The following is a 143,665-nucleotide window of genomic DNA, read 5'->3' as shown; positions in this document are numbered from 1 at the left end:
GAAAGAAGAAATGAAGGAAGAGGAAATAGAAAGTTGAATTTTGAGGAAAGCCGCGCCGCAGCGGTGGAACGCCCTAGTGGCGCATGCGCTGACTAGCGACGCTTACCCGAAATGCGCTGCTGACTCGCATACTGTTGCTTTCGCTACAAAAACATTGAAATTACTGCGACTCGCATTATTGGATGCCTAAATTTGTATACTTATCTATATTTGAAACTGCGACACGATACAAGAGCATTCACACTAGGCAATTGCAGGCAGTGAACAAAAGGAGCACTCGAGTACAGTGGATTAAGTGACCGTTTCTGGCACTGAAGATGAAACTTCAACGCCTGTTCGGCCTTATTGCTTTTCTTTGTGCAGGATATGCAATCTCATCCAAATAGAACTTGTTACACTGAATACGAAACCTGCAACGCTAGGTAGTCTATGCGAAGACACTGTAGTGATATCGAATTCGAGCTTGATACCGCAGCCGCTCCCTCATGCCGTGCTAGAGAACATGAAAATGTGCGCTTGTTGTGAGCGTAACTTCTCTTTAACTAGGTAATACATTCAAGTTGTGCATAGTAAATTCAAGATGGTTTTTTGCGTTTCTTCGGAGGGGCACCGGACCTCTCCAAACTTGAATTCGACGGTGTTGAAGGAGCAGACGATGATTGACGCCAGATGATGGAGACAAAGAGGAAATATATTTACAGGATGTACAAGGGCAAACTGCGTTACAAGTTGAGTCACACAGACGGTCAAGCTGTAACTGACAAAGAATATTCTCACACAGAGAAACACTCTCTACAAGCCCTTACTCGTCGACGCGAGGTTAGAGTCTAGGGTTGCAGAATTACCTGCCACTGCACGGAGCCTCTAGCTCAACTAGACAAGACTGCCCTCCAATGATTTTGCATGCAATATTAAAGCATATGCAAACAAAGAATTTAGGGCGGTCATATTTCGAGTCCCGCCCTAAGCTTCGATAACCAATGGAGGTAGCCACAGCCCCTGAAGGTTGGGCCCAACTTCGAGCCCGGGGCTTGGCTAGAAAAAAAAAGAAACACATACAGAAAACATTCTGAAAACTCTCCCTGGGGAGAGTTCTCGCCCTTAGTGCTTGATGCTTTCCCCTTCCCTGCCGCACCCGCGCGTCGCCTCTCGAAGGATGAAGCGTTTTTTTTTCCAGCTAATTGGCGGGACCACTAATCCACTGGCTCGCCGCAGGAATGTGAGACTGCGGAGACCCGCGACGCTTCGGTGCCATCGAGCATGCCAAAAAAAGGGGCCCATCGCGGAATGCGAGGTGGTTCGCATTCCGAGGAGGTTCGCATTCCTCCGCCGTGGGAATGCTGCCTAAGACCAAGCGGCACCACGTGCTCGTTGTGTGCGCCTCGCATGCTTTCCTGTTGCGCTTAACAAAGCCAGGTGTCTTCGGCCGTCACAGCTGTGCTGTCAAGCAGCCAGTGCCTCCTGCGCCTTTGCCACTGCTTGCGGGGGAGGGGGAGGGGGCACGCGGATAGGGGGAATTCGGTGCTTCACTGAGAGATCTCCAGGTAGACCGGAGGCCCGCAGTGACTGCAAGCTAAGGGAATGAAAAAATGTACGCGTTGATGAAGCGCTGCCTTACAGGCATGTGGCGCACTGACACAGCTGAATCACAACTCAACAACACCTTAGTCTGCTAACTTAGCTGTTAGGTAGAGCAGCTTCAAAAACAATCAGTATAAATACGGGATGTGGCTTTTTGAATAACCACCTGCTGCAACTGCGCCGTTTTGTGTTTTGTCCTCGCCCGATTTTCACGAAAAATGAAAATGAAAGTTGGTTTTTGAGGAAAGGAAACGACGCAGTAACTGTCTCACATATCCAGCTGCACTCCCGAATCTACGCCATCTATAGCGTGAGACCACGGCTTTCACACGTGCTACATTCACACGCGCATCAGGAGTCAACAGCATGTCTCGTAGCCTTCGCCACGCACCGCCACTGTATTGCGCGTTTTTGATGCGCTACGCATTTGGAAACCTGGCCGAATTAGCTGTGAGGAAAGTAGAGGAGCAGTAACTGTCTCACTTCTCGGTTGGCACCTGAACCGGTCTGTATAGGAAGGAATGGAGGAGGCAGTGAAAGATAAGAGAATGAAAGATGCGCCGTTGTAGAGGGCTTCAGATAAATTCCGACAGCTTCCTGGGCTGCAAGCTGGGAGCTTCGTAAACACGGTCAGGGCATATCATGTTCAGAAAGATGAGAGAGAAAACGATAGTGCAAGCACTGTGGGACGAGAGAGACCCTCAACCACATAATCTGGGAATACGCCAGCTCTCAAGGCGCTAAAGCAAATATAAATTAAGAGAAACCTGGGAAGCCAGGCCTGCTGCGGAGCGAGGTCTCTGCTCATCAGCCCGCCGCTGTGGCTCGCTGTGACCCGCCGCGGCGGCTCAGTGGTTAGGGCGCTCGGCTACTGATCCGGAGTTCCCGGGTTCGAACCCGACCGCGGCGGCTGCGTTTTTATGGAGGCAAAACGCTAAGGCGCCCATGTGCTTTGCGATATCAGTGCACGTTAAAGATCCCCACGTGGTCGAAATTATTCCAGAGCCCTCCACTACGGCACCTCTCTCTTCCTTTCTTCTTTCACTCCCTCTTTTATCGTTTCCCTTACGGCGCGGTTCAGGTGTCCAAGGATATATGAGACAGATACTGCGCCATTTTCTTTCCCCCCAAACCAATTATTATTATTATGCTCCACAGCAACAAGCCGTCCGCCTGGCGGAAGAAGCCGCGAGGAGTCAAGACCTCTTTGCCTGCTTGTAATCGCGGGGGTCCCGGCCCCGTCACCCAGGCCTGCGTGCCGGGGAGGGGGAGTAGAGGGCCTCCTTATCTGGTGGAAAATAAAGTTGGTATCATCATTATTATCATCATCATCTAGCCCTAGCTGCGTGCGACATTCACTGTATGCGATTCCAACGAGAGATCACTTTTACACGACGGAGCACATAGCAGACAGGTTTGAGGAGCGGAATTTCTGCAAGCGTAAGCAAATTCAGGACTTAAGGATGCCTCTACAACTTCCAATGCGTGCGCTGTCTCCTTTCCTTGGAGTACCTCGTGGGCTGGAGTCCAGATTAGGTTAATTAGCTCTGCCGGTGTCGGGCCGGCAGTCAGAATTTTGACTGTTTCGGCAGATACCCTACCTGCGCTGTTGTTCCGCGGATAGCCGATTTGAAATCAGTTATAATCACTCGGCCATTCTGTTGAGTTAAGGCCAGCGTAATGGCTACCTCCTCAGCCGCGGTTGCGTCCCACTGTCGGGTGCTGCAGCATGAGACTCGGCCTCCACCCTCCCTGGTTGCTAGTGCTACGAAACCTGTTCTGCCTTAGTATTCCGCCGCGTCCGTTTAAACCACGTCCTGTCTGTTGGCTAGTTTTTACAGTTAAAGCTTTACTGGCCGCGAACTTGCGATTTCGCCGTGGTGGTGCTCCGAGGAGGCACATGACGTCACAACACGCACCTCGCCGCGGGACCGAACCGGTCTGGCCGGGCGGGCGGCGGCTGGCAGCGGCGCACTCGGCGCGAAATAGAGGCGTGCATTGTCTCCAGCCGCCGAACGCTTCGGCGGTCAAACGCAGTTGGAGTATAGAGGGTCTCGCTTTGGCTGACGTGACGTCGCCGTGCAGCGCACGTAGTACGTCGTAGTATAAACGCGCCTTCACAGAGCCTGCTCTTAACCGCTAACCAACGTGTACGGTTGCGGCATCTATGGGAGCCACTGAACCCTCCCCCGCACACTCACTGAGTAAAAAGATAAAACCTGTGCCGAGGCTCAGAATCGAACCGGGACTTTGGCGTTTGAGGTAGGGACGCTACCAGTCCGCCACCAGGGCTCAAGTTTTGACCATGAATAAAGGGGCATCTAGGGAATGCACTCTTTCGATGCAGAAGTCTCCGCGCTTTCGCTACCTATATCCTAACAGAGCTAGGCCATCAGAAATTTTTTCTATAGAGCTTTCGCTCTGACCTTTCCTCTACCCTCATGGTGTACCGGATGCATGTTCTATGGTTCTGGTGGGATTTTGATTTTAAAGCGAAAGCTTTACTACACCAGCCAGCGAGCCATTTCGGCTCGTAGCGCCCTGTGCGATGGCGGACGAACGACCTTGAGCCACCGTCGCCTAGCCACGCCGCAGCCGCGCTCTAACAGATGGCGCCGCCGTCGACGATGCTGCCGTCGCCGCTCGCTCCACCAGGTGTGCTCCGCTGGGGTAGAGGGAGAGGAGGTGTCGCCTCGCGGCGGTTATATATATATATATATATATATATATATATATATATATATATATATATATATATATATACGCGCTTTCAGTGTATTGTAGCCGTTATGGAGAGCGCGAAAGAGACGCACCAACGACAGAATGAAGCGAGGAAGAGAGAACGCGCTCAAGAGATGCCAGAAGAACGCGCCTCGCGACTCGAGAAGCGTCGTAACGAAGATGCGGCTAGAAGAAGTCGTGCCACGTCCCGGAGTGACTCTTCAATTGCGGGAGACCGGTTTGAGTTCTAGCATCGGAATGAGACGCTGTGTAGACGACGTGCAGAGGAAACGAAACTTTCGCAATTCAGCTAGGGTTAACCAGAGCTAAAGCACAGTCAAATTTTTGTTCCTTATGTCTGTTGGGAAACGTCTGTTTGTTCCTTATGTCTGTGTCCGAGCTTCGCTCGAGGTTCGAAGCCTAACTTTTCTAGTATTTTTAGCCCCGAATGGCTACGCAGGAGTCCTTGTTTTTGTGCTACTCTGGTAGTCTAATGAGCTCGTCTAGTGTGTTTGAAATCCCCATGTTAAGAATTTTCCGGGTGAATGTGTACGGGGGGAGGTCCAGGGCAGTTGTGATGCCTTTCGATGGGCTCCGGAAAAATTTCGACAACCTGGAGATCTTTTACGTGCACTGACAACGCATAGCCCCCGGCCGCGGCGGCCGCGTTTCGATGGAGGCGAAACGCAATGGAAACAAATGAAAATTGGTTTTTGGGGAAAGGAAATGGCGCATGATATGCAAGCTCAGAACAATGAAATGCAACTAATAAACCAATAAGAGAAACCCACAAACAAATAAACAAAAAATGGAGGCTACAGCAGCAGCCCACGCACTCCTGTAGTGGCTTTGCGTATGGACATTAGAAAGATCCTTAAAAAAGGATAAAAGGAACACTGTTCAAGATGTGCCAGAGAAACCACACAGAAAAATAAGTGTGTACAAGGCAGAGACCAAGAATGAATAAAAATAGTCAAGACAAACAACGAAAGGGTCTATGAAAGGCTTCTGGCGCTGGCACACAGGAGGTCACATGTTCCATACGCTAAACCCAAAACCTTAAAGGGGCGGAAACATCAAATTTTTGGTTGGAGTGTTCTTAGTTTCTAACATTGCATACTCCCACCCGGCGCGTGATACGTGCACCGCAATTCAAATATGCACATTAAATATTATCGCATTATTTATACTGAGCGATTTCGGTTTCTGAGTGCAGGGGTGCATTATGACGTCACTCCCGAGGGAGAGCAGCAACCCTGGTCATGTGGGCTCCAAGAGTAGTGACACAGTGACCGCTGCATCGCCTGCTCTCGTACACATGCTGTGCATATCAGGGCCTTTCGAAATGCCGGCCAGTACTGCGATATGCTTTATTTTGGAGTAGTTCCAATTACAAAACAGATATTTGAAATTACAATACAAACATGTTTGCACAAAATGCATGATGAAAAGAAACATTTCATTCCTCTTCATAATTTATCGCATCCTAAAGCTTATTGAGCATCTCAATGAATGAGGGATAATCATGTAGAATGGTACAATTAGTCTGAGCCATAACTGTGTTCAGGAAAAAATATGACAGCTTGACTTTGTAAGCTGCCGAACGACAATCTTTCGGCTTTTCATTTCTCGGCCTTTTGGCGAAGATCATAGCACCGAAGCGCGGCCTTGTGGTAGAGCATTCTCCTCACGTTCGGGAGGTTCTGTGTTTGATTCCCAGTGCTGCCGGGTACCCACCCGTTTTAAGATTTCCCAGCCATGGTGCTCGGATCATCTAGGGTGAGATGCTTGGGAGAAGGGTCTTCGACCAAACCGTTGCCTTGACGGATCAGAGATAAGTTCCGCCGTCAAGCAAACCTAAATCCACCTCGTGCGGTAGAAGCCCATCTTTTTTTAACCTGTCATGCACACCCGCCGGCGCTTGTGAGCCAGCCACAACGGTAGCAAGCAAATACCGCTGCACTTTGCTCGAAGGGGGTTTGGGAGCGGAGAGAGCTATGGCACATCTCTCTTGAGGCTAGAGAAGTGAACGTTGTAAGTTTTGTAACTGGCACAAGGCGAGAGTTTTGGACTGCGGGATTTAACCACGTGGAGACGTTTTTGTGCCCACATTTTACGGGAATTTTTAGGTGCAGGCTATCCTTCCCACGCAGTGCACCCCTGGAGAGCCGAACACTAGGCCGGGGGACCGCCTGTTCTCATTGGATTAATTGGCTGGTGGACCGGAGGCCGCGAGAATCGTACCCACGACCTCCCGTAGCCGAGGCGAGCACTCAAGCACCAGGCCACGGCTGCGGTGGAGATACTCTTGTCACAGTTCAGACACTGAAAAGGCGTATGAAGTGATGTGGCATTGTTGAGAAACATTAATGACACAAAAAATCGATGAACAGCAGCTCAAGCTACAAGAAGAGTGAGAGCATTAACAAGACGACCTCTTCCACACTCCCTTGTGACACCTCCAGCTGTGGAATGCCCCAGATGCAGCATTCTTGACGGGACATGGCCCGCTTAACTCTTCTGTATGGGTTTCACCACACTGGAATCCCTGCCCATAACGGACCCACAGATGCTGGCACATTTCAACTAGGAATCTGTGCAGGAATTTCAGCAGCTGTTTCCCTTCTCACTAGATGAAAATTGCCTGGGTGATCCGGAGTCTTAGATTTGAAAGTTTGTTAAATTTATGCTCACAAGTTTTTGCTTTTATTTTAATGGTTCATAAGAGTGGTGGCCATATGTGCTGACATTACATGTGCTTTCACAATAGGAACAAACTCTACTTTGAGAAAATTCTGGAAATTTTCTTAACGGAACACTTTGCAATCTTTCAGGGGCTTCATACACTGCTCATTGTACTGCAAAATAATATTTGAGGCTTTCAAGAAGGAACCCTTGAACAAGAGGGCTGACAAAGGTTGGTTTGCTCATCACTGAGAAGCACTGCCTTTTACTGCCTTTCCAATGAAGGCACACTCCGGCATCCCTTTCGATAGCAGCAATGCTACAGGACAAGCGCCAAGCGATTTCCACAAAAAGTAACAGCTTTTTACGACCTCGTCATCACAGCTCGAACCGCTGAGAAACTAGCCTTTATTTGTTTCTGCAATAGCCTGCAAGATTGACGAGGCCTGAGAGCAAGATTTACAGATCGATTTTGATGCCACACTGGGGTGGCGTGGCACCTTGCGTCAGTATACTGAAAGTGCATGAATTCTGCACATTACTATGACTAAGGCTTATTCCAGAGAAAATACTTTTGAACGTAGCTGTGTCTATTCATATGCACCAGACCAAATTTAATGAGGAGTGTGGCAACCTGTAAAGAACCAACCAGTATATACAATGCTCACTTAATTGAAGACAAGAAAAAGACAGCTAGAACAGACAGGCTGCCATGCCTAATATTCATTAGAAGCAAAAATATGTCATGCCAATAAGAACGGACCGTGTGCTGGACACACAGTATCGTTAAAACTCGCAGCAGACCTCTGCGTAAATTTCAGTCCGTTCTTTTACGAGACTTGACCACTTTCTTGATGCTATCCCTCACAACTCCCCGATTTTTCCAGGTAAACGAAATTCCTCCTCTTGACAATTCTAGGTTGCCAGACACCCTTTAAAACCGTCACAGCCCTTCAAAGAAATACAGTAGAACCTTGCTGTCCTGTTCTTGGTTCGTGTAATCTGCAGTATCACAAAACTAAAAATTATGCGTGTTGTGCTATTTTTATTCGCAATACAAATCCTGGATAACTTTTTGAAACGATTTCCTGGTATACATGTCTATAATGTTGCCAAATTCTGACCATATGATGCATTCAGAGACCTAGAGAAAATGCCAGCCAAGCTAGTCATCATTTTTGGATGCTTTGCCCACATGCAACTGAGCGCTGCGAAGAAGACGCCGCTGCTGCCCTGCACAAAGCCAAGGACACAAAGCATCTTACGAGCAGCTGCGGCTGTTCCACAATGCACAAGTGTAACGGGACAAAGTATCTGAAAACGGTAAGAAATAGTTGACGGGCTGGACGTGCCATGAAACTTCAGACCCATGGGAAAAAAAAATATGAAAACAACTTGCAAGTGCTAGAAAAGGAACTTTTCAAAATTTTTGCCAGCACATTCACAAAAGTTTGAATGAAGTGAAAGTGCCAATAAATGCCAGGGACCAGGAAATGGCGCAAAACCTGGACATAGAGGCAAGCACGAGCAGAACAGCAAAAAAATTTTTCGTAGGTGCTAATTCAAGCTTGTTGCTAAAACATTGCATTCATAACATCCAAAAAAATAGAAAGGGGAAAAAGGTGGGCGAGAGAAAAAATAAAGGTAAGGTGGCACAAACCTTTGCCTTAAAAATGCAAAAGGCCTTGTCTCGTACCATTTGCAGACGCTATGATGTCAGGATTTCGCATTCATTGAAAAGCAGGGTGCACTCACCTTGAAATCAGTGGCAGACTAGTCAACAATTAAATTACTGTAATAAAATTACAGTAACTAAATTACTTTTCTCCGTAATTTCTAATGTAATTCATTACTGTTGCGGCCTGGTAATTTAGTAGTGTAATTAACTACTTTCAAACAGTAATTTCACGGAAAAGCAACTAATTACTAGCAATATTAATTTCGCTGCATACCAAATCCATGCTTCTCGTATATGCCATGCTTTGGCCTCACGTTTGTGTAGATGAGCATATACAAAGCAAAGATGCAGTTTATCGGGGTTTAACGTCCCAAAGCAAGCGACTCGGGCTATGAGGGACGCCATAGTGAAGGGCTCCGGGAATTTTGACCACCTGGGGTACTTTAACGTGCACTGACATCGCACAGTACAGGAGCCTATAGCATTTCATCTCCACCGTAATGAGACTGCTGCACTCGGGATCAAACCACAGTCTTTCGGGTCAGCAGCCGAGCACCATATAACTAATGTGCCACCATGGCGACTCCCAAAGCAAGAATAAATTACGGAGGGCACTTGAGACTACTTCCATGCTTTGAAGGCGAAAAACATTCACTTTTTAATTTATATTGTTTCCTTCCTTTCTAATGACACACCTACTTATTAGCATAGAGTCATAGGGCAACACATACATTAAATGAACCATTATTTGCCAAGAAGCAACGCGGTGTTGTGGCCCATGGGTTGCGCGATCGCCTCGCAATCTGAAGGCTCCTGGTTCAATTCTCTGCACCTCGGAAGAAATTTTTCTCTTTGCTGATGCTGTCATTAATTGGGGGTTGTGTACCACTTTTCCTGGACATCGACGACGACGCCGGGTATCGATGTTAATGTGCCACTTAAGGCTCTTGCCTTAAAAGCGCGCAACCAGTAATAGCCAGCACCCCTGGGAAGCGGTGCACGCGGACGAGAGGTGATGTGCGTGCAGGCGTCAGCACTGCTTTGGTGAAGAGTCTGCATATCAGTCACAGGACTGCTACGCATCTTCCTGCACTGCATACGGTCTCACATACAAACTCACTGCATGGCGACCAGGAGAGCTCCATCACCAAGGCATGTCATATGACACCTTCGCGCAGACGTACTGCGAGTGCTTGAGCAAGTACTTTGACATCGCCGCACTGACAAGAAGTCTCAACTGACACATCTCAGAAAGTTGGCCGTGAGTTTTCGTGTTTTTGTGGCTTCATTTGAGGCCCTATTTCTAACTCAAGGGCAACACAGGCAACAGCGTCCCATCGACATGCAATGTATTTCCACTAACTTGCCTCCAGAAAAAAATCGATTGAACAGCAGAATTGGCAGCCTCTCCCGCCCCTGTGCACTTCTGGGATGATGCACGGATAAGCAGTCAATGCACTCCCGCTGTTTACGCGGATGACAAATTCTTCAAAATCAGGATGGTGGGACCATATTACACACTGAACGATGTAATTCTGATTGAAGAGCGATATGAGAAAGATGTCATCTACATCAGCAAAGCGGCTGTTCAAATTGATTAATGAGGGGCAAAATTTCCGACGCCCATTTTCAAGCTCAGCGGCGGTGCATACAAGAAACTAGAAATTTTGCACTTTGACCAATGCGCAACATTTTAGCATCAAAACTAAGAAGTAATTTTCGTTACTTAAGGCAGGTAATTGCAATGTCAGGTCATTACTTTTTGACAGCAGTAATTTGTAATGTAATTTAATTACTGCTGTGAGATTTCTAGCAAAGTAATGAGTAATGAAATTTAATTACTTTTCAAAAGTAATTTTGCCAAGTATGGTGTGTGGTCAGCGGCTGCCTAGGGAACTCGTCAGTGTCCTTAAGTTCTTACGCAAACGATGATACACCACCGAGTTTCCTACATGCGACAATGTTCATGAAAAAAAAGGAATATTGTGACAAAGACGACAAAGCCGGCAGTGGCGCGGTACAGAGCACTCGGCCATTCCCTCCATTCAAATCATATCTCTGCCATCGCTCATCGCGCCTCACTCTTTGGCCGGCCACCACGTCACAATATTATACACCACACAGCATTTGCATGGAGGGAATGGCCAAGAGCATTTTCCATTTGGTTTTCTTCATGTTAAAGGAGTATAGGCACGTAATTGTGGTCGCATGTTTTCTTCTCTATAATGATGTGGAAAATACTTCTACACATGAATCATGTAATATTTGCCCACGGCCGCTAAATGATTTGTAATTTGGTTCTGCCATGCTATCTCGGTTTCACCAGCCGAACAATGGTGGCGACGTCAAAGAGTGCTTTTGTGCCACGTGAGGCATCGAAAAACGCCCATATAATCGCTGCTTCATCGTTATAATTTACTGCAGTGCTGAAGCCAGCTTTCCTCAAGAGCTGGAATGACAACTAATGTGGAAGCAGCGATTATATTGCAGTTTTTTATGTCTCACGTGAACTGCAGGCACATGTTGGCGTCACAGTCCTCATTCGGCTATTGAAACTGAGACGGAAACGGCATGAGAAAGAAATGAGATTATAAATTATTTAGTGGTTATAGAAGAATACCAGGTGGTAATCCATGTTTAACAATGCCTTACGAATAATTACAAACAAAAAACAAGCACCTGAAAGTTGGGTGTCTCTACTCTTTTAATTCTTTAGACCCACCATTCTGCTCACTGATCTTGCTTTACAGTTCATCTCTTCAGTGACTTAGCAATATCACCTGTGAATCGCAACATTACTAAGGCGTTCTCCATTAACTCTTATCCCCAACTGTTCCCAACCCAGGCCTTGGAATAAAGCAGGTATTCCTAAATACCTCCTGTTTACCGGAGGCATTTTGTTGCAGAGGAGGCATTGTGGAGACTCATTTTTTTGCATGATTGGTGATGTATTAGACACTGCAGTCCAAGACTTCTTCAGCACAGTTTGGTATTGACACTGTTGCTTCCATCATTGGCGAAACGCCATTCAATGAAAGTAATGCCTATATGGAAGCTGAAGACAGCTAAACACGTACTGTTGGAAAAAACTGCACGTGTGCTAGACACTTGCTTGTTCACTCAAATACGGCCTAATAGAGCAGCTGGGACACGGGACCAGGCTTACATGCCTTTGAGGCTGCACTCGTAGCTATGTGATTAAAAGGTTTCGCCTGCGCATTATTAATAGAGCACCTGGGACACGGGACCTGGCTTATATACCTTCGAGGCTGCGCTAGTAGCCATGTGAATAAAAGGTTTCACCGGCGTATTCTTTGAAATACCTCAGGTATCATCTTTTACCAGGTCAACGGATATACTCAGGCTGCTTTCAGTTTGGGCATATTGTTACGTGGCGACCAGCCAAATAATAAGCGGCGATGAACGATGGCAGTGAGATGATTTTAATGGCCACTCGCCTTTAACGCGACCTTTCCGTTCCTGCTCCCCCTGACAGCTTCGTCATCTTCGTGACAATATTGCCTCTTTCACATAGTTTTTCCGCAGTGCCACGAGGTACGCTTTAATGGGGTTTTGCTGTACCTGTGAGTACTAAGGTTGCTGAATTTGATGTGTCTAAATGTGAAATATGAACCGATTCATACACCTCCTGCATTCATACGCCCATGAGGCAACTATAAAATTGAAGTTCTGATCTATTGAAGTTCTGATCGCTAATCTATGTGATGCGTTCAGAACAGGCGCTGCCCTTGGTGGTCTCACAGAAAACTTTGACCACAATGGCAACACAGGCATCAATGGTTGCCTGCAAACTATAGCTCTCCACCATTCATGGCACGTTTTCCGCTGTTCTACTGTCTTTTTCCTCAGTGGCCCACTCATAACTCACCTCAGTTCTGACTGCGGGGCCAATCCAGCAAACAAGCCTTACGCAGTGCTTTTCGGATGGACCTTATGGCCATGCCACTGCCCTAATTACACCCCACCACTTCCGCTCGGCCCCATCACGACGTTCCTAACAGAGTTGGGGGAAGGAGGAAGTTGGAGCACCAAGAAAGCCAAATGTACAAGGACATAGTGCAGTGACCGCCTCGCTCAATGCTCTTGCCCTGAGCTCAAACAGCACAAGTACTTCTGGTTGAGCTTACAACTTTGTCATGCCCGAGCTGACAGCTCACCAGCCACACACACCGAAACAAATTTTTAATTACACATGCCAACAATGCCACATCTATCAAGATACGGAAGATGGTGTTAAGCCATCTATGCTCTAACCAACCCAAAATTCTTACCACTGTCAAGTAGGTGACCTCGGTTCTCTTCGGCAATACATCGAGCTCATTACCGTTCACGGCTATGGTAAATTGTCATTTTGACCTCTCAGATTTTCTCATCAAGAGGCACAAGGGCAATTGATTAACTGTCTGGTTGTTGGGACCAAGTGACATTAAGCAATCACTAAAAGTTCTGGTCAAACACCCCCTGAAGGGGCCACCGAAAATCTTTCACCAAAGTTGCAAATTATACTGTTTGAATTGGGACTACTTTTTTATCTATTTGTAGCTCAAAGGCCCACAAGGGAGTATTACCTGAGGGGTGGGCTGACATGTATTAAAACCTCCTGCCGCAGATTTTTTCAGAAAAGGCAAACTCTAGAGCTAAAAACATAACAGAGTGGAAAATGGGGACTTCAAGGGTAAAAAACACAGGACAAGCGCTTGTCCTGCGTTTTCTACCCTTGAATTACTGCTTTTCCGCGCTGTTAATTTTTTAAATATGTATCACCAACTCACCCTCGCTTATCCTGTGTTTTTCTACCCTTGAAGTCCCCGTTTTCCGCGCTGTTAATTTTTTTAAATATGTATCACCAACTCGCCCGCCTTGCTATCGTGTTAAAGAGCTAAACTATTCATCCACATCCTTGAGGCTTTTTTGCTCCCATAATTCCTACTGCACTAGAAGCCGTGTGTTGGTGCTTTAATCTGAATGCCACACACCCATATGCATGCAGCACACATCCTTTACCAGCATAGCACCACGTAAGATCATGTCAATGCCCCATTTTGGGGCAAGGGGTACAGGCACACAGCACAGTAGGAACAGAACGCAAACACTTATGTTGTTTGAGTCACTCCTGTGCTCTGTCTTTTGGGCTGCATGTCTGAAGACGGAACAACCCCCTTCCCATTTTTCTCAAAAAGTGAAAATACAACATCAACTCCTAACTTGTGAAAATAAAACGACAAACATAGAAGGAAGACAATAAACATGCCTCGTCCTTGTCTTTCCATGTATTCTTTAATTATGGGAACTACTTCCTTGTTCAGCTACCTGTCCTACCTACATTCGCCTGTGACTTCTCGCCTCTCACCACTGCGTGTCTCTAGGGGCACAAACGTTGCCAGTTTCACAGCAGGAGGCCCACTTTCAAAATTATAATTTGCTAGATCAGTGATAGCCTAGCTGCTTTGTTCACTATACAGGCAGGCTTTGTTCATTTGGGGCCTGCAGGTGAAAGCTGTCGTCTTAATAGTGAATGTTCCCACGTTTCGTTTTTTTTCTTCTTTCTATGTAATGGCTAAGACAAAAAACTCGCCCATCCAGTGCAAAGGAAGTAGCCACATATTCATAAGGTCTCTTCCATTTGGCTGCACTTTCTGCACTAGTTCAAGAAGTGCAGCACGAGTTCTAGGCTGGCTTGCACTCGCCGAAATGGAAGCGCAACTGCGGTGCAGCAATATGGCGGTGCCCATGTGTAGGTCAAAGAAGCGGAGAAGGTATGGCACTAGTTATTTAAAGAAATGATGACAGTTCTTTGTTGAAAGGTTTATGGCTTATGGGGGTTTAACGTCCCAAAGTGACTCAGGTTATGAGGGATGCCATAGTGAAGGGCTCTGGAAATTTCGACCACCTGGGGTTCCTTGCCATGCACTGACATCACAGTACATGGGCCTCTAGAATTTTGATGGAGGCAAAATTCTAGGGGCCCGTATACTGTGCGATGTCAGTGCACGTTAAGGGAGCATAGAGACTTAATTTTGGTGGCATATTTTCTTCTTTATAATAAAGCGGAAGGCACTACAATGCATAAATCACCATGTAGCATTCGCCTACGGCCGCTAAATAATTTATAACGAATTTTTCTGTCATGCTGTTTCGGTTTAAACCGCCGAATGAGAACTGTGACGACAGAGAGGTTTTAGGTCATTAGAGGCATAGAAAAACTGTGATATAATTGCTGCTTTATCGTTTTAATTTACTGCTCTGCTGAAGCCAGCCTTCCTCAAGAGGAGGAATGACAACAAATGTAGAAGCACCAAATATATTGCAGTTTTTCACGCTTCACATGACCTACAACCTCTCTTTAAGGTCGCAGTCATCGTTCGGCTGTTGAAACTGAACCTGAGACTGCACGATAAAGAAATTCAGTTATAAATTATTTAGCAGCCGTAGGAGCATACCACGTGGTAATCTGTGTATAATAATGCCTTGCACCTCATTAAAAAAAGATTGGTTTGGTTTATCGGGGTTTAACGTCCCAAAGCGACTCAGGCTATGAGGAACACTGCTGTAAAGTGCTCAGGAAATTTCAACCACCTGGGGTTCTTTAACGTGCACTGACATACATCGCACAGTACACGGGCCTCTAGAATTTCGCCTCCATCAAAATTCGACCCCCGCCGCCAGGATCGAACCCATGTCCTTCGGGTCAGCAGCTCCCTTAAAGAACACCAGGTGGTCAAAATTTCCGGAGCCCTTCAATACGGCGTCCCTCATAGCCTGAGCCGCTTTAGGACGTTAAACCCCCGTAAACCATAACCTTCCAGCAAATAACTGTCATCATTTCATTAAATAACACGTGCCACACCTTCTCTGCCTCTTCGACCTACACATGGAGGAGTTGAGAGACTGTTTGAGGCGTCATAATGAAGACCTAAGCGGTCAAGTCGGGTCGCATGGGCAGCATTTCAGCGATAATACGTAAGTCTCGTGTGTGTAGACATGCCACGATATTTTTTTTTCTCTGAAACGACGATTTCCTAGAGCATGTTCACGGTAAGACTTCTTTGCGATTTGCTGCTTGAAAATTCTTCCAAGTGTTTCAGGATTTTGGCGGTCGTTGCTGTCGGCGGCGTGCAGTTGGCTGCAATTTCGTGACGGCAGCAAGGCCATCAGACAATCGGGCCTGCACTCAACCATTCGTTTTGGAAGCGGCCAGCGCCAAGCTGCATTTGAACTCTCTGAACTGACGCTGCACGCTGCCGGCACCACCGTGGAGCTTCGCAGAACTAGTGCAGAGAGTGCAGACAAATCAAAGAAACCTATCATGGCCACAATCTTAACAAAGTGGTAGTTTGGGCTTGTTGGTATAGCATATTAGAAGACATCGCGCAGCCCAACGGGACAAAGAAAAGGAGCACACAGGACGAGCGATTATCCTGTGTGCTCCTTTTCTTTGTCCCGTTGTGCTGCACTATGTCTTCTAATATCACCACAATGACCTGTCACACACTGCAACAGTGCCTTGTGAGCTTTATGCACCTCACAAGCTTCAAAACAGTCAAAGGACATCAAGCACATTGTCCGCAGTGTTCATCTCTTTAAGGCCTCTTTACAGCATCAGCTGTAAAAAGGTCTTAAGATTAGAGGTTTTAAAAGAACGCTTGCTTTTTCAGTTGCCTCATGCGCTCCATGCTACTTGGCCACCTAAGTCCAAACACCTTCCCCATGTAAAACCGATGTTCGGTGCAGGTGGCACAGCACTCATTTTAAAATTATCACAGAAGGTGGAGGGCTCACCTTGTGGCGTCTTAAAGCCTTTGCTGCCTCAGGATTTTAACGTCCCATTTGTTCAGCCTCTGCGCCAGCAAGTGAGCGCCGGACTCGAAGCAGGAATCGGGAAGGCCCATGCATACCAGAAAACTGCCTGCCAGTTTTCAAGTGCTGTTTTCTGAAATAAATATGAATTTAAAAGAACATGTTTCGCTCTGCAGACACCAAAGCGTAATCGCTTAACTCGCCGCAATTTTTGCACCTGTTTTAGAAAGCGGATTGTAACAGTAGCACACAATTGTGAAGTGCAATTAAGCCAACGCTCAACAGACTTTCCCAGCCGCGGGGCCACAAAAAATCGGACCGCGTACAAAACCTATCGCACAAACGGTTAGTTCAACTCACGACTGGCTTTATTAGTAATAAAGCCGGTCGTGGTTCAACTGGACTGTTGTCAAAAGTTTCCCACCTTTTTTCGGGAGCACGCAAAAGCTGGTAATTATGCGTGTTTTACAGGACCATGAGTTACGTTGGGCTTGGTTGACAAAAGATATAAAAACACGCTCAGCACTTGCTCTTTTCCGTAGACCTGCACAGAGCTTTTGGGCAGAACTTACGATAAAACAGATGAGTCTTTCCCTCCGGGCCTTTGGGTCCACTGGCGGGCAAGCGGGCTCCGTGCTTGTCCTGGGTTATCTTCTAACACAAAATATTCGGGCGCAAGAAAGTTGACAACGGAATGCCGAGTGTCAGATACCAGGCAATCGCTCAGTATGTGCATATTAAAAGATAGAAAGAACGAATTACTCACTTGCAACACGATTTCACGCCCTACCCGCCGACCGGCCATAGTGGTACTGAAAGCAATGCTCAGCTCGACTCAAACATGGCTAAAACAGCAAACAAATTGCCGGACGGGACGTCTTTTCTTCAAACCGGATGCGACGTCATGGGTTGAAATAACGCTTGCGTTATTATTCTTCCCAACCACAGCGCTTCACGCGATTTGAAAACCGTTTCAGCTTCCCTTTAAGAAAGACAAAGATTGCAAACCTCCCCGCAAATGTGCTTCTAACCTTCCACCCTCCCCCCCCCGCCCCCATCCCTCACCTCTTAGGATATCGCCTATACGTGACGTTTAACTCGTCCTCACACTGTTATTATCTTTTCCGTGTGTTCGCAAAGCGATTTATTTGTTCTGTGACCGCCTGTAATTGTGAGCATGTATTCTAGTGTCCAGATCGAATACAGCGAATGTCTAACGTTATGCAGATAGCCTCGCCGCGCCCGGTATTAAGACGCGCTTTAGGTGATAACCTACTGTTTCTCTCATCTTTATAAACACATGAGGACCTCATTCAATGACTTCAGTATTTTGCTTTCTAGTCTCTGCTAACTTAGGCAAGCCGGTGTTTTTCAGTTGGCTCATTTTTAAAAATAACACTGTAGTCTAGTGTTCATGGCCACTAAATACTTTAACGAAGTCATCTATGTATAACGTCTATATCTTGTTCATAGAAGCACGCTCCTCAACTGCACGTCAGACGTCAGTGCGCTACTCCTTGTTTCGTTTGAACTGCGATTTTAATTCGGTAAGCCAAAAATAAAAAGGCAGAGAAAGAAGACCTCCGCTCTCTGATTTGAAAGCAGCAGAGAAACTTCAATTCAACCCTCGTCAGAATCAACTTGCTCTACTCGCGCTCTAAGTTGGCAGCGTTTTGTTCCTCGATCCTGGACAGAATGAGCGCATTGGCTGGTAGGGGCCATTCACCGTTGGAGTGGAATCGGCGAAACAGAACGAGCAGAGCAGCAGGCGTGGAGGAAGGGGCAGCGAAAGGACAGCCGGTGCGTCGGAAAGCCGGCCCCCGGAAAATGCCCTATGCAAAACAAAACGAACAAAAAGAATCAGGCTGTCCCCTTCTCGGCTGTGAGGGATCAATTACAGCACATCGCCTCGAGCTGCAGGATAAGTCGGCTGCCTGGCCGATGCTGACTGACTAACGACCATTCAGGTTAATTGAGTCTACCTCAACGACGCCCAGTGCACCGTAACTATCCACTTCTGTGAAATTGGAGATAGAAATGCGGAAGAGGCTAGAAAGTTTAAGACTGTTCGCGTAGGAAGAGCGACACAACAGTGCACGTATGTAGAGAGTTCCTCTTACAACTCAAAGAGGAAGTCCTCACCAACGTCCCGAGCGTAGGCGAGAACGTGGTTATGACCCTCGACATCAAAGGAGCCTTTGACAACGTTAGCCACATGGCTGTAATGGAAGGACTCGACAACCTCCACTGCGGCGAGAAAATTCACAGCTACGTGAAGGCCTTTCTCTCCAACCGCACTGCAACGATTGGGCTCGGAGACATTCGTAGCGCTAAATTTTCGACCCCAAACAAAGGCACACCTCAAGGGTCCGTCATCTCGCCACTACTTTTCAACGTGGCCATGATCGGCCTCGCAAGACAACTCGAGAAGATCGAAGGCATACAGCACGCAATATACGCTGACGACGTCACGGTCTGGGTTACCACTGGGTCGCTCGGCCAGAAAGAAGAACGACTGCAAGCAGCGGCTACCTGCGTGGAAGAATATGCCAGTGCACGAGGCCTCGCCTGCTCCACCGAAAAATCAGAACTCCTGCGAGTCCACAAAGGGAAACACAAGGAAGGGTCCCTCAATGTCTCCCTCGAAGGACAGCTAATTCCCGAACGAGACAAGATACGCGTCTTGGGAATGTGGCTGCAGAGCAACCAGCGATGCGGCCATACGCTCGGCCTTCTCAAGCAATCGACCACTCAGGTCGCCAGAATGATCACGCGCGTGTCGCAGAAGCGGAGCGGCATGCGAGAGGGGGATACCCTGCGCCTGGTTCAGAGCCTGGTGGTTAGTCGCGTGTGTTACGCCCTCCCGTACTTCAACCTCAACAAAGGAGAAGTGGATAGTGCAGACACCATACTCCGCAAAGCTTACAAGACAGCCCTGCATCTACCAATGAACACCTCCAACGAAAAACTATTGGCTCTTGGAATTCACAACACCTTCGAAGAGATCAAAGAAGCCCAACTGGTCACGCAGTTAGCTAGGCTCCAGCAGACTCCTACGGGGCGCTCGCTCCTTAGCCGACTGGGGCTAGGCGGAACTGCGGAATTCGAGAATCGTACTGCGAGCATACCGGACGCAATCCGCCAGACGCTAAAGGTTCGCTCCCTTCCCCGGAACATGGACCCCAACTTGCATGCGGCCCGTAGGGCAGCCCGGGCGAGGTATGTACAACAAAATCTAGCTACAAAATCCACAACGGTATACACGGACGCGGCTCCGTATACAAGAAGCTCACATAACAGCACAGTGGCGGTAGTTATTGATTCGAACTTAAAGGAATTAGCTAGCGCCTCAGTGAGGGATTGCACGGTAACCGAAGGGGAGGAGCTGGCCGTAGCTCTAGCGGCGGTAGCCGGTTATCGAAGCAACATGTCCCTTACCATCCTTACAGATTCGAGAGAAGCGTGCCGTAACTACATGAACGGCCGCATAGGTCGCGCCGCGCTCCGGCTCCTCCAGAGCGCGACCCCACCAAAAGTCATACATAGCATTTACTGGGTGCCAGGACACACCGACATAGCGGGGAACGAACGCGCCGACGAGGTAGCTCGAGGGTATACGAGCCGAGCTTCCTCCCAATCGGACGATCTACCCGACCGAGTCAGTCCTACGTACTCAGACATTCTCAACTACTATAAGGGGGTACGGATCCGCTATCCGCCGCCTCATCCTGATCTAAATCAACTAGAGGCAGTGTATTGGCGACGATTGCAGACAGGAACATTCCCAAACCTGCATATCCTTAGCAAGATTTACCCGACGCAATATCGGGACACTTGCCCGTGGTGTGGCAGCAAACCATCGTTGTACCACATCACGTGGGAATGCAGTAAAAACGACAGCTTTCGCAAAGACCCGAGTGCGGAACAGTGGGAGAGCCGGCTCTCCAGCGGCGATCTGGGTTGCCAACAAGGTCTGATCCAGCACGCCCAACGAGCAGCGAAGCTCAGCGGAGCCCTGGAATAGGGGCACCGACCCTGTGAGAAGAAGGAAGATGGACCTCTTCTTTCTCGTCTGCTACTAGCACCTTTCTAGAGCATTAAAAGTCTTTCCTACCTACCTACCTATGTAGAGAGTTTGGCGTGGCAAGGCGGAACAGAATAGAACCTCTTGCCTTATACAGCACCAAAGCGGCTCTTCACCGACTAAGATCTGAGCTTCGGTTCCCTGTTTCTCCAAGAAAAACCAGACAATACGAACTACTATCGTTGTCTTAGAGCTACTAAGCTTGCGTTTAAACCTCCGGAGCAGGTTACACGACTAAGGCGATGCTGAGAGCATGGAAGCTGAGCAAGGATGGCAGACTAAGCATACCGAAATTTCATGAGGGAAACACGTGGGCATTATGGTTACCGTTTTGGGAAACAGGAGTTACCGGCGGGTAAAGAAATCAAGCTTCGTGACGCCAAAAACGGCTAGGGCGTTCAAACACACGGGCTCCATGCGCAACGCCGATGCCATCGTCGTACACTACGGAGGAGCGTGGGCGTGACTAAAGAGCATCCCAAAGGTGAGGGCAAAATGCCAGATACAACGAATTGACCCCCGCTTTAAGTGGCCAACAAGAATACAATGTCCACACTAAGCGTTATCAAAGGCTCTTTGTAAAGTCTACTCCTCACTCAGCGACGCTAGAAGCTTTATTCACAAAGGCAGTTTATCCAGTTGTTCGCCCAACTCATCGTCCGGCAAACCAGGGCGTTCGTCCACAGGAAGGCGAGAATGGCTCCCCGGCTTTTGAGCAGTGCTAGTGAAGTGTCCAGTGCTACAAGGACCAACTGGGCCAGCACGAGGTGGAAAGAGTCGGCTACGGGCACCGGCTAGGGCACTGGTGCACTTCTCGCGGAACTTCGAAGTTTCCTCAACGTGAAGCTGAAGCTTCCAGCCTGGCACATTCTCAAACGAGCACATGGGCTCAGTGGTATCAACGTAGGCCTCGCGGAGGGCAGCTCTGTTGAAGGTCGGGTCACGCAGCGTGGTAGCGCACTGAGGCGCATGTGCGCCTTGCGCCGATGTTTTGTCGCGCGAGCAGCTTTCTGACTGGCTTGTAGCTGACCCCAGTTGTGAGCAAAAGGTCTTTTTCACGTCGTCCAGTTCACGGCGCAGCTGCTCATTCTGGCGCTCATAAAAAAGAGCTGCTTCTTGGAGGCGCTTGGCAGTGAAGGTTTCATGTTCCAGGTCAACCTGCAACTTGTCCGCCACTGCTGTGACTTCACGTAGCTCCTCGCACGCTGTCTGACTGTTTTGTTTCTCCTCTTTGAGCGCTTCTTCGGCAGCATGCAAGATGCACTCTAGCTTACGTTCTTTTTTCTGAAGAAACCTAAGCATGCAGGAAGCAGAGGACACCACATTTCTAAGCTCATCACGTTCTGCTTCGGCAGTGCGACGGGAGCGTTCAGTTGACTTTAGGTCTTCGATGCCACGCAGTAACTGGTTTTCAAGATCCTCGAAGATCATTGTAGTCTGCCCAGACTTCTTTTCTGACTGTGGTGGGAAGGTTCGAGTTTCTTTAATTTCACGCTGCCGGTCCCAGGTTTCATCTGGCACCGGCTGTCCTTGCTCAGTATGGTGTCTTGCACTTGCTGCCATCTTGAGAACAGCTATTCGCCGCCAGGCTTCCTTTAAATCTTCTTCGAGCGCTTCACATTTTGCAGTGAGGTTCATTCGCTTGATTCTCTCGTCTGACATCTTCTCCATAATCGCTGCGAGAGGCATCCCCCACTCCCCACAGTCTTTTCTCACCTGTTGAGCCCTAATTTTCAGGTCTATGTACCACTTTGTTCGGCTATCAGTGGAATCAGCAGACTGTGGCTGAGTTCCATCACGGGTGCCGTCTGTGGCAGAAGCCTCAATCAGAGGCGGCACGGGCAAGTCTATGCGCGAAGTGATTTGTATGTGCTTGGAGCCCTCAAGATGCCGGTCGACTGGAACTTCTCTGTCGAAGAGCAGTGAGCCTGTCCTAATGCGGCCTCCAGCCTCGTCGACACCCATGTTAAGCAGCTCAGGGCCCTCGAACTCACGGGCAGAGCTCAGCCACGTTGGCGTTTGAGGGGAGGTGTCATTGAGGTCCCTCTCGTTGACTTCTGTGTGCTGTTTGTCGCCCTCCTCTCGTGGGTCCCGACTCGCGTCCCCACACTCACTCATTCTCGGCGAAAATGCTGAGCGCGGCTTGATGTCGTGTTCTCAAGAACGCGGGGCTGAGGTCAAGGAGGTCTGAGAGGGCACCGTGTCGACGGCGAAGAAAGGTTGACTTGTCGCCGTAGGTAGACGAAACACCAGCTTGTCTCTCGAAGCTGGCAACAATAGCAACTTTAATGGTCACATGACGGATACTTGCTGTTATCGCTTCCCTTGAAAAGGCACACACCTACCGGGGAGCGGTAGCTTATTATTTCACTTTTTCGTCGTTTGCATTCAATGCATCTGTTCAAAGTTATCAACTCCAACTATTTCATCACTAATGATCTCTTCATTCCAGCAACTTAAAAACTTATCAAAGAAAAATATTGTTACTTCCTAATTCCATTTACTTAATTTTGACCCTTTCTGAATGTCTAAGAACAATAAAACTCAGGAAAAATACGCAGGCGCAGAGAGTAGTCAAGGGCAAAACTGACTGCCGTATTGTGGCAGCAGTGAGTTTAGGCTGTTTTGGCTCTGGAATTACATTTTGCATGTGTTTATCTATCTTTCAGCAATGTTTTGAATTTGTGAGGCAGGTAATTCTGATTGTCCCTCAGGGCAGCATCTTACGACCTCTTCTTTTTATCATATATAATAATGTTACTGGAGCGAAAAAAATATATTTACAAGCATTTACAGCAACAAAGATGACGGCACCCGAGATAGCTGCGAGCGGCGCCGAGCGCACCGGGAGACCTTCGTCGTCGTTGACGGAGCGAGTGGCCGATTACGAGGACACATGGAGAGCGATATCATAGCTGACGTAAGACTCTCTAGGCAGGTCACGGTTCGCCACAGAAGTCGGAAAGAAAACAGGCGGGAAACGGCGCAAAATAAACGAGGACGGGAAGAAGGTGACACGGAATCGCGCTGACTAACGGCTGATAATTGTTATTGGAGCACGTGGAAACAAATATCAGGATGGAAAAAAAGATGGCGCGAAAAATACATGACCGACACTAAGATCACATCACATAATGACGAGTTCTTGCCTGCATAACAGAGTGGCTGATTGTGACGAGTGAAATGAAAAAAAAACAAGACAAAGGACAGCATAAAGCTCTCCTAGCCTCCAAGGTATTTCACTTTTTCTTTTCGGAGCGACATAGTAGGTGCGCTGACGCAGGTTAGGTTAGGTTAGGTTAGGTTCTGGTGGGATTTTGATTTTAATGCGAAAGCTTTACTACACCAGCCAGCGAGCCATTTCGGCTCGTCGCGCCCTGTGCGGTGGCGGACGAACAACCTTGAGCCACCATCGCCTAGCAACGCTGCAGCCGCGCTCCAACAGATGGCGCCGGCGTCGACGATGCTGCCGTCGCCGCTCGCTCCACCAGGTGTGCTCCGCTGGGGTAGAGGGAGATGAGGTGTCGCCTCGCGGGGATTTTATATATATATATATATATATATATATATATATATATATATATATATATATATATATATATATATATATATATATATATATATATATATATATATATATGCGCGCTTTCAGTGTATTGTAGCCGTTATGGAGAGCGCGAAAGAGACGCACCAACGACAGAATGAAGCGAGGAAGAGAGAACGCGCTCAAGAGATGCCAGAAGAACGCGCCGCGCGACTCGAGAAGCGTCGTAACGAAGATGCGGCTAGAAGAAGTCGTGCCACGTCCCGGAGTGACTCTTCAATTGCGGGAGACTGGTTTGAGTTCTAGCATCGGAATGAGACGCTGTGTAGACGACGTGCCGAGGAAACGAAACTTTCGCAATTCAGCTAGGGTTAACCAGAGCTAAAGCACAGTCAAATTTTTGTTCCTTATGTCTGTTGGGAAACGTCTGTTTGTTCCTTATGTCTGTGTCCGAGCTGCGCTCGAGGTTCGAAGCCAAACTTTTCTAGTATTTTTAGCTCCGAATGGCTACGCAGGAGTCCTTGTTTTTGTGCTACTCTGGTAGTCTAATGAGCTCGTCTAGTGTGTTTGAAATCCCCTTGTTAAGAATTTTCTGGGTGGATGTGTACGGTGCGAGGCCCAGGGCAGTTTTGATGCCTTTCGATGGGCTCCGGACAAACTTCGACCACCTGGAGATCTTTAACGTGCACTGACAACGCATAGCCCACGGCCGCGGCGGCCGCGTTTCGATGGAGTCGAAACGCAATGGAAACAAAATTGAAAATTGTTTTTTTTAGGAAAGAAAATGGCACAGTAACTGTCACCACTCCGCGGACACCTTAACCGCTACGTAAGGAACGGGATAATGGAGGGACTGAAAGAAGAAAGGAATCAAAAGGTGCCGTAGTGGAGGGCTCCGGAATAATTTCGACCACCCGAGGATCTTTAACGTGCACTGGCAACGCACAGCACCCGGCCGCGTTTGGATGGAGGCGAAACGCAAAGGGAAAAAAATGAAAATTGGTTTTTGGGGAAAGGAAATGACGCAGTATCTCTCACATCTCGGCGGACACCTGAACCGCACCTCAAGGGAACGGTTAAAGAAGAGGCTGAGAGAAGAAAGAGATGCCGTAGTGGAGGGCTCCGGAATAATTTCGACCATCTGGGGAGCTTTAACGTGCACTGACTTCGCAGGACACACGGGCGCCTTTTGCGTTTCGCCTCCATAGAAACGCGGCCGCTACGGTCGGCGGGCAGTGGACGCCGCAATCGCACTTTGAGGTAGTACATTTATAGATTACTCAAAGGCTTTTTATTCCATTATTCTTGAGACAATGCTTGCTAAACTTAATTTCTATGGCTTCCGTGGCGTTTTTCTGTATATATTGAAGTCATACCTATCATTTCGTAAACAACAAATCATAATGAACAATAAACTATCCGACATAAAATCCGCTCCAGCTGGAGTTCCACAGGGAAGTGTACTGGGACCATTACGTTTTATCGTCTACATGAATGAAATCGTTCTCATTGGCCTGCTACCAACTTTCTTAATACATGCTGATGACTCCAGCCTATATTCTCCTCTACCAGCAAAAACGCTTGACCGAAGAAGCAAACAGGTTCTTCAACCTTTTAAATACCTGGCCCATGCTAAACTCATCAACTGCCGACATAAACAAAACAAAAGAAATAAATTAGTGTGCGATACTGAGCTTTTACTTAAAATTGGGCCAGCGACTTCGGAAGTTGTCCCTGTTGTGAAAAGACGTGGAGTCTTTTTTGAAAAGCATTTATCGTGATTATCACATGTGGATAGGACTGCTGACAAGTTATCAAAAATATCTGGTATCTTAAGCAAAGTACGCTCTCTTCTTCTGCAAAAGGTAAAACTAATTTTTTTTTTATAATTCAATGTTTGCTTCTGTCCTAAAATATTATTCTGATATATGGGGAAATACTTTACACCCTAAACTAAGCAGGCTGCATATAATACAAAAAGAGCAAGATGAAGTATTGCTAGCATTACACGAGAAGTCACAACTAGACCTTCTTTTAATCTCTTAGAATAACTCCAATACCTCAACAATACAGTACCAGTCTAGTAAAGCGGTAAAAAAGCATTATCTACCAACATTTCCTTATGGATATGGTTCAGCCAGAACTTTGAGAACACACTCATGCCATACGAATTCCCGAAGAATGGCTCATATGCTCTGGTATGTTTTTCCATCATTACTAAACTCATTTTCTTAATCTCATCAATTTTTATGTCTGAATATTGCTGTGCATTTTTCCTTTTCTTTTTCTGTAAACAGTGTCTAGCTGATTATCTCCTCAAGTGAAATTAATTTTTTTATGTTGTTGCCAATGTATATGCTAAGGCTAAGTACCAATACTTGAAACCTTGTACTGGGGGCAGGCGCACAATCAAGCTGCAGTTTGAGCTTTGTGTCTACGCCCCTAACATCTGAATGATGTAAACAAAGATTTGAATTTGTTATGCATGATGAAAAAATGAAAGCAAAATGTGCCGGCACTGAAGATCGGAGAGAGCAATCGAATATCTAGTTTTTCGGGGAGCATAGTTTCTCATGACCGCTTTTGCTGTCTGCTTGGACATGGCGAGTTTGACAGTTTAGATGCAGAGACTGACAGAGCACTCCGTTCACAAACTGAACGTTAGGGAGACAATAGCGACCTACGTGACCGAAACGAATCAACATGTGATCATTGCAACGTTTGTTTCCTACAGTACGAACGATGACATTGAAATTCGGTTCTCTGCTGCTCGTGTAGGTCTGTTCACACTACGAGTGGCGCAAGCCAGTTCACTCAAAGCACCACGCATTCCTACTTACTCCACCCCCGCCAGTACTCACTGGTTTATTAATGCCAGAAAATGTGTAATTACACGAACCGATAGGTTGGTACACTAATGAAATGCTATTACCACTTACTGGCAGGCAGGCCGAATAGCTGCATCTGCAATGAGAATTCCAACCTCAGTCGGAGAGGGGCACTCCTTAAGTCCTAGCGTTTGTTCTATCTCTGGCACAGTTATGCATCACTTAAATAAGTTGACTTTTTTACAGTGCATTGGAAGTGATTTCAGTGGTGCGATTTTCTACAATGCATGCCAAAGTTTACAGTCCCGTGCATGAGGTGCGTTCTTTCTTCTTACAGTGCTCTGGCTGCATCTTTGCTCGCTTTGCATTTGGATAAAAGTCTGTCTTGCCGCTTTAATTCGTGCCGTGCAAATAAGATTCGTATTTTTGTACTAACGGCATGTTTTTTTTTCAGGTTGTGATGCCTACACGCTCCCAATATTGCTGAACCTGTGGGGTGGCGAAACAAAGTTGTGGCCAAATTTGTGAACTCCTGCACCGTGTGTTCCCCAATTAAAACAAATTTGCCAAACCAATTCAACAGCTTAATCTCTTAAAATTATTTGGAGAGTATAGTTTGTAAACCAGGTGCCGTGCTTCATTCCACATTGCAATTAAGCATAGGTAGTAGGCTTCTTTCTGTCTGCATTTCATTTACAAAGTGCGTTGACGCATAAGATTGTTGTTGGCGCAAGTATTTTCTGTTCACCAAATAAGCAAACTGCTAATGCAACTCGGAGCCGGCAATGAGGTGGAGAAATAGACATCGCAGACGCACTGAGACCTTCGCAGAACATGGTGTGCGTACATACCTGTGGCGTTTTTTTCTACTTTCGTCGACTACTGCCGCAACCGGCAATACAACATTGATGTCTAGAGGACGCTGGCATTGCGTACAATATTGCAGCTTGTGTTATGCAAACACAAACACGGACTTCAGTGGTGGCTAAGCAGCCGGACATTGTTCCACGCGCCGGGTTAACAGTCCAGGGGAGGGTGCCAACAGTGGAGTGTCGTGCAGTGCACGTGTGTGAGAGTATTTCACCCTCTCCTGCGTGCTCTTCGTAGAATGGTGTGTACGTCAGGTTGCATTTCATTGCGCACGTTCTTGCGGCGAGGTGGGTACACACGGGCGGCGACGAACCACCTTTATTCGTGTCGTTTGACGTGGCTTTTGTCCCATGTCTGTGACGTCTTTGCTCAAAACATAGGGTGTCTATGACGGAGCTCGTTGATAGCCTACAACGCGCTCAACAAGACATTGCCCCGCTAGCTGCAGATATGAAGAATGACTGCTCGTTAGCAGGAGTCAACCTCAGCTCACGGGCACAGGGAAGGAACATGCGAGCAGTGCTTTGTACAAGTGATGCTCTCCATGCGTCCATTGTACATGATGACAGTATATGTGAGGGAAAGTGCCTAACAGATGGGCCTTGAAGGTTGCGTTTCTTCGAAACTGAGTTTACTAGAGGTTGAAGCAACCTGCACCCATGGGAAAGCAAGAGCGTTCGCAAAGCTCGAGTGAGGAAAAAGAATCCTCTGAAATCTTGATGGTGAAGAGTGCACATACTTGTACAGTGCTAGTCGATATTACTTATCTTCTTTTCTCAATCATTGATTGGCTGTGTTTTCCTTTCCCCAATCGTTCACTGGTTATGTTTTCCGTTCCCCAATAATTTATTGGGTGGGCGTTTGTGAATTTACCTAAGTGGTTATTGTCCCCACCGAGGGTGGAGACATAAGGCTCAAAACCAGGTGTCTCGGTCGGAATAAAGGGCAGGTTTTTTCAGGTAACACTACGAGTCAGTCGAATGAAACAACTTTTCTCCTTGCTTGTTTCTTTCCTTGTTTATTAATAAAAAGTTAACCTTTCCAGAAGTGTCCTTGAGCAACGTGATTGAGCAATATCGAATCTGCAAGATGACAAGCCTCCTTTAACCATAATCATAAACACTCTTTCCCTCTATACGATCGAGAGGGAAAACCAACTGCCACGGTCAAGACAGGATTTGCTACGTCTTTCTGCTCGAGACATCCGACGGAGAGCGGAAAGATTTCTTTGTACATCGGTTGTGGCGGTTCCTTTTGTTGTTTTTGTGTTTTGTCACGCCTATAAAGCTTCATTTCAGTGAATAAAAGTTCAGTTGATTGTCTGCGCTTGTGTTGTGTCTCCTCGTTCGCTGTTGTCCTCGGTTTTTTGCGCAGCCAAGTATGAATCCACACCAACTAGCCCAACTTTCTGTTCTTATTGACGCAGGAAAGCTTCGGAGAATGCTGGCCGAGATCAACCGGAAGCAGGAGGCTCAAGTCAGCGAGCAGCTGAAGAAGATAGGTGACCTGTGAGTCGTGGAGGTGCTAAGTCAGTGAGCTACGGAAGGAACTAGGTGTCCAAGTTGAGGAGGTTAAAGGCAAGAACCAAGCAACCAGCAAGTCAAAAGAGGCAGAAGTTAGCAAGCTGCTGAAGGAACCAGCCTGTTGCATCGAGAAAGTTCAAGTTAAAGAACTGCTGGAAGAACAAGGCGGCATCATCGGGGAGGTTCAAATGAGAGAGCTGCTGGGAGCCAGGGCTTAATTCACCCACATCGAGGAGCCTGTCGTTGTCACTCAGGACGGCGAGATCGCCATGGCGGAGGAGAGCAACCAGTGAGGTACGAGACCTGTCTGCTTTCTAAAATTCACCATGTCAGGGTAACAGTTACATGCTAGAAACCATAGCATGGAAAACGGAGATGACTGCCGCACGATGATCAGGAGGAAAGATTCGACGTGTAAAGATACAGCAGAAGGAGGCGGAAAAGCTGCTTGAAATCGAGAATTTGAAATTCCTAATTCAGCTGGAAAAGATAAAGCTTACACAGATGCAACTGAAATTAAACCAGGGAACAAAAGCTGATGGCAAGATCCTGTTTGCGGCCGTTCAATGTTCTGACTGCATGAGATTTGGTCATTTGATGATTCAATGTCCAAACACAAAGCAAGCACAAGATGTTCCCATGATTGTCATTTTAAACATGGCAGGGCCAACAAGCTTGGCCATTCTTTGGCCAAAGACCACTAAGCATGCATCTTGCTACTCCTGCAGCCAAGTCCAGTTTATTCTAAGGGCACACGTTTGCCAAAGTAAACAATTTCTTCTTTAATGCATCTGCATGCCCCTTGACTTAATGCCATCTATGCTGTATGAAAATATCACTTGACAGAGTCGCCTTTGCCTTGTCTCTGAACTGCTTGATGTCGAAATGAAGACGATGCATTAAGTTTTCATACTTTCCTAGCCTGCCATCGAGTAGCAACCACATATGTAAGTGATCGCAAATATTGGGCTGTTTCCCCAGATTGTGCCAGCCACCCAGAGATGTTGCACAAATGCGGGTTTGATCCTGTGCCAGACTTCCTTCTGCCTGACAAGAAAGTGAGGTCCAAGACTAGACCTGATTGTTCCAGACTGGTCCAAGAAACAACTAGAAAGAAACCCCTTCACACAGAGCAAGCTTGCCTCATGGTTGCATCTCTTTCTCATCCTTTGAAAACAAAGAAACTAACATTTACCAGGCATGGCTGGTGTGGCATAGACACCGCACCGCCAGACAGTGGCCACCGAGAAGTGGTAGTGGTGGTGCTTGCGGCTCCGGTAAATAACCATCGATCAGCCCTTGTGAGTGTGGCGTACTGCATCACAAGGATGACCACATGTAGGAGCTAGTGGCATTAGATAATGAGCCCCTTTACAACAGCCATTATTTTCGGGCTTTTACTGGAACTTTACTCTTGACAATGACTACAGAGCACACAGCCAGTAGTACAGTGGCTTCTTAACTTTCCAAAGAAGCACATGAGAGGAAATCGCTAACGGTGATTGCTCAATAATAATAATAATAATAATAATAATAATAATAATAATAATAATAATAATAATAATAATAATAATAATAATAATAATAATAATAATAATAATAATAATAATAATAATAATAATAATAATAATAATAATAATAATATTAATAGGTTTTGGGGAAAGGAAATGGCGCAGTATCTGTCTTATACATGGTTGGACACCTGAACCGCGCCGTAAGGGAAGGGATAAAGGAGGGAGTGAAAGAAGAAATGAAGAAGAGGTGCCGTAGTAGAGGCCTCTGGAATAATTTCGACCACCTGGGGATCTTTAACGTGCACAGACATCGCACAGCACACGGGCGCCTTAGCGTTTTTCCTCCATAAAAACGCAGCCGCTGCGGTCGGGTTCGAACCCGGGAACTCCGGATGAGTAGTTGAGCGCCCTAACCACTATTGCTCAAGGCTTCAGGAGGCAGATTCAGTACAAACCACAGCCGAGGCGCCGCGGAAATGAAACTACTGTTGCACAGACACCATGCATAGTGCTTCATGCTGGTGGTTGTTGCGGTAAGGGTAAAACATTCTAGTGGCAGCCATTCTCACCTCCACTCTTTTCTTCATCAGAAGGCACATTGCAGCAGCTGACACTTCTCAATTTAGTGAGCTCATTGCTGAAGAACTGCGAAGCCAGCACATAATCATTTCAATAATGATTGCAAGGCGCCTGACCGGCTTTTTTGTAAAAGACCTCACCATTTGCAAAACAGTTAATTCAAAACTTCCAAGGTTAATAGTGCCGCACAATTTGTCTTTATTGACTGCTATTTACAAAGTACCATCCAACTCTAAGCATTCCTTAGGTTGGCAAACATTAGAAACGAAGAATGCACACAAGGTTAGAACTTCTCATGAAATCTACATTAATTTTTCCAGTATTAACAAACTGTACCCTCTCTGCTAAAATTAACCAGGAAGCTGTGGCCATGGAAGCAGCTGGCTAGCAGCGGATACTCCCTGCTGCGGTCGTCAGCCCTCGGCATCTGCGAGGATAATCTGCGTGACGTGAACTTGTGCTGCCACTATTCTGCTCTCAATAAAACTAGCCTCCTGATAAAATGAGAGGTGGTAAAGACAGCTTGCTTACTTTCGGCAAAAAAGGTACATCCTAACACTTCGCTTTGCCTCTGAGAAGAGTGGTTGTGCATTGAAGAATAATGCAAATCTGGGCAAGTTCCTTCTGCTTAGAGAACATAGCACAGAAGAAAGAGGGTAACACAAATTAAGGTAGAATGGGCGCTAACTTTTAGCAGAACGTTTACCCATAAGAGAAAGAAATATATTTAAACCCCGATTTATCGAAGTGGGTAAAACTGGCAGTTTACATCGTAGTACTGAAATTTCGCTACATCGAAATTAGTCACTTAGCATGCTAAGAATCTGCCAAAAACGCGCTGAGGATAGCTCACGGGAAAACAACTATTTGCGATTAAAATGGTCCTTTATTTCTGCCCTTTCTTCACCAGGAACAACAGCGTTATGCGCGTCTTGCTTATGTTGCGAGTTCCCAAGCCGTCTCAGCACGTCTATCTCGCCTACCATCGTAGCATGGACAAAGAGGGCGACGCACCCGTCTTGTGTTTTGGTTCTAAGCCAATAGCCTTTAGTGGCGCATACTGCGGTGACCGTCCGTCCATTACATCGCCACCTAGGCCACGTGACTTATTTGCTGTTACCGTTCGTTCGTTACATCGCCGCCTAGGTCACGTGAGAGAGCGCCAGCTGCTCATCTCCTCTGTCGTGAAATGAATTCAAGCACGGCAAATTCAAACCAGCGCGATGAGTCGCAAACAGCTTTCGCCTTCCCGCACTTAAGCTATATCTAAGTGCCTCCAACGAATTTTGCTCTTATCACCATCTTGTAAGTGCTCCGACCACACCACGGACACAGTGACGTCTTCAGTCGCTGCCGGTGACGGGAGCGTTGCGGCAGGCCAAGTCGTCTACCCCCACCGCTCCTTACTCTCCTTTTTTCTCCATGTCGCCAAGAGCGAGAAGACTGTCCTTGAATCACCAACAATTGAAATAAAATCAGGCTGATCCTGCTCCTTATGTTTTCCTCCGTAACCGCGTGTGTGTGTCTTCTTGCACATACGCACATCGTGTGAGTGAGCAGCGAGGTTGGCAGGTGTGAAGCACACAACTGGCTTTACAGCTGACGGGTGTGCCAAGCACTAACCGTTCCAGTCCTTTTTCCCAAGCTTTGGGCAGCTGTAAACGCGATAAACGCAGTGCGCTCCCATTGAGCACCGGCAGCGTTTTGTTGCATTCGGTGCCAGTTTTGGGCTGAAACATCGTAACTAGCGTTAAAAAATACAAAGGCAACGAAAAGATACTGATGGGGCACATGCTAGACATCAACGTGATGATAGAGTTGATGTCCAGCATGTCTCATTTTTATTTTTTTCTTGTCCCTTGCATTTTCTAGCGCTATTTACCATGTTTCAGCCAGTGAATCAATAGCGCCAATTAGCCAGTCTTTCTTCTTTATTCAATTTTGGGTGAGACAGTGACGGCCACAGGCTGATCTGTCAGACTGCCGAGGTTGCGGAAAAGCTCGGCCAGCCTTGCTCCGGCTACCCCAGATGCCGTGGCCAGCAGTGCGTCTGCCTATGCACTCTGTATGGGAAATCCGGGCATGCAGGTCTCATATATTGCGTACACGCTCTGATGATTCGCGCTTCACCACAGGCTCCGCTCAACCACGAGCGCCTGCGATAATTTTTCGGCAAGTTCGTTTTCAGCCAGCAATGAAATTTCGTCACATTGAACGTGCAGTACAATCTACATCGTTATACTGAATCTGAATATACATGACGTTCTATGAATGCGAAGTTAAGAAAACGAGAATATTTCGTTATATCGAGATTTAACAGTATATACAGGCTACAATGATGATGTCATATGTGGCTATGCTCATAAAATGCTCACCTAGGGCACAATCCCATGCTTCTGCAGCGCGATATATAGCTCACTAATGTACGCGGTGTAAGCCTCATAAATATGAAAGACTTCCACTAGTTCCCTTAAAGCGCTTACTGTGCCGGGAACACAAATGTAAACAGATCATCATCATCATTATTTATTATACCCTTAACTCGGGTGTGGTATTAGATAAAGAGGGGGAGGTTACGAATGAAAAGAACACTAAAATTGATGACCAAAATAGAAGCACAAAACTCAAAAGGCTCAAGTACAAAATCACACTTCGAATGATACAGGCGCTGCAATCAAAACGAAGAGGAAGCAACAATTTATGACTTCAGATGACACATCAGGCATTGTTTAAATCTAACAGGAACACGTTCGATTACAACATGTTCAGGAAACTCTTTCCATGTCCCAATTTCTCCTGGTAAAAAAATATTTGTTAAATGCGTGTGTAGATCCATGTAAGCGCCGGATGCTGATAAAGTTGAACAGACGAGATGATGTACGTGTGCACTGGTAGCACTAGTAAAGAATCACAGAGATTGGGGCAGTTGTGGTAAAGTTTATGAAACAGACAGAGGCAGGAAATTTGCATCTAAGGGCTAGTGTGCTGATACCGAGAGATGACTTAAATTAATACTGTTGATGCTGTAGCGAATGTCATAGTTTGAAGATTTAAAACAGACAGCGCGATTCTGGATGGATTCAATTTCGTTAATGAGGTGCGCCTGATTAGGAGACCACATTGCCAATGCGTATTGGAGCTTCGGGCGAATGAAAGTTTCGTACGCAAGTTTACCAATGGATGGCGGTGATTGTGAAAGTGACCTTCTTGAGAAGCCCGGCGTTCAAGTGTCAGCAGCTAGTTTTGTGACATGCTCATTCCATGTTAGTTTATTGACGATCAGGTCTCCTAGACTCAAGTTGTGATATGATAGCTGAGTTTAGTGAATATGCATAGGAAACGTTGGAACCTTTACCTGAGACGTGCATAAATTTTAATTTATAGTTACGTTCAGTTCCGTCATCCAATCTGAACACCAATTTTCAATTTTACGTAAGTTGTTCTCCAGGGTTAGCTGGTCATCGTGAAAAGAAATGTGACGGTACAACATGCAGTTAAAGGCGAACAGACCAATGGATGATGCTATGCCATAGGGGAGGTCATTTACGAAGATTAGAAAAAGCAACGGCCCGACGTTACTTCGTCAGTGGCGGAATGATACTCTCCGAAGACTGTGCATTGGAAGTGGTTTGTGGGGAAACAGTTAATCCAGGATAAGATTAGTAAACCAATGCACAGGCATTTAAAGAATACGCAGGCAATTTAAACATTAGCCTTTAGTGGGAGACATCATCGAGTGTTTTCGAAAACTACAGAAAAATTACTTCGGTTTGGAAAGACGAGTCAAGGTTAATGTTAAGGTCAGAAGTGAATTAACAAAGTTGGGTCTCGCATGAAAGGCCAGAGCGGAAACCATGCTGATTTGCAAAAAAAAGAGAGTTATTTTCAAGGTGGTTTCCAACATTGGAGTAAACGATGTGCTCCATGATCTTACAGGCAGTTAATGAAATAGGGCGATGATTGGATGGATTCCCGATTTGAACACAGAAGCTACTCTGCTTAGTTTCCAGTAGTCCGGAATCGAATTGCTAACTAAGGACTGGATGAATGTGATCTTTAAGATATTGCTGGAAATAATTTTAGTAGAGTGAAGTACCTTTGCAGGGATATTGTCGGGGCCGGGGCTACTTGAGAGTTAAGGCTGTCAATACGTTTTACGACTCCTTCGGAACTGATATGAATGGAGGGCATCTGGACGAATTTTAAAGGAGGCACGGTAGGTCTGCGGAGGGCAGGTTCACATGTGAAAATAGAAGATAACTATGAATTCATAGCATCAGAACGCTGATCAGTTGGTACAGGGAGGCTGTCGTGATTAAATAAGGAAATGTTGTGGCTTTTACTTCGTGAGGAGTAAGTATATTCCAAAACTTTAGGGGGTTGGTACGGAGGACGCAGAGTAGGTCCTGCTGATGAAACTTTTCCTTTGAGCGTCTTAAAAGTTTTGTGTACTGCCTCACGCAAGTATTTTTCCCATTTGGGCTTAGAATGTGATGTCCTGGCTGCAAGAAAAAAGCGTTCTTTTCTTTCGGGATAGCTTTCTCAAAGCGTTCGAATACCACGCTTTTAGCGAGAGGGACGTACTTGTGAATCAGAGATAAAAGTTTGTGCTTGTATAACAAGCAGTTTTTGTTCACAGATTTTAGTGGCAGGTTCGCGAAAAGAATGAGAAAATATTTCTAACTGTTAGTTGATACCAGAAATGTCTGCCCATTTGTAGTCGCGCATGTATTGTCGGACAGATGGTTGTCGGACAGGGTTGGGGAAGGATAAGTCGAATAACAGCATTTTGTGATCGCTCACACCACTGACACATTGCACTGACTGTACCAAATCTGGAGTGGTGGACAAGACTAGATCCAATGTGTTATTATTGCGAGTTAGCGTGCTGACTTTTCAGGAAATGTTAAAAGTAAAAGCGGGGTAAAAAAATTCTTTGGACCGGCAGGGGGATGCAGATAAGCTGATCAATTCAATATCAGGAAAGCTAAAATCGCCACAAAGTATATAATTGTCGTGAGGAAAGCGAAAATTAAATTCAAGAAAGACCTAGTGCAGATCGCTGGTGAAAGAGGCATCAAAATTCGGTGGGCGGTAAGAGGCAATCAGTACATTTGTGCTTCCAGGAGGCGAAATATTTACACAGAGGACTTCACTGCGGTAGCCAATATCAACAAGTGAAGGAAGGTGAACCCGATTTTACCAGCACGAGAAACCCACCGCCCCTACGACCAGCCCCATCGAGCCTATGAATGGCGAAAGATGACATGTCTTCAAGCAGTTCGTCATTACTGCTGTCCGGAGTCAGCCATGTTTCGGTGAATACCGCAATATCGCTCTGATTGTTTTTTAAAAGAGCTTCCACAGTTTCCTTCTTTGGGATGAAACCGCGAACGTCAGCGAGCACTACAGGCATTGTTCAATAGATACGCGGACGCACTGATGGGAGCTTGGACTTGTGTATACAACGCCAGGACCGGGCGCCGGTTCGTTCGCGGTGACTGCTATGCTTTTAATTCTTGCACGGACTCGGAGACACCGTCATAAATGTACACCTTGTTGCCAATAACGAGCTTGTCAAAATGCTACTTGAAGTTGGGCCACCTCTGCTGGTTGGCAGCTCTCAACGAGCGCTAAAAACGCGACGAACGCTTCGCGTCATCTGCCACTTCGCTTCGATGCGCGGCCGTGTCGGGCGCAGTGGCCCTCCAGAGAGCGCAACCATGCGCTCGCGTTACAAGAGAAGGTTGCTAGTGACACGTCGACAGGACCAGATGGTATTCCGATTATATTAATAAAAAAGCTTGGACCAAAACCCAAGCAAACATTAAAAGAGGTAGTGAACAAAATGGTAGTGGATGGCAAAGCCCCCAATGAATGGCGATCAAGTAGAATGAACATGATATACAAGGGAAAAGGGGACAAAGCGGACGTATGCAAATACCGTCCTTCAGAAACGCACTGCGATGAGTCTCGGTTAGCCTGAGCAGCTGTCTGTGGAAGGAATTTAGCAATGAAAGGGGAGCATGCCTCTAGCGTGCGAAGATGCGGTACGCGCGCGCGCTTCTTCGCTGCTATCGCGGTGGCCTCATTAATCCCATAGAATCATCGCTATATTTGAATCTAGAAATTGTGTATTTTAAGGTGCAGGCGACAAGAATAAAGCGGATGGCAGAAACAAAATTGTTGGAGCGAACCCACGCAAGCGCATTTCGTACAGCGCTGTTTGTGCCGTCTGCCCCGGCATGGTTTCGTTTTTGTGCTATCGTTCGCGAAAGCGTCGATGTAACTCTGCCAACACACGCACAAAAAATCACGTGGTTTGTAAGTGTGTTGGCGTTGGACTGGGTGCTTCCAGAAGTCGCCGAACGCAGCTGCGAACAAGTGCCTATATAGAGTACGTGTATAGTCTCGCTTTTTTCTGGTCGGCGTCGCCATTACGCGCGCATTGAACGAATTCCGGGACGGTGTAAACTACCATCGTGAGATGACTTTCACGACGTACGACAAGGGAATTATGCAACAATTGCATTATGCAACAGATATAGGCGATCGAGTTTCAGTTGTAGGGGCTTCTGTGGCAGCTGGACTATCTGGCTCATATGAAAAAAAAAAACGTACCGGGAAAAACGGAGCAACCGCGAACGTAACAGAGGGTTCTACTGAATGTTTGTTCTGCAAAGGGAAAATTAATCCTGCCTCTTTTCATTTCGAGGGCTAGAAGCGCCAGATGCGGAATTCCATCTCATATCTATATCACTGTTTCGCTGTGCCGCATGCAAGCACTATGATCAGTGCATTTGGTGACAAAACCTTTTATGCGCGATCCTTCCTCGAACACACGCTCACACAGTGAATTCTCGTTGCTTCGTACTCGCTTTTATAGCTCAAACTTTCGGTCAGTCTATTAGAACTGCATTAAGAGCGCGAAGAGTGAGCGCGTGTGTACGGCGGTGGTTTTGTAGCCGTGCTCCCTTTGAGCAGTCTTATATATAAATTTGTCGTTATAATAAACTTTTGAGATTCGCGACAAGTATTTTGAAGATGAAGACAATATATCCAACGGTTATTACGTTTAGGGACAAATTGTGCGCGCGCAAAGGGTGGGAAATATATACACTATTGTGCGTTTTTATCGCTGACACTTTCAAAAATTTCCCCGCCTCAACCGCTGGCTCGTTTGCGGTGAAACTGCACACAGATCTTGCGTATTATGGTAACTTTTGTATCGTAGCAAGTTTGACAATGGTACTTACTTAGTTGAGCCGTGCATGATGCGAAAACGTACACGTCTACGTAGAGATCGGCAACCAAAACCCGCAAACGACGCTTTTTCGCTGAAGGGCCGCAGTGGCGCCATCTGTCTGTTTTAGGCACTGGAAGCCGTCACGACTAGGCCGCAGAGCGAGCATTGCAAACAATATTCTTTAAAAGGTAAAGCCTCGTTAAATCATTTGTTCTGATATTTTTCCGCTTTATTAGTCGAAAATGGTGTAAGCGCTTCAGTAGAAGCAGACGAAACGACAGGAACGGCATATTCAAACGGCCCGCGCTCCTTGCAGGGAAAAAGCGTCGTCTGCGGGTTTTGGCTCGTCGATCTCTCGTAGACGCTTACGTTTTCGCATCATGTGCGCCTGAACTAAGTAAGTACCATTGTCAAACTTGCTACGATACAAAAGTTACCATAATACGCAAGCTCTGTGTGCAGTTTCACCGCAAACGAGCCAGCTGTTGAGGCGGGGAAATTTTTGAAAGTGTCAGCGATAAAAACGCACAATACTGTATGTGGCCACGTACCAATGCTCAGATATTGGTTTGGTTTATGGGGGTTTAACGTCCCAAAGCGACTCAGGCTACGAGAGACGCCGTAGTGAAGTTAAACCCCCATAAACCAAACCAATACCTGAGCATTGGTACGTGGCCACATACAGTATTGTGCGTTTTTGCGGGAATTTCGACCTGGGGATATTTAATGTGCACTGACATCGCACAGTACACGGGCCTCTAGAATTTCGCCTCCATCGAAATTCGACCGCCGCGGCCGGGATGGCACCCGCGTCTTTCGGGCCAGCAGCCGAGCGCCATAACCACTCAGCCACCGCGGCGGCTCTGGTCAGGCATTCGACGTCTCGATACTTCAAACTATTAAGTGACCGAAAATTTGTTCAAACTAAGCTGATTAGAAACAAAGGGTAAAGGGGCAGCTTTGTCGCACTGAAATACGCGATTTTGACGGAAGCGAAGTGCCAGTTTGTAAATACCGCAGGTTGGAATTAAGAGATTTCCCTGTCTGTGTACAGTACACACCTTACATACCCCTCTGGCAATAATGGCCCTCAGCAGCTGAGATAAGTTAGAAGAAAAAAAAATTAATCTGACATTAACAGGTGATGCAACTTCACTCAACCACATAGCTCAAGCCACTGTTCTGCTTGAGGAAAGATAGGACACAACAGTAAGAGAAGACTATAAATCTATAATAAGACTATAATAAGAGAAGACTATAATATAAAAAAGACTATAAAAGCTTGATATTACCCAGTTTGTGCACCCGAAGCATAAATCATGAAAATCAGGTTAAGTCCAGTTCCTGCTCAAAAAGTGCCTTCAAGAGGATGTAATTTTCCAGTCCAACAGTCTGAAGCTACTGTATAGAAACTGGCAGACGTCTTGAACCTGAAGGCAATAGATTAACTGGCCGTGTGATGGTTTCCATGTCATGTTGCATGGCATGAATTACTGCGGAAGACATCGTTTTCTTTATGCTCTTTTACAGTGCAGTTTCGGGTAATGCCAATTTCACAAACTGCCAGCAAGAGCCCAGCGCTACAGAATCCGCCTCGTTTGCAGCGAGTTGCAATCCCAGTAGCACTGCTAGGGCTGTTATCTTTGTAAAATACCTACAATAAACATTCAATTCAAAGGGCCTAGATTGTAATGTTCAGCAAGAGCTTCCCTAGCACTGTCATCGCTCAAGTGCTGAATGAGGGGGTGGTATGGGTACAAGCATCCCACTCAGTGATGATGCAATTAGAAAAGTCACTACCCTCCTGTAATAAAGTTGAAACTGGCCCCTCCTATGCAATAAAAGTAGGCACATGCAGAGCCCACAATCATCCTGTTCATTCCCTGATTTACATTTTCAGTGGGCTTCAGCACCCGTTTAAGTTGTCTCAAAGCAGTATGTTAGTGAAATTTCTTTGTTTTCATTAGCTTTGTGGAGCATTTTCTGCTGCAATGGCATAAACAGGAAGGCACTATGCGGTTCTGCAGGAACACTTCAGACTGTGATGCGACACACGGCAAGCACTTACCTCAAATATGAGTAGGTTACTCAGAGGAAACAATGTGGTGGTTGGGTATAGTCTTCAAAAAAAAAAAAACTGCTTTGTAACACGGCTTTTCCATACGGCCAACGAAGTTGTTACTCATTTATTTATTCATACACTTCATTAATTACTAACAAGGCGTGTCAGTAGGAATACTTTATTTGGCAAGGAAGTCCTGGCCGACGTGGGCCTAATGCGACTGCCTGTACGCCAAGGTGCAGACTTGTGGGCACATTCTTGAGCCAGTAGCCTGGAACGGGGAATAGGAGCCTTGGACCAGAGAATGCCGCGCCATGCAAGGTCGGCTGCTGCAGTCCCTCCACTAGTATCAGTCATACACAGGGTTGGATGCCATGAAAAGAGAAAAAGTATGCAAGCTCGGAACAATAAAATGCAACTAATAAACCACTAAGAGAAACCCACAAACAAATACACAAATAATGGAATGCATATGAAGGAAAAAAGATAAAGACATCTCCCAACAGGCTACAGCAGCAGCCCACGCACTCCTGTAGTGGCTTTGCGTATGGACACTAGAAAGATCCTAAAAAAAAAAAGGATAAAAGGAACATTGTTCAAGATGTGCCAGAGAAACCACACACAAAAAGAAGTGTGTACAAGGCAGAGACCAAGAATGAATAAAAATAGTCAAGACAAACAATGAAAGAGTTTCTGAAAGGCTTCTGAAGCTGGCACACAGGAGGTCACAAGCTCCATATGTTAAACCCAAAACCTTAAAGGGGCGGAGACATCAAATTTTTGGTTGGAGTGTTCTTAGTTTCAAACATTGCATACTCCCACCCGGCATGTGATACGTGCTCTGCAATTCAAATATGCACATTAAATATTATCGCATTATTTATACTGAGCGATTTCGGTTTCTGAGTGTCGGGGTGCATTATGACGTCACTCCCAAGGAAGAGCAGCAACCTTGGTCATGTGGGCTCCAATAGTAGTGACACAGGAACCGCTGCATCGTCTGGTCTCGTACACATGCTGTGCATATCAGGGCCTTTCGAAATGCCGGCCAGTACTGCGATATGCTTTATTTTTGACTAGTTCAAATTATAAAATAGATATTTGAAATTACAACGCAAACATGTTTCCACAAAATGCAGTGATGAAAAGACACATGTCATTCCTCTTCATAATTTATCGCATCCTAAAGCTTATTGAGCATCTCAATGAATGAGGAAAAATCATGTAGAATGGTACAATTAGTCTGAGCCATAACTGTGTTCAGGAAAAAACATGACAGCTTGACTTTGTAAGTCGCTGAACAACAATCTTTCGACTGTTCATTTCTCGGCCTTTTGGCAAAGATCATAGCACTGAAGCGCGGCCTTGTGGTAGAGCATCCGCCTCACATTCGGGAGGTGCTGTGTTTGATTCCCAGTGCCGCCGGGTACCCACCGGTTTTAAGATTTCGCCGCCATGGTGCTCAGCTCATCTAGGGTGAGATGCTTGGGAGAAGGGTCTTCGACCAAACCGTTGCCTTGACGGATCAGAGATAAGTTCCGGCGTCAAACAACCCTAAATCCATCTGGTGCGGTAGAAGTCCCATCTTTTTTTTTTTAAACCAGTCATGCACACCTGCCGATGCGTGTGAGCCAGCCACAATGGTAGCAAGAAAATACCGCTGCACTTTGCTTGAAGGAGGTTTGTGAGCGGAGAGAGCTATGGCACATCTGTCTTGAGGCTAGAGAAGTGAACGCTAAGTTTTGTAACTGGCACAAGGCGAGAGTTTTGGACTGCAGGTTTTAACCACGTGGTGACATTTTTGTGTTCGCATTTGACGGGAATTTTGAGGCGCAGGCTATCCTTCCCACGCAGTGCACCCCTGCAGAGCCGAGCACTAGGCCGGGGGCCGCCTGTTCCCATTGGATTAATTGGCTGGTGGACCGGAGGCCGCGGGAATCGTACCCACGACCTCCCGTAGTCGAGGCGAGCACTCAAGCACGAGCCCACGGCTGCGGTGGAGATGCTCTTGTCACAGTTCAGACACTGAAAAGGCGTATGACGTGATGTGGCATTGTTGAGAAACATTAATGACACAAAAAATCGATGAACAGCAGCTTAAAGGGACACTGAGCAGAAATTGAAGTTGGCTTGTATCGATAGAATACCAGCTCCTGATCACAAGAACGCCACTCTTACTGAAAACAAAGCTCTTGTAAGGTAGAAAATAGCAAGAACCAAAATACAGGTATCGCCGCCACAGGCCGATCTCGCAAGTACAAGCGTGCTGACGTCATAGGACAAGAGACGCCACCTTGGAGGAATTGTCCTGCCTACATGGAGGTCGCGAATCTTTGAGGCTATCGAAGGAAGGCTGCACGGTTCAATATTGAAGTAAGTTCTGTTTTAAAACCAACAGTGCACTTTTATCACACAAGGAAGACAGACAAAAGGCAACCTGAATGTTGGAAGTAAAGAAAACTGATGCTTGGCGGCGCCACAGGCAGCCAGGAGAGTTTCGATTTGATATGGCGCTTTGCGTCTATGAACTTTGCGTGCCCCGAGGCTTTGTTTTTGACGCGCCTCGATTTACAAGCGCAGAACAGCAGAGGAACTCCAAGTGCTAGTTAACCTTTGAAGGAGCTTGTTAAGGCTGGTCAGGTGATCGCCACAGCCGATGAAAAACTATGATGGCACGATGGTCGGTGATCGTAGAAGGCCGTTCGCAGTATAAAGAGCACTTGTGCTCTTCGCACGCTCGCTCGGCGAAACATTCCCGGCTGTGCCAGGCAACTTCAAACTACTTAACGGAAATCGTTTATTAGGGACGGGAGATAAGGTACAAGGCAGTTAAGAAAAATTGCTGACGGCCTAGTGCTGTTAGGCCAGGATGTACGTAACGAAAGTGCGAAGACTTCTGCATCGGAAGAGTGCATTCACTAGAAGCGCCTTTATTAATGGTTAACCTTGAGCCGTCGTGGCGGAGTGGTAGCATCTCCGCCTGAAACGCTAAAGGCCCTGGTTTGATCGCGAACATCGGTGCAGGATTATTTTTTATTCAGTGAGTGGGCGGGGGGTTTCAGTGGCTCCCATAGATGCCGCCACCGAATACGTTGGTTAGTGGTTAAGCGCAGGCTCTGTTAAGGAACGTTTATACGCCGGCGTAATGCGCGCGCACGCTGCATGGTGACGTTACGTTGGCCAAAGCGAGACCCTCTATACTCCAACTGCGCTTGACCGCTGACGCGTTCAGCGGCTTCGGCGCACACTGACCGCACTGGCGGAGTTCTTTGAGCATGTCTCTATTTCGCGCCGAATGCGTCAGCCGCCGCCGGCCCGGCTAGACCGATTCGGCTCCGTGGCGAGGTGCGCGTTGTGACGTAATTCAATAGTTTCGGCAGTTGGGCGGAGCTGTTCTTTTCGAGCTCTCGGCTAATTTAATCCATTCAAAGTACACATCTGAAGGTACATGTAAGTGGGCGAGAGAGCCCGATCCAGTGGACCCGTTGGATCTAGCGGAAGCCGTTGAAGCGTAGTGCGTCGGCTTTAGTTTCAAGCCGCCAACTTTAAACGCAAGCGCCCTTGAGCACCCGCCCGTTTCTTGTGGCAAAACAATAAATAAGTAACTTTAATTGGCCCTTGCAACCGTGGGAGACCTCGACGCAGCCTGCTGCACCGTGCAACCGCGCCGTTAAAAGAATGACAATCCGTTGTCCCCAAAGCCCCGGTCAGCCTCCGATGGGCGCAACGCGCCGACCTTGTCCTGGCCCTTCACGACTCCCCGCACTGGGGTTATGATATCTGATTATCAACGGCTGCTCACTGAGGAAGGGGGAAACGACCCGCCGGTGCCTAACCTAACTGTGCTCCCTGAAAAGCATCACACGCTCTCTGGGGCTAAGGTCGCTGAAATGTGGGCTGGAGTTTTTGCGAGAACTTCGTCGTCGGGTTCGGGAACGGGATCACTCGTTACGCTGGCAAGACACCGGTGCAAGCGTAAACGAAGCGACGGTAGCGACCCCTGATAGACGCCTTCAACGTGCGGCGGCGGTAGCTTTCATTTCGGCAGCTGCTAGACCGCACCGCTAGCGGCCAGAAGTCACGGAGTCTGCGTTTACATCACGTTTCACGTCACTTCGTCCTGTGACGTCGTAAGAGTTCTCAAGTTTGAATCGGAGCGGCGGGAAAAACTTTTTCCACTTGGAATCCAAATTTCTTTGAAATAAATGCACCTTTTGCTCGCGGACAAGCGGCAACAAAGCCATGAAATGCCGAACTATCAGATTTTGCTAACAAAAAAAAATTGATAGAGCTCTTCTCAGTGTCCCTTTAAGCTACAACAAGAGTGAGAGCATTAACAAGACGACCTGTTCCACTCTCCCTTGTGACACCTCCAGCTGTGGAATGCTGCCCCAGATGCAGCATTCTTGATGGGACATGGCCCACTTAACTCTTGTGCATGGGTTTCACCACACTGGAATCCCTGGCCATAACGGACCCAGAGATGCTGACACATTTCAACTAGGAATCCGTGCAGGAATTTCAGCAGCTGTTTCCCTTCTCACTAGATGAAAAGTGCCTGGGCGATCCGGAGTCCTAGATTTGGAGGTCTGTTAAAATTATGCTCACAAGTTTTTGCTTTCTTTTAATGGTTCATAAGAGTGGTGGCCATATGTGCTGACATTACATGTGCTTTCACAAAAGAAACAAACAACTCTACTTTGAAAAAATTCTGGAAAATTTCTAAACGGAACACTCTGCATGCTTTCAGGGGCTCCATACACTGCTCATTGTACTGCAAAAGAATACTTCAGGCTTTCAAGAAGGAACCCTTGAACAAGAGGGCTGAAAGGTTGGTTTGCTCATCACTGAGAAGCACTGCCTTTTACTGCCTTTCCAATGAAGGCACACTCTGGCATCCCTTTCGATAGCAGCAATGCCACAGGACAAGCACCAAGCGATTTCCACAAAAAGTAACAGCTTTTTACGACCTCGTCATCACAGCTCGAACTGCAGAGAAACTAGCCTCTATTTGTTTCTGCAACAGCCTACAAGATTGACGGGGACTGAGAGCAAGATTTACAGATCGATTTTGATGCCACACTGGAGTGGCGTGGCACCTCGCATCAGTATACTGAAAGTGCATGAATTCTGCACATTACTATGACTACGGCTTATTCCACAGAAAATACTTTTGAATGTAGCTGTGTCTATTCATATGCACCAGACCAAATTTAATGAGCAGTGTGGCAACCTGTACAGAGCCAACCAGTATACACAATGCTCACTTAATTGAAGACAAGAAAAAGACAGCTAGAACAGACAGGCTGCCATGCCTAATACTCATTAGAAGCAAAAATATGTCATGCCAATAAGAACGGACCGTGTGCTGGACACTTGCAGTATCGTTAAAACTCGCAGCAGACCTCTGCGTTAATTTCAGCCTGTCCTTTTCCGAGACTTGACCACTTTCTTGGGTATCCCTCGCAACTCGCCGATTTTTCCAGGTAAACGAAATTCCTCTTGACAATTCTAGGTTGCTAGACACCCTTTAAAACCGTCACAGCCCTTCAAAGAAATACAGTAGAACCTTGCTGTTCTGTTCTTGGTTCGTGTAATCTGCAGTATCACAAAACGAAAAATTATGCGTGTTGTGCTATTTTTATTCACAATACAAATTCTGGATAACTTTTTGAAGCGATTCCCTGGTATACACGTCCATAATTTTGCCAAATTGTGACCATATGATGCATTCAGAGACCAAGAGAAAATACCAGCCAAGCTAGTCATCATTTTTGGATGCTTTGCCCACACGCACCTGAGCACTGCGGAAGATGCCGCTGCTGCCCTGCACAAAGGCAAGGACACAAAGCATCTTAAGAGCAGCTGCGGCTCTTCCACAATGGTCAAGTGTAAGGGGACAAAGTATCTGAGAACGGTAAGAAATAGTTGACGGACTGGACATGCCATGAAACTTCACCCCCATGGAAAACAAAAATATGGAAACAACTTGCAAACGCTAGAAAAGGAACTTTTCAAAATTTGTTCCAGCACATTCACAAAAGTTTTAATGAAGTGAAAGTGCCAATAAATGCCAGGGATTAGGAAATGGTGCAAAACCTGGACATAGAGCCAGTCACGTGCAGACCAGCAAAAAAATTTTTCATAGGGGCTAATTCAAGCTTGTTGCTAAAACATTGCATTCATAACATCTAAAAAAGAAATGAAGGGGGACGGGGGGGGGGGAACAAAAAAATAGAAGGGAAGGTGGCACAAACCTTTGCCTTAAAAATGCAAAAGGTCTTGTTGCGTACCATTTGTACAAGCTATCATGTCAGGATTTCGCATTCATTGAAAAGCAGTGTGCAATCACCTTGAAATCAGTGTGTGGCAGACTAGCCAGTAATTAAATTACTGTACTATAATTACAGTAATTAAATTACTTTTCTCACTAATTTCTAATGTAATTCATTACTTTTGTGGCCTGGTAATTTATTAATGTAATGAACTACTTTCAAGCAGTAATTTCACAAAAAAGTAATTAATTACTAGCGATATTACTTTTGCTGCATACTGAGTCCATGCTTCTCTTCGTGTCTGCCATCCTTTGGCCTCGCGTTTGTGGAGATGAGCATATACAAAGCACAGATGCAGTTTATGGGGGTTTAACGTCCCAAAGCAATCGACTAAGGCTATGAGGGACGCCATAGTGAAGGGCTTCGGGAATTTTGACCACCAGGGGTACTTTAACGTGCACTCACATCGCACAGTACACGGGCCTATAGCATTTTGCCTCCACTGAAATGAGACGCCACAGACGGGATCAAACCAGAGTCCTTTGGGCCAGCAGCCGAGCACCATATAACCAATGAGCCACCGCGGCGACTACCAAAGCAAGAATAAATTACGGGGGCACTTGAGACTACTTCGATGCTTTGAAGGCAAAAAACATTCATTTTTTAATTTATATTGTTTCCTTCCTTTCTAATGACACACCTACTCATTAGCATACAGTCATTAGGTAACACATACATTAAATGAATCATTATTCGCCAAGAAGCAACGCAGTTTTGTGGCCCATGGGTTGCGCGATCGCCTCGCAATCTAAAGGCCCTCAATTGGTTCAATTCTCTACACCTTAGGAAGAAATTTTTCCCTCTGCTGATGACATCATTGGGGGTTATGGACCGCGTTTCCTGGAAATCGACGATGACGCCAGGTATCAATGTCAATTTGTCATATAAGGCTTTCCCCTTAAAAGTGCACAACCAGTAATGGCCAGCACTCCAGGGAAGCGGCGCACGTGGACGAGAGGTGACGTGCGCATAGGCGTCAGCACTGCCTTGGTGAAGAGTCTGCAAATCAGTCACAGGACTGGCATGCATCTTCCTGCACTGCACACGATCTCACACACAAACGCACTGCGAGCGCTTGAGCAAGTACTTTGACGTCGCCGCACTGACAAGAAGTCTCAACTGACACGTCTAAGAAAGTTGTTCGTGAGTTTTCGGGTTTTTGTGGCCTCATTTGAGGCCCTATTTCTAACTGAAGGGCAACATAGGCAACAGCGTCTCAGCAACATGCAATGTATTTCCACCAACTTGCCTCCAGAACAAATCAATTGAACAGCAGAATTGGCAGCTTCTCGCGCCCCTGCGCACTTCTGGGATGATGCGTCGATAAGCAGTCAATGCACTCCCGCTGTTTACGTGGATGACAAATTCTTCAAAATCAGAATGGTGGGACCATATTACACATTGAACGATGTACTTCTGATTGAAGACTGATATGACAAAGAACTCATCTACATCAGCAAAGCGGCTGTTCAAATTGACTAAAGAGGGGCAAAATTTCTGACGCCCATTTTCAAGCTCAGTGGCGGTGCAAAAAAAAAAACTAGAAATTTTTTGCACAAACTATGACCAATGCGCAACATTTTAGCATCGAAACTAAGTAATTTTCATTACTTAAGGCAGGTAATTATAATGTAATGTCATTACTTTTTGAGAACAGTAATTTGTAATATAATTTAATTACTTCTGTGATTTCTAGGAAAGTAATTAGCAATGGAATTTAATCACTTTTCAAAGGTAATTTTGCCACGTATGGTGTGGGGTCAGCGGCTGCCTAAGGAACTTCTCAGTGTCCTTAAGTTCTTACGCAAACAATGACACACCACCCAGTTTCCTACATGTGACAATGTCCATGAGAAAAAGCAATATTGTGACAAGACCACGAAGCTGGCTGTGGTGCGTTACAGAGCACTCGCGCTAGGCCAACGGCCATTAAATTATATCTCTGCCGTCGTTCACCGCGCCTCGCTCTTTGGACGGCAACCACGCAACAATATTATACACCACACAGCATTTGCATTGGAGGGAATGGCCAAGAGCATTTTCCATTTGGCTTTCTGCGTGCTAAAGGAATATAGACACGTAATTTTGGTGGCATGTTTTCTTCTCTACAACGATGCAGAAAATACTACTACCTATGAATCACCATGTGATATTTGCCCATCCCCGCTAAATAATTTATAATTGAATTTTTTCTGTCACACTGTTTCAGTTTCAAGAGCCGAACAATTGCTGTGACATCAAAGAGTGCTTTTGTGTCATGTGAGGCATGGAAAAACGCCCATATAATCTCTGCTTCATCGTTATGATTTACTGCAGTGCTGAAGCCAGCCTTCCTCAAGAGCCGGAATGACAACTAATGTGGAAGCAGTGATTATATTGCAGTTTTTCACGTCTCACATGACCTACAGCCTCTCTTTGAGGTCAGTCATCGTTCAGCTAGTGAAACTGAAACAGCACAAGAAAGAAATTGTTATATATTTTTTGGCAGCCATAGGAGCATACCACACGGTAATCCGTGTATAATAATGCCTTACACCTCATTACAAAAAAAGATCGGTTTGGTTTAGGGGGGTTAACGTCCCAAAATGAATCAGGCTATGAGGGACACTAGTGAAGGGCTCTGGAAATTTCGACCACCTGGGGTTCTTTAACGTGCACTGACATCACACAGTACATGGGCCTCTAGAATTTCGCCTCCATCAAAATTCGACCCCTGCAGCTGGCATCAAACACACGTCTTTCGGTTCAGCAGCCAAGCTCCATAACCGCTGAGCCACCACAGTGGCGTCATTACATTAAAAAGAAGGAACCACACACCCAAAAGTTAGGTGTGTATGCTCCCTTAAAGAACACCAGGTGCTCAGAATTTCCGGAGCCCTTCATTACGGCGCCCCTCATAGCCTGATTCGATTTAGGACAAACCCCTGTAAGCCATAACCTTTCAGCAAATAACTGTCACCATTTCATTAAATAACTCGTGCCATACCTTCTCTGCTTCTTCGACCTACACATAGAGGAGGTGAGTGATTGAGGCGTCATAATGAAAACCTAAGTAGTCGAGTCGCATGGGCAGCATTTCAGCACTAATTCGTAAGTCGCCTGTGTGTATACATGCAACGATTTTTTTTCTTTCCGTGAAACGACCATTTCCTAGAGCAGGTTCATAGTAAAACCTCATTGCGATTTGATGCTTGAAAATTCTTCCAAGTGTTTCAGGATTTTGGTGGTTGTTGGTGTCGGCGGCACGCAGTTGGATGCAATTTCGTGACGACAGCAAGGCTATTGGACAATCGGACCTGCACTCGACCATTCGTTTTGGAAGCGGCCAGTGCCAAGCTGCATTTGAACTGCCTGAGCTGACGTTGCACGGTGCCGGCACCACCGCGGAACTTCACAGAACTAGTGCAGAGTGTGCAGCCAAATCAAAGAAACCTATCATGACCAATCTTAACAAAGCTGTAGTTCGGGCTTGTTCGTATAGCATATTAGAAGACATAGCGCAGCAAAACGGGACAGAGAAAAGGAGCACACAGGACGAGCGCTTATCCTGTGTGCTCCTTTTCTCTGTCCCATTGTGCTGCACTATGTCTTTTTCTAATATCACCACAATGACCTGTCACACACTGCAACAGTGCCTTGTGAGCTTTATGCACCTCACAAGCTTCCAAACAGTCAAAGGACATCAAGCACATTGCCCACAATGTTCATCTCTTTAAGGGCTCTTTACACCATCAGCTGTAAAAAGGTCTTAAGCTTAGAGGCTTTAAAATTAAGCTTGCCTCTCCAGTTGCCTCATGCGCTCCATTCTAGTTGGCTGCCTGGGTCCAAGCACCTTTTCCACGTAAAACCGATGCTCGGCAAAAGTGGCACAGCACTCATTTTAAAATTCTTACAGAAGGTCGAGGGCTCACTTTGTGGCGCCTTAGAGCCTTTGCTGCCTCAGCATTTTAACGTCCCATTTGTTCAGCCTCTGCGCCAGCAAGCCAACGCCGGACTGCCAGCAAGCCAACGCCGGACTCGAAGCAGGAATCTGGAAGGTCCCTGCATACCACAAAACTGCCAGTCAGTTTTTAAAGTCGTTTTCTGAAATAAATATGAATTTAAAAGAACATGTTTCGCGGTGCAGACGCCAAAGCATAATTGCTTATCTCACAGCAATTTTTGCACCAGTTTCAGAAAGCGGATTGTAACAGCACCCCACAATTGTAAAGTGCAGCATTAAGTCAACACTCTACAGACTTTCCCAGTCGCGGAGCCACAAAAAATCGGACCGCGTACAAAACTCATCGCACAAACGGTTAGTTCAACTGGACTGTTGTCAAAAGTTTCCCGCCTTTTTCGGGAGCACTCAAAAGCTGGTAATTATGCGTGTTTTACATGACCATGAGCTACGGTGGGTTGGGTTGACAAAAGATATAAAACACGCTCAGCGCAAGCTCTTTTCTGTTGAACTGCACAGAGCTTTTGAGCAGAACTTACGAAAAAACAGATGAGTCTTTCCCTCCGGGCCTTTGGGTCCACTGCCGGGAAAGCGGGCTCAGCGCTTTATCTGCTAACACAAAATATTCGGGCGCAAGGAAGTTGACAACGGAATGCCGAGTGTCAGATAACGGGCAGCACTCAGTATTAGAGATGGGTCGCTCAGGAGTGAGCCGGATCTTCTGAGCCGCTCTTTTAAAAGAGCGGGTGAGCCGTGGCTCAGGAAAAGTGAGAGGCGGTTCTTTTGGAGATCCGGCTCACTGATCCATAGGACCGTAGTCCAGCGTAGTGATCCGTGCCGAACGGCGAACTGTCTGTTCCGTCAGAGCTGTGTCGCTGGGTCTTCTGCCGGGTGCGATTTTCGCGCCATCTGTTAGCAGTGCGAGAAAGCTGGTTTGTCGTTCAGTTAGCCGTGTCGAACCGTCCGTCAGAGCTGCTGGGTGCGATTTGCGCGCCATCTATTAGCAGTGCGAGAAAGCTGGTTGAGTGAACGGGTCGCCCGCTCTCTGAACGAGAGATCCGGATCTCCAAAGGAGCCATTCGGCTCACTGAGCCGAAGACCCGGCTCTTCAAAAGATCCGGATCTTTTGAAGAGCCGGGTCTTTGGCTCAGTGAGCCGTTTGGCTCCTTTGGAGATCCGGATCTTTTGAAGAGCCGGGTCTTTGGCTCAGTGAGCCGTTTGGCTCCTTTGGAGATCCGGATCTTTTGAAGAGCCGGGTCTTCGGCTCAGTGAGCCGAATGGCTCCTTTTGGAGATCCGGATCTTTTGAAGAGCCGGGTCTTTGGCTCAGTGAGCCGTTTGGCTCCTTTGGAGATCCGGATCTTTTGAAGAGCTGGGTCTTTGGCTCAGTGAGTCGTTTGGCTCTTTTGGAGAGCCGCTCTTCTGGTGAACCGATTCTCTCGTTCAGTGAGCCGTTTGGCTCTTTTGGAGAGTCGCTCTTTTGGTGAACTGCTTCTCTCGTGCAGTGAGCCGTGCAGCTCTTTTGGAGAGGCGCTTCTCTCGTTCAGTGAGCCGTGCGGCTCTTTTGGAGATCCGCTTGTCTCGTTCAGTGAGCCGTGCGGCTGTTTTGAAGGGGCGCTTCTCTCTCGTTCAGTGAGCCGTTCGAAGAACCGTTCAATCAGAGCCGGGTCTTCTGGCAAAGTGCGTATTTCTGGGCGAGTTGGTTGAGATACATTCCGAGCAAAAGAGCGCTCGCAGAGCTTGTCCTCGCTTTGTGTTGTCCTGCGGTGTTGTGTCTTCCTTGTTGTCGTCCGTTGTCTGCGATCGCTGTTTCGCTCAGAACGTGTCTTCTGGCAAATCATTGGCAAAGGATGGCGCCGTTTGTTGACAGCTGTTGTTCGAGCGATGTCTCACGACTCCCACCAATCTTGCATCGTGAGCTGGTGCAACATTTCGAAGGTATTAGTAAAAATACCTATAACACGGTTATTCTACTAATGCACATATCGTTTTTTTTAAAGCCAAATAACTAAACTCTATAGCAGAGGTTACAGTGTAACCTACTAGTTATTTGGCTTTCATGAAAACAAAACAATATATGCATCCGTAAAATAGCCGTGTAGTAAATTCAGGCATGGTCTCTTCCTTTTCTTTAGAGAGGAACAGGGCCTCTCCAGGCAGTGTTTGAAGATGGGGACGATTGTCAAATGCAGATGATTAAGAGAGGAAATATATCTACATAAATGTACAAAGGCAAACTGAGTTACAGAAGAAGGTCTCATACAGACGGCCGAACTAACTCTAACTAAAAAAAAGGTAATTCTCACACAGAGAACATACACTACAAGACCTTACTTATCGACCCACGTGTTAAAGCCTAGGTATATTTGCAGAATTACAAGCCACTGCACGGAGCCTCTAGCTAAACTAGGCAATACCGACTTGTGATTTGTAATGCATTTGCTTGCGATTTTGTAAGTTTTATAAACAAAGAAGTTAGGGCGGCCGTATTTCGAGGCCCGTCCTAAGTTTCGATAACCAATGAAGGTAGCCACCTACAGCCCTGAAGTTTGACACAACCTCGAGCCCAGGGCTTGGATAAAAGAAAAACACATAACGAAAATTTCCGAAAAACCTATTATTACGGGAGCCCTTACCCTTATTGCGTGATGCTCTTTTCCTTCCCCGCCCTACCTGCGCGTCGCCTCTCGAAGGATGACAAGTTTTCTTTCTTTTTTTTCTCAGCTAACTGGCGGTGCCACTAACCCACTGGCTCGTCCCAGAAATATCAGATAGCGGAGGCCCGCGACGCCTCGGCGCCATCAAGAATAGAGACGCGCTTGAAGGAGCCGGTAGCATGCGGAAGGAAAAGAAAAAAAAGAGATGGTCCCTGCGCCGCACTTGTGGAGAGAGGGAGTGGAAAGGAAAGAACCACGGCTCACTCGTTCTTCGTGTGTCCGTGTTTCATTGCGCTGTTTCTCCCCTAAATGCATTACCAACTAGCCCGGAACCTTGCTCTTCTGCTAAAAAGACCCGGCTCTTTCCTGAGCGACCCAAGTGAGCGGGTGAGCCGTTCAAATGATCCGGCTCACTTCAGTGAGCGGAGCCGTTCTGAGCCGCTCACTGAAGTGAGCCGTTTTGCCCATCTCTACTCAGTATGTGCATACCAACAGATAGCAAGAACAAATTACTCACGTGCAACACGATCGCACACTCCTCCCGCCGACCGGCCGTAGTGCTACTGAAAGCAATGCTTGGCTCGGCTCAAACATGAACAGGAAAAAAAAAAAAAGCCGATGTGAAGTTTTTTGATCCAACCAGATTCGACGTCATGGGTTGAAATAATGCTTACGTTATTTCGACCTGGTTGTAAGCGAGGCAGGATTGGCTGTGAGCGCCCGTACGTCATTAGTCGGCGATGTGTCGCGTTTGTCAAGAAAACTTAGCGAATGTTGCAGATTATTGTTACAAGTGATGTTTTCTACGAGAAAAAAATAATTCCGAAGCACAGACATTGAAGTACAGCACTTGTTGTCATGACAACGGTGGGACGCCAGCACAGGCGCCTGCTTGCAAATGGTGCCTCTCTGCCAAGGGTCAATGCGCGCCGCTCGGTTGACTTGCACTATGTGCACGGTCTTTTTACTTCGCTAGCTCGGCAGACACAAACGGTAAGTGCAGTTCCATTCATAAGGTCTGTGGCGCGCTCCTTTTCTTTCGCGAGGAGAGAACGGTGCATTTTAAAGGTGCTCAGTGAGAGTTGCACGACTCAGGATGCCGTTTCGCAGGTTGCTCGTTCACCACGAGAGGCCACAAGAGAATAGGTTCGAGAGCCCAATTATCCCAGCCCGCAGGAAGCACGGTCGCTCATCGCGCCGAGAGTAGTTCTCATCTAAGAACAAAAGGCCTGATCCAAGGATTATGTAAAGCACGCGCAATACAGCAGCATAGCACTAAGGTGGGTTAATTTCTGTATATCTTGTTCCATGCCTATGTATGCATAGTAAGCTGATTCTTGGATGCACGCTGGCTTCGGCAGTGTGGTCACTAGGGTGCACGGCCAAGATTTAAAGTTGTCTCTTTGAGGCATAACCCTCTTGATTGCGCTATGCGAAATGCATCGAAATATAGCGAAATGTAGTAGCAGGTCTGAGCATAGCTAGAAAAAGGTGGGGGGGGGGGGGGGGGGGGGTGGATATGGCAGACATGTATGGCAATAAACCTGTATGTATATTGTGTGGCATCTGTCGCCGTCCATTCTGTGATGTGCGACGTTATAGGAAGTTTACGCTTAGTCAGGCATGTTATTGTCTTTTCGTCAACTTCCTTGACAACTATTTTGTTTTGAAAATAAAAACTCAACTTCGGCTTCGCGTGTGCCTTCTTCACGCGACACCACTGCTCTATGGTGAAGCCACCCTACCAAGTTATAAAGCCATCATGTTGCAGCGTCAAGAAAATGGTTCTGAAATTTTGAAAGAGGTCAGAAGTGCCCGTTTTTGTAGCGTCCGTATGTGGGATATGGGTGCGCCGGACCGGGGACCACCACTGTCCACACCGGTTCGTAAACATAGGCCCTGAAGTTTAATTTCATAACAAAAATGAGTATGGCTGCAAAAACAAAAATCTGCTTGGATTTGGAAGGTTGCATGCACACCTTTGCAGAAGAACTGAGGATTGGGCGAGTTGGTGGTTATCCATCGCATTAAAAACCAGCGTTAAAACACACACAAGAGGACGAGACGAGAGACACGGAAGGCGCTGAACTTACAACTGAATTTTATTCGACAGTAAGAAGTCAATTTATACAATACACACACACATGTAAGATTGTCCCGTCAAACGCAGATGTACTGTAATCACCCAAATGCGATAAACCCCCCGCCCTCAAAAAAAAAACCATTAAACAAATTTCCAAGGCAGATGCGCTATCATCAACCCTGCTACCCACAATGAAGACACCAAAAAAAACATTAAACAAATTTCTAAGGCACGTGCGCTATCATCAATCCCGCTAACCACAATGAAGACACTTCATTGTGGGTAGCGGGGTATATATGTAGCCTTCAGCATCTGTTATAATGAGTTTCGGTATATATATGACGAAGCGTGCCTGGAATTGTTAGGATGCTCAAATACCCGAGATGCAGTGTGTGCAGTGCAATAGTCTCTGCTTTAATGCCTGTAATGACTTGACCCGAGTTTATTTGGTTCTGTATGAGTCCGACAATTTCTTGCATTTATTCTTTGCTGTGAACTTCTTTGTTCAGAGTCTAACCATGCGGAATACCCTTCAAACCGGTCTTGGTTGCTTCGGTTGTGTCTTTGCATTGTTGTTTTATCATTTCTCAGGGCAAAGTTCTCCACAGGCTTCTGGAGTGAGGCACTGCGCTCCACTTGCTCCACACCCAAGGCAGCTTACATTCTTAATGACTTCATCATTAAATGCTGTAATGCTTCTGTGTCGCCAATGAACAGAATGGTTGCTAGCCATAGCAGGTGAGTTGTGATCATTTAGAGCAAGTTCTTTTCTCCTAGACTGCTCATTAACTAGGTCAGGTGCACTGTGGTCATTTTCTTCAGTAAAGGAAAGACTCCTCATATCTCCTGCTTTTCCAGTGCAGTAGCTTTTTTATGACTTTTGATAGAGCTTCATTGCTATGTATTGAAGCTTCATACTGATCCCAGGAGCTATAGTCATGAGCATAGTTCCATCAAACCTGCTGATTTCTGGTCTAAAAAGTTTGCCTATTGGCCTCGCTTCTTTCTGATGCATCCTGAGAGCTTAAATAGCGAACTGATGCACGTGGATTTTAGTCGGTAGCATGTTGCAGTTCCGCATTCCTTCGCATCACATTAATCTATAACAGATGGAGGCGCAGCTTCCAGCTGCTTTTGGAGCTTGGCTCCTAGCTCCCAGTCATCAGGCGCTCTTTGTTTTCATATTCCGCATTGGGTGGGGATGCCTCTATCAAAAGAATGGTCAGATTAACATGCAGCTCAACTACGGGTTTGGATAGGGAGGATGGCGGGTTGCCAAGATTTCAATTACTGTTGCAATGCCAGCTGAGTGCCGTGCACGACAAAGCTTTTCAAGTTGAAGAGAAAAGTGCACAAGTAATGCTGGTATGAAATACCGTCGGTGCTCGGTGTTTCTGTCGCTCTAGTGCAGAAACTGGTTGTCTTCTTCTTCAAGGACGTCGGGTCCTGGCTGCAGGCAGTGTAAAGTTCTACACTTTCAGTGTTCTCGGTAGCAGCTTCTGTAGTAGTCTTCAGCTCTCCATTCATACCTTCAGAGTTCTGGGTTTTTGGTACCATCCTTCTGGGAAGTGACCATAGTTCAAGACCCACAAGGGACACCAAGGCAGAGCTATTAACTGGAACCTTAAATGGCTACTGAAGAAAGATGATAGGGTACGTTAGAAGTGCTAGCTGCAACGAGAGCTTCACCTCTTCTGTGATGTTCAGTTCATCGGTACCAATTTCCAACTAAGCTCTCTGCAGTGAGTGCCTTTGCAACTGGGGCCATGTGTCGTACTATTTTCTGCCTTGTCGGCGCCGTGCCCACCTCTCTTCCTCTCTCAGTGCTTCTCTGTTCTCTCCAACAATTGTTTCTTTTGTAAATTAATTTAGTCAGCACAGATCCTTCGATCTGTCAGCAAAGTTTTCACCTCTTGGCTGGACCAAGCTTACCTGCCAGCTGGTACATCTGGTCATATTTGGCATAACCATGGATCCAGATTGTTCAGGGCTATGAACCAACCCCATTACAAGTCTTGGGGGAATGTATAGTATGTGGATAAAAATGTCCACTATTTGTTTGAGCTAGCATGATGGGTGCATTTCGAGCACATTTGATTATTGTGGTTGGCTCAGAATTATGCCTTTACTGTGCAGGACGTGGATGAAAAATTTGCTCGGGATTCTCTCCAAATTCGGCTAGCTGGCACTGAACCAGAGCTGGTGCAAGCAGTGCTTGCACTTGGCAAGGTGAGTGCACTGTGTCAGCTATGTTACATGCATTGCATTAAATAGTTGTCACTGATTTCACTTTGAATTGTTGTCACTGTTTGCCTACTCACCTTTGCTTTGCTGTGGCTGCATAAAAGCATTACAGAAAACATGCTAACAGCAGTTTATTATGAATGACATACGCACTGGGAGTAGTGTGAGGGATAAGTGTGACAGCAGTTGGCAAAACAGTAAAAAAAGAAATGTTTCTGTAATTCAAGTCCGATTTTCTTTTTATTTGTTTGTGCCTTTTCCCCTACTTAATACTGTGTTGTAGCCCCTCGGTTCAGGTTCTTTGATTTTGGCTGCATGGTGGTAGAACGAGCCAGGAAAGAGAATTACAACCCATCTGTAAATTTTCATCCTTTGGGTAATGTTTCAGTCATGTCTACATGCCAGTTGACCTGTGGGATCCTTTTGCAGTTTCTTTCAATCTGCAGTGGTTCTTTGTTTCAGGATCTGTGCAAGTTTCTGGAGCAAGGAGTTGTCCTTGGCACCTTGAGGCGCCTCCTGTTTGAGCCCACAGAGCAGAGCAAGAAATGGTGTGTGCAGAATGTCCCCTCTCTGCTCCTAGCATGCGTGTATTCTTATAATTGTCCTGCATTTAATCGACGCATGGCCTTTGCTGGTTCGCATATTTTTCTTTTTCTCTGGTTCCTTTCACATTTTTTTTCTTTTTCATGAGGGGTTGTCAGAATGGCATCATACACGTTCATTCGATTGGGGTTGATTGGGATGGAGCCTTAGCGTAAGGCATAACTTATGCCAGCTTAAGAAGTTTTTTCACAGGCTTTGTCTTGTGGTGTGTTTGATGCCTGTGGTCTGCACGTAGGTGGAGTTTCAAATATGATACATTCACCCCACTTCTTCATGAATGGGGGAGAAGGAGATTGAAAGAAAGCAAGGAGAAAGTTAATCAAAGTGGCTCACATAACTGACGAGTCAGAGCCCATTTTTTGAAGTAGCCATTCTTTTTTTCAACTGCCATCGTGCTTGTTGTAGGTTTGACCTGTGCACTGGTGTTTGTGTGTGATGACCTGTGCTCGTCACTGGACGAGGGGCAACTTCTCACAATGGTGCGTCCATTCTTGATGCCGACAGACGCCTCGGAGGTGTCTCTCGCTCGACTGGCGTACGCAAGCACGGCCTTGCAGCGGTTGCCAGAGCTCAGCAACGTCACTGCTGACAGTGAGTGCAAGTGCTTTACTTTGCCACGGTTACGAACCTGCGAGGTCTTGATTATCACCTGCAGTAGTTGTTGATGTGTGTAACGAAGGGCTCCAAGAACTGGGGTAGAACTTTTGAGGTTTCTTGGTTCTTGGCAGTGCTTCCATCTTCCCATGACAAGGACACTGTGTGATGCCTTGCTGCATTTGCCGAGCTTTTATGCTTCTGCTTGTGCATTTTGTTGAGTGCAACATGTTTGGCTCATGTTTGGCACCTAGCACAGTCTACTAATGTGCCAAACTGTACAACTTTGAACATAGTACTTAACAGGAGGCAACAGAAGGAAGGAAATGCCCTCTGTTTTGCAGTGCAAGCTCATGAACATTGTTCCTTCATTCAGAGAAGGATCTGTTCCAAGGAAGCTGCACCTGCCATTTCATTTCTGACTCTTGCTGCAGAAAAGATAACGGCCGCTTTGGAGACTGAGGATGTGGACACCATCGCGGAGTTGCTTCTTGCTGATCTTGCCGAGGCTGCTGGAAAGATTGACCAACCTCTTACTGTGGGCAGCTAACAATATTTTTTTCCCAAGTACAGTAAAAGCTCATTGCTTTGGCCTCCGTTAATTCGGAAATCCGGATGATTCAAACTGATGGCTCTGTCCCAGCGAGTGTCGGATGCTCGCTAATTCAGACGCAGTGGATCTCACACCGGTTAAATCAAATGGACTTCCGAATGGAGGCTGTGTCCAGGTATGAATGGTGCGGCAGGAGATCGTCGAAATAGCTTTACTCAAACCTGAATTTCATGCTGCATAGTCGCTTGCTTACCTCTCACTGCGTGCAATGGCAGGCAGGACGACGAACGGGTGGCCTCATATTGAGAACACTTTGACAGCATAAGTTCTCTTTGATTTGGCTGCACTAGTTTCATGGAGTTCTGCAATGTTGGTGCCAGCATGCAGCATCAGCTCCAAGTGCAGCTTGCCACTGGCTGCTTCCAGAAAGAGTGATAGAGTGCAGGCCTGGTTGTCTGGTAGCCTCGGTGTTGCCTTCAAATTACAGCCAGCTGCATGCTGGCAACATCAACGGTCACCGTAATCTCATACCACATGACGAATTTTCAAGCGGCAAAACACAGTGCAGTGTTGCATGTAACCAGGCCCAGGAAATCTTCGTTTTAAAAAAGTTGTTGCATGTACAGTCGAGCCCACATGTAACGGCCCCACTTAAGACGAACTTTCGGTTGTAACGAACGAGACCTGCGCAACCGTCAAAATATACATTATTTCAATGGCACAAAATCACACGTATAACAAACGTCATTAAGCCCTGCTGATCGGTTACAGCGAACGGACGGCGCTGTGATGCGAGATAACTTGCCTCCAACCCCTTTGTGCGCCCGGCGTGCGGTATGCTTTCCCAAACCTCATCACGAGCGAACTGCCCGCCCTGTTTCGTGCCGCACTTGAGCGAGCTACCCTTTCGTTGCCGACGCGACTTCCAAGATCGCCCTCCCGCCCCTCCTCGCAACTCCACTCCTTTATCCTCACCCTCTTCCAAATCCACGCGTGGCCTCTGCGAACAACGCCGCCGCCGCCAGTATCGATCGCAGAGGCCGCGCACTGTGAAGCAGGCTTTCCGTGGGAGCCAAGAGGTGGCGGCACTGACACTCACGGACGCCCCTTATTGGTCTCTCCGATGGCGCTGTGCGTGTGTATCCTTAGCTTGATTGGCTTGATTGCCACCTGTGCATGCTGCACGCCCACCCCATCACGCGCTTTTGTCACTCTTGTTGCGGTGCGGACGTTTCGTTGGCTTAGTTCAAATCTTGGGCCCAGGTTGTAATTCGGGATGGCGGACGGGAACACCGAGCCCACTTCCATTGTGTTCAGCTGTAGAGATTATGAAAGCGGCCTGTGCGGTGGTGACGGCCACTGGCTAGCAAAACTGCTTCCGCAAGGGCGGCTTCGTCGACACAGTGTCTGATGCCGAGCCTGATTCTTCGGAAGATGACCAGCCCAGCGGCAATTTGTGGCGGCGTGTCACCAACTCCGACATGGGGGTCATGACATTGGTTGGAATGATTTTACTTCTGTTGATGATGCCGACACCACGGAACAGTGCACAAACGAGGGCATCGTTTCTGAAGTGCGGAACGACAGTGACGCAGAGGAATCAGATGAGGATGAAGCTTCGGAGCCAGGACCCATAAGCGTGCCTGTAGCAATGAGCTACATAGATAGCCTCAGACAACTCGTCTATGCCAAGGGCCTCGGCGATAGCACGCTTCTGCTTAAAATAATCTGGAAACCTCAATCATCGGATCTGCGCTGCAAAAAGAGACGATCATCGAGGACTTTTTCGGAAAGAAAAATTTTTTTCGTTTGACAAGCAGCTGTCTTTAAAGCTCTGGTCCACTTACTATGAACTTCGGGATATAACGAGCGGACGCCATGTGATGGTCATGTTTGTTATAAGCGGACTCGACTGCATAGCACAGATGATTTACAAGATGCGCTGAAATGCTACCCATGGGACTTGACTTGACCGCTTAGGTTTACAGTTCTGATGCCACTAACAGCTACTTGCCTCCTGCTTTCTAGACAGAACTGTCAATAATTCACTAATGACATAAGCCATCCTTTGTTGTCATTAAAGTTGCCACAGTGGCTCAGTGGTTGTGGTGCTCAGCTGCTGACCCAAAAGGTGTGGGTTCGATCCCAGCTGCCGCTGTTGAATTTCGATGGAGGCAGAATGCTTGAGGGCCGTGTACCGTGGGATGCCAGTGCACATTAAAGAACCGCAGATGGTCAAAATTATCTGAAGCCCTCTATTACGGTGTCCTTTATTGTCTGAGTCACTTTGGGAAGTGATCGAAAACAAGCGTAGTGCTTCACAGCTGCTGCCTCTGCTTTGATGCACGAGTGTTTGTTAGTTACTGTTAAGTTTTGTGTATGACGTGTGCTGCACCATTTTTATTTGAAACCTTGCAGAAAGCCCCATGTGGATTCTAAGGCAACAAGACGATGCCATCTGCGCTACTTTGGACCTTCTTGCCAACATATTTGGTACAGTTGTGGAGCACTCGGTCAGCAAGGGCAGCAGCCGATCAATTTCGGCAGCTGATGCAGAAGTTGTTCAAGGTGCATTCCTAGCCTTCTTCCTTGCACGTGTGCATGCGTGCTTGCATGCTTGTGTGTATGTGTCCTCATTTTACATAGAAACACACTCATGAGATGAAATGCAAGTGTTCAATTACTTAGGGTTTCAGAGGCTGCTTTAGCCAGTTTTGGGAACTGTGGGTACATAAAGCTTAATACAGGGTCATGTGTGGCACTTCGCACAAATGAAAGAATGGAGGTGTTGCAGAATAAAAAAAAGCGCACAATGTGCAGTTAGTGAGCTGTGTGTCATCCCATAGGAAACGTGTTAGTCTGGTCATCTAAACCGATGTTAACGAGTTTGATTTAAACAAATTCTTTAAGTTTTGTAGTTCAAATAGGATTCAGAATTCGCCTTCATGATTGCTGGGGCGACGTGCAGGTGAGCATGAAGGCATTCCGAAAAGTCAAGCAGCAAGTTGTGGCGCATGTGAAATTTCAGTCACAATTTACTGCAATGTCTCACAGAGGTACAGAGAAGTCAGAAAAATCAGATGCATTCCAATCTTAAAGTCTGAAGAATTGGTTAACAGTTGTATTGCAGAATAAGCTTTCAAGTTAGTTTCGTTTTGCGAATGCTTCTTTGAAGCAGAACCCGCATTTCAGAACTCCTTCATTTGTGGGAAAATTTGTTGCATTATATTGTACAGTATCCTGAGAGGGTGTTGGAAGTATTGTATATATGTGGGTAAGGACCACATTTTTTTCCACCATTTTGGCAGATTTCGGCCTTTACCTGAAAGCAGAATTTTACTGTTTCGTCATCTGACTATAGTCTGGGGTCTTATAAGAAGTTTGTTTTAGCAGATGTGCCACTATAAAAGGCATATGTGAGAATGCCAAGTGTATCCAAATATATGTTATATGAAAGATTGAATAAAGTGGCCATGCAATGAGAGGACAATTGCAAATGGAACATTTATTGTGGTTCCCCAGGTCTGCCGGGTACCCACCGGAGATAAAATGAGTACAAGTTTTCTGCTGGTCTGGTGCTCAGCTTCTTTAGGGTGAAATGCTTGGGAAATGGGTCTTTGACCCCACCGTGAGTAAAAGAAAAATAAAACCTTGTTCCATGGCACTCGGCCACAGCTGCCCTTGCGCCATAAAAATTCATTCATGTGTGAAGAAGGGCATCCTATATTTACTGAGGAAAAGAAGAGGTAGCCGCACTGCCATCGCTCAGACCGACTGCGTGCTGACCTGAATAGACCAGAGACTCGGTCACCGCCGTGGTTTCGTCGCCGCCTCAGCATTAACATAAGCCCCCGTTACATTCGGTGGAGGTTCGGTTTAGCATCCTCGTAACACCCTGGACCTGTGCAACCTCACGCTACCGACCCCCGCTATGCCCGCTATGCCTGAAACCGCCCACCACCAAGCCGTGCAGGTTGGCTCACTAGGCCTCTCTTCCGGCTCCCTCCGGCAGCGGGACCCGGCACTCTTCAGCGGTACTGACAATCGTGACGCTGAAGACTGGCTCACATCATACGAGCGGTTGAGCACATATAACAATTGGGACGATACCACCAAGTTGAACAATGTCTTCTTTTATTTGACTGGCGTTGCCAACCTGTGGTTTCGAAACCATGAAGCAGACTTCTCCACGTGGACTGCTTTTAAGGCGAACCTCACCGAAGTGTTCGGAGGTCCTGCTGTGCGCAAGCTATGCGCCGAACACCGCTTGCGCGAGCGCTCTCAGCAGTCGGGTGAGACGTTCACCAGCTACATTGAAGACGTGGTCAACCTATGCTCGCGTGTCAACCCCCAGATGTCCGAGGCGGACAAGATCAAGCATATTCTGAAAATCATCGAGGATGATGACTTTCAGATGCTGCTGTCGCGAGATCTCCGCACCGTTGCCGAAGTCGTCAGTCTCTGCCAGAGCTACGACGAGCTGCGCAAGCAGAGGCTCATCACTCGCCAGCACGCAGCAGTGGCTGTCGAGTCGCTTGCCGGCCTGTCGGCTGCACCTGACCGCTCGCAACTGTTGGCGCACATGAAAGATTTTGTGCGTGAGGAAGTTGCAGGTCAGCTGTTGCTTCTGCCATCCCCCTCCGTGCAATCTCCATTCCTGGCGCCCGACCTTCCCACTGCCATCAGCGAACAAGTGCCTGAGGCCCTTCCACCGGCCCCTCCGCCCGCACCAGCACAGCCGCCCGCACCTGTCGCTGCACCCCTGACCTACGCTGCCGCCGTCGCACGGCCGCCTAACTACCGCCCAACCTACGCTCCACCTCAAGCGTCTGTGCCTCAAGTTCCTCACGCTCCGACGCCTTTTTTGCAACCGCTTCGGCAATTTGGCAGTCTCTGGCGTAGTATTGACAATCGGCCTATTTGTTACTCTTGCAGACTGCCTGGTCATGTGGCCCGGCTTTGCCGTCGTCGTGCGCTGATCTCCCCAGTTGCCGGTTACTGGCCTCCTCCCAGTGACTACTCACCGCCAGCCGAGACGCCACAGAGTCGCCCGCTTTCCCGTGATCGCACCACCTTCTCCACCCGGCGGTCACCTTCTCCTCGTCACCGCTCCCTTTCTCCCATGTGTCGGCACCCGAATCTTTCGCAAGAGGAAAACTAGACGCCGCAGTTCTTGAGGTGAGAACTGCGACACCAGCGAAATGTCCAAGGCCTCAGTTATGTCCCGCCAATCTGATCGCCGTTTCCGTAGTGGGTGTTTCTGTTCTGGCGCTTGTGGACACCGGCTGCCATGGCCGCCTCCTTTTGCCGCTCCTTGCGAAAAGTGACGACCCCACTTTCTGGATTCTCGCTGCGCACCGCAAGCGCGCAGGCTATTGCGCCGTTTGCGGCGTGTACGGCTCGCGTCGTCATTCAGGAAATTCTCTACGTGATTGAATTCGTCATTTTACCAACCTGCTCTCTTGAGATCATCTTGGGTTGAGACTTCCTGTCCCGCCATAACGCAGTCATTGATTGTGCTCGTGCTGAACTTGAGTTCTTTGCGCTCAGCGGTTCCACGCCGCTCGATGGCCCTTCTGCTACTCCTGCCAAAGCCGTCGTTGCTGAAGACACTGAACTGCCTGCCTGTTCTTCTGTTCTTGTGCCCCTCACTTCTGACCTTGTTCGCGACGGCAACATACTTTTTACACCATCGCCCCTCTTTCTGTGCCGCAAGTACCGCTCCATACCTTATGCCGACCTCACTCTGTCAGCTCGCCTTAGCGCGTTGTTCGTGACCAATCCGTTTACATATGCTTCCGCTGTGCGTCGCGGTGAGTGCCTGGGTACCATGCAAATCATTGACTTCATTCTCTACCACGATGAAAATGACAATTCCCCATCCCTTGACGTCAATGCCGTCAGCCCGCCGGTTCCTGCACCCGACACTTCGTCTCCAGACGTTTTCCTTCCCTCCATCGACGCCTCTCTTCCTGCACCTCAACGAACTCAACTTCTCGCTCTGCTTCATCAATTTCGTTCCTCCTTCGATTCACACCAACCTGATTTGACCCTCATGTCGACTGTCGCCCACCATATCGACACCAGTGACCACGCCCCTCTGCGTCACTGCCCATATCTTGTCTCAGCCACTGAGCGCCAAGTTATTAAAGACCAAGTTGACACCATGCTTCAGAGTGGCGTGATCCGGGCCTCACACAGTCCCTGGGCTTCTCCCGTGGTCCTCGTGAAAAATAAAGATGGCTCTATTCGTTTTTGCGTTGATTACAGCCGCCTGAATAAGGTCACATGAAACTCTTTCGCGCATTGATGATGCTCTGGACTGCCTTCAAGGAGCGGAACTCTTCTCTTCTCTCGACTTATGCTCTGGGTACTGGCAGGTCCCCATGGCAGCTGACGACCGCCCTAAAACCGCATTCGTCACCCCTGATGGCCTGTATGAATTTACCGTCATGCCTTTTGGCCTCTGTAATGCTCCGGCTACTTTTGAGCGCATGATGGACAGCATTCTGCGTGGCCTGAAATGGAAGTCGTGCCTGTGTTATCTCGATGACATCACGATATTTTCGCCCGACTTTGCCACTCATCTATCCCGGCTGAAGCACGTCTTAACATTCCTTACGGACGCTGGCCTTCAACTGAACTTAAGAAAGTGTTGATTTGCTGCTCCTGACCTGACAATTTTAGGCCACGTTGTGTCAAAAGAGGGCGGCCGCCCCGACACCGCCAAACTTCGTGCTGTGACTGCGTTTCCAAAACCTACTTGCATTAAGGAACTGCGCAGCTTCCTAGGCTTCTGTTCCTATTTTCAACGTTTTATTCGCAACTTTGCGGCCATTGCTGCCCCTTTAACTGAGCTTCTCGGCAGCAATGTGGATTGTTCGAGTTGGTCGCCTGCCTGCGACGATGCCTAAAACACCTTGCGCAGTCTCCTCACGGCACCACCTATCTTGCGTCACTTCGACCTGCAAGCCCCAAGTGAAGTACACACGGATGCCAGTGGCATTGGCCTCGGGGCTGTGCTCGCCCAACGCAAGTCTGGATTTGAGGAATATGTGGTTGCTTATGCCAGCCGCACCCTCACGAAATCTGAATCCATCTACTCCGTGACGGAAAAAAAGAGCTTGGCCATTGTCTGGGCCCTTGGAAAGTTTTGACCTTATCTCTATGGCCTTACGCTGTAAGCAACTGCCTCATCACTCTGCTGGACAGTTGCAGCCACTGCAGTGTCCTCCTTGCCCCTTCGACTGTGTTGGCATCTATATATACGGCCCTCTGCCATACACCGCTGCTGGCAACCGCTGGGTCATTGTTGCCATTGACCACCTGACCCGTATGCAGTAACCGCCGCGCTCCCAGCTGCTACAGCTTGTGAAGTGGCGTGCTTCATTTTGCAGCGCTTTATACTTCGCCACGTTGCTCCTCATGAACTCTTCAGTGACAGAGGATGCGTATTCTTGTCTGATATCGTTAAACCTCTACTCGCCGAGTGCAATATCATTCATCGGACTTGTACAGCCTACCATCCGCAAACAAACGGTCTAACTGAACGATTGCTAGCGATGTACGTTGCTGCCAACCACACGAACTGGGACCTCGTTCTACTCTATATTACGTACGCCTACAACACTGCTACTCAGTCCACTACCGGTTTCTCCCCATTTTTTCTGCTCTACGGCCAACATCCATTCGCTCGCGTCGACACAGTTCTTCCATACCGCCCTGCCTCATCTGAGTGTACAACTATTTCTGAAGCTGCCCAGCACGCCGAAGACTGCCGCCAGATTGCACGGTCGCTCACGGCAGACACTCAGGGGCGCCAGAAACACCGCCATGACGACGGTCAGCTTGATCCGGATTTCCCACCTGGTTCACTTGTCTGGCTGTGGATTCCTTCCACTGATCCCGGCCTATCAAAGAAACTTCTTTCACAATACCATGGCCCCTACCACGTCCTGGAGCGCACATCCTCCGTGAACTACCTTATTGAGCCCCTCACACCGTCTTCCGATCTTCGCCGACGTGGTTGCGAGACTGGGCATGTCCAACGACTGAAGCCATACTATGACCCGGTTGTGTTGTCGCCACCCTTAGTCGCCAGGATGGCACCTTTTCTCCCCGAGGCCATTGTGAAGAAGAAGGGCATAATCCTATATTTACTGAGGAAAAGAAAAAGATTCTTGGCTGATCCCCCAGTGTGGGTATGTGCCATCTTTTGATAGGCTAACAACAACAACAAGAGGTAGCCGCACTGCCATTGCTCAGACCGAGCGCCTGCTGACCTGTACAGATGAGAGACTCGGTCGCCGCCGCCTCAGCATTAACCTAAGCCCCCGTTACACATGCAACATTTATTGTGGGATCAAGTGAGCAGATGAGTGAGGGCATGAAATAAGCTCTGATAATTGTACTTGAAAACGGCACCAGTCTAGTTTTATTTTTGCGGCATCTCTTCCTCTCTCTTCTGCAGCGACTGATATTTTGTCCTTTTTTGTTTTTGCTTTCCCCCTAGCTCTGAGCAATCAAAAGCACAACTGCATGATTAGGCATGCACATGTGTCTGACATCTCAATCCTTCCCTAGTTGTACAGCTAATTTTATGAGCAGCTGCACCACATGCCTTTCCGTCTGGCTCAGGCAATGCCCCGGTGATGCCGATAGTATTTGGCCGCCTCAGCACCTTGATAATGTGTGTTGCGGCTCCGTATCAGTTGAAAAATTCACCTCTCAACTGTTTCAGCCCTGAATCAATGAGCAGCTCCACTTCGTACCTACACGCCTTTTAGTCAGCAGGAGGGCAGCTTGCGTCATGTGGCTTGTGCGATGCCGAGCTCTGGCCGTATCAGATCCCTGCGCCGTGCTCAGCCAGGAGTGAAGGTACTGCACAGAAGCTACTTTGTAGAGTTGTGCTTTTTGGCGTGGAAACATTTTTTTTTTTTTTCGCTCCTAGGAGGTTTTGCGCGGACATTCTGTAAGTACTGCTGTGCAGAATCGCTGTGTGTCCGCCGCGGTGGCTGAGTGGTTATGGCGCTCGGCTGCTGGCCCGAAAGACGCGGGTTCGATCCCGGCCCCGGCGGTCGAATTTCGATGGAGGCGAAATTCTAGAGGCCCGTGTGCTGTGCGATGTCAGTGCGAGTTAAAGAACCCCAGGTGGTTGAAATTTCCGCAGCCCTTCACTACGGCGTCTCTCATAGCCTGAGTCACTTTGGGACGTTAAACCCCCATAAACCAAACCAGAATCGCTGTGGTTCACACTTGCTGTGAAACTATTTTTTATTTAACTGAAGGACATGCACAACAGTTCGTGTTATGCGGATTTCTCTTGCATTGGATCCTATGGGAAACCAACCAAATGATCACACATTGTTCACCTCATCTGAGAATTCATCCCAACTGAGTTTGTTTCAAGAGGAGTTAACTGTAGTTCGTTGAACCGAGAGTTTTGCTGTTTCAGTGTTGGCAATGCTCCTTGTAATATGATGCAATTAGGTCATTCTGATGCCTTTTATTTTCTCCCTCTATCTGTTTTTTTTTTGCAAATGGGGGGGTAGGGCATTTTGTGCCGTAAGCACAACTTGGTTCACCACTCATGGTGTGTAGGTTCTGCATACAATTCCAGTGCCCCTATTTTTTTGCACTTAGAAAGTTTTCTTCGAAAGTATTTTTCGAATTTAGGACACAAACTTGTCAGAGATACCAAAGAATTTTGGAGATATGTGAAGCGTAATGGCAAGGATGACAGCTCAGTACCTGCTCTGAAAAATGATGAGATAATCATCCATGATGATGAGGCTAAAGTTGAAATGTTTAGCCGTTATTTTTCATCTGTGTTTTTGCCACCTAGTTCACGTTCTGTCTGTTTTGCATTACCTCTTGAAATAGATTGCATGCCGGAAGTTACTTTTTGTGTTGACGGTGTGCGTAAATTATTGAAGGATTTGAATCAGGCTAAGGCTTGTGGCCCTGATGACATTCCTGCCGCAATTTTAAGGAATTGTGCGGATACATTATGTCTGTATTTCACCCGGCTGTTCCAGAAGTCTCTTAATGAAACCGACTTGCCTGCTGATTGGAAGGTAGCGCATGTCGTGCCCATACATAAGAGTGGTATGCGAAACTCTGTTCAGAACTACAGACCCGTTTGCTTAACCAGCATAACCTGTAAAATTATGGAGCATGTAATATATAGTTGCGTTATGGCCCATCTCACCAAACACAATCTCCTATGCACTAGTCAACATGGTTTCAGGCGTGGATTTTCCTGCAGTACGCAGCTGGTGGAGTTCGTTCATGATTTGGCATCGGCAATCGATAAGCAACAAATTGTGGACTGCGTTTTCTTGGATTTCCGCAAGGCATTTGATGTTGTCGCGCACAGTCTTCTTCTCTCCAAATTGAAAGCGTATAACCTGGATTGTAAAGTAATTGCGTGGATTGCAGAATATCTGTCGTTACGAAGGCAGGCTGTTGTTCTGAACGGTATTTCTTCACAGTATGCACCAGTTACGTCGGGAGTTCCCCAAGGCTCAGTATTGGGACCACTTTTGTTTTTGCTGTATATTAATGATATTTCAGCTGGCATACAGTCTTCATTCAGGATGTTTGCCGATGATTGTGTTGTTTACAGAGTAGTAAATTCCACTTCTGATTCACAAATCCTGCAAACTGATTTAGATACTGTGGCAGACTGGTGTGTACGTTGGGACATGTCCTTAAATATAAACAAAACTGTTCACGTCACCTTCACAAGAAAACGTGCTAATCATCCGTATAGGTATAGAATTAATGATTTTACTCTCAACATAAGCAAGTCATTTAAATATCTAGGCGTCTTTTTTACATCGGACTTACGATGGAATAAGCACATTAATTATATTGCGAATAAGGCAGCGTCACGTTTGGGTTTTCTACGGCGGAATTTTAGCCATTTACCAAGTAACTTAAAAACACAGCTGTATTTCAGTTATGTACGCTCCATACTTGAATATGGATGTGTTTGCTGGGACCCACACACATCTGAGTGTGTAGGAAAATTAGAGAAAATTCAGAATAGGGCAGTTAGATTTGTTCTTGGTAATTATAATTGGCAAGTTAGTATGACGGAAAGCAAACGAAAACTTAACTGGCAAGAGTTGAAGGACCGTAGAAGGTACATCAGATTGAAATTTTTCCATGAGATTTATTATTCAAAAACTGGCATAAACCGCGAACAATATACCCAGGCACCTCATTATATATCAAAGCGACTGGACCACTGCTTGAAGGTCAGAGAATTTTCTTGCAAGGGTGACGTCTTGCGTTATTCTTTTTTTGTTAGAACTGTTCGGGACTGGAACAGTTTGCCATCGAGCATTGTATGTATTACATCTAACGAAGCATTTTTCCATGCACTGCAATAATTGCTTTATACCTATAAATGAAGTCTGTACCCCCCTGCTGTAATGCCCTGCGGGGCGATGCAGGTAACTAATAAATAAATAAATAAATAAATAAATAAATAAATACAAGAAAGGAAAAAGGAAAAGCACCATCCTTCCACACAGGTTTGCACTGACAGGTTTACACCAACAGACTTCTGATAAGGGAAGTGGAGTACTTATGATGTATTCCATTTTCCTCTGTAATGCCCTACGTCCCTGAGGGTAAATAAATAAACAGAAAAAGAATACATATGTAAATGTTTACTTTAAATGAATAATTGAACAAAGAAACAGGTATGTTGCTTAAAGGCCACGCTGGCATTCGTGATTGTTCTGAGTTGAAAGCAGATATACTATATCTCTAAATGCTGAACTGAGTCATTTAGTTTGTCATTATTATTTGACTTCCGTTTGCTTGAACTGAGAACATATTAGCACTCCTCTGCCATTTCTGGCTAAGCCCGTTGTTCTGTTTCAATTTCCTGCTTTCCCCAGGTGCACTTCCTGGGTGGCCTGTGGCTGTTGCACCTGGATGCCAGCTGTTGTGCCGTCGCCAGCAGCGGTCGCCAGGGGGCGTCACTCTCCCTTCCAAAGGAGAAGCTTCAGTCTCTGGCTCTCGCTGTTTCGGCCCAGCTGCTGCAGACAGTCGAGGACATCAAGTGGATCTTGGTCGAACAGAATCTTGGTGGGTATGGTGGCCTGTACAGCAAAGAAAAATAAAGGAAGCATGTTTGGGACGGGAATCATGGGAGTGTTTAAGGGATACACTCGGTGGTTGGATGAGCTTCTTGTAATCTAGGTGGTTTGTGACTGAAAAAAAGAATGTTGTGCACAGTAAAATGTTTACAGAGAAATGAAAAAGTGGTGGCTGGTTGCAGTGCACACCTTTTAACTCCCGTGATGCGCAGGGCCAAACAGCGAAAGTCATTGATCGGTATTTTTGCAAGAAGTTACATAGTGAGGGTGTCAGAAGCAGTGCATTGTATGGTGCACAAGAAGTCTGGCAGAAATATTCTGCAAAAAAGGAAGACATTGGTAGTCAACTCTGCTGAAATAAAATATAATCAAGAATTGTGGATAGATATGGAGAACACATAATGCAGAGGCTTATTCTCTGCGTGTGTAGGTCACTATTGCTTCTTCTTCATTTATTTACTCTTTTTTTTCGATTTTTGAAGCTAAAAATGTTTGATGCCATCCTGCGTTCCCACACCATGTGACCTTATCTAGCACAGAATGGCAGCCGAATATAGTAGACTACGAGCACCACTAGCGAGAGTTACAACTCTGTTTTTTTGTCCGCATGTGCAGTGCCATCGTGCTGTCACTACTGTCGCCAGTACAAGGGATCCGAGAGGTGGCTGTCAGCCTGGCACAGGCGGCATTGAACTCGTCTCACAAGGGGTGCAGCAGGCCCCATCTTCTTTTCAAGGAGATCGACCAGCACGCTGCAGAAGTGGCCGCTGACACGGAGTACGTGCTTGCTAACCCGAATGCTGGTGTTTCAGGTTCAGTGATGACAACAAGGGGAGGTCAGGGGTGGTGCTCGCCACCCCAAACAAGTAATTGGTTGCTTGCTCCATTACCCGACAAGAATTTGGTAGAATTTTTTACATTAAATTGCAGCTAGTAAAGGGACATTGCCTTCACAACGTGTTCTTTTCATTTTATTTTTTATGAGGAGCAATGCTACGTAAGCATCATGCCTACCCCAAGTTGAGTTAAATTGATGAAGTTGGGGAAATGTTTTTATTGGAAGGGACAGTTTAACCAGCACATTTTCGTGAAGTAGCATTTGTTGTTTTTTTTTCCTAATTTGGCACTTGCCTTTGATGTGAATTTTTTTTTCTGGTCTGTGGACGATTGTTCCTATGTAGAGTGACAAATTTCTTAGAATGATGATCCACAAATATATACCTTATAATATGTAAGGGCTGCACCCATGTATGGACCACACCCTCTGTTCTGAACTATATAATTGAGAAAAAAAATGTGGCTGTACTTTTTTTTTTAATTCGTGTATGAGCCGCATCTACAAAATTCACTCCCAAATTTAAATAAAAAGTGCGGCCCTTACACAAGTTTCTTATACAGTAGCTTGTTACAATGCTTGTCTTTAGGGTCCCTGCAGGTGCATTGTGCTGAAGTATGATCAAACTGAAATTCAAAGAAGGTGCCAGAATGAAAAGAAACTAAAAAAGGTAAAAAGTACCGTGGGCATTCGTGTAAGGACTGCTCTTTATCTTTGCGATTTTGACGGTGTGCAGCCATTACATGGAACCCGTGCCCTGTTTATGGGGTGGCACGTTTTTTTATGACGTATTAGCACTTCTGTGATGAATCTTTTAAGTACATAATGCATTAATTAAAGGTATGGACGGTACAGTGCACAGTGACATGCTATATTACTTGATAGCCAGCACGAGCCACCTAAAGTAAGATGCTGGTAGGCCACTTTTTTGGCCAGTTTCCTTCCCTTCTTTGGCAGAGGTATGTGCATACAACTGTTGGGCCATAGTACTTTACTGAGAGTAATGATGGTTTGGCCAAAGGTTCGATACAATGCTTAGCTTGTGCGATCTGAAGCCATTGGTGGGAGCTGGCCTTACCTGGGTTGCTTTTCTGATCGCTTTACTGGCAAAGGCATGAAAAACGTCAGTGGTACCTTCATTTTAATGTCAGAGTATTGTGTTGTGCTTAACTGGTAGCATGGTTATGCCTTTTATGATAAACGGCGACTAGTTTCAAAGCATCTTTGCTGCGACTTCTATGCGAAGCATGCCCAACCGCTAGCGTCTGAGCCAGGCGGGCAGTGCAGGGAAGTACGGCACTAGCATGGGAGCACCCTGTTCCGACTTTTGTGCTGCTGGAGATAATACCAATAACGTTCTGCCTTTTTTGGTGTAACACCCTGCTCACAAGTAGAAAGTGAGGCAGTCTGACGAAACAACACGTCATCAGCATGATCACACTGGTTGTACAGAGTGTCGTAGGCAGGTTTCACCATCTGTTGGCTCCGGGTGGAATGCACCATGTGTTTAAATGACACATGCGTGAAGTGAAATTCTTTTGGCTGACTTTATTTCTTTCTAAATTATTGGCTGCCAAGCCGTGGTTGCGGCCCTTGCACTAACACAGCCCTTACACAAGTATATATGTCAAACGAGCAAGGCGTTGATTAGTGCCAGGACAGCACAGTGTTCCGCAGTCCCCGACTGGAGCTGCTTGAAAAATTGGCCATCATTTATGAACAGTAGCTGTTGATGAAGTGTCTGAAAAGCCTTGCTCTGTGTCGTGCCTGCATGCAGGGAGCTGCTGGAGCTGATAGTCACATGGAGTCATGGCCTGAAGAAGCAGAATACACTCCTGGTGCTTTTGAACCACCCTCAGGTTCCTGTGGCGATGCAGAATGGCATACTCCAACTGGTGACGCACGTTGACTCCAAGGTGTGTGGACTATTGATGATGACGACGGGGGGCTTTGATTTCGGTGGCAGAAAGCCACTGCGACAAAGGTGCACAGTGGCTGTCATGTTTTTGGTCTGCACGATGTGGGAGTCAAAGACTAGGTTTTTTTTCCCCTAAGATTTCACCCCAGAGAAAGCTGAGCACCAGGCCAAGGAGAAACTTGTATCTGCTAGAAAACTGATGGGTAGTGGCACTGGGTATCGAACCCTGCACCTCCTCCGTACTAAGCAGATGGTCAAGGCCATCACTGCAGTGTTGGTTTTTTTTACCTATTTTGCTTCGAGGGCTTTTGGTTGTGCCACGTGTGTTAAGGTTGATGTAATGTCTTTTGTGTAGCAAAGTGTTTCAGAATGGAAAGTTAAGAGAGCTTTGCTTTGACAGCTTTCTTTTGAGATTGGTTGAGTTGCTCATTGCGTTACTTCCTTGTCTCAAAAGTAGTTTTCATTGGTTGCGTTGAGATAAAGGTTCAGATAGTAGTTTACAAGACATAGATGTGAGTTGCCTTCCATTCATATCGCCAGTAAAAGCAAATGGCATGCCCCTTTTGCAGTTTAACTGTACAAATCAATTGTATGCAGCAAGGTGCAGTAAATGCCACTTGGAAGTGTCGCAGTCTTTGAACATTTAGAATGTGCAGGCAAAGTCATTTCGGTATCAGATTTTTTTGTCAATTTTCATCTGTGTGCCTGAGCTGCCTGTTTTGCGTATTTCTGGCCTGGTGAGATTAGGTAATGTCCTGAAGCTCCACCCGAGCACTGAGAAGCACTGCAGTGTAGAACTCCGGATAAATTTTGACTACCTGGAGATTCCTTAGCTGGTGCTGACATTACACAGTATACTTCAGCAGAAGTGAGGCACTCTGGTATCTGTGCCTGTGGTGAATAGATAACTTCACATTTAAGGGTATAATTTAGCATTTTTATTTTATTTCTCAGCTTTAGGTTGTTGCAAAACACTGGGAAGCTGCTTTGTATTGACATTTTTTCTGCTACAAAGCTCGCTGTAAAAGCTTTCGCCATTCGCACCACCACTGATAGTGGCATTGGTTGCTGCTTACAAGATGTGGGTGCAGGTTGCCTTTGGTTCATTTTGGTGGTCAGAACAAATGACTTGCCTCCTTGTGTTGGTTAATTTAGTGAATTAAAGCTGTATAGACAGCTAACTTTTGGATGTGTGTTTTCTTCTTTCTAATGATGCGCCAGGCATTAGTATACGTGGAGTACCACATGACATTCACCTACAACTGCTGAATAATTTATAGTCTCATTTCTCTCTCATGCTGTTTTAGTTTCACTTTCAGTGGCCGAATGATGCCAACTTGCAGTTTCAGTTCACACAAGGCATCACAAAAAATGCGAAGTATTCACTGCTTCATCATTTTAATTCAATACGTTAAAGCCAGTCCACCTCAAGAGCTGGAATGACAACGCATGAAGCAGCAGCAGTTATATTGCATTTTTTTTATGCCTTACGCATGCAAAACTGACATCACAGAGCTGCCGAAACTCAAACCAAGAGAGCATGGGAGGAAAATTTTATTATAAATTATTTAGCTGCAGAACGGAAATACCACGTGGTGAGCCATCTATAGTAATGTCCTACACATCACTGCGAAGAAGACAACATGCCACCAAAATGCGTTGTCGATACTCTTTTAATAGACATGACAGCTGCGAGATGCTTTAAATGCCGCAGCATTTGGCTACAAGGTGGGATGAACAGAGATATTTTTAATTTTGAAATGTATTGAAGCTTCAAATACTTAGAAATGTGGTGCGTGAATTGGGTTTAATGGCAAATGCAGTTCAGGAACTATTCAGAAAGCAGCATTGTCTACCTTTACTTGGCAGTTTATTAACCTGGTGGAAAAAGAGTTTAATGTTCAGTATAAGAAAATCATTAGTGGATACTTTGGTCTGTTTTGAGCATGCTTGAAGTGGGTGTAGCATATGTATGGTACTGACACAGTGAGATTGTCATTGAGCAACTCTGTGTGTTTGTGTACATCTGTATTGTTTGTTGTCAAGATGGCTACTCCCGCTAAATGGACTTTTTGTTGACGTGATGTAACTTCTGAAGAGGGGACTTATTGACGGGGGAGAAGGGACTAGCGCACAAAGCAGTTAAGGCAGTGTAGGCAGGAACCACCGACGAATGCCAGCAGCCTAAGCTTGAGTCTCGTGCGGAGGCGACCAGCGATGGTGATGAAATGTGGCTTGGCTGCATGGTCTTCATCATCTTCCTTGCATTCCCATAACATTGGAGAGTGGACTTCAACATGCTATGCTTATGGAGCATATGAACAAACATATTTTTTTCTTTATGAGTGCTTACTGCCTGAAGACACAAAAAGGAGAGTGATTATATAAATGGGAACAGGCTTGCTGATCTAACAAGTAAGGTTTACAATTATTTGTTACTAGTGCCCAGGTATGCTATTTTGTGCACTTATTGCATGGGCCCAGACTAGCAACTGGCTAAGGGTCCAGATGCTTTTGTTGCCCACTTTTGTAAATGTGTATGTTCCAAAGTAAATAAAATTGAATTGAAGTGCGCAAGGTACTGATCACGGGGCCCCTGTGTTCAAGTAGAGTATGGCACTGCTACATCACAAGTGACAGTGGCCCTGCTTTGGGGTAGGGTGCATCACATTCTTCTTGCCAGAAGCACCTGCCTCCTTTCACTGTTTGCTTCATAGGTGCATGACTGACTGCCACCCTGCCACCCTCAGTGGGCGAGGGAGCAGCTACGTGATGCGGCTCTTCAATTTCGTCCGTTTCTTTGCCGAGGTTACTTCATGTCTCCAGCTTGGCGCCTTGTATACTTTGGAAGCACGGGAATGCAACGACTCACCAACAAGTTTCGCCAGCTTTCACGGTGAAGACTTTGATCACCACTGGCAACCCTGCTGGACCACTTCCTCGTGGATCAAGGCATCCGGATCGACTATGTCATCAACACTCGTCGTCGATAAGAACTGCTGGCGTGTCCCGGAACTGTTCAGTGGTGCGGCTACGTGATGTGGCTCTTCAATTTTGTCCGTTTCTTTGCCCAGGTCAGTCATGACTCTTGTCTTTACGCAAGTAAATCGGACAATGCCTGCTTGTTGCTGCTCCCACGCCCGGGAATACTTTTGTCTTTGTTATGTGAGTGCGTTGTTGTTAAAGAGCTGCTTCTGCTGTCCGGTGATGTGGAAGAAAACCCAGGACCACTATGCAATACCGGTTCCCACGATGCAGGAGATGACGACGATGCACAGCAGAGGCAGCTAAGTGATATGTTTGGGTTGCTACAGGATATGAATATTCGAACCGCCAAAATAGAGAAAGACCAAGTCTACTTAAGGGGGGACACACCTCTTAGAACTTTTTTCCTTATTTATGGGTGGATCTGGTTGAAACTTGCACCATTTGTATATTTTTGCATGCTAATTTCAAATATCTGATTAGTTTTGTTGTAGATGAAATAGTTTTCAAAATTTCACCTAATTCATGTTGCTCATTTGGAGGTGGGCTAATTACTAAACACTCTGTGGCATGATGAGAATAGACCTGCCAGAGTGATCTAGAAGGATCATAGAGTGCAACAAGACAAGGATTATTGTGCTAGAAGAATTTCAACCAAAGTTACTCCTAGTCAAACTTTCGTGACAAAAAGCCCAAGTTGGCACCCAAGATTGATAATTAATTTTGTAAATGTTGCCTTGTAATAACTGAACATATTTTAGTCTTAATGCATTGATGTAGTATCAGTGATGAGGAATTGTAGTTCATGATTGAGGACATAAGTATTCAGTGCAAATGAAGAGAGCTAAAATACTAAACAATCTGGAAAGAGAACATTTTACGATAGGTAGTGAGGTAGTGGAAGTGGTAACAGTACATCTAGGCCAGGTCATTCACATGTCTAAGCCAGGTCGTGCGCAAATGCAGAGCATTTGAGAGAAGTGGGTGCGAGTAGATTGGGGTTTAAGGCCTTTGGCATGCACACAGAAGTTATGAACAGTGCCTTGCAGTATACTCAAAAAGAATTTTAAACTGCATTCCTTCTACAAATCTCTCGGGCAAAAAGTGGTACACTAAGAAGTTTAAAATTGCGAGGAGTGCAGTCAACCACTGAAAGAAAAGCAGGGTTAATGCTAAGATATGGAGGAGAGAGCTGTGTGAGTTGGCAATAAATGCAAATCAAAATCAGAGCTGAAATCTTGAATAGACTTAGGTAGGACATGCATTTTTAAAAGCTGACTGGCCTTTTGGGTTATGGAGTGGTTGCTGGCAGCAAGAAACTCTGCTCTTGCCTTCATTTTATGGACATATTGCTTTGTGCTTTAGGTGCCATAGCCTGTCGTAGGCCGCATGTACTTGTAATGAATTATCTGCACAAATATATGGCATTCGTAGACCAGGCAAACTCTAATACCTCATCAATGCTCACTCTCTCTGTAGTGAACTTTGTAAAGTCTGTTAGTCACCACTTTGTTGCATGTCACCCCTTCACTACAACATCCCTCATAGCCTGAGTCGCTTTGGGATGTTAAACCCAAATAAACAAAACTAAGCATGTCACCCCAAATGGGAGCCGCGGTTATGTTACTCAGCTGCTGACCCGAAAGATGCAGGTTCAATTCCAGCTGCAGTGGTTGCATTTTAATGGAGACGAAATGCTAGAGGTGCAGGAACTCTGTGATGTTAGCACACTTAAAGATTTATCCATTTCTCTAATATCTAACAGCCTGCGCCGCTTTGTGGTTTTAAACCTCATAAAACCAAGCAAAATTAGTGGCTACATAATTTCTTAAAATTTCCTTAAGTTTATTATTATTTTCTAAACATTAACAATTTTCTGCACCTCTACTCCTTCATCTTTGCCTCTTATTCCCTCCTTGCTGAGTAGCAGGTCAGTGGTTTTGAATGCCAGTGAAATATTGTTTTTCATTTCATTCGAAAAACTCTCTTGCTCTATTGCTTTGTTAGTTGTATTATGCAGAAAGATGTGAAGCTTAGATCCAAGAGCTATGGTCTGGATAGTAAGTTCTATATTCAAGGATAGTCAGTTTTATATTCAACCATACTTACATTACTTATTACGCTATCTATGCTGACTTCCTTTGTAATGGGCTACCTGGCCTAGAAGTGCTGTGACCTGCAGCAGTAAACATCTTTTCAAGGAAAATTTCTCAGTTACATGCATAAATAGATTGGGCAAGCTCATGTGCTTGTGAAGCTCATAAACTTGCATTTGTTTTCATAACCTTTGCTGTGATGCACTGACTCAATGGAATATGCTACAAATCTTCACTGCAATTAGATATGCCTAATATAGTGAGACATTCATGTACTCATGTTTGGCTTAGTACTCTGTGCTCAAATGAGTTTGTTAGCTGGCAAAGATAAAGCAAGGGTGGCAGTGTTTTCTAATGTCCACAGGGCATTCTTGCAAACTGCAGTATGCGTGTCATTCCTTTCTTTTCATGAAACATGAAGTCTTCCCTTCACGCTCATGTTTGAAACAAAATGCTGCATACTTCACCACAGTAAAATTGAAGGCCATTGTGCTACTCCACAAAATGATATCTGGCTGCAGCTGTAGTTGTGGTATGGAAAATTGGCTAGGCTATATTTACACATATTCATCATGGTACAAGCCATTTGCATGCCACACAAAAATGTTGATAGTACAATATCTAGCAGTATTGCTGTGGAGAGTACGGTGCTAAAACGAGAATAATGATAAAGAAAGCAGACAATATATTTTGGCAGAGGCATCAAGATTGCTAAATTTTTTGGAAAAGAATTTTTGGGACGCTCCTCAGAAGGTTAAGGAACTTTTATACTTCACTACCATCTGACCAATTATGGAGTATGCCAGTGCAGTGTGGGACCCTCTAGTCAGAACCTATTGTGATATGCTGGAACGCGTTCCGAATTGTGTGGCGTGGTTTGTCAGCAACAGATATACTTTTAATTATCGAAATAACAGTATCAAGCAGGACCTGAACTGGGACTCTCTGGAGGAGTGCCGTTTACGAATAAGGTTAGCATTCCTTTACCACATTTATTTCAAGGAAACTACTATTAACCCCAAAACTTGTTCGCTGCCACCTCATTTTGTATCCAGAAGGCACAACCACGACTGCAAAATACATGAGATAAAATGCGGTACTAATGTGTTCAAATTGTTTTTCTTTCCACATGAATGTTGTAAGCTGCCTCAATGTATTGTTGAATGCCAGTCCAAAGCAAATTTCCGAGCACTGTTGTTGGAATTGTGATGTGCACGCATGCTCAGCTGCTGTTTTTCTGCTTTTCCTCTTGCCCTTCCCTGAAGAATTGACTGATGTGAATGCGCTGTTGACACTTTTTTATCATCGACCATAGATTCTTTCCCATCCTGTACAAAAGGTTGGCACATGCTGTAGGATTGATTGTGTATGTATGTATCCCCCCTGCAGTTATGCCTTCGTGGCACTGCAGAAATGTAAATAAATAAATAAACAGCTGATGATCTGCTAGGGCTGCAGGATTCCAAGATTGAGAAAAGCAGTGGGAGGCCCTGAGCCAGGTAGAATAGTGAAATTTGGCTAGTAGCAGACAGGGATCATGCAGCTTGTGGAGGGCAGGAAAATTGTAGACTTATGCAAGTGGCTGTAGACAACTGCACCATCTGGGCTTGTGATGCAATGTGTAAGGCCCTTTGGTTCTGGATAAAACCTGGTTTCTTCCTGCTGTTGAACCCAAAAAGATTCTTAAAGACCAGGTTCAGCCCAATTTTTCTGCAAATGTGCCTGTAAGAAAGTGTGGTTTGATGGTGCACAAAGCTAAAGAACTGCTGAAGTGTGGTGGAAGTCACATATTTCTTCTGACAAATTTTTTAACAATTCTGGTTATTTTATTTTCCTTTTAATGTTTATTGTTTGTCGATTTGCTTATAATTTTAGGATAAATTGAACACTATATGTACTGACTGGTATTTCATTGCAATAATTATACCCATAGTTATGAAGCTGTGTTCGAAGGTAGGGGTGCATTTAGTATGCATGCTTTGAATTTCAGTGATTGTTTCTGCACTGCAAAATGGAGGACAGGTCTCTGCTGTGTGAGTTTTTTGCAATGGAGTGAAAGTAACTGTAGCAGCGTTTGTTACTGGGTCACCCGCCCAAACGTTCTCCCACAGGACCATCGAGCTTCTGAATACCTGTGGCTCAAAGCTCAAAGCTCTGATTGCCCTTTCCGAGGTTTTCTGCATTAACCAGTGCAAGGCCAAGGGCTCAGAGCTAACAAGCATTTGAAACCATAGAGCTATACACAGTAGTGCTGGGACCGTGCAGCAAGTCAGCGTTAACGAGGTCGCGATAAACGGGAATTACTGCAGAAAGCTAGTGTGAAAAAATAGTTTAGTTATGCTCACGGAAAACGCTGTTTTTTTTTCTTAGTCATTGAAACAAAGCAATGCATATAAAGTTTGATATCTTGCTGATCCCTCAGATTTTTTTTCCAGCTAAAGACCAAGGGTAGCATGGAAGTTGTACAAGTCAGCAAGTTGCGTGCGATTTGTGCCAGTGACCAGGAGCAGGCTGGGAAATTTGTGAATGGCCAGTGGTATTCACTCAGTAAAGCAAGCTTTTTCTGTAAGTACAGTTTTTGGCGTGGCATTGCTTAAGGATGCATGTATTAAACTGACTACTCTGCACCTACCCATGCTTCAAGAACAGTGAAGTACATGAAAAAAACTTGATTGGTGAAAAAAATTTGCTGCTTCTGGTATGTTTTTCCAGGAAAGTATTTTCCATTTAAAGGGCTCAGTGTGCTGTGAAAAACCTTAATAATGTGCTTGCTGTTGCCTTTAGTCAAATTTCTCTTTCCACATCTTTGTTGGCCTGACCTTGTAGCTTTTCTGCATGAGATTGCTTGAGATTGGCTGCTACCTACAGTTTGCTTTTTGTTGCTTTTTATTGGTGGTCACATTCTTTGCTTGGCAGTGTCATGCGGTTTGGGAAGTAATCTGATCTGATTTCTGCGTTGGCCTGAAGTTCAAGCTTTTAGATGTGGTGGCAGGTTTAGTTCGCTGTAACTTGTTCGCTGTTCACTTGTTCGCTGTAACTGCAGTTTCACCATGAGGGTTAGTCCTTGTTTATTGCGATGTGGTGTCATTTACTTCGTGCATAAATTAATGAAGCAAGCGCTATTTTTTGTAATAAATGAACACTCATTTTAATTGCAGCCATTATAAGTGTTCTTGACTCTAAAATGGCTGTCTTCTGGCATTCAGTATTACATCTTAAAACCAGCCTGAAGGCAACACAGAAGAGATGAGCACAAGACGAGGCTGGTCTAACAACTGAAGTTTTATTGAAGGCAAGCAGCAAAAGAAGACCTGCAAAGAGATGCACGCGCACAAACCCCAAAGCAGTGAGAGGGCGAAAAACAATCGAAAGGCACTGCCATACTAGTAAACGATCTAAAAAAACAAATTCCTGAAGGTTCACCGACGGCTTAGCCACGCACATGTCCTTAGCCTTACTGATATAGTAAGCCTCAGCTATGTCCGGACAGATTATCACTTCCATAAACCACTGATGTACCGCGAAAATCGGGCGTGCAAAGAGACAGGTCGTCCTCCGATTGCATTGACGAGGTTGAGCGTGCAGTGCCAGGTAAGAATTCGCCTTCCCTCCTATACAGTGAAGGTGCTCTCAGTCAGCCGCACATTCAGACATCTGCCTGTCTGCCCATAGTAGTTTCAGCTACAAGGCAGTGGAACGTGAAAAACCCTTTTACTTTTGCAAGTGGTGAACCTTTTTTATCTCCTACTGTGCATAGCAGATGATTACCGGTAGTTTTATCGAGCCTAGTTTGAACGGTGGTGCAAAGGGCTCCTACTTCGCTTTTAGCTATCAAGACAACAGCAAGATCATACTTAAATTTGGTGCGATTTTCTTGAGACGGTGCAAAATGCCATAGAGGTAAGGTATAGAGGGCACATTTTTGTGCTGCTCCACTACGTGAGCATCATCCGAGTGGTGTTCCTTTCCCTCAAGCGAGTGAAAACACACTGACAGGTGCACGAGATGGGCAAAGGGGAACCCAGCTGCCATTGGCTTGGAAACCTGCTCCGAGAATGAGCTCTCAACACTGTAATGGCATGACTTCCGTAAAGCGGTCGTGATGAATGCGATTGCCAACCCGTCCTTCACCAGCCGCGAGTAGTTCAACTCATAGCTAAGAGGTTTTCCTGATCTTAGGCTATGGTGCCAACACACGTGGTCGTCTACAAAGTGCAGGTCTATATCAAGAAACTGCAAACGGTTCTGCTTAGTGAAAGTCAGACGTAAAAGATAGGCTTTGACCGCATGCCTTAAAGATTTCTAAAATGTCTTGTGGCAACTTATCTGAGCCCTCCTTGTCCATGAAAATTAGGTAGCCATCAACATAACGAAATGCTACTATGCCGAGGTCTTCCAAACAGAGCTTTGATGCCGTATCGACTCTGTACAGAAAAATGTTGCGGAGGAACGGTGCGACCTGGGACCCTCTGCATACGCCTGATCTCTGATGTAAATACTGCCCTGCCAACTCGCAAGAGTGGAGTTCTGTGGAGATCTAGTTTCTTGTGGACAGCAACCTGGGCATGTGCTCTGCAGTGAGCATCGACATGGAGGACCTGTACTATTCATTGTCACATGATAGACTTCTGAGGCATGTGCAAGACTGCATCAGGGTGGACAATGAACAGGCTTTTACAGACAGTTGCGTGATTTCGGTTGCTAGCTTCATGGGGCTGTTGTCCTTTTACCGCAAATCTGGATTTGTCAGTTGTCAGGGCGTTATTTACACCCAGGTCGTACCTTTGATCAGCAACACTTTTTAATCTAAAGTCGATAAGGCATTAGAGCCCTGTTTGGAAGACCTTAGCATAGGAGCATTTCGTTGTTTTCATGACTACCTAAATTTCCTGGGCATGGAGGGCCCAGAAAAGTTGGCACAAGATGTTTTAAAAGTCTTTAAGGTGTGCAGTCAAGGCCTCTTTTTTACGTCAGAATTGTCTAAGCAGAACCATTAGCAGTTTCTTGGTTCAGACCTGCGCTTTGTGGACGACCATGTTTGTTGGGGCTACAGCCCAAGATCTGGGAAGCCTCTTTTTAGGTACGAGTCAGGCCACTCGTGGCTAGGGAAGGGTGGTGAAGAGGTGTACTTGTCTCTGGCTAAGGCCAGTAAAGATGGAAACACTTGATGGGTGTGCAATCGCATGCATGACATCAGCTTTACTTAAGTCATGCCATTTCTGCTGAGGACGCATTCTCATAGCAGGTTTCCAAGCTAATGGCAGCTGGGTTCCCACTTGCCCATCTCACTAACCTGTCAGAGCGTGTTTTCACTTGCTCGAGGGAAAGGAACACATACTCGGATGATGCTGATATACCTTACCTCTACAGTATTTCACACAGTCTCAAGAAAGTCTCGGCAAAGTGTAATGTTGCTGTCGTCTTAACAGCTAAGTGCAAGATAAGAGGCTTTTGCGTGGCCATTAAAAAAAGGCTTGATAAAACTATGGGTAATCATCCACAATGGACAGTGTCACGTATAAAAAGGTTCACCACTTGCAGAAGTAATAAAGTTTATTGTGTTCCACTGCCTTATGGCTGCAACTACTATGGGCAGACAGGTAGATGTCTGATTTTGCACCTGACTGAGCACTTTCAATCTACAGGAGGGAAGGCAAATTCTAATCTGGCACTACACACTCAATCTTTTGAACGCAAATATGAGGATGACCTATCTCTTTGAACGCCTAATTTCTGCAACACATCAGTGGTTTACGGAAGGGAGAAATCTGTCGGTAGATACTTGAGGTTTACTACATCGGTAACGCTAAGGACACGTGTGGCTAAGCTGTCGGTAAACTTTCGCCGTAAGGAATTTGCTTTTTTAGATTCACTAGTATGCCAGTGACTTTCGATTGCATATCCTCCTTTCACTGCTTTGGGGTACTGTGCGCACGCATGTCTTTGCGGATCTTCTTTTGCGGCTTTCTTTCAATAAAATTTCAGTTGTTAGTCCAGCCTCTTGTTGAGCTCATGTCTTCTCCTGTGTTGTGTCTTCTGGCTGGTTTTAAGTTGAGTCAGTACCAGTATCAGTATATCTCTGTTGGCTACTACCTGATGCTGTCACTTGTATTTTGCAATTTTAAGTTATAGGCTTTTCAAGAGTGCATCGAATAAAGGCTTTTCTTTTCTTGCAAAGCTGCAAGTTGTGACTGCTTATTTCACATTTCTTGAAATGCCCTTCGTTGAGATCTGGCTGTGTACATGTGCCTCAGGTGCTTGGTTTTAAACATTTTGCCTCTCTGAGAAGCAGCGCCGGCATTCGATGACTGTAATTTGCGTGTTTGAGGCCAAAAGGCGTACGCAGGCATCCTTTGCATGCAGATCAAGATGATCTTGGCCCTCTCCTGGTTTTCAGCTGGAAAACTAACTGGAGTAGTTTTTCATTTGGGGTATGACGGGGGAGGTTGAGCGCAATTTTGTAGGATTGTCTAATTAGAGCATCCAGGTCATCTCTTTCTCTGACTGTGAGGGTGACGTATGCTGTACAGTAGATGACTCTGCTAAGAACGAAGGCTTGGATAAGTTTCCTGGTCTCGGCTTCTTTAATTCCTCCTCGCCTATTTGCAATCCATCTGATGATAAGGGAGATTTGGTTGACGGTGTTTCTCAGTTTCTTATTTAGTGTGACGTTTTTTGGTTCTCAATATTCTTAGTGTTTCCACTTCTGCGATGGCTGCCCCTTCCGCGTAGATTTCGATCTGAGGTGCTTTATTTTTTCTTTGTTTCTTTGACGCTTTGGGTGTAGGATGAGGACTTCGGATTTTTGGGGGGGACACGGAAGTCCCGCTGCTTGTGCCTCCTCTACTACTACATCTGCCGCTTGTTGTAGCGTATCTTGTATCGTGCCGATACTCTCCTTAGTGGTCCAAAGGACTATATCGTCCGCGTACAAAGAGTGTTCTAGGTCTGGGATTTTGGCGACTTCGTGTGCCTTTTTGTTGACGGTTATATTGAATAAGAAGAGGGACAGGACAGATCCTTGTGGCATTCCTCTGTCTCCTAAACTGACGGTGTCGGATTTGATTGTGCCAATTTGAATTTTAGCCGTTCTATCGGAGAGAAAGTCTTTGATGTAGTTAAACGTTCTTTCGCCTGCATTCAAGGGGCTTTCCGAAGCACTTGCGACTATCTTTCCTGCTGATTTTGTCAGGTCACTAAGGGATTAGGCGTAACATTCAGACATGCCATCCAGATGGCGTCCAAGTATTGTCACTTTGTTTTTACTGGCGCTGCGGTTTTTAGTGACTGCAAGTTATTTTTGTGTGTGTGTGCATAAAGCTTACATGCTTAGGTAACATTGCGTGCATTTGAAATTTCAATAGAATTTTTGCTTTTTTTGCATTTTTAATCACAAAGTAAATGAAAAGTATTTCTAATGCCTATAGGAACAAAATGGCAAACTGAAGAATAGCCGCTACGTGGCAACTCAAAATAGTTTTGAGCAGGTAGCAGCGCTACTACTTATCTTTGCGCTACATATAAAAGAAAAAGTGGGGAAGCGCATAGGGAAGTGCCAGCAAGCAAGGAAGTGAAGCGCATGAAGACAGTTCTCGGTCGACATTGGAGCTGCGTTCGACAGGCTCCAAGGAACGCGAGCAGGCAAGTCGGCTGGCTGTCACGAGCAGTCAGTTTGGGCAAAGCTGTCCGCTGCCACTCCACTGTGTGAATTAATTGAATTGATCGGTGATAAATTCTTATTGGCTGGAGGTGTCATTACTTCCTTTTCTTCTTCTGCTTAGACTGCACAAGCTGCCACTGCCGCCCGCCGTTCGAACTTTCGCCGGGATGAGTGGTGAGGCTGCACATGTCGATGCTGTCACCGGCCGGAGCTACATGTTCCGACACGGAGCCAGCGGCGTGACGGTGATCTACTACCTGTTCGACAATGCCGAGCACGGGCTCGAGCCAGAGTTTTGGCTCCTGATCCTGGCTGACATGAAAGGATGAGGCTGCAAGGTTCCCCAGGGTGTGCTCAACAAGCTGCTCAATTCGCTAAAGGAAGACGGCGAAGCACAGCAGACCGTGTTGTACCACCCTGAGGGATCACAGATCGGTGCGTTCAAGCTTTAGAGCAGCTTGTTTTAATTTGTTTCACCGAACACTTGTGCCGATACTTTATTGTCGTCTTTGCCTGATTGTACAAGCATTAGAACGGCACGCTCAACAGATTTTTCGACTGCGGTGATGCTTTGTAACCGTACGGCAGTGAAACGAACGTACTACTGGATTCAGGACATAAGTACTTGTCGTGGTGTTATGTACTTGTGCCAGCGCAAAAGTACTCAGTTGTTCACTTGCATGCATTAGTGTGCTATAGCAGGCGCTAACATCATTCTGCTATTTTTTCACTTTAGTTCAGCCTACAAAAAATACAAAATTCATCAACTTGGAATTGTTGATCACTGTCTTGATCTAGGTATTTTCTGTTCAGAACAGTGCAGCCACTCAACAAGGCTGCCATTTATGTCATGATGGAATTAACGATTTTTCATTGTACCAGCATTGAAATGAACATATTATGTGATGCAGGATATACTTATTGACTGTTTTGTTCCATGCTTCTGCTGTTTTATAAAATTGCAGTTCTTGAATCAGTCATTGGTGAGAGAATACCTCTGGCATTCAGTGAACTCTGTTCAGTCTGTCGTGCCTAAAATTCACTAGTGACGTGACACATAAAGTGAGTGATGTTTCTAGTTCAGTATCCTTTAAACAAAAAAAAAGTGGTAGGGGTTTAACGTAGTTAAACCAAGTACACGTGTGAAAGCAGGGGACACTTAAGTGCCACTCTGAGGGGTTTAGTAGGATAATGCCCATATAGGCAGAGGTGGTAATTCTCTACTTAACATTCATAGATGGCGGCGTACCACTACTAGCGCAGTGGCGCAGCGGTTAAGGGATGTGCCACTGCATTGACAGGTGTCTGTTTCTATCATAGCCACCGGTAGGGATCGTGCGACTCATGTTGCTCTTCCCGAGCAACCTTTTGCGGCCAATCATTATTTTGACTGCCACGGTGGACAGTTTTTTCACAATCCAATGCGCAGAATGTGATGTTGCCACAAGCTTATGTGACCTAGGTGGTGAGATGCCCTCCTCCCAATGGCTACAGTTGGCGCGATGCTTCTCCAAACTTACCTGAGCTTCATCCTATTGGCTGCAGCTTGCGTGATGCTGCTCCGAACTGACCCGAGCTTGGGATAGTACAAGCACAAGACAAGATTCTTGCTAGGGGTTGGTACATGTGGAATAGTGCTTTCGCACTAAAAGCATGAGGGAGGGACAATGGCTGTCAGTGACTGAAATATGACAGTGAGATGACATTAATGTTGATAAATATCCAAGTGTACTTTAGTTTTACAAACTGAACACGGACGCTCAAGTAGCTGTGCTCTGTGTTACAATACACACCGATTAATAATTAATTAAAGAATTTAGTAGCTGAAGACATGCGCGACACTCTCTTCTGGTACAGCAGATTGACTAAACATTTACAGTTGAGTGGCCAGCTTTATTCTGGTGTTTGGATATAAAGCTATTACACTTTCGGGTACAAGCCGGTAGACTGTTTCTTTCCTTTTTGTCTGTCCCAACATAGTATTTGTGTTGGATTATGAATGATCTTCCCTTTCAGTACAAATTTAGCCTCACATTTAAACACTCTAGACAATAAAGTTTTTGCTTGCACTTTTTCTTCTTTCAAGTCATGCTTTAGACATTACAATACATAGATCACCACCTGGTACTCACTTGTGACTGCTAAATTTATAACTGAATTTCTTCTTGGCCCTGTTTAAGTTTCAGTTTCATCAACCAAATGATGGGTGTGACATGTAGGACACATGAGACACGAAAAGAACGGCAGTTTAACTGCTGATATGTTGCTTGTTGTCATTCCAGCTCTTGAAGCAAGCTGGTTTAATTGTTTTAGTGAATTAAAACTATGTATCAGCATTTATATTACAGGTTTTTTTTTCGTGCCTCATGCTACCTAAGTGTGAACCCCATGTCTCGGCACTCGTTCGGTTGATTAAAGTGAAATATCATGAAAGAAGAAATTAAGATATTGCTAATAGTTGTCCACATGGTGGCATAAGTATTCTAATGTTTAACGCATCATTTGAAAGAATAAAACGAACTAATGCTGGGTGTCTATAGTTCTCTAAGTCATAATGGGAACAAAACCCAACACTGATGGTGTGCGGACAGTTTAACCTCATTGAAGACATTTTGGGTGCCTTGTACAGTGCTTTTAAATGTAGTAACTCTGATAACTTCCCTGAAAATGTCCCTTTCTTCAAGAAGCTGCCCTTAACAACCTGACTAATATACATATTTTTTTCCATTCAGACATTGGCATGGATTCCAGTGTTGTGCCCCTTGGAGATTCTGGTTATTCTCTGGTTCAAACTATTGATTACTTCTATCCATCTGTTGAAGACCCCTACATAGCTGTAAGTGTTCAACATTGTAAAAAAATGCTTACCTGCATTTAGTAACCTGGTGGCAGATTGTATACTCAAACTTCAACATCACAGTGCTCTGCTGTCACTTCAGTCGACTGTACAAAAAATACTAAGTGTTATTTTTTTGCAGAAAGTTATGTGTCTGTAGTTTTAATACCAGGTGATAAAACGAAACAAAGCAGCATTAAATATATATTCTTGTAGCTGTAAGAGTATCACCAAACTTTTTCTATAATCTGAGTTTCTAAGTGCTAAGTTTGTTCACTTATTGGCTAGTCTGGATAACAGGTCACTTACTGAGCAGTCTTATTGGGCTCAAAACCACACTATAATTATACTTTCTATAAGCGTGTAAATAAATCTGATTGTAACGATGTGTCAATACGATAGCAGCGTTTGTTACCTTACGTCGGCGGTTGTTCTAGAGCCAGCCAGCAGCGCGTGCTCAGCGATAGCACTGCCGCTACTGCGTTGACACATCTTTGTTGTTACACAATAATGAATCAAATAGGTGACAGGCCTCATGTTGGTGTCCTTTGCTGGCACCATGTGTACAGGATGTTTTCTTATTCATTGTTTTTGTTTGTTGCAGGGCAAGATAGCGTGTGCCAATGTGCTGTCTGATCTTTATGCACTTGGCATGACCCGCTGCGATAACGTGCTGATGGTAATGGCTGTCAGCACTAAGCTCACTGAAAAGCAGAGGGACATTGTCGTGCCTCTTCTCATCAGGGGGAGTCAAGGTAGGATCGGCCCCTGCTGCAGTAAAGCCTAAGATGTTTGCATCAATGTTTTGAGGTGTGTGTAGGCCATGGCTGCCTATCAGAGCTAATGTGAGTGTGAGGGCACTAGTTGTGTGAGCTCTCAAAATTTGAATGCAGTCTCAGATTTCTTTTTCAAGTTCGTGCACTTAGCATGGTGAAGAGATAACTTGAGAGAAGATCTACAAGAGATGTCCATGTCAGAGAGCAGCTGTTCAAGTGTTTCAGCTTTTAACTCTTTTCACTGCCTGAGTTCATGCCCCAGTACTGAAGTGATAAGCATGGTGCAAATAGCTTAAATGGCATTTGTTTCTCCACAGGACTTGGCTGAACAAGCAGGCACAAGGGTCACAGGAGGGCAGACTATGCTCAATCCTTGGCCTATGATTGGTGGTGTGGCATCATCAGTCTGCAGAGTCTGAAATCATCTCGTGAGTGCAGTAATCGTTTCTCTTTTTTTTTCTTTTTCCAATGAATTAAGTTTTTCATGCTATTTTTGTCTGTGTTAGCATTTATGAAATGCAAAATGTGAGCATTTGAGGCTCTGTCTGTTGGGTACTATGATGAATTTTTCCAGCATGAGCGTCGTTTTCAAAGTTCAGATAAACCTTACTTAATACCCAAATAATCACCACACTGATGATGTAGTTTGCCCGTGGAAATACCTGACTGTACAGCCAAAGCTCATAATTTGAATTTCTGGATAATTCGAACTGTACGACTGGGTCTGGCCATGCTCCACTGGGTCTGTGTGAAACAAAGCCCATTAATTTGTTAATTCGAACAACCACCACCGCGCCTGGAGGGCGGTGGATGCGGTGAACCAAGAGACATTCCCACTAGGCTTCACCACCTCTGGAGAAGTGGGCAGGGTTAAAATGGCGTGAGAGGCTGGGTAAACGGGGGAGGGGTTTCTCTCTGTGCTAGTGGTAGCAACTAACTGCATGACCTCTGAGCCGGCTTGCTTGTATGTGTTGGTCTCGAATGCTTCAGTAGCTTGCTGTGTTGGGTTTTGCTGTTGAGAAATCGATCACACGGCCAGCGACGAGATGCTTACAGTGAATCAGACATGTCGCAGTGTCTCCAGCACTCCAAATCCGAAACCATGCGGTCGTGCGCGAAACGACGACGTGTGCCAAACGAATGAGTTGGAGCTTGGCTGATGTTTGCTGTGTGTATTTGTCTCGGTTTTTCAGTGCCCTTTGCATGTGATTGGTTGCGGCCGGAGCAGTCAACCTACACGGTGTACCGCATTTAGAATTGTCTTCCGTTTGCAGTAATTACTGTGCCAAAATGCTTGAAGAGAAGGTTGGAACCATGCATGAAGTCAATGCCAGAGCATTATCGAAGCAGGATATCACCAAAAAGCACACTCATTGGTTTGGCAGTGTGCGCCTTGAGCCAGGGGAGGCTGCAAAATCGGGCAATATACGTGTGGCCGCTCGGTTTACCTTTTCTTGTCGACTTCAATGCTTACGCAACCTCGCGACTCACAAGTGTGAATTTGCAAGTCACAGAGGTTGCACTATATGGTTTGGTCAAAAAGCGCCAGACGTGAGACGGTAGTTCTTTTGACCATGCTCAGTGGTGGTTGTATGCCTTTTGCAACTTCAGTGGGGCCCTCCGCTGTGGTAGTTTGGATGCACTGAATGCTACGCGCCTCTTCAGTTTTGAAGGTGAAAAAAGGCCTTCAGATAAAAGGTAGGAGGTGATGAAGGAATACTTTCGGACAATGAAATGGCTAATCTCGCTACCCGACTGCTTCCCAAATGCATATTCTGTTCACTTTTGTTTGTTCGAACTTCAGTCAATTTGAACTGTCGTCGTCCCCGTCGAGTTCTTATTAACGAGCTTTCACTGTACTGTACAATTCACTTTTGCACAAGTTCAAACCATGTCTTATTGGAATTGTCGTCATTATATCAAGTGCTATCCCGCACCCACCAAAGATGTTCTGATACTATTTTGCACTCCACTAAGTCAACGCTGATGCTTTTTGCAAGTAGAGTACTTGTAGCAAAGGCCCAGCAGGTCAGTCGCATAGACAGTGAAATTTTGAAAATGGCAATATAATGTAAACAGAAAAAGAATTGCAGCAAAAACCTTTGAACATATGCCTTCCCCCAGAGCAAAGAATGACAGCAATAGTAATGCTATGCCTGTCTCAACGTTATCCTTTTAGAAGGTTTGCTACAGAAGTAGTCACTGCGTCATTAAAGGCAAGCTATTTCAGAACAACACGAAAGGCCCTAGACAAAAACTGGAAGGTTCATCAGCCTGGCCATTTAACCTAATTGCTAAATGTTATGCTCCCTTTACAGGCCAGACAATGCACAGCCTGGAGACGTGCTGGTACTGACCAAGCCCCTTGGCACCCAGGTGGCAGTGAACGCTCACCAGTGGCTGGAGAAGCCGGAGCGCCATGCTTAGCTGGGCAAGGCTGGCATCGGTGAAGAAGATGTACGCAGGGTCTACCTCCATGCAATAGACTCCATGGCACGTCTCAATCTCAATGGTTGGTGCTGATTTGTTCGTGTCTGCAGTTTTTTTTGTTGCCTATTTGCTTATGTGCTTATTTACGGCAGTCTCTGCAATGCCTTCCTGAGGTATTGTAGAGGTGAAACATGTGCACTCACAGAAAGAGAGTGGACAGATACTAAAGTGCATACAAACTGTGAGCAATGCTTTAAGAAGGTGACAACAAAATAGTTGATAATTGAAGTACAGCGCAGTGGTCAGGGCAACAATAATAAATTCGTGTCCCATGATGAAGACAGCTTCCACTACAGTAATCGTAACATAAATAATGAGATGGGATATGATATAGCATTGAAAACGAAAAGTGCAGGACATTAGTGCAAACAAATAAAAAGAAGCTCCAAGAATTTGATCACGCACTTTAGGAGATGTTGCTGCACATGGTAGATTCTGCAAAATATGCGTGAGCAAAGGACATCATGACATGAAAATGCACAAAGAAATTGTGGAGTTCATTTGGAGAAAAAGAAGGGATGGGCAAGCAGGGAGAAGGATTAAAAAGGCAGAAGTGAAGAAGATAAGTTGTGAAAAGATGAACGCAAGAAGAGTGATGCTGTCACAGCTAGGCAAGAGGTGGGAGAAAAGGAAAGTCGTCTTGTTGAAATATTGGTTAAGGGCCTGAGGCTTCCCCCACCACCAGTTGTTTGTTTTCTGTTGTGAAGCATCCAATCCTTGTGGCTGTCTCTTTACTACCACAGCCGTTCACTCCAGTGTTATGCCAACAAATAAGGAAAAGAAAAAAGAAAATAATTAAAGTCGTGTCTGGATAGTACAAACAAGGATACAGGTTAGATTAGATTGGAAAACACTAACCTTGAGAAGGTGGTGGGGCTGGGAAGTACTGTATTTTGCCCATCTGGTTTTTGCTTCCTTGTTTATTACATGGAAATATCTTAGCTTGTTAGCAGCCCATGGGAAGGGGGACAGTGATAACCTGGCGACCAACATTAAAGACTGCAGTAATTGAGTTACTACCACCTTACAGGGTATGCTGGTAGTATCTGTGCAGTCTCACATTTTGCAAGTGCTAGTATGTGTGTTCCACTTACTAGTACTTCACTGTCTGCATGCAAGAAGGCTACCACAAAATTGCAGACTTTTGACGAGGAAAACTTTTCATTTTGATCAAAGCAGGCCTTTATCAGACCAGCTACATTTCTTTCCTTTTATATCATGAAATGAGTGGCATTGTATGACTATTCATCAGTTGTGTATTTTGTGACCAAGTGAGCATTGACTTTCACTTCGCTCCTGCTTGTGCAGAAACTGTGTTAAAACAAATTTTTTGCCTTTGTTGTTCCAGGAGCTCGGCTGATGCACAAGCATGGCTGCCACGGTGCTACAGGCGTGACAGGCTTCGGTATGCTCGGCCACACCCAGAACTTGGTGCAGATGCAGCAACGCTCAGTGCGGTTTGTGATCCACACGCTGCCCATCAGAGCCAATTTCCTGCCCTGCTGGCCGCCACGGGCACCTCCTTCAAACTAACGCACGGGCATTCGGCCGAGACCTCTGTTGAGCCACTGACTGACAATCAGTCGAATTTTTTTTTCTCTATTGTAGGATTTCCTTCTCATGTCTTTCACAGCTTCTTCAAAATAGATACAACACAATTTTTCAAACTTTCACCGTCAGGAAGTGCTAAAATGTATGCAGAGTTTAGAGTTACATGAAAGTGATGGTGTTCCTGTTGGAAATCCCCAGTTGTTCCTTGGAAAGATATGTTGTTGTCTCGTTTTGGGTGAAACTCTTTTCAGATTTTTTTAATGTAATTCAGATGCTTTGCTCTGAGTAGTACCAGGAGAAAAGTAAACAAAATTGACAGGACAATCATGAAACCTGATGCGAGAACGCTGTAATAGCAGTTGGATTTTCGCTCAGTGATTACTTTGATGCTTTTACTTTAATGAATGCTTTTACTTAAAGCCGAGTGCAACAGAATTTTTCTAGAGGGTGTCTATGTTGGCGGCCCCCTAGCTAGTGGGGCATGGTGAGGCTGTGGCCGGTTGGGGATGCTTCTGGAGGGCAGCTGACTTTCCCACTGTCTCTTTGGATTTGATTTTACTGTTGCTCTTTTTGCTCTGCTGCTGCATGGGCTTCTGGTGTGTGGAGGCAGGCAACGGGTTGGTGATGGATGCGTGGTTCTTGTGGAGGGTGGAGTAGGGAGGTCTCTGGCACTTGTCGAGGCTTCACATAGAGAAAATTTCTTGTCTTCACACAGATAACGCTGCCCTTAGTACAACTGTAGCCAAAAATTTTTTTTTACTTAGCAATGCGAACTTCCTGGAAACGGCAATAAATGGCAACAGCGACATGGCGTGTGTCCTTTCCACACGCTCTTTGATAAATCAGAGCATAGCGACGGATTCATCGCGTGACTTAGTATCTTGGATCACCCACCGGACACCCAAGATGCAATGAACAAGTTAAAGCATCATTTGGGGTGTTTTCTCAAAATCTCTTGCCAATATATTAGCACATGGAATTTATTTATTTATTTTATTTATTTATTTATTTCAATACCTTCAAGGCCTCTGGGGCATTAGTGGAGAGGAGTGCATGAAAAATATATAATCATAACACAGGAATTGCAGCAATTTTGCGGCAATACAGGAATTGTGGTAAAACAGCAGCAATTTCATTTCAAGTTTATTTCATATGTTGCACTCGTAAAATTTATGGCGTTAGTGAGTTACAAGTTTCCTGTTTTCCTTTCTCATGTGGACTGCTGATGTGCCTTCCAAAGGAGAATACCGAAGGATCGTGCAAAGAAATTGAGCAGCAGGAGGGATACCCAGCGTGGATCATAGAGGATGTTGTTGAAGGGGAGCGGGTAGCAAGGCTGACGGACTCTCTACGCGTGCTCGAAGTGCCTTCAGCCGACAAGGAGTCCTAGCTTTGGTAACACAGGCTTGGGAATAGGGGACAGGGAAAGAATTGGTTGTGAGGAAGGTTTCCAGCCTTGCAAGGAGTTTTGAAAGAGTGAGCTGTGAAGTTTTTACTGATGGGGTACCTTATGGCTGTCATATGCAACTACGAATGCCACATACACGAGTGGCGACAGCTTTGGTCTTATGCTGCATGCCACTGACATGAACATTAGCTAAATGGACTCCAAACAAACATTTTGTGTTGTGTTAGTGATATTTTATGCGCTTTATGAGCACACTAATATTTTTGTTAGTCATGAAAGATAGTCTTCTACAAGCATTCGTTATGTAAAATATTTTCCCCTTTTATCATATAGTAGTGGTGTTGATGGTTTGTTCAGTTAAGAGACTGGCTGTTCCTTGAAGAGACCTTCATGAATCTGTGCTGACTGAATATTACGGTGGTGTGGAGGATGGTTTGTCTCCCGTGGGCATCTCTCACAGCCTCTCATTGCTTAAGCCTCAGCCATTTGCCATGCATTGGGAATAAAAATATTTTGCAAAAATTCTGGCTCTTGTCTTTGCTGAGAGCGTGTGTGGGCACACTGAAGCTTTACCCATCAGTATCATTAAGAGCAGACATTACTTAGCACCATTAGATACAGGTTGCTTCATCCAATTTTATGTGAAACGACTTTTGAATTGAATTTTTGTGAAGACCTAATTTGCTCGTTTTGTCACGACTCATATAAACAGCACATTGCAAAAAATTGCTCCCCTGAATAATGTGGTTAAAAAGAGCGCTAAGGAGCTTGTCACTTATCCTTTCCAAAATTTATTCCTTTCCAAAATTTATTCCTCAGGACTTTACCTGATTTTGTGAAATATTAAGCTTGAGGAAAATTACTTGTTTACAGCATCTCAATTCGGAACATGAACATTGTGCTTGGTCCAGTGTCTACTTTGGGTTCTGCACATGTCAACAGTGCATATAGCGCTCCTGCACATTACTGCGTGGTGGACGTAAATGTTAGGCAATGCAGCATGCTGTAACAAGACAGATTCAAACCAAACTGCACATGATGCTGCCATCAGTGAGAGTAACAATGGGAACTTCGGTTGCAAGTGCATTAAACACTTGAAGGTTCCCATATCTGATCATGGGCTTTGGTTGCTGTAGCATGTGGCGTTGTCTTTAGCGCTGTCTTGTTGCCACTGCACGCCCCAAGTGATTGTGACGAAGCTAGCGCAAGGCGCCGGCTACGTGCAAGGAGTGGTCGCGTGATCATAGGTGAAGTCCATGGCTCTGTTTAACAGCTAGCACTTTCAAACGTTTTGGACGCGGCGTGGCCTTCCTTCCGTTTGCCCCATGGCATGCTGCAGCAATGAGGTCCCGAGACTCTTCGATGCCTGCTGCTTGTACTTTGATGCAGGTGTCACAGTGCACGGCTATCAGGAAACCTCTTTCTTCTTTCACTCCCTCCTTTATCCCTTCTCTGAAGGTGTGGTTCAGGTGTCTGCCAATATGTGAGACAGATACTGCACCATTTCTTTTCCCCAAAAACCAATTTCATTTTCATAGTGGTTAGGGGTGTTCCGCTGCTAAGCTTTAGGATGGGGGATGAAAAGAAAATTTTGTTTTTTGAAAGGATAGTGTACCATCTCGGTGAACACCTCAACCCTGTGGTGAACACCTCAACCCTGCCGTGGGGAACGGCAGAAAGTATATAAAGAGTGAAAGAAGGAAGAGAGAGGTGCCGTAGCAGAGGCTGCCTGATAATTCAGACCTGGCGGGGTACTTTAATGTGCACTATAAATTGCCACTTGTTATACGGGACATGAACGTTTGAGTGCAGTGAGGCCGTGCAGGGGCTCAAGGACCTGTGTGTCCTAAATGTTTTGTAGCGGGAGCTACACTAGGCTACCAGTCGAGCATTTCGTGGTACACGCGAGGGGAAAGTTGTGCGTATGCACGGATACCATGTTACATGGGAGAGGCCAATTGTGCTCATGCGCCGTTACCATGGCAACCGTGAAGGAGTGAGTGGCTTCATCGCTGCTCTCCCTCCTTTATTCCTTCCCTTATGGCTCGGTTCAGGACCACGTACCATCGGCAAGGACCGTATGCCTTGCTATGTGTAACAAAATTTTCTTTTCTACAAATCATTACATTTTGACTTAATAATTCTTTTTAATCCCGCACATTATTATTATTAGTATTATTATTTATTTATTTCGAAATCAAAACTCTTGTCCTTTCTCTGCTCAGGAGGTAGAATCCACCGGTGTTGCATTGCCGCGTGCTTTTCGTTTTTAATAACTGAGTGCAGGCGAACAGCCACCCGATTCTTGGCCGATCCCCCAGTGTGGGCATGTGCCATCCTTTGATAGGCTAACAACAATGACATATAAACTCGTATGACATCATAATCATCATCATCAACATTTTCATACACACGTAGAACGGCTGCTGCCAAGAACGCTCGCACGTTGTGTCACGGCAGCTGGCGGATTGCGGCCGCTAGGCCTATCGCTTGTTCTCTGGATGGTCCTGTGCTCAAGCCTTCCTGGCTGCTCTAAGGCCCTGTCACGACCGGCGCCGGGTGGCCAGCCTTGCGTTATTTTGCTCTTAAAGAAGCTTGAGTTCAACGAGGGATCTTTGTTTTGCCTAAGGTGAGTAATTTTTGCTCCGCGACAGCGGCGCCCTTTATCGCGAATGCCTATTTAGTCTTGCGTGAAAGACTGCTCGCGCCAGCTGCAATGACCGCACAGTTTTCTTTAAAATATGCCACCAGAAAACGTGAGGCCAGTAGGACTTCGAGATGCATTGCAGCGTCCCGACAGCGTTCGTCTTCTGTTAGACACGCAGCACGTTTGTGGCTCCCGTTTCCCACTTACGTGCAGCGTTCCGAGCATGACGCTCTGCCTCGGCTGCATCTATGACCCTTCCACAACGAGTCTTATGTGCCACTTCGCCTGTGGTAGCTCTATCATAACTGCTGCGGTTGGTACTGCACAGGAACGCAGAACGCTGCGTCGTCCAGTCACAGCAGGTTATCTTGGGACGCGTTTGTACCCGCTGTGGTGGCTCAGTGGTTAGAGCGCTCGGCTACTGATCCGGAGTTCCCGTGTTCGAACCAGACCGTGGCGGCTGAGTTTTTATGGAGGAAAAACGCTAAGGCGCCCGTGTGCTGTGCGATGTCAGTGCACGTTAAAGATCCCCAGGTGGTCGAAATTATTCCGGAGCCCTCCACTACGGCACCTCTTATTTCACTCCCTCCTTTATCCCTTCCCTCGGTTCAGGTGTCCGCCGATATATGAGACAGATACTGCGCCATTTCCTTTCCCCAAAATACCAATTATTATTATGGGACGCATTTGTCGTTGTTTATAGCCATTTTTGTGACTTCTTTTGTTGCCCCGAGTGATTAGGACCAAGCTAGCGCGAGTCGCCGGCTATGGGCAAGGAGTGGTCGCGTGATCGTCGGTTAGGTCCATGACTCTTCGCTTTAAAAGCTAGAGCTTTAAAAGGTACTGGACGCGGGCGGCCTCCCGTCCGTTTACCCTGCGGTGTGCTCTAGCAACGTGCTCCCAAACGAGCTGTCCACGAGATTTTCTTCGATGCTGCTGCCTGTACTTTGATGCTGGTGCAGCTGCGCACGTGATATCAAAACCCATCTGCTGCTGTGGCTTATTGGTTATGAAGAAAACTATTAAACCTTACGCCCCTAATCCGGGGCAGGGATAGTGCACTGACATCGCCTTAGCGTTTCGCCTCCATCGAAACGCTTAGGCGCCCGTGAGCTTTGCGATGTCAGTGTACGTTTAAGATCCCCAGGTGGTCGAAATTATACCGCAGCCTTCCACTACTGCACCTCTTTCTTCCTTTCTTCTTTCACTCTCTCCTTTATCTCTTCCCTTAGGGCGCAGTTCAGGTGTCCACCGGTATGTGAGACGTATACTGCGCCATTTCCTTTCCCCAAAAGCAATTTTCATTTTCATAGTGGTTACAGTGTGCCGCTGCTGAGTTCTAGGACGCGGGATGGAAAGAAAGAAAAATTGCGGGGGGGAAGGAAAGGTAGGTTAAATCTCTGACATATCGGTGAACACCTCAACCCTGCAATGGGGAAAGGGAGAAAGTAGAGAGTGAAAGAAGAGAGAGAGGTGCCTTAGCAGAGGGCTCCTGATAATTCAGACCTCGCGGGGTACTTCAACGTGCAGTATAAATTGCCACTTGTAATACTGACATTGGCAAAACGTATATATGGAGAACAACCTATGCTTGCAGTGCTCAGAACATGTGTCAGTCAGGCATCGATAAAGGAGTGAGTGAAACAAGTAACTGAGAGAGAGGTGGCGTAGTGGAGGGCTCCGCGAGCAAGCTCGGCAAGCCGGGGCATGTCTTTTTATCTTTCTTCATTCAATTTCACATTCCTGCCTACGCACGCCCCTGCGGCTCCATACTGCGTCTTTCCTTTCCTCCTTGTCCTCCTCGCAATTCCAGCTAGGGCTGCTAAGTCCTGCACAGCAATACGAGAAAGTTACTGTGCACTTTCCTCAAAATACGCAGCCGTGCGCACGTGCCCGCATTCGAATGCCGCGTTAACGAGGTGCGTGGTAGTCCACGTCGGATATTGCGAAAGGTGTGTGCTGTGGGGTGCTCGGATATTCGCCATGCCGGCAGAAGTGAATATTTACATTCCGACGGGAAAGTCGAAAGCATCGTGATATCGAGCTGAACAAGAGCACACCGTTAGCGGTGGCGAAGACGGAACTACTGAACTACTTCGACCGATATGCCGGCGCCGTTGGTCGACCACGCGGCCATATCTATCGGAAGAAAGAGAGTGTTGAAAGAATTCGTATGCGGGGGGTGGGGGAGGGGCAGTCGGCTTCCGCTGAAACCCGTAAGCATAGCTCTACAATTTTATTTATTGGAATGTACGTTGGCATGGCCCACCCTGCCAGGTGGCAGTTATTGGTTGATCGCGGGAGGTTGTTCAGCCAATGAACGCTGCGGCCTATTGCTGCAGTGCCGCGTGTCTGCCACAACGTTGTCAGCGCTAATTATTGCAGTCCACATCTCTCTAACCACCGCCGCGTACCTCAAAGCGCGAATGAGGTGTCCACTGACCCATAGAGCCAGCTATGCGCCTTTCCTTTCCTCAAAATCAACGTAGACTTCGATGTCAGTGGCAACGCTAATGAACAGCTTTGTATATCCTGGATTAGCTAAGCAAATCCTCGGCCAAATTTTTTGTGCTGCAAAGAGTGTGAACAAATGCTAATCTGAGCCTTCATGAATCCTTGCCCTTTTGAAACTATAGCAATGGAAGCAGCGCCAGGCAGGAGAGGTAGTCCAACCGCAAGGCTTGTTAGAATTTAGCGGCGCCCTGCTCGATGACAAGATCTCCGGTTCGTTGCTCGGGCTCATGCCAATGCAGACGAAAGTGGGAAAATGGTCTCAAGCTATAATTTCGGCGCTCACTGACTATGCGCTACGTAGCTGTTGTTCCGAACCACTCCATTGCGATGAAGAGCCGTAATCAACTAAGTCCTTGCGATTCTCGACGCGCTCGTCCTTCATCGGAAGGACGGTGCTGGCCCATAATAGACCTATTGCCCCTTGACGTATTTCTGGCCTACAAGCTTTTCATTCATCCGAAGCTTTCCGCGGCGGTGTGGCGCCGTTGTCGGCCCTGGGCAACCATTGGCGAGTGGGGCTGCTCGTGTTTTCAATTCATTCTAAGCATACCGATGCGATGCCGAGGTGCCCATGTGTTCGTTATTCACCCGAAGCACTTCGCTGCGGTGCAGGCCCGTAATCGACCTAGGCATGATGTTGCCCTGTACGGTAATCTTTCATCGAAAGCACTCCGCTAAGGTGCCGGCCTGTAATCGACCTATACCACCTAAACATGCTGCCCCGCGTGTTCGTCATCCTTCGGAAGCGTTCCGCTACGGTGCCTTGCTTAGGCCACCTATACATAGCAGTGCCCCACGTGGCAGTCGTTCATCCGAAGCACTACGCTCCGATGCCGTTTCGCAGTCTACGTAGGCCTTAGACCTTGGTAGGTCACCTCCCTGATCGATGGAGACTACTTGGAAGAAAAGAACCCTCATCCGACGCGCCGATTGCCCAACTTTCTGGTGCAAGAATCCCGATACCCTCTGGTTTTTGCAGAAGTCATATAGGGCGTTTTGCGAGATGTTCGTTGTTCGTCAATTGGCTAGACCCCTCTGCGATTCCGAACAAGACTAGAAGGATGCGGTGCTTAATGTGTCAGTATGTGGTATCGGTGTGTTAACAATATAATAATCGGTCTTTGAGGAAAGGAAATGGCGCAGTATGTCTCATATATCGTTCGACACCTGAACCGCGCCGTAAGGGAAGGGATAAAGGAGGGAGTGAAATAAGAAAACAGGAAAGAGGTGCCGTAGTGGAGGGCTCCGGAATAATTTCGACCACCTGGGGATCTTGAACGTGCACTGACATCGCACAGCACATGGGCGCGTTAGCGTTCTTCCTCCATAAAAACGCAGCCGCCGCCACCTGGGGATCTTTAACGTGCACTGACATCGCACAGCACACGGGCGCGTTAGCGTTTTTCCTCCATAAAAACGCAGCGGCGGCAGTGCACGTTAAAGATCCCCAGGTGGTCGAAATTATTCCGGAGCCCTCCACTACGGCACCTCTTCTTCCTTTCTTCTTTCACTCCCTCCTTTATCCCTTCCCTTACGGCGCGGTTCAGGTGTCCAACGATATATGAGACAGATACTGCGCCATTTCCTTTCCCCCAAAAACCAATTATTATTATTATTTTTAACGTGCACTGACATCGCACAGCAGACGGGCGCCTTAGCGTTTTGCCTCCATAAAAACGCAGCCGCCGCGGTCGGGTTCGAACCCAGGAACTCCGGATCAGTAGCCGAGTGCGCTAACCACTGAGCCACAGCGGCGGGTGTGTGTTAACTGCAATCACAGTTTTTATGCAAGAATGAAGTCGTGGTGCCCAACATCAGGGATGCTGTCACTCATGCCCATAATGCAGCTGCTGTATTCAGCCCTAATTACTTATGCAAAGCCTCTTCGCAGCTCGCACCAAAGGCCAAGACAGCGAGCAGCTCCAGGTCCACCCGTCCGTCTTCTGGTGTGACCGCTCAAGCAGAAGACATAGTTGAACTCAACTCAGAAGCCAGTCGGCGAGTTTGAAATGGCACAATAGTCACCTGCCACTATGGAGCCTCCTGCAAAGCCGTTTCTTCCGGGGCCGATGGCACCGACGACCGCGTTTTGCGCTCGCGACCGGGAGGACAACTGCCGGGAGATGGCGCTGCGCGTCCATTGTCTGGACTCCGGCTGGGGCACGCCGACAGCGTCTCAGCTTCGGCGGCTTCTCGGTCTGCAGTGCGCCGTGGGCCAAGTGGTGGCCGGAGACTGTGGCGAGGTCGCAGTCTACGAGAGCCCCACTTGGACGGCAAACGTGACGCTGCAACTGGAGCGGTCACCCAAGGACTCGTTCATGCATATCGTACTTAAGTGGTGAGTGCGCGACAAGTACTTCTGGCTTTCCCCTTAGCCAGTCTTCGGTCGGCCTCAACAATCATATTGTCAGGCCTCTACTGTCGCGTAAGTTGAGAAACTCCTCATATGCGCTGACATGGGTCCAAAATTCGGAGGTTTGCAGATTTGTGCGCACTGGAACTAAGGTGACTGCAGTGCCTTTTGAGCAATGCAGATGAATTGTGAAGCACTGCTCAGAATATGGTGATCGAGAGGAAGAGGTTGTAGAGCTTCATAAACAACTTACTGCGCAAATTATTATCGGCAACTCCGTCTATTCAGTCTCAGAAATCAGGGGGGTGGGGCGTGTTTATGCAGACATTTCAATTCAAAATTTCTTGCCTGGTGCAATTAATGAACTATCGGTTTCTGCGGGCTCATAGCCGCCATATTGAGGTGGCTAGGGTGGTGAGAGTACCGCCATTTGTGTTCGAACATATGGCTTCTTAAGCTTGTACCAGCTCTTGGTTCCGCGCGTCAATTTTACATTCACTTCCGCAGGTGCGACCAATGCCAGAACGCCTCTAATAACGGAGCGGCTGCGGGCAAGTCCAGCCCTCCAGAATGGTGGCTCGCATCCGAGGAGCTCGAGGAGTCCTGCGACCCGTACAGCACCCAGATAGCCACGGAGCACAAGGACGTACCCGTAAACGCGTTCGCCCTCGGCTGCTTCCTCGGGTACAACACTTTTGTGGCGCACTTTGACAGCACCAACACCATGCCGCCTCCTCCATCGCCACTCTCGTCTGCCAAGTCTTCGTCCTCCCTCTCCGGCAAATCAATGTCTGTGAAGCGGGGAAAGAAGGGAAGAGCGGTCAAGTCTAGCTCCCCTTCAGATGGAACAAGCTCATCTGCGAAGACGTCTTGTCCCAACAGTGAGCTGACCTCATCTGAAGGCTTTAAGGTGAGATGATGTTCCTGTAGGGTGTTTTCTGACGGCGTCCGTCCAGAAGTTTGAGTTATGGCAGTGGTGGTTGCATGGTGGAAGGTCATGGGAATAAACTGCATTGCAGTCTGTGAGGACATAAAGTGTCGTATACTAAAAGCAGCGTGTTTTTCTGCTGGGCAAATAGTTTCGATGATGCTGAGAGCCCCAGTCGCAAGAGGGATATGAGAAGGGTAGTCAGGACTTGTCAATGCATCATTTTTCTGGAAGGCAGTGGCAGCTCATAGGCACATTAAATCTAACCCTTTTTTCCTGGACAGGTTTTGGGTACGTGATGGCAAAGCAGAGCTTCGGGCCTGGTGGTCACGCACTTTGGCACATGGGCCCCTTATCCATTCATCTGGTTCCTTACATGTCTAGTTGGCTTGCTTGGCGCGCAGCCTAAATTGTTGTGGGGATTGAATTCTGCGAAGAGCGGCTCCAGAAAGATTTAGAAACACTAGTGAGAGGGGAAGGGAGAGTGCTTTACACTGCGTGGATGATTTCAAACAACCAATTTTATGTACTCCTTCCTGTATCAACGGCCTGCAATTCGTCGTCCAATTTTTCTTACGGTGCAGCGATTTGGGGTGACGCGGCTAGGTTGCATGACATCGCAAATGATGAGGAAATGTATCCTCAGTCTTAAAAGAGGACTCTGAAGGGGTTTGATATACTGTGCTTACAGTACATAAAGCTCTTCAAGGGTCTGGAACGTATTAGCCACGCTGCATGAATTGGCAAGTGCAAAACTGTACCAACATGGATAGGCATACTTAAAAAGTACGGCAGTTTCGCAGTCGGAGCGGAATAATTCGGTTTAGGCCCTTCTTCTGAATGCCTTCTCTTCCACCAGGTGACGCAGTGCAATGCGCACTTTGAGCACTGTTCCAATGGGTTGTACCTGTACTTCGTGGATGTCCGCAAGCGTAGCTCCACGCTGTTCCGGCTGCTGGTGCGGTACTCGACCATCTGCCGCATCATTCTGCGCAAGACGTCGCCGACATCCACTATTGTCTACCTGCAGCTGTTGCACCCGCCGCTGCTTTACAAGGTGTGCGCTGGCAACAGCGCCACCAGCCAGTGCAACCGCGAGGGCGACTACCTGCCACAGGTGAGCAGCGCTATATCGTTAATTGCTTTCAATGGACTAAAAGAAAAAACCTGCCGACAAACACACTCCTGTACTCTTACGGTTTCCCCTTCCGCTACAGTTTCCTTTAGTCGTAGAGTTCTACATCACTGCGTAGAAGGGCAGCTGTGGGGCAACACGCAAAATTGCAGGACTGCAAGGAAAGCTGTATAGAAAACTGGACCACTGACTGCTGTGGTGAAGGGGATGGTAATGGGCGTAAAACGAATTTAGGCGTCACCGGACTTCTGCTGCTTAAAAGAGCGCGGTGTAAAGCTTCACGACCACTACCAAGAGTGGACATACATCCTTTCGCTTCTGCGTCCTCTGCTCCTTGTGTACTTTCACTCTAACCGCCTAGCCTTTGTTTTCCAGTTACTGGTATCTGAATTTTTTTTTTCAACCATGTCCCGCTCCCCTTCTTTCTCGAGAGGCAGTAACGGACATCGGGGAATGGGAATCCACACAAAAATTCCAAAACGACTACGCCGGTATGCCAATAGTTTAATTTGACGGGGCAAGAGCCCATATATCCTTATCCCATTCACAGGGCATAGTGATAGTGTGGCAGTACAGTCGTGACCTCACTGTTTTTTGCTACACAAACATAAAGTTATGACAGTGGTGGCTCTAGAAGCTCCTTCTTAATACAGCCATTAGTGTAGATGATGGGCGCTGAACTTAGGTCAGTCATCATCATCAGCAGCAGCAGTAGTGTAACTGTGACAGCATAGGACAGAGGATTTTGCTCTTATCCCCAATTAACCCTGTTCTTTGCAGCTGCGATCACCTTATCTCTGCAAACTCCCTAATTTCATCCGCCCATATTAGTCTCTGTCTCGCACTGCTACACTTGCCTTCTCTTAGAATCCACTCTGTTACCTTAAGTGACCATCCGTCATCGTGCATTCGCATTACGTGCTCTGCCAATGGACTGCAATGCTATTCTTGATTTCTTGATTTCAACAAGAACATCAGTAACCTGAGTTTGTTCCTTGATCCATGAAATAATAATAAATTGATTCGTGTCAGCCTCAAAATAAGCCGCACTACAGCTTGCTCACCCACCACCTTTCCTGTCGCAGTTCGACCTGTCCGACACCACCCCGTGGGACCGGGCCGTCGAGTTCGGTGAAGGACCCTTCAAGTGCGGTTCCGACGTTCTGGGCAGAAGTCGCATGATGCGCCTGACGCTCAGTGGACCACGCCACTGGGCACCTCTCTGCAACCTGATCCTGCGCACGCGCAAAAACGCGCAGGTTTTTTACGCGCCGGTGCGCGAGCTGCTTGCGCGCGAGTTGAAGGCAGTGGCCAGGCCCAGCGTGCAGGACTTCGGCGTCGTGTACGCCTTGCTCAGCGTCTGGTCCGAGAGCTTTCAGGTAGGGATTTAACTCATTGCGTGGATTTCTTGTAAGCTCTACCCCAAGAACAAAGGTCAAAAGCTGACGAATTAGAAATGTTCCAGGACGTCGGCGTGAAACCTTCGATCCTCTTGAACATTTCTTGTTCTTGTCACTTTCAAACTTCTCGTTTTCTGTAGAATAAGTTAAAAGACATACAAAACAGACAGTACAAGACACCCTTTGCGTGTCTCTATACCCGTTGGAATTGGATCAAGTACATCACATAATTTACATGTACAGGACCTCCAAGATTAATGTCAAGTACGTTCTAAACGTAGCTGCCGCATGTGCTCAGTGGTTACGGTGCTCGGCTACTGACCCGGAGGACCGGGGTTCCAATTCCGGTCGCGGCTGCCACGCTTTAGTGGGGGCGAAACGCAAAAGCGCCCGTGCGGTGTGCGCTGTCGTTGGTCGTTACAGATCCCCAGGTGGTCGGAATTACTCTGGAGTCGCCTACTTCAACGTCCCTGATAGGCTAAGTCGCTTCGGGACGTTCCCCCCATACCACACTATACCATTTTAAATGCAGAATCAATAAGGATTATCACGAGTGAATGCATATTGCTTCCAAAGTAAGGGTTACTCCAATGGGTCGGATCTACGCTATTGACGGATAAAGATGGCCTTCGTTCGGGGATTTGCTGCGTTGGCGGTTTTGGCATATCGCTCTGTGCCATGACCTGGCGTAAATATAAAACTGCGTCACTATTCCATGCTCGCATTTTTGCGGACCTACGGTGTCATTTTGGGTTTCAATAGGGAGCTTCCCGAAGCGAAGTAGAATTAAGCGGGCGTACGACTCGAACGGCGCTTGAAAACTGCACTGTCGAACGCGGACGAGCAACACCTGGATTACCGCCTTTCCAGGTCACCGATGAGCTGGCGATGGACGCTCAGAGCTGCCGGGAAACGCTCCTCGAGTTGTCTGCGCGCGCCGAGGAGTGTCCCCGTGCCCTGGAAGAAGCCCTCTTCGAGATCTATTTCTCGCTTAGCCAGGGAAAGGTGAGAGCCCGGTTTTTCAGGCTGGCTTTAACAACAAAAGCTTAAGGGCCCTCTTGACGTCCGCAGCCCGCTCGCCTGGCCTGGCGTTCAGTAAGATTTGTTTTCTGAACTATGCTAAGTAAGCTTTTATTGCAGAATTCTGTACTGAAGGCAGCAGCAGAACAGTGGTTTTCTTAGAGCGAAAGCTCGACTCTTCCCACAACTCGCAAGGTCAAGTTTACTGCGCGTTTCACCTTGAACCGGCGCAACGAAGGCGTAGCAAGGAACGTCATAATACGTAACTCGCTGTGGATTCGCCACAGCTGCGCTCGCTCCGGGCCTCTTCGCTGCTCTGCCACGTGTCTAGCAAAATGTTGCAAAAAACAGTTGCTTCGCTGGCGCTTGGTCTCTGTCTTGCCATGGATAACGCGCACCAGACCGACTCCAGGGCCAAACCATATGTACCCTTGCTTAACAATTTCTTTCGCTCGTATCACTAGGTTAAACAAGCGCTAAACCTCTGTTAGCTTTTTTTTAAAATTGAAGAGTGTAACTACAGATGTGTTTTATGTAGCAGAGCATGTTCAGTTCATGCCCATGACAACACTATACGCGCTCGTGTGCAGTAGTGGAACCTGTTTTTTTTTATAGTGACGGTAAAATTAGGCCAGTGGCAACGTTAGGAAGCCAGTGTAACGAAATATAAAATTAAATTGAAAGAAATTACATTCAAGTTTGCAATATCCTCTTTCTTGGGAACGCGCGACCGACCAGAAGCGATGGACCTCCTCCACCATGCGGTTTACTGGGAAGCACAAAAAACGGACTAGGGATGGATTAGGCGACACAGAAACACGTTCACGAGCGCTTGTGTCCCCTATTCCGTCCCTCGTCTGTTTTTTGCGCTTCCCAGTAAACCACATGCATAAACAAATAGCCCGGCAGGTTGTTCTCCTGAACTCCTCCTCGAGTTTCCGCAAGATGAACACCTGAGAGGCACCTGCTTCTTTCCCGATGAAGTTGTTACAAGTGTAGTGCACTGTTGGCATCAGCATTCCGCCTCATTCCTTCACGGCGGCTTGCAGGCTATATAGGGCAATGGTAGCGGAAGTGGGGACTACCAGAGACTGCATCGAAAAGTGGCATGCTGCTTCCTTAGCAAAGTTTCACTTGAGCCTTCCAAAGATGTTGTGTCTGCATTATTGTCGGCACTTTGCATGCCGTGACCAAGCTTGCTCACGAGAATTTTCGTTAGAAAATTCAAAGTCTGGTTTCCTGTGTCTTCCCAGAATATCGCAAAAAATGTGGATAACGCTTGCTTTCATGCATGGGAGCCACCGTTGTCGGAAATTTTTTATTGTGTGCCTGATCGTCGGATAAATAGCATAGGAATGTGTGCACGCTGATATTAATATAGCTGCTCTTTGAACGGTTGCGAACAAATGAGGGGATAGGTCGTTCTATCTCTTTCACTGTGCTAGCGTACGGTGCATACGGACGTTCAGGGAGCGCTTATTCAAAAGGTCTAAGCGTAACACCACGCGGGCGCCTGGGAGACCTCTGATGTTCGTGCAGAGCTGCATGACATGGTGTAGACTGCGCTGCTTTAAGGTGGCTACAAGTGCGCGATATTACAGAACTGAACGAGGAGCTCAGTTTGATACACAAGGAACTCGGTATTAAGACATGTGATCGGTTAAAGAATGCATGCAGAAATGCAGTATGCTAACTGTGTGATAATAGGGGCACACAAATAAGTGAACGGTGTGTAGCTTAGCAATTTTGTGGAGCTTGATCTCAAGGTGTCATTTTAAGCGGAAAGTGAGGAAAAAAAATTCACTTTACACATAAGAAGTGCCGGTGAACCCTGAACATAATCGTGTTTTTAAATTTTTTTTTCATTTCTTCTCGGACTACAGTTCCTTTCAATGCTTTATGTACATCAACACTATTGCCTCTTTTTCCTACCGATCTTTGTGCAACGCTTCTATATATCCAGCATATCAAGAACAGTGTCCTTGTGGCGCGGTACCGCGCAGGTGTTCTGGTTCCGCAGTGCCCTGGAGCACCTGTACTTCCGGTATCGGGCGCACCGGCAGCGCATCGACGTTTTCACAGGCTCGGTGATCGCCCAGGAGCTACCATCCCACATGGTCAAGGTGCGCAAGGTGATCCTGACGCCCACTCGGCGCGTCTACATGCCCCCTCAACTTGTGTGCAAGAGCCGCCTGCTTCAGCACTGCGACCCAGATTACGCCCTGCGCATCGTCGTGCGGGATGACGATTGCAAGCTCATCTCCTTTTCGCTGGGTGCCTGCAAGGACGACTTTCTCAGCGCGGTACGCTGTTGGGGGGTTCATGATCGCCCTGTGAACAAGTAGCCGTAGCGTGCTTAATTTTTGGAAAAATGCAGTATCTGAAGTCTCAAGGAAAAAAAATGGCAGGCGGTTTAGCATTGCTAAGCACAAAAGACTGTGCGAAAGCACTGTTTTTTTCACATGTACACCACCGCCACGTAGCTCAGAGCGCTGTTGAGGTGTCCTCTTACTCGGGGATCCAGTTATGTTCCTCCCTTTACTCAAAATTGGCATGCCACCGGTTTTGAGAGAAGGAAAGGCATGTAACTGCCTCAAATTGTAGGTGAACAGCGCCGCCTATTCACAGTGCGACTGGCGTGTCCACTCACCTAGTGAGCCGGTAATACACTTGCTACTGAAAGGCTTCACACGCACAGACACCGCTGATACCCGAGGATTGCGGCTACTTCCTTTCGCACTGAAGGGCACAGGGAATCAGAATGCCATGCGACAAATCTATATTGGCAGTAGTGCTACATTTCAGTCTCACATTGATGAGCTTCTATTTGCCTATTTTAATTTGATTTCACCGTCGCTTTTTCGTTCCGCTGCTGTATGGATTCATGTAGCTGAAGTGCAGAGGAGGGCACAAAACTGCATGAAGATATTTGATAGGAACACTGAGGAAAATGATGCATTTGATGGGCTCCTTGAAATGACAATGTAAACCGTCCATTTAGTTCCTCTCTTTTACCTTGGGCTTGTTTTCTGTAGGTGATCAAGCCTCCGTTGTCGTCCGGCCTGAAGATTGGTGGCCGCCGGTTCATGTTCCTGGGTTGCTCGACGAGCCAGTTACGCAGCCACGGCGTCTGGTTCTACGCGCACGACAATCAGGGCCGCACCGCGGAGCAGATACGCGATGGTATCGGCGACCTCTCTACCATCGTCAGCGTGCCCAAGTTCATGGCACGGCTTGGACAGGTCAGAGGCCAGTCACGTTCTTGTTGAGAGAGGTGACGGGAAAAGCGACTAAATCGCACGAAAGTATGTGAGGGAATCTCTTCTTTACGTTTAGTAACGGAGCTTTTGTTTTCAAGAAGGTTGAGCCAAGTGTCTCTGCCATTCACCATCATTCATCACACTTTCATGGCCGGTGCATTGCGTTAATCCATATATGTTTGGATCGCATTGTAGCTATGTGAGCCCTTCATTGATCAGCGGTCCACAGGGATCAGGCGCCATGTGCAGTGACTCATATCTGACTGTGAAATTATCCACATCATAAGTTATGCCTTGCGCGTTTTCGAATCGAATGTGGGAGTGTTAAAATGCTCCAGAGGGGGAATGGAAAGTAAGACTAGCGTTCATAAATAATTACGACACTGCACGGACTGTGTCCGGAGATCTAACCAGGCAAATCAGCCTCCTTTCGGAGTACCAATGCCTATTATGGAGGTGTTGTTTCCATTACACACTTTCTACTGCTGAGAAGGCACTCTTTAATGTTCTCTATATTTGCGAAAGGTTTCACAAATTTCACAACTCCCAGCTGCACAAACATGAATTCTGTATCACCATTATTATAGCCAGCCAGCTATGGCAAAATGGCCCATTCGGGAGACCTCTTTTCCTGCATGCAGGCTTTTTCGCAGTCGTTGGGTCTGTTAACGGTCCCGAGCCAAAACACGTCTGTGGAACCGGACATCCGCCACGCAGCCCCTGGCCGCAGCAGCGATGGTTCCCATCGCGAGTACATCTTCAGCGACGGCATAGGGCGAATATCGCACGGCCTGCTGCGCAAGGTATGTATATTATCGTCCTTATCGACAACCAGTCTAAACTTACAACCTTTGCTAATGTGTCGCTCAGGTCACCAAGACAAGCGTGGCGGTGCCGGCGGTGATTTTGCCCGCACACCAATTAAGTTGCTCCCGCGCGGGTAGCGACGAACTTCGCTGGTGCCAAGACGCTCCCGCGCAATTACTATGCCTCGGCATGAATCGACTAGAGAAATTGGCAGCATGCCAAGTAGCGGCAGGGCTTTCTGAAAAATTCATTGTTGTCACACCGCTGCCAACGCTCATACATTCGCTTTGGACACCCGGTAACTGTCCTGTGTGAGAAACAGAGATAGGGAGAGAGCGAAAACATTACCTCGAGTCAAATCCGCACTTCAAAGTAGTCATCCTCCGCAGTGTGTCTGTCCGTCGGCCGGGATCCCGAAGGTCACGGAAGCAGACAGAGCTTGACTGATGGTTTCACTTTGCACTTAACGGGGGGGGGGGCACAGTCCTGCGAGTTTTTTTTGTTAATAGCAGAAGCCTTTTTTCATGCCTCGCACCTCCCACAGCCATCTCATCCGATCCAACTTCTTGACAGGAACAATATCCCAAAACTCTGCCGCCCATGATAATGCTTCGCTTCTTTTGGACAGGAGGGGCCATCGCATGTCTAAATAATTTCGTGCGGGTCCTTGAAACCCCTGAAAACCCTGGAATTTGATAGGACTGTTTTCAAGGCCTTGAAGGACATGGAAGTTTTGAAGATGCTTGAAAACCCTTGAATTTTAAAAATTTTTATTTTTAATAAACATTAAGTGATTGTATATAATAAAATATCAACCCACCTGAAATCCCGCTGCGATATTGTTAAAAATAGAGTGTAAGTTTCGTACAGTCAAGTAAGCGCGTGCCTAGCGGACGCTCGTGAACGTCTAGCCACAGTGACGCTGGCTTGTTTACCGTTTACTCTTCGGGGCTGTTTACTCTTCGGGGCTCGAGCGGGGGTGCTGCGCACGAAGAAGTGGCAAGCCCGGTATCCGGCCAGATCAATGCGGACATCATGTGCACAATGTGTGGGCAGGATGAGGATTCGATAGAGCATGTTATTCTGTTGTGTAGATCACTCCACCCCTGCCAACCGAATACATGTACCCTTCTGCAGGCGCTAGGTTTCGACTCAGGTCAGCCGACAGAGGGCGGAACGACCGACAGCGAGGTGAATGAGCAAGAAGCCTTTTCCAAGGCCAGAGCGGTCGAAACAACTAAACGCCGCCTTGAAAATTGGAATAGGCTCAAGTGATGGGTGGTGGTGACGACACGGCGGGGCAGACTCTGTCGTAGCGTCCCAAAAAAGTTGGCTAGGACTTCAGTGTAAGGTCCTCCGGTTGGAAGCCCCAAGATCCAATATAATCTAATCCACTTTCCAGTTGAGTAGATAAATGGCCGCCATTGTGTGTGTGGTTGCGCGGTCGAAGCGTTACATTTTGTGCGCGTTTAGCGCTTGCGTGTGCGGTTGTATCGTCACGTCTTGAGCACGTGTAACGCTTATGCGCGCGTGTGCTGTTCCATCGTAACATTTTCTGCGCGCGTAGCGCTGATATGTGTATGCGCGGTTGTATCGCGAGATTTATTGCCCGTGTAGTGCTTGGGTGTGCGTGTGCGGCGGTATCGTGACATTTTGTGCATCTGCAGCGTAGTGTGTGCCAGTCAACGTGCGTGGAAACAATACCCGGAAAATGCAAATTTCAGAGGTCATGGCTGCACAACGACGACTAACGAGAGTGGCTTGCGTCGGACATGTCAAATCCGCACAAGGCAAAATGCAAAGTTTGCTGTAAGTGTTTCGACATCACTGCCATGGGGGAGTCGGCACTAGAAAGCCATCTAAAAAGTGCAAAGCATAGAGAGCACATGCAAGCCGCCGGGAGTAGCTGTATGGTAAGGAGCTTCGTGACGATATCTGAATGTCAAGCTAATGAACCACAGACAGCGCCATCGCAGTCGTCAAACTTGATGGATGCGTGCAAGAAGCATGGACTTGTGATGGACGCAGGGCATTTCACAGCGGATTAGCTGTGATGCTGTACACGTAGCAGGTGGCATTTTCAATGTTCCCATCACTAAGGAATTGAGAGCATCTGTGACTTCTCCAAAGAGCCAATACCGTGCCTTTTTGAAAACACATAAAAAGCAGGAGCGCGAAGATGCGAAACAGCGGAAAAAACGGTGCATTGATGAAGAGATTGAAACTCTCAGAAGGAGGAAAAAGAAACTAGAAGCCGTAGTTGCAGAATTGACAGCTTCAGCAGAATTGTATGCAGAAAAAGCAGAGGCAACCAGTGGCCTGACTTGCATCATGAAGTCGGACATCCTAAGGAAGACTGCCAAGAGCAAGCAGTAGGAGGTCTTGGACATAGACATAAAAATTGAGGAGAAGCGAATTGGGGCCACCTAAGGACTGATTGAGTGTTTGCTTTGCTTCATTAGCGAATAAATGTTTGCATCATCTAACAAACTGAAAGTGGTCATCCGTGTAACAAACAATGATGAGAAGTGGTTGAAAAAGGAAATATGCTGTTGCCATCGTTTTATCCGAAGACAAGTTTCTTTGTTAAAATATTGGCTCCAATGACAATCCCCTTTTTCAGTGAATTCTCATCATTTCACGCCTCTTTCTACCGCTGAACATCTGTCTTATTTGGATTTCTAACTGCGAATGTGGTCCTTGAAAATCACGCAGAGGGCTTCGAAAGTCCTTGAAAACCCTGGAATTTTTGTCATATACACCAGCATAAACCCTGTCTATTGTGAGCAGTGGACGTGTCATCAATGTCCAAATGCTGCCCAAGTCCAATGTCTAGTCATCCACCATACATGAGATACGTTTCTGCTCCATGAACTACAGAAACCTGTGATGCATAGGACGGTATTTTTGCAGCGATATCTGTATACGAGACATCCTCTGCGGCAGGCAGTGTCGCCATCGGTGGTGACTACTATGTCCTGACTAAAACTCGCCTCTTTTCCGTTTAGAAAGTCCAGGGACGGTGCTCTCGGCAATGTGTCCTTTGTGGTTATGATGACCCAGCGGATCTGGCCATTGTGACCCTAATTACGTGAAACACGAGCACAACGCCAGGAGAAAGCTTGTACCGGTACGGAACTGGTTATCTTGTAATCCCGCAGCTCCCGCATAAGACAAGGTCCTGGCGGTTTTCCTATTTTTGTTAAAATATAATGTATGGAGTGACCTAAGTACATAGCCGTTCGTAGAATCCTTCATTGTCCGCCCTTCCGCAGGTCCACCACGCCTTGGAGCTAGAGGAGGGTGAGGAGCCGTGCGCTGTACAAATCCGCTACGGTGGCTGCAAGGGAATGCTGTTGCTGGACCCGACGCTGAGCGGCTGCCGCATCGTCTTCCGCGAGAGTATGCGCAAGTTCCACTCGGACCACTCCGACCTATACGTGCTGAAGACGAGCAAGCCGCGTGCGTTGTCTTCATGTCCTATGACCGCGACCATCGACAGAAAGCGCTTAGAGAAGCAGTTGGACACAGAGACACATAATTCTCCCGTGCTCTCTCCCGCAGTCCACTATAGTCGGATGCAACTGAAGAGCGAATCGACTTTTTCCTTTCAGTTAAAGGACTCCCTTCCAGCCATTGGCGACGGCCGGCTCTCATGACCCTGCTAGCTAGACAACGCAAGGAGCGGCGTGACAATGCAGGGAGGGGACTGTCCCCGACCAAAGAGGGAGTGGACAATCTCTTTTCATCTGGCGCTTCCCGCATGTCACGCTAGCAGGGTCATGGAAATCTGCTGATGCCATTGGCTGGAAGGGGGTCCTTTTATGGGGGAAAGCCGCTTCGTTCTTCAATTGTATCCGACTGCAGTTACGCTGTGTCCTAGTGGGCTTGCGCTTGGCTCCTTATGAGCATCTTAGCGAATTTTCAGGGATCCATAGTTCGGGGTGCTGTTCCACGCTTACAATGAATTGTCGTGCAGAGTATCCCACAATTTCTGTTGAAGTGTAGTGCCGTTTTTTCACGTGGCCACGAACAGTCATCGAGAAAAGTTTACGTGAAGCAGGATTGTAGACGAAATTTTCCTCTGGGTCAGATAAACCTGATAACTGAAAGGCCAGAATACGGGAGGGGTACTTATTCTCTACCCACTGGAATGAATACCAAATGAATGGATAGCGACGAAAGACTGCTTATTTGTGCGAAAATTTAAATGTACATTTGCCTCTCAGTGTTGCACTTACACAGCGGACTTAGAGCTTGAAATTTTCGCAGTCGTGCACTGTTCTGTACATTGCTCCTCGCTACCACAAGTAGACAGAAAGCATAGTCATCGAGCCACAGTATGATACAAAGCATGAAAGGGCACGCCTTCCTTCTGCGGTGCATGTCGCTGATTCATTAGTGAGGATAATACGTGACATGCATTGCAAATTGTAGGAATAGATTACTGCAACCAAGTTACATTTTGAGCGTGCTTCCGCGACAGTATATTTACGCCCATGATGATTTACCGTGCTCCTCGCAGGCGTTCTTTACCTGAACCGACACATGATCACCATCTTGGAGCAGAGCAACGAAAGACTGCTTATTTGCGCGAAAATTTCAATGTACATTTGCCTCTGAGTGTTGCAGTTACACAGCGGGCTTAGAGCTTGAAATTTTGGCATTTGTGCACTGTTCTGTACTTGGCTCCTCGCTACCACAAGTAGACAGAAGGCATAGTCATTGAGCCACAGTATGTTACAAAGCGTGAAAGGGCACGCCTTCCTTCTGCGGTGGACGTCGCTGATTCATTAGTGAGGATAATCCGTGACATGCATTGCAAATTGTAGGAATAGATTACTGCAACAGAGTTACATTTTGAGCGTGCTGCCGCGACAGTATATTTACGCCCGTGATGATTTACCGTGCTCCTCACAGGCGTTCTTTACCTGAACCGACCCATGATCACCATCTTGGAGCAGAGCGGCATAAAGGCCGAGGTGTTCCTGATGCTGCAGAACAAAATCCTCGATTCCTTCATCGACAGCATGATGGATCCCCATGAGGCCGCGCATGTGAGAAATTTTTTTCATCTTCGCAGCTTTTGTGTCATGTGTGGTGTCAGTGCACTGTTCTACGTATAACTGAAGCTCATGTACGACAGCCGATCCCATACTAGACGAATAACTGAACCCTATATACGACAGTTGATCCTATTTTAGTCGAATTACTGAAACCCATGTTCGACATCCGATCCCATTTTAGTCGGATTGAAGGATGGATTCAGGGTTTTGGAGACAGGGTCAACGACCTATGAAGTGGGAAGGTGCTTGTAAACTGATAACGAAACTGTGCGCCTTACTAATTGTGCAGGTTCTCCGTTCCTACTGCGCCTTGCGTCTCCCGTACAAGGAGCTGGCCGGCGTGGGCATTGACCTGACATTCGAGCCCTTCTTTCGGGCTCTAGTTCGCGCCGTCAACAAGAAGGTCCTGAGTGAGTGAAACACATGAGCTTAACCGCTTTTGTTCATTTCGTCGTCGGGGAAGAAGTGTAGAGAAGCAGCACCCTGGCCCTGACTTCGTCCTTTTGCCGATTAATTACGCTAATTTCCGGGATCTTTCAAAGTTATCTCAAATTTCCAATTTCTTCACCGGATCCTCCTTGTCAGTTTTGTGCGATGTTTAGCGCAAAAATAAGGTTCTTATTATGAGGCTAATGTTAATGTTACGGAAAATAGATTAAATGCTATAGGTGACACCATCGAGAACCTGTCGCGTGCATTAACCAGCCTATTGTGGTAATCGTTACAGTCGTTCCCTTTGCATCTAGCATAACCACACATTTCTGGAAGGTAGTATCTGGTCTTAAAAGCCTTCAATCAGTGTCACAGTGAAAAGCAGAGATGTTTTGGACCCGCGTACGAGCCTTGTAATAGCCCACAAACGCATATACGGCAGCGAAATGACCGGCTTAACATTCAGCGAATTGACGACAAAGATTATGGTCAAGTCAAAGATTGCCCATAAAGATCAATGTTTCCTGAGGCAAAGAACTTCAGCTCGTAAGGCATTGAATGGCCCTCAGGGAGCTTGTCTGAACTTCTCTACAACAGCATGTGTGAACGACGAACCCTTGCCTCTTCACGCCGGATAATGTATACACATTTTGCAGAGGAACTGAGGACCAAGGCTCGTATTCTGGTTCCTCCGAACTACGGGCGCACCATGTTCGGCGTGCTGGACGAGACCGGCACGCTCGAGTACGGACAGGTGTTTGTCCAGTACTCAAACGACATACTGCAGTACAAGGTCAACGACCCTGCGACCATCCTCGAAGGTATCACAGCAACCTATTTTCGTGCTAGCAAGCATAGTGCAGCATTGTCTCGGTGCGTTTAGGCAGCACCTTTCATATTTTATTCGAAAGGATCCATTAATGTGAACGTGGTTGAAATGGTAGGGGAATAAAGTGCCCGAGTACATGCTTCGAAGGCATATGCAAACGTGCTGCGTGTTCGAGGGCTGTTGTCGCAGAAATATAGATTCTTGTAGTCGGATCTAAAAGTAGAATTCTCCGACGGTACTACCACGTTATTGTAGTCTGTATACATGAACGCACGCCTAATTTTCTCGTGTGCTGATTCTGAACGAAATTATCTTGTTTTGGCCTCGCTTGCGAGCTCCTTCTCTGGTTACGGCATTCTCATATCTGAAGCCGAAGCTAGGACTTACTAATGCTCAGTTGTCCAAGAAATGTCCCGGATATATCTTGTGAGATATCCGTGGTTTGCACGGATCGATGCTTCTATGTTGACAGCACCGGATACGCAATAGATATATACAGTGGTGAGGTACCCGTGCTTTGTGCGCAGCTAATCGCGGTATTCTTGAGGAACCGGCATCTGGAGCCGAAACAGCATACTATACTCGCCGCCAGCTTAAATGCCTATCTCGCTTTCTCGTGAGAGCGTGGTAAGACTGCGCATGGGAAAGCCTTGCGCGTCGCCCTCGTAGCTTCACTGCATAGCCACAAAAAGCTGTCCGCGAGTATATCCATTTTATTCATTGGCTTGGAATGAAAGGACTATTCTATTTTCGTTACATCGCACAGAGGAGCCGAAAGGTTGACACATGAGATTGTTTTTTTTTTCACCTGAATTTTCAGCCGCACTTTGCATTAAAGTCACTGAGTATTCCATGCACGGTGGGATACGCAGGTGACGTGATCGTGACCAAGAACCCGTGCATGAACCCGGGCGACATCCGGAAGCTGGAGGCGGTGAATGTGCCGCAGTTGCATCACGTGCGCGACTGCATTGTCTTCCCTCAAAAGGGGGAGTGGCCACACCCCGACGAGATGGCCGGTACGCACCCTTCCTGGCGCGCTCCCTGTTGACACTGTGCTATGCGGAGACGGATGTAACCGTCGCTCTCTGCGCTTGTGACGGATAGCGTGCCTTAGTTTACGTGCGCGTTAGGTCAGGGCTCTGCCAAGGCCAGGACTCTGCGGGCTTTGACTGATGTATGTTGTGAGCACAGTCACAGCGTGAGAAAAAACGTACTGTGAGGTTCCATTACCTGAGGTATAAAATATTTCTCAGTTTCTCATTTCGGCGTCGCAACTATTCCTCCACTCACTGATCTCCGTTTAATTGGGTCATTAAGCAAGGACCTTCGCCATCACTGCTTTGACAGACGGCCGGACGCAGCTTGTTTCCAATGGTACCCCTTAATGTGGTCTCTACCTGTGCTTAGGTTCCGACCTGGATGGTGACGAGTACTCAGTGCTGTGGTACGAGGACCTCATCTTCAATAACAACTGCAATCCTATGCACTACCACAGCGACCCGCCAAAGGAACGAAAGGCGTCCATTGGGGTGAGCAATATTGCTTATTTTGTGGTCTCTTAGTCTGCTTAGTCTTAGTCTGGGGGGTGGGGTTGGGGAAGGGCTACATAATTCTGGATAAACTATTTTAGGTGCTATTAGTCCAGTTGTACCGACTGCAGTGTTGTCTATAATGAAATATATTCGAAATTTTTCAGCTACATCAACGGTCAGCGGTGGAATACGACGAAATCTGAATTGTCGCTGTATTTTTAACATTGATCACAAATGGGTTGTAATGGAGTATTAATTTGCTAGATGCGGCCTTTTGGTTCGAAAAGAGGCTGTAGTAGAGTTTTGGTTCCATTGTACTACAATAGATTGTAACAGCGGTGAACCTATTGTCTACGTTCCGAAATTTTACTTCCGTGTAGAAAGCAGAAATAAAGGACTCCTGGCAGCTCATTTTTCGCTCGCAAGAGGCAATGCTCTTTGCTCAATGGTGACATTACCTTGCAAACCTTGCGTCTTTTTGACCATTTTAGATTGGAGCGGTGGCTTGACCATCGGACTGTGTCCATAGTTGAATAAGACGAGCTGTCGGGCTAATTGTATCATGTTGGTTAACCAGTATGTGTGTCTTGTTGATTATTGAGGTTTACTAATATGTGTGCCCTCGATGTTAACCAATATGACTGTGTGCAGCTAAGTCGACACAACCAAACCGATCCAAGCAGATGATTATTGGCTAAGGAAATCATCCAAAACTTTCTTAGGAACAAACTTGTCTGAGTTCCGGCGAGATGCGAGTGATGACGTCAAGAGAGTGTGCAGCATGGCTCACTTTAAATAATGACACCTTTGTGTAAGAAAACAAGCACATGTAACGCATTGCCGCGGCTTTGCTAGTGTATACGTAGTTGACTGGGAGGGGACGGCTGCTAAAAGTCTACATTTCTCGCCGGCTCAAAAGTAAAGTGAGCAGCACAGGCCTAAAAGGTTCCCGCTTGTGCTCGTTCCCTTAAAGGTGCCACCAAATATTTTGCACACGTGTAAAGACCCTGACCTTCAGTTTTCAGACGAATGTAAATGGACGGGGCATGAAATCTGTATATCCTCCGTCTCACGAGAGAACTTGCCATTCGTTTACGGTGGCCACAGGTCCAGGACATGGTGGAATTCTTTTGCCAGTACATCAAGGGTGACAAGATCGGCCTGATTGCCAACGCGCACCTCGTCTGGGCTGATATACTGGACAGCGGCATCAACTCGCACCGCTGCCGCGAACTGGCACGCAAATGTGCCGTCAATCTTGACTTCGCCAAGTGCGGTGACCTCAAGGGCTTTCAGAACTCTGAGAAGCCACCCATGTACCCGGACTTCATGGAGAAGCTGGACACGAAGAACACCTACTGTTCACGCAAGGTTCTCGGGCAGCTCTACCGAAATTGCAAAAAGGTATACTTCCGCGTTTCCCAACTTGTGGCTCAGGCGACTGCAGTTACTCTAATGGCGAAGACGGCGGAATTAAACGAAAAACTCTGCTTTCGAGGATAGTGCAGTTCATAATGCCCACGTCTCTTCTGTAACTCGTGCTTGCTCCTGGTTGGTGTTGTTTGGCGCTGCCTTTACTCCCTGACTGCTCACTCAGGTGTTAGATCTCAGGGCCTCATCTGTGACTGTTCCAAGATGTTTAGGTTTCTCGTTTTCAAATGAGCGACAGGACTTCTGAAAGTGCCGATGTTTGCTTCAAAGCTGGAATCTGCAAGATCCCAGTTTGAAAACACTTGAGCAACGTTGCATCAACCTGTAGCTTAGGGCCACTGGAGCTCTTGCATGAACCTGTCGGTCTTTACGCAGGTTCAATTTATAACATAACATCAACTATGACAGAGCCGTGAAGCTTCCGACATGAAGGTTATATGTTTTCATGAATGATCGCATGTCGATCATTGCATAAGCAACTTATTTGTTGCGGCCGTGCTTTTTACACGATATTTAGCAATATATTTGACGGTCGGAACTGAATACGTTGCTCTATGTACATAGCACATAGTATATTCGAGATATACCCCATGGCTGCTTCTGGCGATGTACTTTGTACATTTTGTTCATCGACAGTGACGAGTAGAACTGTAGCGTTTGTTTGTATTCGAGATGCTCAAGAAGTCCGTTGAACTCTGGCGGCCTGTTTGAGTTTTTCGTTCTGTGTGTCATTGCTGGAGCACCAACCATCAGGGTGCAATTAATGAGCTTCTATACTACATGCCAGTGTTGCTAGGTAGAAGCGTTTTGACTTGTTTAACCTGCCCTCGGTTGCTCTCTACCGACTACCGTTCAGTATTATCACGGGGAAAATCTTGTCACTTGTCGCATCTAGCAGTAGTTATGAGGTCTCAGGACCAGTGCTCCTCGACTATCGGGGACCAAAGTAACTAGCCTGTCCCTCGCGCCGAGGATCGACACCACCAGTGCACAGTCATGCGCGCTCGCATGCAATGTGGCACGTTCGTGAACTTGAAAAAGGAGGCCAGTTAATTTTTGTCCCCGATTGTACGTTCACGGATGCTGTTTGCATTGTTTAGTCTTGATGTGCTGAATGCGTGCAACACACTGTTGTGTCATCCTTGTGTGGTTCCGATGAACAGGTTGAACTGAGCACCGAGTGCCTTGAAGTGGTGGAAGAGAGCCTTCCGGACCCCCGACTGCTGCTCGAGGGAAGAGAACAGTTCCTGAAAGAAGCCACGTCCGCCTATAAGCGGTACGCTTTAATGCCTCTGAACATTACACTATACGAAGTGTGTTGCACTAAAGGAGATGGCAGAAATTGCACCTTTTATCTTATTAGGCCAATGTGCTCTGACTACTGTGGGGTAAAAATGCGGTCATAAAACCATGGAAATCACTTGTCGTATTAGGCCTCTCTCAGTTAGTTGAAGCACAGACTGCTTCGGAGCCGTGGGTTGTGAATAATCTGTTTTTGCACTAGCGAGGCCTGTAAGGAATTAAAATAGCACGTGGGGAAATATTACCCCAATTTAGTGCTCACAGTTCTATTTTATTGACAAGTTTTTGTTATTTAACAGTCTCTACGGTAATACCAAGTCTCTATAATAGCAGGCACCATCAGCTTCATACTGACCTTACCACAACTGTTTCAACGAAGGGTGCTGAATATTTTCAAAATGACAACTTTATATACCATGGAGAGTACACAGCTTCTTGCAACATGTTGAAGGTCTTAGGCATTCAACAATTAGCGCCTTCTTTTATCCCCCGGCAGGAAAGACGGCGTAACTCAATGGGAATATATTAAGCTTGTAATATTGTGAAAACTGGAGAGTCCTGAGAGATTCTGCTCGAACATAGTTATTATCGTGGCCGACTCTTTCTTCTGGCTGCAAACTCTGACCTGCAAAAATGCTTCGTGCGCTCATGCCAACTATTTCCGACAGCCGTAGAAAAATAATGGGATGCACCAAACGACCAAAATTTCCTTGCTCATTTTTATTTTTTATCTCCACATGGTTGCAGCCGTCCGAACTAGGACCGTTTGTTAAAAATTCCCGTGCTTGCTCGCATCACTTGTACAGTTAAGTGACAGTACCTTATCGTTTTCGGTTGCTTGCATTTTCCATTACTTGCACCACCTGCACAGTTCATTGACAGTACACCATCATATTCCGTTTGTGTCAGCTTCATAGTTCAGTGATAGTACCTCATCCTTTTTAGTGGCCTGCTTCACCTTCACAGTTCTTCTTTACCTCAGTAAACATGGCACATACCCACGGGGGGGGGGGGATTGGCCAAGGTGTAGTGGCATAAACAAAGAAATTTCCACGGGAGATTACGACAAAATTTTAGCACCAAGCATGTATTTTGAAAAATGTATCAATCAAATTGACGGAAGAATATTTAAAGTTAAATAACACAGTATTTTGGTGAGAAAAAGAAGAGCTCGAATAATAATAAAAGAATTAGCAAATCAACCTACCAGTTGCAATTATCTATTCATGGAGAATCCCAAAAATTGAACCCAATGCAAATCTTTTGGCGCTCGCACCAAACGATAATAACTTTGGCAGAGATAATGGGAGCCCTAACCTGGAGAGAGAGACCTCCAGGCAAATCTTTCTCTGAAGTGCGAACTTTGTACAGTAGAGGAGAAAATGGTCTAAACAGATTCAACCTCCCCGCATTAGTCACATGGGTTTTTCGGTGTCAACCCACACCTGCATAGATATAAATTCAAATTGGGAATCCTGCACCGCAACCGCGTCATATTTACTTACACAGCCTGGATTTACATGAACGGACTTTCCAATTATATGCTAAGTGCTAATAATTAGTGTTATTTAGTAGGGGATCACGTAACCTGGCTGATATGTGTTGGAACCACTGAAACCTGGAAATCGCCAGCAGGCTGACATTCGGGGCATATAAGTGTCAATGAGCCGTCAGGAGCCGACCTTGCTACGTAATCAGCCACCTCATTTGAATGAATACCTGTATGGCCAAGGACCCAAACAAAACGGACATCCTTCAACGTGCATGGGACAAAAATCGCAGGAAACGGCTCAAAAAATCTTTTTTGAAGTTTCAAGGGAGACAAACTGACAAACAATCAGCGAGGATATTAACGTCAGACACATGACATGGAATTTTGTGCAGGCTCGTTCCAAGAGCCAAAAATTCCACAAAGAATATAGGAATATAATCTGGGATGCGGACAGAATAGTTTCATGCGAGAAGCTGTGAAAAGATGGCAACTGCAGCTTTTTGGCAGTTGACGGAGGCGTCGGTAGAAAGCACCGTATGATAGGGGTATTCCTCTATGTGATCAGAGAGAAGACCATTTGAAATGTTTGCTGGCATGTGTTTTGCATGAGATGGGACGATGTGGTCAAAATGGAATTCCACAGCTGCCGGCGTGTCGTCAACCCACTGGAAAGAACTGCGATCAACAGCAATCGGTGTTAAAAAGTTCTGTACTAACATAATTTGTGGCATTTGATACCGTGGCCAATGATGAGAAAAGAATACGGCCGGCTGAGACACAAAAATAGGAGTGCTGACATTAGTCACCGGGTCCATCGACTTGAGGAAGGCTCGCACCGTGAATATTTGAAAGCGGGAATTTAGATCAGGGATATGAGCTTCCAGATAAAGCAGGGCGTTTGAAAATTATTTTGGGAGGCCAAGGCAGAGACGTAGAGCTCGCCTTTCTAGTAAGATTAAGGATTGAATCTTGTAGTTTGCGCTACCAGAGAACAGAATGCAACCAAATTCAAGTATAGGTCTTACATAGGCTTTGTATAGTAACAATAATGTTTCGCGGCGCATCCCAAACTTTTTATTGGCGATTCTTGTCAGCCGGCCTGGAGCGCGTTCTCTTTTAAGAAGGCTCCAATCTAATGCAGGGTGATCAGTAACACCTAGATATTTTACGGATTCCACTTGTGGAATCAGGTTAGAGTGATGGACTAATGAAATGTGCAAAGGCGTGTCTGGAGGAAATACCAAAACGCTGCATTTGTCTACATTCAGGGTTAAATTATTACCCTGCAACCATACTCTAAGAGCATCCAAATATCCCTGCAGAATCTGGTAAAGCAAATGGATATCCCTGGACGAGGCGAAAAAAGCTATGTGATCTGCATACATCACAGATCAGGACGAATGGACGAATTATATCAGGACGAATGGGGATGCCACTGAGCAAAATATTAAAAAGCAGCGGGGATAGCACCGATCTTTGCGGAAAACCTCTTCATTGATAATATGTATTAGAACATAGGGTTCACTCAGTGCAATAAAGGTATATGTCCTTGAGAAATTCAGATATGCACGCATAAATGCAGGTTGGAGGTTGTTACTGAGCAAGTCTGTTAAGCAAAAAAGTATGTTCTACGCTGTATTAGACCTGTGCTACATCAAGAGTGCCCAAAGCTGAAACTTCCCTTCTGTGTAGCGAAAGCCGAATTCTGCTCTCTAGATCCACATGTGCGGACCATATAGAGCATCCGCGGCGAAAGCCAATCTGGGCTGAGCTGAGACCATTGACGTCATGAATATGTTTTGTGAAGTGACTGTGCACTGTTCTTTCTAATAATTTGACTAAGTTTGAAGTCAGCTCAATTGGCCAAACATTATCTAAGACGTATCCTTTTCCTGCATGTTTCATGAATAAAATCATTTCCGCTGTCTTCGAAATGTTTGGAATCGATGCATTTTCCAACGAAGCATTGACCATATCTAAGAGGTCGCTTGTAAAATCTTGGGGTAAAATTTTAATCGTACTAACAGTGACACCATCTGGTCAAGGACCTGCAGGATGCAACATTGCCAGGACTGAGAGGAGCTCTGATGCATCAACCTCGGTATAATCCGAAGATGGTGAGATTGTGCACAAAGGGACGTTTCTCTGCATCTGGAAGCGTAATGGCAATCCCTGAGCAATACGCTCCATGGTTTCCTGAGCCTTTGTGGTGATAACACTGTTGAACTAGTGAGGAGAGAGACTGCTGAACTCTTGTTATGCGCCATGAATCTATACAGGGCCTTCCGATTGCGAGGATTTGAAAGTTATGTGTTTAAATTTTGGTTATGTTCCTCCTTGGCTTTTGCAGTTGTTCTTTTGAAAGATGCTGAGAAGAATTTGTAACTAAACCAGTTAGCTGGACTCTGGTTGCAGAATAGCCGGTGCCAGGCCCCTTTTCTGCGACGATAGGCCTTCTCACTTTCTTCTGTCCACCAAGGAGACGGCTGTTTATTAGAGACTGCTGTGGGTACAGCGAATATTGAGAGGTCTACTGCATTTTACAAAAATGAAACCGTCTGCTGAGCTCTGTCTTCCCAGCTTGTACTATAGAGTTAAATGAGGAAGACATCAGATTTTTATAGATATGGTGGTTGACAATTTTATGGGTTACACAACTAGCTTTGAGCGGAGATAACCGGATAGTGAATGTTATAGGAAGGTGATCACTAGATGTACCCGAATCCTCTGTCGACCAGTCAGTCACCTCTAGCCTACCTGCTGATACTGTTAAGTCAATGGTAGAGCGAGAAACCCCTCGCATAAAGGTTATTTCTCTAGAATTGCAGCAGCGTACAGAATTTGCAGACAGCCACGACCAGAGAAGCTTGCCACAGGAATCAGTACGACTTCCCAGTCACCATGGTGAGAGTTAAAATCCCCTGCGATGGCTGCACTGCTTGTGCCTGTCACCAAGCTGTCTAAAGAGTCTGTCCTCTGTGCACCTAAAGGAAAATAGAGGTTAGCAATTGTAATATCGACGCAATGCGGAAATAAAATTTTGATCGCTAGAAGGTCACAGTCAGGGAGAATTTTCTTAGAGATAGATGCCTGATGACACAAATGTTTAGATAGCATGGTTACCAATCCGTCTCCCCTGCCAACATTTCGATCTGACCTGAAAACTCGAAAGTTCCTCATTTAAAACGATTTACAAGGTGATAACCAAGTTTCTTGTAGAAGCACAATATATCAGGTTTATGTTTGTGAATAAGTATTTCTAGATCTGGAAGAGAAGACAATACGGATCGGCAATTCCATTTTAACACTTTAATACCTGCCATGATTAATGACCAATTGAAGAGGTAGAAACCGTCTCTTTAAGGATGTAAACATGGGGAAGAAGTTTGGGTGGTCCTTTTTTAGCTTTCATCTGTGGAGAACTAGAATTAGTGACGAGGAAGCAAGGCGCTTGAGCGTAGGGCACGACATTTCGACATCTGTGTGCAGGTGTCAGTGCGACATGCACTGCTAGGAACAGAGATGTTAGGTGGGACCTGGGGTGCATCAGGAGGTGATTTTGAGTGGTCCTGCACAAGCTGAAACAGATGCAGATGTTGCTGAAAGGACGGTTGTTGATGGTGACACAGATTGAACTACAACAAACTGAGCCACCGCCTCAGAAAATGTGTTGAGCATTCGCTCAACCACATCATTTAGGGCTTTTTACATTGTGGTCACAGTTGAGGCAGTCAAGTTGGACTCAATCTCCCCAACAGAAGCGCGCACACGACTAGCGTATGAGACTTTCCTGTTAAGAGCAGCGTAGGCATCGACTCTAGAGCACCGGTTCTCTTTGATAATGTCCAACAAGCTACGCTCTTCACTACGTTTTGCGCAATTGGCATCATCAGCTGAGTGAATGTTGCTGCAGATGCAATGAGGCTGCTCTGAGGTGCAGTTATCAGCAGAATGACCTTCTCCATATAAATGGCAAGGGGTCTCCGACTTGAATGCTTTGCCGCTATGCCCGAACCGAGAGCAGTTGATGCATTGAAGAGGGCGGGGTTCTAGTGGGTCCACAAGGTAAACAATTGGCCAGATTTTAGTTCAGAAGGGCAGGAAGAGCCAGCAAAAGTTGTTATTACAGATTCAGCAGCAAGACGTGAGCCATTTGCCTCTCTACTACAGCGGTAGACTTAAAGGACCCCAAGTCCTGCATCCGGAAATTCTTCTAGAATTTCGTGCAGAAATGGTGCTGGGTCAACACCACGTACGATACCATTGAAACATGCAAGCTGTTCAGGAATGAATGCTTTCACCGGCAATGAGCTGGAAATTTTGCACTAAAGCAAGTTAGCAACACAATAGGCGCCTGAGGGCTTGCACACAATGCCTGAATGGCCAAATTGACGCATTTCAGAGATCTGCAGATAATGGACTGTCAATGGTCTTAGCTCCTGTTGACTTAGTTGGGGGGTTTTCATTTTGTTTGCACCCTCACCGATTGGGACGAGAACCACGGGAATTGCATCAATGCCATTTTTTGGAAGGACTCAAGCGGCAGGCTTTGGGCTGGCAAGCTGGCAAACCAAGCTGCCAACCTTTCACCTGGGGAGGTCAACGACATCTTTCAGCAAAACGCACCGTCAGATTCACATGAACTGTGCCTTAACCTACACCTTGGCCAAAACCCCCTCACATAGTGCGGGCTCACCAATGATGAACAAGCCGGAACCACCAGGAGAACCAGAGAACAGCAGCTGCCAGCAAAACACATCAGCCAAGCAAACTTCTTCCTCCCCGTTTCCAGTCACAAATCACAGTTCAGTGACAGTGCTTCATCCTTTTTCATTGCTCCAGGTATGCAAAGAAGATTCGGGCACTGCTGAAGTCGTACCGGATCGAAACCGAAAGCGAGGCTTTCTCCGGGGCTGTGTCCAAGCTCAGCAAATATATGAAGGAGAACGACCCTACGGACATGGCCATGGTGCTCGAGAGCCAGGTCGAGCATGTGGTGCGCCGAACGCGCGAAGAGTTTTTCTCTGAGCAGCTCGACGAGGCTCACGAGAAGCTTAAGGCCTCCGCCTGGTACCAGGTGAGGCGTACTGCGCTTTCAATCTGGTATTGAGCTGTGCTATCGTCAGTGCATATTGAGGGAAGCTGGGCATTCGAACAAACGAGCCGAAAAAAAATATGGCTCATGAACGCAACGATAAAAGCTGCCGCTTTATAATCTTGACAACGGTGTTGTAGTCGTTTCACTTTCTTTGTCCTTCGCTTTGTTATTTAGCCATATGTAGAACTTAATGGCTGAAATAACATCTCAGGGAGGAATACCAGCACCCGCAGATTTAACGCGGATGGTGAAGCATGTGGCTTGGAGGACTGACCCCAGTGCCACGGAGCGTTGGCCGTTATGTCTGAGACCATGTTGCACAGTGTGTTTGCAGCGGCTGACGATAACGGGTGGCCATAGGATGGCCTGCCGTCTCTATCGTCGTTAACGGTGCTGATGTCACTCGAAGAGACACGCTCGATAAATCGTGTTAAGCTTGCGGGCGGTGTCACAATGCAAGATAGGAGATATATCTGTATTACAAATTAACTTTCATTTGCGGTTGAGTGTGCGTGTCTGCGTGTGCAAAAGGAGCCGATGTCACATCACGCCCTTAAAGGTGGAGGTGCAGTGTCTCCGCAAAATTTTCAGCGTCTTTTGAAGACATTTCACTGCGATGCATGTTTTGCCAAAGGTCCATGGTCTTGCTTCGGCGTGTTTCGTTCGACGCGACTGCACACTTAACACCTTACGGCGACTAGTTTAAGGCTAACACCTTGTGGAAGACACATTGTAAATGTATTATGCTGTGTCGGGGAGCAGGTGACGTACGAGCTTCAGTCCTCCGAAGGTGGCATCCAGAGCTTCCCCTGGGTGGTGTGCGATGTGCTCATGCGCATCGTGGTCAACACGTCCTCTTGCCTCCCTGTGCCGGCATCGCGCAACAGCTTCTGCCAACGACTCGGGGCGCTGCTGCTTGGCCTGCCGCACCCTGGTGGCGGTGACCAGGACGGCACACAGCACGGCGACACGCAGGTGCTGACCAACCTGCTCAGGCTCATGTACGACTGGATCGACTCCAGTCGCGAGTTTCTCTTTGTCAAGAACACAGAGGAGTTGGGCGTCTACAAGAGTATCATGCGCGAGGCCTGTTTTAAGGTGCGTGATGGCAGCAAAAAAGCTGCGTTGGGTGGATTTCCTGGGCTACGAGACCAAAGAGTAGACCTACAAGCTAGAGGGCTTGGCTCCTTTATGTGCTTCGTGCATAAGGTTCTTTTCTGCATCGCCGTTTGCTGCCTAGAGTTCGCCATCCAACGGCCGTAAGAAGCGGGGTGGAGGCAGCAATGTGGTTCGCCTGTTCGAACAAAACTCAGTCTGTTTTTTAAACATAAACGTAGCATACAGCTACATGTGGCAGCTTTGAAAGGAGGCGCCATGTGCTGTTGTATGGGAAGCTTGCGAAGTGCTGGCATTTTGTTTCGTGTTCTGATATCACAGCTGCGTCGATGGTCTACCAGGATGATGATGACGACCTTGTAACTCGGTATAGGCGCCAATTTGTGTTGTGTGGTATGAATATAACATTTTAACATAGCACCCACGTACTGGGCATGTACCGGATGAGCTGCTCTTGGCCAGCGGTAAAGTAGACGCACCTGCATTAGACAATCGGCTGGTACGATCACGACTGGGATAGTACGTCTCCGCTGTCATAACTGAGTAATAACGAGCAGTCATTCTACACTGACGATTTCTCCTGCCTTATGTTCGGCTTTTTTTAAAACAACAGGGAAATGTGCACGATTGGGCACGTAACCTGGATTGAGGTTTATTTTGTGAAAATCCCGAGAGCTTAAGTAGGCTGAGAGGGTATTTACAAGCTCCTTCAAGACATTTCGCACGCTCCCAGTATGAAGTGAAGGCGACTCTGTGTGGTAACACAGTAAGCGAATGTCATCGCTCTACCAAGAAAAACGTATTCGTAGATAAATGCACTTAAATATTGTGTGCCATCCTCAGCATGGGGGAGTTATCGGTGGAGGCTCACTATTCACCTCCCATCACAGGTGTCCCGCTCCATCTCGAGGGACATGCCGCCGCACAAGCTGGTGATCCTGTGCCTGCGCTTTGCGTGCGCATGGTGCCTCAAGATCTTCCAGGGCGGAAGCGACGGGGAGGTGATCTCCAAGGAGTGCCGGCGCCGCTACCGGCTGGGACACCTGGCCCTGATCACGCTCAACCGACTTTCCATGTCCGGCAACCTTGCCTACCTGCGCAGGGCACCCGAGGGGTGCCCCTCCACAGAGCTGATCAGGTATATTTCACACCTTTCTTCTAAACAGGAGTGACGTCGCTTGAAGAACTGAATGAATCCAGTGACGTCAAGGTGCATTTGCCCTTAACGCTGTGACGTTACCGAACTCGCCTGTGAAACCTGTGAACAACCAGTGTTTGGTGCTTTCCGGTGTCGCCGACATCATCAGGAATATGTCCGGGTTGGCCAGGCAATCCTGACATCGAGGCGCACTTAAGCCTCAGATGGAGATTGAAACGGCCTGTACAAAATTATTTGCAAATAATTATTGTCTCTGTGCAGCGGTGGGTCGAGCTCATTGTCATGATTACTAGGCCTGTGGACCTCTTTCAAGGCAAAGAAACTGACACAGGATTTTTTCTGTTACCCTTTAAAGGGGAGAACAATCAAAATACGTAGCAGACAGCTTCTAAAGATTTCCAGGCAGCAGCGGAGGCATCGATTCCTGTTTTGAGCAAGGGTACTGCTGGGAATTCTGTACCAGTAATGCTCCTCTCTCCTATTGACTCAAACCCGGAATTGGTCGTTAAACATTCGCGTCACCTTTGTTGAGGGCTTACGTTGTGCTCATGTTCTACGGAACCTTAACGTAGAACACCACTGACACAGGAAAGACGTCCGTGAGTCTGTGAACATTTTTCCGTGCGCACCGCTGCATGCTTACGCAGTTCACAAGGAGTCTAAGGAGAGCAAAGATGTAGGCCAATTGGTGAGGCCTAGTTGCTTGGGAATACACTGCACATTCATCAGATATTGCATCAATCGGCGATAATCGTCATATATTCATTACCCTCCTCAATGCCTTGCTTTCATGCTTTCCTTGAGGTGTTTTCTAACGAAACGCTAACGAACCGTGCCATGAGCCCCAATTGGCAGGCTGTGTGACTGCCGTTTGTTACGTGTGTACGTTACCTGTATGCTTGGAGAAGTGCTATAAAATCGGCATACGCCGTCTCAGTGCCATTTATTGAGGAAGTTAACAGAAACAGCCACTGCATGTTTCGCAAATCCAACCTGCGAATTTACAGCTTTTTTAAAGCACCCTTACTCGCAGTGCATCGATATTTGTGTTCACCGCAGTATCCTGAAATGCGTTAATAGTAGTCTGTCAACCTGTTGGCTGTCCCCAGGATTTACATCAACCGGGAAGACGAAGAATTCTTCGAAATCCTGCGCCGCTACGAGGACATCATCAAGAAGATCATGATGGACTGGTCCGGCGTTGAGGACATCCAGTGTGACCTCAAGACGGACCGTATGGACGAGTGGTTTCTCCAGCTAATGGTCACCGGGAGCCGCTGGGCGCTGGAGCGCCTCAAGGAGATCGTTGTCTACCCGTCTTTCCGCGAGGTGCTTTTGCTCGCGTTCGAGCGGGAGAAGAACGCCATCGGTGGAACACTAGAGTGATTGCCTTGATGCTTTGCACCAGCAACAGAATTTTTCTTGAAGGTGTCTAGGTTGGCAGCCCCCTAGCTAGGGGGCATGGTGAGGCTGTGGCCGGTTGGCGATGCTTCTGGAGGGCAGCTGACTTTCCCACTGTGTCTTTGGATTTGATTTTACTGTTGCTTTTTTGCTCTGCTGCTGCATGGGCTTCTGGTGTGTGGAGGCAGGCGGGTTGGTGATGGATGCATGGTTCTTGTGGAGGGCAGAGTAGGGAGGTCTTTGGCACTTCTTGAGGGTTCACATGGAGAAAATTTCTTGTCTTCACACAGATAACGCTGCCCTTAGTGCTATTGTTGCAAACTTTTTTTTTACTTGGCAATTACAACTTCCTGGAAACGCCAATAAATGGCTACAGCGACGTGGCATGTGTCCTTTCCACAGGCTCTTTGATAAATCAGAGCATAGCGACGGATTCATTGTGCGATTCAGTATCTTGGATCACCCACCGGTCACCCAAGATGCAATGAACGTGTTAAAGCATCATTTTGGGTGTTTTCTCAAATCCTCTTGCCAATATATTAGGATATAGAATTTATTTATTTATTTATTTATTTCAATAACTAAAAGGCCCCTGTGGCGGTAGAGAAGGAGTGGAGTGCAATAATATATTTATCATCATAACACAGGAATTGCAGCAATTTAGCAGCAATAGAGGAATTGCGGCAAAACAGCGGCAATTTCATTTCAAGTTTATTTCGTTTGTTGCAGTGACAGTTTATACCGTTGAAATGTATGGCATTAGTGAGTTGCATTTTCCCTTTCTCGTGTGGTCTGCTGATGTGCCTTCCAAAGGAGAAAGCCAAAGCATAATGCTAAGAAAGTGAGCAGCAAGAGGGATACCCAGCGTGGATCATTGGGGATGTGGTTGAAGGGGAGCGGGTAGCAAGGCTGACGGACTCTCCATGCGTGCTCGAAGTGCCTTCAGCCGACAAGGAGTCCGAGCTGTGGTAACTCAGGCTTGGGAGTAGGAGACAGGGAATGAATTGGTTGTGAGGAAGGTTTCCAGCCTTGCAAGGAGTTTTGAAAGAGTGAGCGATGAAGCTTTTACTGATGGTTTACCTTATGGCTGACATGCAACTACGAATGCCACATACACGAGTGGTGACAGCTTTGCTCTTATGCTGCATGCCACTGAAATGAACATGAGCTAAATGGGCTCCATACAAACATTTTGTGTTGTGTTTGTGATATTTTATGCACTTTATGAGCACACCAATATTTTTGTTAGTCATGAAACAGTCTTCTACGTACGTTTGTTGTGTAAAGTATTTGCCCCTTATTTCATATAGTGGTGTTGGTTTGTTCGGTTAAGAGTCTGGCTGTTCCTCTATGAGACCTTTATGAATCTGCGCTGACCAAAGATAACGGTGGTGTGGAGGATGGTTTGTCCCCTGTCGTTGCTTAAGCCTGTTCAGCCATTCGCCATGCATTGGGAATAAAAATATTTTGCAAAAGTTCTGGCTCTTGTCTGTGCTGAGAGAGTGGGTGGGCACACTCAAGCTTTATCCATGAGTATCATCATAAAGATCAGAGATTACTTAGCACCGTTAGGGACAAGTTGCCCCATTCGCCTCTGTTATGTTGTAAAACGATTTAAAGTTGCACTGAAGAGGAATCTGAACTCAGCTTTTTACCACGGGAACTCTATCTACACGTTCTGGGCATTCTTAGAAACTTCTATTTATTGTCCTGTGCTGCCAATTACCCTAAATAAATTGGAATTAACGTACCGGCTCGCGCCTTTTTTGAACTCAACGCGGTAGGGAGGAGGAGTCAACTAACGCGTCGAGTCCGCGGCGGCTTGTCTCTCTGCCATTGGTGGAGTGATACGTAAATCAGAGTCCACGTGTATCTTTATTTCCGCGGGCCTAATTTTCGGGTATATTGTCTGTGACTTAAACTGTTTATTCACAAAAACATAAAAACTAAATAAAAGCGAAAGTGAGCTGCCACTGTACTCACTCAAAGGCACTCGACGCGTTGGTTAACTCCGCCTACCTAGCGCGTTCAGTTCAAAAAAAGGGGGGAGCCGGGACGCTTAATCCGATCTAAGTTTCTAAGAATGCCCGGGATGTGTAGATAGAGTTCCCGTGATAAAAAGACGAGTTCAGATTCCTATATAGTGCACCTTTAATTTCTGTGAATGCCTAATTTTCTCGTTTTGTCCCGAATCACATAAACAGCACATTGCAAAAAATCGCTGCCGTGAATATTGTGGTAAAAAGGAGCACTAAGGAGCTTCTCACTTATCCTTTCCAAAATTTAGCACTCTCGAAATATTCCGGTATCGTGAGTTTGCCTGAATGTGTGAAATATTAACCTTGAGAAAAATGACTTGTTTACGGTATCTCATTTCGGAATGGTGCTTGGTCCATTGTCTACTTTGGGCATTGCGCATGTTAACAGTGCATATAGCGCTCCTGCACATTCCTGCGTGGTGCACATAAATGCTAAGCGATGCAACATGCTGTAACATGGCGGATGCAAACCAACCTGCACATGATACTGCCATCAGAGTATCGATGGCAACTTCTGTTGCAAGTATAATAAATACTGTTGAAGGTTCTCATGTATGATCATAGGTTTTGGTTGCTGTAGTATCTGACCACTGCGGCAATGTTTGAGAGTTATATCCCAGCTGCAATAACCATATTTCAAATGAGGCAAAAATATATTCAAAAACCGGGGGGCACTCAAGCCTCACCATAAAGGTATAATGCGCAAGCTAATGGATCAATGCCCCATATATACAAAACTGGGCATCCTGTACTTAGCATTCATAGAACCCTAGGAGTACTCATACCACTCCTGGAGCAGTAGGGCAGCGGTTACGCAATGCGCCACTAACCTGTGAAGGCCGATGCTGCCACTGGTGGGACATGTGCGATCCAGGTTTCTCTTCTCAGCAGCCTCTCTCGACCAATAATTATTATAATTGCCACGGTGGGCAGTTTGTGCACAGTCCTGTGGGCATGTTGTGATGCCGCCACAAGGTGACATGACTTAGCTGGCCCACCCACCTTCTAAGTTGCTTCTCTGGGGATTTTTCGCTTACTGTGGCCGATGCCGACGTCGAATGTTCTGCCACATGAACTCCCTAAAGCTATCGCGTTAAAAGCACCTGTATTCTTATATTTCCGTGCACACTGCAAAACCCCATATGGTCAAAACAGTCTGGAGTACACCAATACATCTGCCTCACAACCGACTGTCTATTTTGGACGCATAAAAAGGCAGTGGCCAGTAGCCTTCCCCCATCTGCTAGCAGACCCTTCTCGTCTGCCGTCAGTGAAGAAAAGTACTCGTTATTACCATGTGCACGGGTGTAAAATCTCTTTGTTCATCTGCTCAGACAGTTTTTGCTGTATGAATCGTCTCTGGATACATTCAAACACGCCAGCATACTAAAACGACCGACATGCATCTTGCCTTCAATGTAAAACTTATATTTTACATCCACATGGTATTTATTCAATCTTGGCCCACGATGTAAGCGAGGCCCTATGCAGTTGAATGAATCCCTGTGCAGTGTGAACGCTTCTCGCGGTCGCTAAACCCAGCGATTGTCATGTGCCCTTTGGGCCTAACCGGAATCATCTGGGTGCTCGGCGTCGCAGCAGTCCTCTGGGACGCGGCGGTCGTTGATAATAATAATAATAATTGGTTTTGGGGGGAAAGGAAATGGCGCAGTATCTGTCTCATATATCGTTGGACACCTGAACCGCGCCGTAAGGGGAGGGATAAGAGAGGGAGTGAAAGAAGAAAGGAAGAATTAGGTGCCGTAGTGGAGGGCTCCGGAATAATTTCGACCACCTGGGGTTCTTTAACGTGCACTGACATCGCACAGTACACGGGCCTCTAGAATTTCGCCTCCATCGAAATTCAACCGCCGCGGCCGGGATCGAACCCGCGTCTTTCGGGTCAGCAGTACAGCGCCGTAGCCACTCAGCCACCGCGGCGGCTACGGGTGATAAAGTCATTTCTGTGCTTCATTACACGCTCTCGGTGCACGCTCATCCGACAAAGGCCGTCCAGCCTGTTGTTTGTCATCGTTGAGCGTAGCCAGGTTTTCACTCTCCTCATTGTCCTGAAGGAGCGCTCGACCGTACATTTAGTACTGGCAAAGCCAGGGCCACCTCAGTGGCTTTTGCAACAGCGGGTAATAATTTCTTTACCTGATGTAGAAGCTCGCAGTAAGTTATTTCTGATGGCTCCCCAGTTTTGTTGCATCACATCTCGTACCAAGAGATGGCCTCTTCCTTGAAGTTGTCGATGCCGTAAAAGCATTGAAGTTCTTCGGCGAGGGCAGCGAACTCAACACGGTTCAAGTGCTTCATTTTTAATGGATGCAGCTAGAGAAGTTTGAAGCTTCTCTCATTGCTTTCAGAAAAGCGCCGACCTAAAGAAGCAGTGAGTGAGTCCAAGTATGGCACATATATTGCCACACGCTAGTATTCCTCCGGCGACTGAAAACCGTAGTTCTCTCGGTGGGCCTGACGAGAAACTTGTATTGGTACAGGTATCACCACATTTAGGTGATTGGCTGCCTCCCTTGCTGCATTCATGATTGAAGATAACTCTACAGCGTTTGTCCGGTGGCCGCGAAAAATACGTTGCAGCTCAGTGATGTGGTCATGCACAGAATGGAAGCCCATGGATACACCTTGCAGAACGTTCGTAATTGGTTCGAGCCGAGCGCTGTACTTTCCTACAGTGTGCAAGAAGACGATGAAAGATGAGATTTTGTTGCGCAGTAGAGGATGTGAGCTCGTTGTCTAGTTACAGCGTTCGAGCATGATTCCGTTGACGCGAGCCTCTCCAGTGCCGGAAATACATAAAGATAGGACACGTGAGTAGTGTGGGCAATTTGCCCATCGTGTGCCCGCGGTGTACTCAGCCACAAAGCGGCGATTCTTGCCGGGCAACAGTTCTTACGTGTGCCAATTGCCGCGGCCGTCATGACGCTGCCTCAAAAGATTGTCCTCGCCTGACAAGGGAAAGTGCGACACTCTAACAAATGACGAGACAATTCTAGACACAGAGAAGCTGCCGCTAAGGTGCGACGACGTCGTCGCCCTCGTCACAGACCTTCTAAAAGTGTAACGAGCATTGGAAAGGATCTTCCAAGAATTTCCGCAACTTGTCCTGCCCCTCCGCATAATACTTTAAGGATTGGGAGCAATATGACTGGCAAGACACAGACGGCTGTCGCAGACGGGCCTTGGCTATCCCTGCCTGAGCTACACACACCCGCAGTGACCAAGCAGGTATTGCGAACTCAGAGTCCCAAGACCATTGCTAATCAAGCACAAATCACAACTCCGGTCCAAGACCGGGACCGGCAAGTGACTTGGTCATCGCTACCGAAGCACCCACCCCGGCACCGCGCACCCAGTATGTTGAGCCTACTGCTGCTGGTCGGGTAGTAGATCAGCAACCGGACCAGGGCGCAGACGAGCAAGTGATTGCAATGCTAAAGCCAATCGTGAATGCCATGCGTGTGCTGCTTTCCAGCATGCACATGCCAGCTGCACATAATGCACTGCAGATGCTGTATTTGTTGAATTCAGTGCTTGCAGTTGTCCAATAGCTGGCACAACGCATCCTCCAGCCTCATCTTTCAGAGAATAAGTCCGATGCTTACGTTGTCATCAACAATATCAGCTTCAACGGCGAGCAGCCTTTCTTGACACTGAAACGTCAGCGCTGCCTTGTGATGGAGGGCCCTCGATCTGTTAATTCCACTCAAGTCGCAGCAGTCGGCAGCCGTTAAGGTGTGCTGGCTACATCTGCGGCGGCCTGTTACTTACAGTGCTTGTGTCATTGCCTGTCGTGCTTGCTACGGACCGCATTTCTCTACTTATTTTTTTACGGTCCCCTCATCCCTCTCCCCCAGTGCAGGGTAGCCAACCGGAAGATTTTACTGGTTAACCTCCCTGCCTTTCCTCGACCACTTCTCTCTCTGCATTTGTGAATTTTCCAGGTAGCACCAAAACATTATAGCAATGTTAATTTTTGTTTGGTCGAACATTAACTCAATGCTCTTAATGTATTTATAAGGCCGATGCTTGTTTGGGCTAGATTCATTTTTATTAGTGTATGACGCTTACCCCGCAGAAGATAGAGCAACGCCACTCTGCCGGAGACGAGCCTGCCAAGGATCTACCCAAATGGTTTCTCATTGTACAAAGATTCACGTGCTGGGAAACATGTGGCCGGTGGGAAGGTGGTCGGAATCATTTACTGGCTACCGCCGTTGTGGCGAGGCCTCTCAAGCCAGAGGGGCACTCAGCCGAATGCACATTCCCTATGGTTGCCGGTTCGGTGGCCGGCGTACGAACGTATCCTGATTATAGCGAGCGACGAAGGCGAAAACAAGATGCCCTGTGCACTGTCTGCCTCCGTGTCGCTATCTCTCTAGAGATCAAAGAAACAGACACACATCTCAAGACGGCTCGATACACATGTTCGCCGGTGACCCTGTATACATGCAACAGGTCGCCCTTCAGCAGAGCTAACGATGGCGTCGTTTGAAAACGGCGGAACGACGCGTGCCCGGAAGCGGAACTTCGCAGGTGTGACCCAAAGCATGGAAGCGGGGCGCTTTTACTCTTTTGGCTGAGCGCACCACAGCCCCTGGCGTGCGGCGCTTTCAGGGACGTTTTCGCCATTAACGCAGCCATCACTCACGGTCCGAGTGAGGAGGCGCGTCGCAGTAGCACTCAGGGCGAGGATGACGGCGGCGATGAGCGGGGGGGGGGGAACTCTAATGCCTTTTCAGGAAAGAGGGATCTTGTATTTAGTTACGGTGTACGAACATACTGCCCCGTGTATTTAGTTTTACTTTGGTTTGTGTTATTGGCCGGGCGCTTGGCTTGAGGCTGTAATGTGGCGTCCGCTTCGAAAGCAGCATCTGCTTGTTGTCGGTCCCATCGGCTCCCTGTCAAGTCGCTTACTCGCTGGTCATTAAGAGCGTCCTGGCGTTTGCCCGCGCCCGTTCTCAAAGAGTGCCGGCTATGCTTTATGGCCGTCATTTTTCTCTCTTTTGCCGCTCCATATGATTTTACTCGTTCTCTCCGAAGCCTAGCTGTGGCGTTCCTTTATACTTGTTTTCATTACGTACAGTACGGAAAAAGCGCGCGGGTCTCCATTTTTGGTGTCTCTCAAATACTTTTTATATGAGAAAAAACGTTGCTCCTTCCCCTTTTTCCGGCAAATCATACCGCAGACGCACTGCAGCTGTTTTCATGGCAGTGTGGCTTTGTGGGTGTTTACACTGTTTAAATTCGTCCGAAGCGCTTGACAATCGTTTTCATAACCAGAAAATGAAGCAAAGCATAGATTCCTACATATTACACTCTTCCATTATTAAAAAAGCTTATTTAATTGATTATCCTATTTTGATAGGTGTCCATACACAAGATTTATTTGCGGTTGCATTTATGTAGGACCAAAATAATTATATGGTCCTATATAAATTCGTTGAAATGGATCGCATATTGACACTATTTTCCTCGGCTTTCAGTGCACTACAAGCGTACAAGCTTTTTGAGGGGCGGATTCATATAGGCTCGGTTTGGGTGACGGGGTGGTCGAAATTTCGTCATTTCGGCAAGGAGTGTCTACAAGCAAATGTGACGCCACAGGAAGGAGCCACACTTTTCTTTCTAAGCGTGGTGGCCTAGACTTCTTCCTAAATGTAGCCGGCAATTTATGAGAAGCGGAAGTTCTCGCGATAATACCACGTGAGTCTCTAAGTTCAAGATAGAAAACCTCAAGCGGTCCTCTCAGAATTGTTCGCTATCTTGAGCCTGTCATTCTTTCACTGCCATGCCAACACCAGCAAGATTACGTCATAGTGTGCAGAGTGCAAAGTTTGCTTGCACTCAAAAGTTTGCTTGCAAACATTCGCACAAACTTGCTCAAGAACAAAAAGACCCCTCCCCCCCCTGCCCCAAGAAAAAAAGACTGAGGGACGTCACAGCCAGCTGACTGCTTGCAAATTCATACACGATATAGAAATAATTACCTTTGTCGTTCCCAAAGGCTAGTCGCAGACTTTCGGCAGGGAATCGGTGTACTACGCAGCAGTGACGAACCAAATTTTCCAGCGTTGCAGCCCGCTGCTGAACTGATCGCACTTACGGAATGCTCCTATCGCCTCCAACTTCTGGGCAATTCTAATATGCTGCAGCATGTTCTTCCGCTTAGTGAAGACATTGTAGTAGACGCTGAAACGTCTATAACGATCAGGATTGTCATGATGTGTCACGGTCACCGCGATCAGGTTGATGTCGACCCTCGTTGGGACACTGTCGCCATTCCGGACAGAAGCATGGCAGCGAGAGCAGGACGCGCGCGCTCTGAAAATGTTGAGAACTAAAAAAAAATCCAAGGAAAGCATTTTTAGTCCTAATCGGACATGACGTCATTCAAAATCACTTGACCAATGACGTCACACGTCACACATGTGAAGTCATGTTTTTTTGACCAATAAGCGTTTCCAGCCTACCTGCCCGCAAACGCTTGTGCCCGTTGCGTGCGCACGCTGTGGTTTGTAGCGTGCGTACGCCCGTTAGACGCTGCGAGATACGTAGCGTTCTGCGCATGCGAAGTCGTTTCCCGCAGAGTCGCTGCGTAGGCTAGCTCACTGCGTACGCCCAACTAAATGTGTCTAGTGTCTAGTCGCGGTGGCTGAGTTTTTACGGCTTTAGGGTGTTGAGCACGAGCACGCAGGGTAGAATGGCTGCAGCGGCGACCGCGTTTCATGACAGGCGAAGCGCTTAAAACCCCCGTGTGCTGCCCGGTGTGAGTGCTTGCGGTTAAGAACCCAGATGGTCGAAATTAAGGCACAGCTATGGCTTTTTTCGACGCATACAGTCACTGAGTGTAAACGTATCCAGTTACTCGATGAACCCTCGATGTAGCCTACAGTTGTAGTCGGCGGGGGTGACAGTGCGGGCCACATCGCGACGGTGCGCCGTGCCACGCGTCTGCGCAGCAGCCGACGCAGACGCAGGGAGGAGTGGCACTTGATCCGCGGCATGATCGACTGCGCCGAATATTTTCATTCTAGTGGCAACATGTGAAACGGGCCGTAGACAGACTTCGGCCCGGCCAATTATCAAATACTGGCTTTTGCTAAAGTTGAGGGCCGCGCCAGACACTCTGCTGTAGACAATTCGATTGACGGCCTCCTGGGCGTCGCCACATTGCTCGCTGGGCATCCCACGCTAGCGCATCCCATGTTTGCATCCTACGCTAGCGCGGTGGAAGCGGGATCGGAATCGTTTTGCAGCAGCCCAGACAGGAGGCGTTTCGACATGCGAAGGCCCCACATGCGACATCTCTCGAATAAAGTGACATATGTTCTTCCCCAAAAGCCGTTACCTTTATTGCCATGCTGCCTGGGAGCTGAAGGCCGTGCACGCCAGGGTTTTTAACGATGGCACAGTGGTAGGATCTAAGGTCAATGCGGACAGCAGATATCAGACGGAACAGCCCTACCTCACGAGTGACGGGGGAGGGGAGCTCACCGAACCCTCTCTAGGCGCAGTGCTGTGGTTACCCTCGTACGCCGTGCAAACGAGCTGATGGAGACCTACAGGAAACCTGGAGACCTGAAGGGCGCTAAATATGCACCCGCGTGCGAGGAGCGCAAACACCTTTTCCTGTTCCAAGAAAACCGGGAGATCGCTTGCCAACTGCCCCTCAGTGTAGTCGAAGTTGTCACGTGTAAGAAACGACAGTCAGTGAATTTCTCTTCCCCGCACGGAGAGCAGGTCTAAGGTTGCCGATGAGCGTTGCCGTCTCACCCATCAAGCTCCGAACCACAATGGTTGCAGAAGCCTTCTAATCAGCGTTAACAAGTGTCATTCGCCTTCGCTTTTGCGGCAGAGGGGACTCCGTGTGTCGTTCCGGGATAAGGACAACTCGTCAAGCTCGTAAACTGGAAGGGATATCAAAACACTGGAAGCATCGGCGCATAACGGAGTTTAAAGGCGAACCTAGTCTGTCTCAGCACTCCGAATACAATTTAACCCGTAGCCCGTCCCGACGAGGAGTCGATATAAGTTTCATAGAATCTAGGAGAGGTTTCATCTCATCTGTAGTGGGAAGTGCACTTAGCGCATCACGCACCTCAGAGGCCAGTTGCCGCAACACCGTCATCATTGGATGTGCTGCGATAGCCCCGGCATCTACGGGCGTCTCATTGCGCCATATATCCTCGAAATGGGCAAGTAATCCCGCCGAATCTCGAAACCTGTGACGATACAGCATGCTATTAGCCGAGCTACCACGAGCTT

General features: G+C 46.8%; 2 protein-coding genes, 2 long non-coding RNA genes and 1 pseudogene across 8 annotated transcripts; 4 read left to right on the top strand and 1 right to left on the bottom strand.

Moving 5' to 3' along the window:
- The first annotated feature begins 38,797 nt into the window (after positions 1-38,797).
- On the top strand, positions 38,798-45,879 carry LOC144112790 (uncharacterized). 2 transcript variants are annotated; one of them, XR_013310472.1, is made up of 3 exons: positions 38,798-38,859; positions 38,988-39,068; positions 45,484-45,879. It is a non-coding gene; the product is annotated as an uncharacterized LOC144112790 (long non-coding RNA). The 2 variants fall into 2 exon arrangements; XR_013310471.1 differs by lacking the exon at positions 45,484-45,879 and adding an exon at positions 40,202-40,323.
- On the bottom strand, positions 40,896-54,278 carry LOC144112789 (uncharacterized). Of its 3 annotated transcripts, XR_013310469.1 has the most exons (4): positions 54,182-54,262; positions 51,548-51,617; positions 50,980-51,109; positions 40,896-41,076 (listed from the first exon to the last, which is right to left on the bottom strand). It is a non-coding gene; the product is annotated as an uncharacterized LOC144112789 (long non-coding RNA). The 3 variants fall into 3 exon arrangements; XR_013310470.1 differs by lacking the exon at positions 51,548-51,617 and having other exon boundaries at positions 54,182-54,278; XR_013310468.1 differs by lacking the exon at positions 54,182-54,262 and having other exon boundaries at positions 51,548-52,086.
- Positions 54,279-54,339: 61 nt separating this feature from the next.
- LOC144112787 (uncharacterized) lies at positions 54,340-87,464 on the top strand. 2 transcript variants are annotated; one of them, XM_077645601.1, is made up of 11 exons: positions 54,340-54,657; positions 54,775-54,944; positions 56,339-56,485; positions 57,884-57,976; positions 58,454-58,539; positions 59,099-59,185; positions 62,160-62,309; positions 71,657-71,846; positions 72,473-72,634; positions 74,470-74,608; positions 77,328-87,464. In XM_077645601.1, exons 7-11 carry the CDS (start codon positions 62,168-62,170, stop codon positions 77,337-77,339), a joined length of 645 nt encoding a protein of 214 aa, XP_077501727.1. In that variant the 5' UTR covers positions 54,340-54,657; positions 54,775-54,944; positions 56,339-56,485; positions 57,884-57,976; positions 58,454-58,539; positions 59,099-59,185; positions 62,160-62,167; the 3' UTR covers positions 77,340-87,464. The 2 variants fall into 2 exon arrangements, with proteins under 2 accessions (XP_077501727.1, XP_077501726.1); XM_077645600.1 differs by lacking the exon at positions 56,339-56,485 and having other exon boundaries at positions 77,419-80,541.
- On the top strand, positions 82,131-96,934 carry LOC144112788 (inactive selenide, water dikinase-like protein; annotated as a pseudogene).
- A 1,914-nt stretch (positions 96,935-98,848) lies between these two features.
- Positions 98,849-134,808, top strand: LOC144093966 (uncharacterized). Its single transcript, XM_077627790.1, has 21 exons — positions 98,849-99,041; positions 103,465-103,911; positions 104,434-104,836; positions 105,714-105,971; positions 107,075-107,368; positions 108,260-108,394; positions 110,413-110,712; positions 111,445-111,651; positions 112,311-112,472; positions 115,752-115,938; positions 117,397-117,533; positions 117,832-117,952; positions 118,631-118,795; positions 119,676-119,822; positions 120,214-120,335; positions 121,446-121,742; positions 122,933-123,045; positions 129,406-129,640; positions 130,424-130,759; positions 131,668-131,915; positions 133,046-134,808. Exons 2-21 carry the CDS (start codon positions 103,607-103,609, stop codon positions 133,320-133,322), a joined length of 4,449 nt encoding a protein of 1,482 aa, XP_077483916.1. The 5' UTR covers positions 98,849-99,041; positions 103,465-103,606; the 3' UTR covers positions 133,323-134,808.
- The last annotated feature ends 8,857 nt before the right edge of the window (positions 134,809-143,665 follow it).

This window comes from Amblyomma americanum, chromosome 1, assembly GCF_052857255.1.
Source record: "Amblyomma americanum isolate KBUSLIRL-KWMA chromosome 1, ASM5285725v1, whole genome shotgun sequence".
In the NCBI taxonomy this organism is placed as follows: domain Eukaryota; kingdom Metazoa; phylum Arthropoda; class Arachnida; order Ixodida; family Ixodidae; genus Amblyomma; species Amblyomma americanum.
This window is presented reverse-complemented; position numbering and strand designations above follow the sequence as displayed.

What these genes read in the sequence shown, in the direction of transcription:
- LOC144112787 (XM_077645600.1), top strand. Translation starts at nt 62,168, where the DNA reads ATGTGGATTCTAAGGCAACAAGACGATGCCATCTGCGCTACTTTGGAC. An exon ending in CTTGGTCGAACAGAATCTTG is followed by an intron (nt 71,847 to 72,472) that starts GTGGGTATGGTG and finishes CCGCATGTGCAG; the next exon opens with TGCCATCGTGCTGTCACTAC. An exon ending in GAAGTGGCCGCTGACACGGA is followed by an intron (nt 72,635 to 74,469) that starts GTACGTGCTTGC and finishes GCCTGCATGCAG; the next exon opens with GGAGCTGCTGGAGCTGATAG.
- LOC144093966 (XM_077627790.1), top strand. Translation starts at nt 103,607, where the DNA reads ATGGAGCCTCCTGCAAAGCCGTTTCTTCCGGGGCCGATGGCACCGACG. An exon ending in AGGGCGACTACCTGCCACAG is followed by an intron (nt 105,972 to 107,074) that starts GTGAGCAGCGCT and finishes TTCCTGTCGCAG; the next exon opens with TTCGACCTGTCCGACACCAC. An exon ending in AGGACGACTTTCTCAGCGCG is followed by an intron (nt 110,713 to 111,444) that starts GTACGCTGTTGG and finishes TGTTTTCTGTAG; the next exon opens with GTGATCAAGCCTCCGTTGTC.